Raw genomic sequence first — 143,616 nt, forward strand, 5'->3', positions numbered from 1 at the left:
GGGCGACAGGGAAAGAGTAAAACAGAGAAAGAGAGAACCAAGAACGAGAAGAATCCCATGTTTCTTCTTTAAGGTTGAATGTGGTGTCTCTAATAGAAGGAACCATTTGCACCGGCCATAAAGGACATTTATTCTCATCACTGTTCCCCAGCAGAACTCCATTGACTCTTTGTTTTAATTGTCCGTGAACAGACCCATTGTTCTGCTTGATCACGGTTCGGGAGGAAATGTCCTCCAACTCGTTCATTGTTACAGAGAAGACATTATAGCCCCTTCATTATTTTGTTCTGATATAAAGAATATGTTATTTGAATTTACATAATTCCGTCTCTCTCTCTGCTTGCAGCTCAAAAGCGTGTCGTCCTATAAATATCTTAATTCAACTTTCAACATGAATTCCAATGAGGGAAAATTCATAATCTCTTTATTGTGTTGTGTCTGTAGATATTACTGGTCTCGGGTGTTCGTCCAACCATTGAGTGAACTCCTCAACTCCTCAATACATGCGGTACATATATGGTTTCGTTTTGACATAGTTATACATTGATAAATACATCTGACAAATAGAAGAAACACAAAACACGTCCTTCTATTTGCTTCCAGCAGCCTCCGGTCCATCAGACTTTCTACGGTTGTTTTTCCCTGACAACGAGTAGTGTAAAACATGTAGCTCTTCCTCTTCTGCTTGGTCAGACTACGGCCTGTAGGACAGCCAGTACTGTAGCAGGGGGCTTGTCAGACAGAGTCGGGTGACTGCTGATAACCTCTACGCGAAGGGAAGAAACAACAGTTTTGAGGGCATATCAAGCCAGAGGCTGGGCATGATGTTGGAACAGCACCAATGTCTTTGTGTGGCCGGGTCTTTGTTTCTCTCATTTTGGCAAAATGACAAAATGATGGGTTAGGAAATGAAACATACTAATACTCTTCGAGGGTTGTTCCAGTTTGTGATTTACCACAGGACAAGTCCTGTTTTTCCATTTGAACAAGAACCTCTGGGTTTATTTTAGGTCTGGATTATAATTCCACGTATCCCTGTCTATGTCAGTGGAGGCTGCTGAGGGGAGGACGGCTCATAAAAATGGCCGGAACGGAGCAAATGGAATGACATCAAACACCTGGACACGTTGATCTCTCTGATACCATTCCACTGATTCTGCTCCAGTCTTTACCACCAGCCCGTCCTCCCCAATTAAAGTGCCACCAACCTCCTGTGGTCTATGTGGACTCTGCTGGGCTCTAGTATTATAAAACCCCGTAGTCTCCCTACTTTTCTCTCACTGCTTCTTTCTTACTATATTAATAATGAAAGGTGTCTGTTAAGAGTGAACCAGGGTTTGTATATGTGAGTAGCTGAGAAGATTTCCAAGGTCGCCAGAAGGATGAACCAACCGTTATTCTCCCACTGCGCGAGCATCCCTGAACCTGTGGTCATTCCCACCGTCGAGGCCGAGGCGAAAGCTTAAAGTATTTTCTAAATATGCAATGAGAGCCCGGGACCTCTTGGCACGGCGTGTGTAACCTTTTCATGCAACAGGGATGTAATCTGCATTCTTTGTTGTGTTAAGAAGAGTTAAATGACCACTCGGGACAGACATGGCCTGACCTTTGACCCTGCGGGTGGTTGTGGGGGGGGGTCTAAGTGAGAGGACAGCGAGAGTGAGGCATATTATTCTCCCCGTTATAGACTGGCGGTCCATCAGTATTGCGAGGGCAGGCCAGACTGCACGCTACGCGGGGGAGCCTCTCTCTCTCTCTCTCTCGCTCTCTGTTCATGATAAGGCCACTTATGTGAGATGATGATGGTGGAGATGAGATGGGCCTGGGTACAGTCGCTGACACAATTTGTCTCCTACCGCCTCAGACGAGGTCTTCCCTAATAGGCCCAGGCCTCCTCTCTTAAGCATGCAGACAGAGAGAGCGATAAGGGAGAGAGATGGCACACAGTTGCAAGCCAAGGGGACAACACCTAACACCCTCCTGGTGTGGAAAATCTAACAGGGTTATATTCAGATTTTCATCCGTTTCTCTCTCTGAAAATGAATTTCAAAATGTTTCTATTATTCATTATTTCTTTCCCGGGAAAGCAGTCTGATGATTTTAACTGGGTAGTGAATTTATAAAGAGGTGGAAGTGTTGGTTTGTCACGGGCACTTTCCATTGGCCCCGTCCTCCCTGTCCTTCCACTACGCCTGCAAAGATGTTCCTGAAAGGGCACATGTTGTTGTATCTGGCGGTGTGGTGTCAAGGCTTCTGAGAGAGAATAGATCTTTCTCTTTAGAAACAAGCACATCCTCTGGAATTCATCTGTCTTGGTATGGCTTTGTCTCCGAGGTGACACACAAGCAAAGGCTCCTTTTGTGCGGCAGAATGAACGTGGCTAAACGGGTGTAATAAAAAACGTTTGAGAACTTGCGCCTCGTGTTTGAAGAAAAGCTTCTCCTTTTTGCCGGAGGAGCACATATTGTGGTCGAAGATAACTGTTCAAACACAGACAGTGTCGGTGAAAGATTAACATGTTTTCCAGCCGTCCTACATCTTTACTTTAGACCAACTACCTCCAGTGTCAACATCGCCCGTTAGTGGTTTGTATTTTCTTTGTTTTAAGGTGACTCGATCCTTCTGGTTTGTCTCTAGAGACGTAAATAAGTACAATAAGTGCACAAGCTCAGTGACAAGCCCAGATAGCCTGATGCAGATGTCTCGTTGTCTGAGACTCTTGAGGTGAGAAGTAACATTCAGCTAAGCAGGATTAAAACACTGGCTCTCTCTGGTGGAGAACACCTCATGTTCATTAAAGACGGACTCACCACAACAGTCAGGCCGATAAGCAACGCGCAGGGTTTTTGCCATTATTCATTATGCGCCTCAACATGAACCCACCGTTCAGTGTGTGTGTGTGTGTGATTGTGCATGCTTACATGTGTGTGTGCATCAGTCCCTTTGTTTGAATGCAAGCCAGGCTTATAGTTTTGAAGTGACATCTGAGGTGACATATCCAAGTAAAGGGAGAAAAGCATGGAGTGACATTTTTCTGTTGTTGGTCTCATGACAAATGGTAACCCAACACCCACTGAATTACTGAACTGTGTCTGAGGACTAATTGAGAAAAATGTCCTCAGGGGAATTTTTATCTATTGGTCTTGGAGAGCACCTTGGGGACAGGTTCCTCTGTCTGTCACCTTCCCTTCTTCCCTCCAAGCCCCCCTCCTCCACTCCATCCAGTCTCACTGACACTCGTGCTTCTTTTGACGCTATCGCGGAGTGCAGCCATTTCACTTTGCACCTGGCAATTAAAATCAGAGGAGGAGGACACTTACTTTCATGCCCTCGCTCTCTCATTCTCAGCACAACCTGCAGCTAGCATTTCTTCTTTTCTCCATCTCGTTCACATGGAGGAAGTGATGGCTTGTGTTGAGATTTGAGAGTTGACAAGAATGAGAGGTATGGAATGGATTAACACCGGAGATCCCCGCGATGCCTTTCGGCTGGAGTAGATAATATCAGTGTTTAACTTCATTTTCCTATGATACCATGAAGGGGATTTTCTGAACATGTGATTGTCGGCTGATTTGTTTTACAGCGCAACCTGTGAGGAAGGAAGGCCTGTGGTGGGACTCAGCTTTATGGAGTCGATCTTTCTCTTAATTCACACAGTCCATATAGACTTTCTATCTGTATGTCCAGACGGCCTAGTTTCAGTTCTAGACATCTCAGAAGTCTTGTCCACCAGCTCAGGAATCATGCAGGGTTTGGTCTGTGTGTGTGTGTGTGTGTGAAGTCAGGGAAAGCCTTTGATCTTTGTGGCGTTACTATACCGACCTCTGCAGGAGCCTGAGCGACTTTGCGCGTAGTTAGCTCGGTGCCGTTAATGATACGACGGCGAGTCCAGCTTTATGTAACGCTACAAGGCTGATATATGGAATGACCGTTTCGTCTGGAGAGTATAGGAGGCCGGCCAGCTGACACATCAACACAGCTCAGAGATCAGGACACACACACACACACCCACCCTGAGAGAAAACATAATCAGACGCGGAGATCAGAGATCACAGCTAAGTAAGCACCCCACTTGATTAGTATTTCATTACTGTTCAATTTTTTATTTGGGCTCAAATTGGATATCCGAGGTTGCCATTTTGGCCCGACCGGGGCTTCTTCCTCTCCTGATATTAAACATGGATTATGGATGGCTGAGCTCTTGTCTGCTAGACACCTCAGGAAATAAATAAAAACCCTGTCTGCTCCCTGCTCGCTGGCCATTGATTTCTAAGCTACTTACGGGTTGTTTGTATGTACGGACACACAGGAGTGTAAGCTTGTTAAATGTGAAGTGTATCACCTGTCACATTAGGGCCTGTCTCATCTTTCTCTCGGGGCTTATCTGCACGTTGAACAGGTTTATTCCACCCAGCCGCGTAGCTGCTTGGATCGGCCTGTTCATAGATCAGATTAAGCTGTTGCCTCGGCGTCCTGACAAGCTGCGGCTAACAAGATCACACGTCGGCGCTGTTATGATTTGAACCCAGCGGCTGACACTTACGACGGGCAAAATTGGGTGATCATCAACCGCTCTTTTAAAGACTCATCATTTATTTGTGTGTGTTTCCCCTGTGCATTTCTACGTAGATCTCTGTAAGAAATGCAGTTGATTTGGGATTTGAGTGGTGTGTGTGTGTGTGTGTGTGTGTGTGTGTGTGTGTGTGTGTGTGTGTGTGTGTGTGTGTGTGTGTGTGTGTGTGTGTGTGTGTGTGTGTGTGTGTGTGTGTGTGTGTGTGTGTGTGTGTGTGTGTGTGTGTGTGTGTGTGTGCGTGCGTGCGTGCGTGCGTGCGTGCGTGCGTGCGTGTGTGTGTGTGTGTAATTTTGTCGATAATTAAACCCGTCACGTTTGTTATAGGATTCTTCCCCTTCTCTCCAAAAGTTTTTTTTAAAATCTCGTTAAGAGACTACTCCACTCTACCTGGCCTAGCCTTGTGAGTCTCTGGGATCACCCAGTAGATTACCGCACGGTAAAATAGAGAGCAGTCCGGTTTATTATGCCAAGAAAACTTCTCAGGCCTCTTCTCTTCCACCCAAATATGTCATAAATAATTATCAGTGTGCGCTCTGGGGCATGGATATGCTTGTTTAGTTTCAAACAGACCCAATCAATAGGAGCTTGTCATCAAAAATGGATGAGAACACCAGCTTGTGTTTATTTATTTATTTATTTATTCTGTCTATTTATTTATTTCATTTGGACTCGTCTCTTTTCTATTCCTTAAGTCGTCTTTCCCATATGTGTGGATGGATCATGGATGCGGGCCAGTGTGGGTTGTCCGTCGAGGGACTGTGAGATTATGGATCGAGGACAGCGGTCATGACTGAAATGTATTGACAGTTTTTAGAGGGGATTTGGTGCTCCTGGCCAAAGAAAACGGACGGACATGATGATGGACATTTTCAACATTCCTGCTCCAGCTCATTTCTACTACACATTTATCAATGTCCATCATCGTGAGAAACGATGATTAGCAACACAGTCCACCGTAGTTACCTTCACAGTTTGTTAATTCAACAGACAAATAGTTATTTCTTCCAATTAACCTCTGTGGGTTAAAAAAAATCTAAATGTTTTGTAGATTCATCTGATTTTCCGATACATTTTCCTCTAGTGAATTGTATCTAATTATGTGAGAATCTACAGTTTTCCATACCCGCCTGGCACGAGTGTTAATGTCTTTCTCTGAGTGTGTTTCTCATATTGTGACAACAATGTGTTGTGGTTGTGTGTGACGAGGATGGTTCAAATGCAATCCAATTATGCCTTCAGAGGAAAGTGTGTGAACCCTCATATCTAATTATATCTGTTTTCTATGTGATAGAATTCCAAGACTTCCTGGAACATGATAGTGTGGAAAACAAACTCACATAAAGCTTCACACAACACTTAGATGTATAGGCTACAGTCACTATCATGAGAATCATTCAGTCGAATAAACAAAGGAATCCCACCAACTTTTAGAAGATAAAACCATTTGATATAACAATCTCTCTCTTTTTCTCTCTCCTCTCCGCTCCCTCTCTCTCTCCTCTCTCTCTCTCTCTCTCTCTCTCTCTCTCTTCCGTCCCTCTCTGAAGAAGACGTACAAAGGGAGTTTGAAAGGTAAAGCTAGCTTCACATGTCACCTATAAGCAGACCCGTCCTTTCCTACTGCCCATCACAACAGTCGTGACTCTTCTATTTCCCCTCACCACACTGTGTACATCTACAGGACACTACTCCTGCCTCTCTCCCTTCCCTATCTGACAAAAGATGCACGTCCTCTCCATGTCAGGTGCGTTTACCATGGCTTTGAACGCCATGCCTCCATGTTTTATGGATCGTTCTGTTGGTTGATGCTGGATTCTTCCACAATGCCTTACCATGGGCCTCATGCATTAGAAATGTACATTGTATGGAAGTCGAAGGAGCAGGATGAAAGGAGGACGAGGGACGCTTGTTTCGTTCTATTTCGGTGGGAGAGCGGAGGAGAAGGCTCGTTGCTTAGCATTTCAGTATTAATTCATGTTTCCTCTGTTTTTCTTTTGGGGAAAATAAAAGAAAATGTGGCATTCATAGTGAGTGTAGCTTTAGCTTGAAATTGTTTGAAGATAGATGGTTTGGCCAGGAATAGGTTGGCTTGATTCCCCCTATGTGGACACTGTTCAGTAGCAAGGAAAACTGGTCATATTTAAAAGAGAATAGTACTATGGACAATGGACAATCCTCGGTAACGGAATTACACTTAGACTCCGATTTTTCACTTTGACAATGTATGCCAAACAAAAAACATTTATTTCAAAGTTTAACAAACCATACTGCTCTATGCACAGACCGCTGAACATTTGACAAAAACACATTTACAGGAAAAACTGTGCAGATGCAAAGTTTGGTAACAGAATGAAGGTCAAATCTCATCAGTTTTTGTCTGTTACCAAAATCAGTATCTGTGGTTATTCCTGTAAATGGTTTGGTAAAATGTTCAATGGAAATTGTTAAAGTAGTCATTGTGCACAGTTCTGTGGTTGGTTAAACTTTGAAATCAATGATTTTTGTTTGGTATACATTTTAAAGTGAAAACTCTTCAGTCTCAGCGTAATTCGAATCTGTCTGTCTGCTCCCTACAGCCCTTTAGTGTAAACTGAATGCCCTAGATTTGAATGTCTGCATGGAATGCTTTTGATTGGTTAGAGTAGATAGATACTGTTAGATAGTGCTCTGAATCAATTCTTACTTGTATGGTTATAAAATATAGTAGTAGCTCTACTGCATGTTTTTGCGAGCAAAAGTAAAGCCCAGCCTGTGCCCGTCATAGGTGAAATACCATTGATTAAAACATATTTCTGTTCCCTTCAAAGGGTGATATGTTGCGAAGAAACGTAAAAGTAGCAGAAAAAAAACCAAGAAGACGTGTCAGGACCTGAATTAACGCTCCATATTTTAGACCATTTCGCCAACAGACAGAAGACACTCACACGGTGCCAGACACCCACGACCCTTCCAACCGTTTCAACACTTTTCTTTTCTCACAGGTGTTGTTCTCCGTCGCTTCGATTCAAGGAGCAATCAAGTCTATTGTTACAACAAGAGATTTGAATCCTACTCCCTCTGGGCCTAGATGATTTTGTGGAGACAATAATCAAATGGATGTAAGATTTTATTCCCCCCCCCCCAAAAAAAAAAAAATGTATGAAGAGAAGATACTCAAGTCGCTCTTGGAGGGAAATAAAAGTAAAACATTTGTTTGATTTAAAAAAAATCTAAAACATGTTTTGGCATTATGGTCCTCATCAGGTTGCTTCCAAAGAATTACTCCCAAATCTCCATCGAACTTTTAGTTTGACATTTTCTTTTGCCATGTCCGCTCCTGCCTATTTGTCTAAGGGGTGTTGTTGGGGCCATTTGTAAAAGGGACGTCAGAGCCAAACAGATGTTAACGGTTATAACTGACAATTACAAACAGAGGAATCTCAGGAAAAACTGCACATTTTGTTTATTTAAACAAAACCATTACATGACTTGCCCTCTCGTTGGCTCAAGAGCAGATTTATTTTCACCCAAACAGTTATGCTGATACTCAAATTTCTTTCTCAACCCAGTCCACTGAGTGCACTAATCTGGGTTCCTGTAGACTAAACATAAAATTAAAAAAGCAATCTGTCCGATACAGTATGTTTTATAGAAATCTCAAAACTGCACATCAGCAACTTTACGGAGATAAAAGTGGGTACCGACCGATCCTTCCTCCACCAGTCGGGGGGGAAAAAAAGAGGATAAGATGAATACTTTTTATGTTTTGCATAAAACATTAAAGTACTTGATGAACGAGCATGCCGACCAGAAGGTAATTATTTGATTGATTCAGGAGTGAGACAGAATCCCACCACCCAGGGGATTTAGATTTAACTTTAGCTTTAAGAATAAGAAAAGGTTCCTGTGATTTCTCCCCTTCTCCCCCTCCTATCCCCCGTCCTGTACAATGACCGGGGGATGAGCCCCAGGTATGGGTGGTCTCATCACGTGCATCAATAAGGAGCTTACCGGCACTACTGGAAATGGGAGGGGATACAATACCGTCGCAATTTGATTTTAAGCCCCGCGGGTCAATCCTCTGAACCCTTTCTCAGGCGTTGTCTTTTATCGTTCTTTCATTTCCCCCCCCAATTCTCCATACTGTAACTTTGACTTGACTTCAATATTGACGGGTTTTTTTTAATATGGTGAAGGACTGTCTTTCAGGACAGTTTCTGGTTTAATCGCTGTGTATATATGCAGAGGCCACTGGTTAAATCTTGGGATACTGAAAGTGTCTTTCTGGACTCTAGTTGCATCTCGAATGACACTTCATTCCCTTCTATGGTGCACGACCTTGGACCAGAGCCCTATGTGGAACGCCTATGTGGCTCTAGTAGTGAAAAGAAGTGTACTGTTGGAGGAAATGACTGTGTGTCATTTTAGATGCGGCTTGTTAATAGACTATTTCCAGGGTGACTCTATACCAAGCCACAGCGTGTGTCTCTGTGTCCATGTCGTTTGATTCATCCCATGTCCCTGTCAACAAGATGGCCCCTCAGAGAGGTTTCCTGTGACAAGGCACCCACTGCGTTTAGCCGGCTCTTCTGTGTTGAAGGTGAGGTGCAGCGGACAACAAATTGGCTCCTGCAGGTCACCCTCTCCAAATGCTAAGGTTCGCATTTAATTGTGGCGCGTGGCGAGGAGAGGCAGCGGAGTTATAGACAAAATAGCGATGCACATGTCACCATACCGGGTTGTGAATAGTTCACTTAATACCACTGTATACACAGCGGGACAGAGACCGGGCCACCTTTGCTCCGAGTCCCGGAAATCTCTGAATAAGATTCTGACATAAATTCTGCGCATATAAAATGAGTAAATGCCACTGTAGCCGTAGTTAAATATCACATAAACCCCAGGGGGAAACCCTTGGGAGTTACTTTGTCCTATTTTGCAACAACAACAAAAAAAGAAGTGAGAGAGAGTGAGGAAATAGCTGTGTATAGTCAAACAGCTGTGTATAGTCAAAAGGAGGTGGGTATGAGTCGTGCCGTTTGGAGACAGAAGGTTGTTTTATATATGACGCCATCAAGAGCTCGAGACCTCCCCTCCCCACCCCGTGGCTCATATTGAAACCATCAAATAAAAGTGCAGTGAAGAAACCTTTTATTCTGTCCCTCATATGGCTCGTTAGGGGTTAAGTGTCTTCTAATCTCTCCCCTGACAAAGTTGCTTTGAAGTGAGGAAAAGGGGTGGGGTGAGGCCAGAGGTTGTTCACACAAGCCATTTTGTAAATTAGCTGCAGCTAAAAGCCCTCTCTGGCACAGGCAGGGCAACCCTGCTCAATGTGAACTGTCACTTTGAACTCACAGAGAGTGCAGCAAGCTCCAGACTAGGATGTGGATACTGGATAGAATATGGTGGTGGGAGACTGGGAGTTATTTTTAGGGGGAAACCTTGAATCCTTCTTGATCCTCTCACATTAAAACCCCCATCTCCTCTCCTCCGCTGGATCCCGAGGGCTCCTCTCCCACCCCCTCCCGTTCCCTCCACCTTCCTCTCCCCAGTCCTTCTCTCCTCCTCTCCCTGCCAGCCTGTTGATACGCCAGGCCTGGCATCATGCCAACGGGGGGGGGGCAGGAGGAGTGGAAAAGCCCCTCATTAATTTACCAACAGATTGCCGTTAGCTTTTCTCTCACAGTTCCGCCCACGCTGACGAGGGGTGTTTACAACAGTTTAGCGGCGAACTGTCACCGATTAAAGCCTTAGCGTAACACAATGTCACGGAGCGGAGACGAGCCTTGTTTGTCTCTCGGCGTTGGCTGGCGTTCCCCTTAATAGGCTATCCTGGGCCCCTGCCAACACTGTATGTCTGTGAGCCAAGCAGCAACAGGTCTGACACCCACCAGCAGACAGCAGAGGGCCCAGCAGCACAGCACAGTGTGTGGATTGGTTTGGATGGCGCTGCTTACCTGACACAACACAAGCCCACAATGTGGTTGTGATTTCCAGTGTAAATGTTATTGTACTTGCATGCCTTCCACGCCATGTGTTTTTGTGTCTTTGTGGAGGAACATTTGCTGGAAGGGGGAGAGATTCTTTCTCCGAACGGATCATGTTAAATTACTCAAAACCGTTTAACGTCCTACACACAAAATGGCATTTTGAAAGCATATGGAACTCTTTATTTAATGCTTTCCTTGTTGATATACAGAATATATATCATATGGGAATGGCTAGCAGCTGCCGAATGGATGAAGCTCAGCAGTGTTATATGTGTTGGTCGCTTGGCCTGAGTGATTATGGAGATGTTTAAGAAGTACCTCATGTACCAGTTCCAACCGTTTCCATGTTGAGACCTTTGATTGGATTTTGTGACCGGCTTGTTCCATTCCCGTTTTGGAGTAATAAACGCTCCAGTGAACAAGAAGAAGAAGAAGAAGAAGAAGAAGAAGCATATCAAGTGTGTAGTCTGTAGTGAGTACGAGGCAGGCAGTGTATCATTGGAAAGCACCAGACTTGGCTGAAGATTAACTTTCAAGTTGGCTTCTGGTGGAGGTATTCAAAAAGTTCAACTGTTATATTGTTTAAAAGTGATGGTGATAAGAGTTTTGGGAGGAAATCAAACCTTTTATTGAATAAATAAAAGGAAGAAATTAAAAATAACATAATAAATGCAGCCAGTCTTACCCTAGAGAGACCTTGACTTATTTTTTTATTTTGTGTATGCTTTTACTATGATCACACTGGCTACATGAACTGTCGAGGTCCCTATAGCTAACTCACCATAGCATGTTTATGCCTGTCATCAAATTGACTTGATATAGTATAGCAAAGGGAATGGTGATTTTTAAAAGCCCCCAGGCCTTAATTATACATACCGAGTGTGACGGAAACAAATCAAAACAATAATCTCATGTGTATGAATCCACTACTGGGATATAACACAAATGTACAGACAGAGTCAGTAACCTGATAACTGATTTATACAGTACACGTCGGTTTCCAACAACAAATCCATGTTGATTGATACACGTTCAGGATCCTCTGACAGCTCCCTTCCATCTCGCTCACATCACCTCTAAAAGGGTGGGAAGTCGGAGAGACTGACGTGAGCGTGAGAAAGATGCGTCTCCCTCAATCACGTTTTGACAAATCGCTTTCGAAAGGAACACATGCTGTGCTGAGAGGCACTTTGATACACGAGACAGAACTGAAAACAGGAGAGAAGAAGAACTGAGAGGGGTGTAATTCTTATACACCTCGGCGGCGAGTTCACCATACACCACATTCAACCTCAGAGTGATATACTGCTGGTATTACCGCCAAAATCTAGGCAAACAATGACAAAGTGCATTATAAGGCCAAATGACTGGCTTTCTAACAGTCGCTCAATTTGTCGGGCTCAATAAAGCCATTGGCGCTCACAGTCTGGGCTCGCCGCCCAATCCGTGCCTAGAAGAAAGATGATTGGGCGTAATTTCTGACAGCTGTTGGAGTTCCACATGAATCAGAGTTCACTTCAGCCAGTCACGCTGAGTTTTCGCAACATCTATATGTATAGGACCTGGCTTTTGAAGGCATATGTCATTTATATGTATACAACGTGGTTCTATGCTTAAAAAGGCGTATGATTGGTGTCGGCGTGGGGTAATGAGAACCCATCTGGGGGTGTTTTGGGGTCCCCGGGCCCCACATGTACCGAGGGGGAGGGGGGCAGGGGGTGTAAGGGGGCAGGTGGGGGGTTGTGTGGTGAGGGAAGGGAAGGGGCACGCAACACCTCTGGGAGTGTGTGGGGGGAGGGCGTGCATTAAGGCGGCAGGGTGTGTGGGGTGGGGTGGGGGGGGGGTGAGAGAGTGTCTGAGAGTAGGAGGGGTATGGTAATAGGGTTTTATAATCCGTGAAGGGGGGGTTAGGGGATGGGGGTGTGGGTGTGGGAAACAAAACGCTCCTCATCTCGCCACCACTAAGCCTACCATCCAGCTAATAGTGGTTAAAAGGAGCCATGTCCTTGTCAGTGATTATCAAACCATTAGTGCTCTCTGTTTGTTTGATTTCCTCCATCGATAAAGATCATCTCTGACCAAACAAGGTTATTGACGAAACATTGCAACCGACTGAAGCTTGGATAAACAGACTAGCACACAGGACAGGCTTGTTGTGTTGAGATAGGACCCCGTCCTAGCAACACCATTACAGCAATGTCTTAGAGTCTCTCTGCTGGTTCCTCACACAGCCTGACATATGCAGTATGTTTTCATATGACAGGCTTCTAGAAGAATCAACGTTGACAGACGCATGCAAAGTCTGTGATGGCGTTCGCTACTGTGAGTTTCCGTTGTCTTTCGAAATAAAATATTTATCCTATTGATTTCTTTTGATTAAAACCTCTAAGCACACTATTCTCCCGTCGCGGTGGAGACAGTCACACTCTTTCTCTTTGAGAGAAGTATATGTTAGATTCACGTTATTAATATTTCAAAGCTGGATAATACATTTATAACAGGGGTTTGTTATGCAAAAGGAACTGTTTTCACAGGGCTGTGTTCTGTGACAGAACAACAACAGCGTGCGAGGCCTCTCTTGATGTTTTCGTTGCTTGTGTTTGTTTGTCATTGAGCAGCGGGGGAAGCGACGGCGAGGGGAACGTGTTAAATAATACAGGACATGACACGACAACTCTCTTCTTTTCTCCATCTGGCGAGAGAGACAGAGAGCAGATTTGAAGATCTATTATTTACGGCAACATCTTGTTAGCTAAAGAGTAAGCAGTTTGTTTACTAAACACTTGTTGGATGAAAGCATCCCGATTACATAATGCATGAACCCAGTGTTTGTTCACGTAAGACAAGCATTGTAAAATGTTGTGGTGCCAGGTTTGTCCCTACACATTAAAAATACACCAGTGTAACACAGCAAAGCTCCCCGCATTGTTAGCATTTATTCAGCCCAACCCACATTAATATTGCAGATTGCACATCGGCGTGCCAACCAAACTCTGTGTGTCTGTTCCTCATGCCAGAGAGTTTGCAAACACCAATCCCTCCTTTCTCTCTCTCTATCCCCCCCCTAAAAATAATCCTTGTTTTAATCACTCGGTTTGCAGTCTCTCTGTACCTCAGCTCAGGTGAGAGATTCTCTCTCTGACACCCTTCAGGGCATCTTAGGCACCATTTAATCCAAATGCCAAATTGGAAAGGCACGCAAATACTGACGGGCGGGTTAAGGCTGTGCTTGTTTGGTCTGGCAACTGGCGGCTGTGCGTAGATGTACTGTAGATGTGTGTGTGTGGAGCTTGTGTAGTAGTGGTACGGTCCTAGATGTGTGTGTGGAGTGTGTGGTAGCACAGCGTGGCGCGTCTCTAATTGGAGAGCGGGGAGCGGCCGGAGTGTGCCGTGTGTCAGTCAGTGTTTAGGATGCCCCGGGGCCCGCCAGGCACTCCTGTGGGTATCAAAGTGTTCTAATTAAATGTGGGGTTCGCCACGTGGCCCTCCACATCACAGGCCCAGAGAGGGTCCCGTGTCCTCTGGTGTCTTTGAGAATCCATGCTAGTCCACACTAATTAGCTGTTGTCCAATTGACTTCCCTTATTCACATACTGCAACGAATGCCTTCCCACCGCCTCCCGCCCACCCCCTCTATGCAACCTCCTCCCATCGTATTTAAAAAAAAAATGTGCCCCTTCCGCCCATCCCTGTCTTTGGCTGGCGAGCCTAATTAATCTTATGGAAATCTCCTCCAGCCAGATCCCCAGCAAGGTTGGTCTGCGATGTTTATCATTTGAATTGTGATGATAAAAGTGAAGGCTCAATGGTGAAGAAACAGTGTCATTTCCCCAACACTCGGGAGACACAGTGACAAGGGCTATCAATCTTTCCCACGTGCCCGGAAAACTGATATCCCCGAAAATTAACTTCAATTAATAACAGAAATTCCCCCGACGCGGCCATGGTGTCGAGCCGGGCTTTGAAGGAGGACCTTCAAACACATCTGTCTGCTTTCTTTTATAAGCCAACTGGGGAGTTATTTTATTCTTTTCATTATCATCAGCAGCATTTAAAGATTTTTTTTTGCACTGGCCATTTAAATAAACCGGCGTCAACACAAAAATCTATTATATTCCCTCTGGCAAAAATGCAAAAACAAAATGGCAGTTCATAACGATGCTTAAAATTCTGTATGCATTCTTAAACTACCCTCGCCACCAAGACCTTGTTGATTTCCAGAACTTGCATCATAGATTCCTATTCATATTATACACAGTATGTGTCTGTATATACCAGGCCTTTGTCGTAACCATTCAGCCCTCAGAACTGACCATAACCCTTCTCAATGTGTCCTTAGAAACCCTTTAGACACTGTTCATCTCACCCATTTGCCCTTGTCGGAGTGGCACAGACACACAGCACTTAGCCTGTCACACAGACAGCACCATCCCACAATAAAAACAATCATTTTCTCTCTAGCCCCTCCAGGCCTAAGATGGCAGCAGCAGTCACGTCTGGCCAAGCTGCTTATTGGTTTGTGGATGTTCCGCCGCTCGCTGTCAGAATAAAGAGGACAACATGGAGTCTGTTTGAGAACATCATTTCAGTGTGTGTATCTTTGCCTCAAGCACTACTGGCTGGCTGCGGTGTTCGAGGATACGTCCCAAATGGCACCCTATTCCCTGTATAGTGCACTACTTTTGACCGGGACCCGCTCAATAATAACTCTGTCTGTTGCCCTGGCAGAGCAGTGCACTATGGGTAGTGTGGTAGCAGGCGGCAGGTGTCTGGTTAGCAGCAGAAGACCCCCTCCCCCCCTGCTGCCTCCTGTTGAACGCTAAAGAGATCCATGTCAACAACAAGCAATAAAGAAGCCAAGGCTGGTGAAGTAAGGAGGCGGAGGAGGGAACACACACACACACTACACACAGACACAAATAAAATATAGATAGAGGTGAGCTTTGAAGGGTCTATTACACAGGGGTGTGGGTGTGCTGTGAGGGAGCGATATTGCTGGGATCAGTGTCACAACTCCACGCCACTGGAGGGGGTCTGGAGGGTCTGCCAGCTGCTGTTTACAAGGATCCAAGCCCCACAGCACAGTGTTCACATGCGTTTATACTGGTCTGCTGATGCTTGATAGGGACAAAATCCACCTCCAAATGATAACTAAACCACCAGGTTTTCTCTGAGACAGAATGGATGAACACGGTTCAACAGAGTTCAGTAGAGAGAGAGACAGAGATGATGAGTCAGGTTGTTTGGCTGGCAGATTCACACAACTGGTTCAAGTAGAGAGGTTGATGTCAGTACATGGTTACTGTACTAGACTGTCTGTGCAGCACACCAGGGCCTGTATCCACAAAGCCTCTCAGAGTAGGTGCTGGGCTTGTATCCACAAAGCCTCTCAGAGTAGTAGTGCTTATTTAGGATCTGTCCATATAATATTATTCATTATGATCTAAAAGACAAAACTGATCATAGAACAGCACTCCTGCTCTGAGATACTTTGTGAACACAGGTCTTGCTGGGTCAACAGCTGTTCTGCGCTCTTAGATCGACTTACCATGGCTCTTCAAAGTGTCGTTTCTCACTGTAAATAGGACTTCGATGAGTAGTTGAATTGATCAGCTTTCTACTTCCTGGTTTTAAAAAGCATATTGTTTGGATTTATAGCTTCAGAGAATCTGTTATGGGATATGTGGACGTGCAGTTGGTAGAGCATCCACCACGGCCTGTCTACTGTAGCAGCCACTTCACTTCGAGAAAACAACACAATCACGTCTTAATTAAAGTTAGCAGTGTGTGTGGGTGTAAATGTCAAAACCCATCGCTCACCTGCTGCTCAGAGAGGATGTGAGGGGCTCTCTCTCCTCTCTTTCTTCCTCTCCCTCTTGCTCCCCCCTCTCTCCTTCTCTCTCCCTCTTCCCCTCTTCTCTCTCCTGTTCAACCCCTTCTCCCCATCCCTCCCCTCTCTGTCCTTGCTCTCCTCCTCTCCTTTACCCTGCCTGAGGCTGTTGGCCTCTGTTGGGATGGTTTAGATGCAATAGTGGGGCCTCCATTTATTGACCAGTGTTAATGTCTCAATGATCTCCCACTCATGTTATTGGTAGAAGGGGGGTTGCCGGGTGGGCTGCATACTGAGTAGTGGGCTGGCACCGGCCTCAACGAAGCGTGTGATTACTACGGCGGCCCGCCATGTGTGTCCCCCCCCCCCGTTTTTCAAATGCTTGTTAATTAGCAGCATTGTTAATTAAGGCCCCACATCCTGGCCTTTACATTCATCTAGACAACGAACGAACAGGGTCCATTCACTCAAAGTCGATGTGTGTTGCAAGTCAATGTGACTCTCTTTCAATCTCTCTCTCTCTCTCTCTCTCTCTCTCTCTCTCTCTCTCTCTCTCTCTCTCTCATTAGTACATGTTCTAACTTGTTAAGGCTTTTGATATGAAAATTGAACTGTGCAGTTGAAATCACATTCTTAATCACTGTAATTCTAATCTGTTCTGATGGATAAAGAAAATTATTGTTTAACATGCCATTACAATTAAGAAAGGGGCATATATATATGGTACATAAGAAAGGGGCATATATATGCTACATAAGAAAGGGGCATATATATGGTACATAAGAAAGGGGCATATATATGGTACATAAGAAAGGGGCATATATATGGTACATAAGAAAGGGGTATATATATATATATATATGGTACATAAGAAAGGGGCATATATATGGTACATAAGAAAGGGGCATATATATATATATATATATATATATATATATATATATACAGGTAAGTATATAAAAACAGAATTCCACAAGAGCGTCCACCGGGATCAACAAGAGTACACAGAATACTAGGGCTGGGTGCTAACATACAAACACAGAGCAAAGAACTTAGGGAAACTAAGGGTTTAAATACAATCAGGGGAAACGAGGCACAGGTGCAAATAATAATGGGGATCAAGGGAAAGCAAAAGGTCAAAAAGCACAATGGGGGCATCTAGTGACCAAAAACCGGAACAACCCTGGCCAAATCCTGACAGAATCCCCCCCCCCCTAGGAACGGCTCCTGACGTTCCTACCAGCTCTCTCGGGGTGGAGGGCCCTGAACTGACGAATGAGGTCAGGGTCCAGTTTGTCTTTGGCAGGAACCCAGGAGCGCTCCTCGGGACCGTAGCCTTCCCAGTCCACCAGATACTTCCAGGACCGCTGCACCCGGCGGGAATCCAGTATCCGATGGACGGTATAAGCCGGCTGGCCTCCAATGACACGAGGCGGAGGTCTGTCTGCCGGGACAAGGGAGAAAAACAACAGGTTTTAATAAGGAAATGTGAAACGTGGGATTAATCTTAAGGGATCTGGGTAAGTGTAGGCGATAAGAAACTGGGTTAACTCTCCTGGCAACCTTAAAGGGACCGATGTATCTTTGGGACAGCTTGCGAGACTCCACCCGTAGTGGTAAGTCTCTTGTGGAGAGCCAGACTCTCTGGCCGGGGCGCAGGGTAGGCCCGGGACGGCGACGTCTGTTGGCTTGTTGTTGGTACCTCTGTGAGGAACGCATAAGATTAAGACGGGTCTTCCTCCACATAAGCCGACAGCGTCTGACGAACTGCCTCCTGGTCCGGGAACAATGGAGGGGCATAGCCAAACTGACACTCGTGCGGGGACATACCAGTGGAGGAGGAGCGCAAGGTGTTGTGCGCGTATTCGGCCCAAACAATAAAGGACGACCATGTGGACGGGTTGTTACGAGTCATACATCGGAGGGTGGTTTCCAGCTCTTGATTCATCCTCTCTGTTTGGCCGTTGGACTCCGGATGGTACCCTGAAGATAGACTGGCAGAAGCTCCCATGAGTTGACAGAAGGCCTTCCAAAACCTTGAGGCGAACTGGGGACCTCTGTCAGAAACCATATCTTGAGGAATGCCGAAGACTCGAAACACATGATTAATTACCAACTCAGCCGTTTCCTTGGCAGAAGGTAACTTAGTCAGAGGGACGAACCTGGCCACCTTTGAAAACCTGTCGATTATGACTAGGATAGTAGTATTGCCATGGGATGGAGGAAGGCCAGTAATAAAGTCCAATGAGATATGGGACCAGGGTCTGTGGGGAACAGGTAAAGGGTGAAGGAGTCCTTGAGGGCGGAGATGAGAAGATTTGCCCTGGCAGCACACAGGGCAGGCATTGACGAAAGTGGCAACGTCTTCTCTTATGGTAGGCCACCAGAACTTACGCTGGATGAACTCCAAGGTGCGACCTACGCCCGGGTGACAGGTGAGGCGAGAGGAGTGCCCCCACAGAAGGACCTGAGTCCTCACTGCCTTGGGGACAAACAACCGATTGGCAGGACCTCCTTTCGGGTCCGGTTCGATAGCTTGAGCTCGTCTCACGGTATCCTCAACTTGCCACGAGATCGGAGCGACGATCTTAGCAGCAGGAAGGACAGGCATTTCCGTGTCATCTCGAATGGCAGGAGCGTAGACTCGGGACAGGGCATCCGGTTTGAGATTCTTCGACCCGGGCCGATAGGTGAGGATAAACTGGAATCGACTGAAGAAGAGAGACCATCTAGCTTGTCTAGAGTTCAACCGCTTCGCCTGCTGGATATACTCCAGATTTTTGTGGTCCGTAAGCACTTGAAACGGGTGAGAAGCCCCCACGAGCCAGTGTCTCCATTCCTTCAATGCCATCTTAACTGCTAGGAGTTCACGATCCCCCACATCGTAGTTCCTCTCAGCCGGGGTAAGCCGGTGTGAGAAGAAAGCGCACGGATGAAGCTTCTTGTCTTCACCCCTCTGAGACAGGACAGCTCCAACACCAACCTCTGATGCGTCTACCTCCACCACAAACGGTTCATCCGTAGTCGGTAGTATCAGGATGGGAGCAGAGAGGACGCGCTGCTTGAGTCCTTGGAAGGCCGTCTCAGCTTCTCTTCCCCACAAAAACCTTGCATTGCCACCCTTGGTTAAAGCTGAGAGAGGGGCTGCCACCAAGCTGAAGTTCTTGATGAACTTGCGGTAAAAGTTTGTGAAGCCCAGGAAACGCTGAACTTCCTTAATGGATTTGGGAGTGGGCCAATCCGCTACCGCCCCTACCTTCCTGGCATCCATTTGGACTCGACCGGGTTCCACTACAAATCCCAGGAATTGTACTCGGGATGAATGGAATTCACATTTTTCCGGCTTAACGTACAGATGGCTGTCTAGGAGGCGTTTGAGTACTTGTCTGACATGCTTTGTGTGTTCTTGAAGGGACCTCGAAAAGATGAGGATGTCATCCAAGTAAACGAAAACAAATATGTTAAGCATATCCCTAAGCACATCGTTTATGAGCGCTTGGAACACCGCTGGGGCGTTGGTCAGGCCGAAGGGAATCACCAAGTATTCATAGTGACCAGTAGGCATGTTGAAAGCGGTCTTCCACTCGTCACCAGGTCTGATCCGCATAAGATGGTATGCGTTCCGCAGGTCAAGCTTAGTGAAAACAACTGCTTCCTGGAGCAGCTCGAAGGCTGTGGCCATAAGGGGTAGCGGGTAACGGTTACGGACAGTTATGGCATTGAGTCCCTGGTAGTCGATGCAGGGACGTAATCCACCGTCTTTCTTGGCCACAAAGAAAAACCCTGCTCCCGCCGGGGAGGTGGATGGACGCATGAGGCCTGCTTCCAGAGCGTCCTTGATGTAGGTATCCATAGCAGCTCGTTCGGGTGGAGATAGGGAAAAGATCCGACCCCTGGGGGGCAAGTGCCCGGAAACAGGTCGATGGGGCAATCATAAGGTCTATGGGGTGGTAGCATGGTGGCCCTCTGTTTGCTAAACACCAGTTTGAGGTCATGGTAACACTCGGGAAATCGGGTCAGGTCGATGGATTCTAAAGACTCGGGAGTAGAACTCGGGAATTCGGGAAAATACAAGTAGCTTGGCACGTAGGACCCCACTGCTTGATAGTGCCCACAGACCAGTCGATGTGAGGGTTATGGCTGTGAAGCCAGGGGTATCCAAGGACGAGAGGGAACTCGGAACAGGAGATCAAATGAAAGTTCATCAATTCCTGGTGTTGTGAAACTGAAAGTCGCAAGGAGGTAGTGACATGAGTGACAAGTCCAGATCCCAAAGGGCTTCCATCCAATGTAGTAACCCTCATGGGGTCACTTAGAGGTTCAGAGGAACGCCATTCTCCTTCGCCCAGACACCATCCATGAAGTTACCTGCGGCTCCAGAGTCTACCAAGGCTTGAAGGTGAAGCTTGTGGTTGTCCCAGCAAAGGGTGACTGGAATGAGCAGACGGGAGTTGGACGGATGGGAGGAGGTTATGTTTCCCATTACAGTTCCTCCCGGTCTGTACGGGACAGAGCGTTTCCCTGGGGCCCGGGACACGTGGAACGGAAATGGCCCGGTTTGCCGCAATATAGACAGCGTTGCTCCCTCATCCGGCGGTCTCTCTCAGCCTGGGAGATGCGTCCAATCTGCATGGGTTCCGGTGGAGCCAGCGAGGATAAAGGTGGGGACTCGAAGCTGGGACTGATAGGGGCTAGAGGTCTACGGTTGAGTTCTCTCTCTCTCAGACGCTGGTCAATGCGTGAGGCCAACTTGATCAGGGACTCGAGATTGTCCGGTGGTTCCCGAGTGGCCAGTTCATCTTGGATAGTGTCAGAAAGGCCTTTCAGAAAGCACACCGTGAGCGCCTCGTTGTTCCAGCCACTCGCTGCTGCCACCGTGCGGAACTGGATGGCATAGTCCGTCACGCTGCGCCGACCTTGGTGGAGAGTCAGGAGCTGTTTGGCTGAGTCAGGACCACTGCTTGGGCCTTGAAACACTCGTTTGAATTCCTCAGCAAAGGCAGAGTAGCTGGCACAGCAGGAACTATGGGCATCCCACACAGCAGTAGCCCAGGCCAGGGCTTTTTCTGACAGCAGGGTGATGATATATGCGATCTTAGACCGGTCGGTGGGAAAAGACGAGGGTTGCAGCTCGAAGGAGAGAGAACATTGGGTGAGAAACCCTTCACAAGCACTTGGATCACCTGAGAACTGTTGGGGAGGTGGAAGACGAGGTTCAGCCAGGGGGTTAACTGCCATGGGTACGTGAATCTGAGGTACTGGGACGGGAACTGGTGCCGGGGTAAGTCGATCAGATATCTGCTTTATGGAAGTCAGCATCTCCGACAGAAGATGAGAATGTCTAGCCATTAAGGCCTCTTGCTGAACCAGGGCGGCTTCGTGGCGTTGGACAGTCTCCTGGTGGTGGGACAGCATGGCAACAAGGTCCTGGGAACTGGCTGCCTCTGGGTTCATTTTTGGCTCTGTGTTTCTGTCAGGACCCAGTTACGAACCCGGGTCTCCGGAGTGAGAAACAGTCACTTAACCAACTGAGCCACGAATAGTCAGCAGAACCCAGAAGATGAGGCAGACACAGCAGTACTTGAGACGGTGTATTTAATAAAGTAAAAAGTGAAGTTCTTCAGGAAAACATGTAACTCCACAACCTCAAAAGGAATTCCACAAGAACAAGGTAATCCACAAGGTAATCCTCCAAGACAAAAAGGTAAATCCACAAGGTGGTAGGTAAAGCATAAAAAGCCTCAAAAGATACTCAAAAATAAATAAACAAGAACAAAAAACAGAATTCCACAAGAGCGTCCACCGGGATCAACAAGAGTACACAGAATACTAGGGCTGGGTGCTAACATACAAACACAGAGCAAAGAACTGAGGGAAACTAAGGGTTTAAATACAATCAGGGGAAACGAGGCACAAGTGCAAATAATAATGGGGATCAAGGGAAAGCAAAAGGTCAAAAATCACAATGGGGGCATCTAGTGACCAAAAACCGGAACAACCCTGGCCAAATCCTGACAAATAACCTATCAAATTACATTGGTTGTCACTCAACTAATAAAACCTAATATTGAGCAAGTCAATTTACAAGCATTTGAATGCTAAGTGTGGTGCGCAAATGTGCCAAATCGCGAATAGACTGCCTACCTCTCATTGGTCAACGCGTGAAACGTCGCACAGTGCGCAAATTGACAAGGCTACTGATATTGCCTGGGGTTGGTCGGCATGCAAAATTTCTTGTAGATTGATGACTGTCAACGCAGTTACTTACTTTGTTCGACAATGAAGGAGAGGACCTATTAGTTGTCACAAAAGCTGAGAGGTATTTTCGGGAAGCTAGAAAGTAGCATGAGCAAAACATTTTGTGAACCAATGATTGTAACGTTTTTAAATGCTTTTCTGACCTTTATTTAACTAGGCAAGTCAGTTAAGAACAAATTCTTATTTTCAAAGATGGCCTAGGAACAGTGGGTTAACTGCCTGTTCAGGGGCAGAACGACAGATTTGTACCTTGTCAGCTCAGGGGTATGAACTTGCAAACTTCCAGTTACTAGTCCAATGCTCTAACCACTAGGCTGCCTTGCCACCCCACCTGTGCATGTCACTGTGAGTGACATATAGAGAATAATAAGGATATCTAAGGTCAGGGCATGACAACACTAGATGGTTTCATTTTATTTTTTGGCAGTGAAAGAAAAAACCCTCCCGCATTGGAACATATAAATGTTTGAAAATGTGAAGAAGAAAAAATGTTTAAAAAATATATAGAGATTGAATTTTTTTAAATGTGAATACCATTTCTATTTGGCGTACCCTCAACGGCATTGCGCGTACCCCCAGTACGCAAGCTAGGAAACTTTAGGCAGGCAGGCAAGCTGCAGAAGGACGTGGAGGCTACAATTCCCCATTGTTTATCAGTGCAATTTTTGACGGCCAATTTGCTGAAAAAGAGGGTTTATCTAATGTTCCTTTGTTATATTTTAGCTCATCTTGCGCTGGCTAGCATTAGTTATTGATCTTGTTGATGTGCATAACTGAGAGAGAGCCTACCTTTTCATGCTTGTTTGATCAATATGACTGTGCATTCCATAAATGTAAGAGGACACCCGTGGTATTTGCATTTTTGCAGAAATCCATTCAGGTGTATTTTGTGGCATTTGGCAAATGCGTTCTAATGATCTAAAGTCGCGCTGTTGCAACTGCCTGTAAACACACAGTCCAGTTCAAAGTGAATGGTGGCAGGCCTGTGTGGCAATGGCTTGTTTGAATAAAGGCCTATTGTAGCTCTGATTGGCTATTGTGCACCAGTCTGCATGGACTCCGGTCCTGGACAAGACAGATGTTTTTATTAGGTTTTATTTACTGCAGTTTCTATTCGTTGTCCAAACCACAGCCGCTTTCCCACCCCTGTATTGCTATAGAAGTTTCACAAATAACTTCATATACGCAATTCCCAAACGATCTAAGACTTTGTGAAAACGACCATATCTCAGTGCCTTTTTTTGTAAGTGTCATATTCTTCCTGGGGGTGCATATAAACAGATGTTAAGAAGATTTAGTGTTGCGAAAAAATGCTGTCAGTTCCAATTGAACTTGAAAACAGTTCCAATTGAAAACATAGAAACGCGCAATTTTCATGTTGATGTTGGGGATGGTGCTGGGGAAACATTTAGAAATGTTCCATTAAATCTTTACATACCTATTTTATATGTTTCCACACTATGAGGTTTGAATAATACTGTGAAATTGTGAAAATGTTTGCCTGTTGTGGTGGGATGACGTTTTGGCCTGCCTGGTGACATCGCCAAATGGTGGATTAGATAATAAACCAATAGCTAAATTCTTGCTTGATCAATTGCTTTTTGCTGATAAGAATTTTTTTCTTCTTTTTGACCTTTTTTTTTAAACAATCACAGTAAAGTACTTAATTGTTCCCACAGAAATGGTTTGATATTGAGATAAAAATGGCTGCATTGGACCTTTAAGAGTTGTGTAAGACTTTTCCATTTAAAGGTACAGTACAGTCAGTGAGCATGTACAGTCAGTCAAAAGTTTGGACACACCTACTCATTCAAGGGATTTTCTTAATTTCTACTATAGTTCTACATTGTAGAATAATAGTGAAGATATCAAAACTATGAAATATCACATATGGAATCATGTGGGTAAGCAACAAGAAAAAAAGTGTTCAATCAAAATATATTTTAGATTCTTCAAAGTAGCCACCCTTTGCCTTGATGACAGCTTTGCACACTCTTGGCAATCTCTCAACCAGCTTCACCTGAAATGCTTTTCCAACAGTCTTGAAGGAGTTCCTACATATGCTGAGCACTTGTTGGCTGCTTTTCCTTCACTCTGGGGTCCAACTCATCCCAAACCATCTCAATTGGGTTGAGGTCGGGTGATTGTGGAGGCCAGGTCATCTGATGCAGCTCTCTACCACTCTCCTTCTTGGTTAAATAGCCCTTACACAGCCTGGAGGGTTGGGTCATTGTGTTGGGTTGGGTCATTGTCCTGTTGAAAAACAAATGATAATCCCACTAAGCACAAGCCAGATGGGATGGTGTATCGCTGCAGAATGCTATGGTAGCCATCCTGGTTAAGTGTGCCTTGAATTCTAAATAAATCACAGACAGTGTTCACCTACTCTGCGTATCACGATGTCACGGCAGTTAGAACCAAAAATCTCAAATTTGGATTAATCAGAACAATGGACAGATTTCCACCGGTCTAATGTCCATTGCTCGTGTTTCGTGTCTCTTATTTTTATTGGTGTCCTTTAGTAGTGGTTTCTTTGCAGCAATTCGACCATGAAGACCTGATTCACGCAGTCTCCTCTGAACAGTTGATGTTGAGATGTGTCTGTTACTTGAACTCTGTGAAACATTTATTTGGGCTGCAATCTGAATTCATCCTCTGCATCAGAGGTAACTCTGGGTCTTCCTTTCCTGTGGCGGTCCTCATGAGAGCCAGTTTCATCATAGCTCTTGATTAATTTGTGTGACTGCACTTGAGGAAACTTTAAAAGTTCTTGAAATTTTCCTGATTGACTGACCTTCATGTCTTAAAGTAATGATGGACTGTCGTTTCTCTTTGCTTTTTTTTACAGCTGTTTCTTGCCATAATTTGGACTTGGTCTTTGTGAAGCAGTAACCGAAGCAGCGGATTGGACAGTGAGGAGACAGACAGGGTCTTAGGGGGTGGTGCATAATTTCCCATAGACATAAAATCATAAGCAACGTTTTACATCAACACACACACTTCAATAACCTGTGCCATAACTACTTTATGTCACACGATACACATTCATGAAGTAATTTGCCCCCGCAATAATTCATCATTTTGGTTATTCCCGTCAACCAATATATATATATATATATATATATATATATAAATTCCATGTGTTATTTCATAGTTTTGTTGTCTTCACTATTATTCTACAATGTAGAAAATAGTCAAAATAAAGAAAAACCCTGCAGTGATTAGTGCACTGTGCCATTAATCATTTTCTTTAGGCTGAATGTCACTGTCGTGTGCAGTGCCACCTGCTTCTAGCTTGTATAAACATCCCTTCAGGATCAACCTTCTCATATTTCTTTCTATTTCCATGTGTCTTCAGTGGCTGGTGAGGCCTCAAAAGGCGCGCATGTACAGTAAACAAAATCAGAATGCAGTGTGTGTGAGACTGAGTGTGTGTATCTGCGCATCGGCGTGTGATTACATGGAGGCATAGCAGGTCCCCTCTCTTTCCCTCATTTGTTATCGTTAGGGTGATTGCCTCAATGTCTCGCTGACCTTCAGACACCATCCTCTGCTCTAGTCCACACACACACGCGCGCACACACACACGCACACACACGCACGCACGCACACACACACACACACACACACACACACACACACACACACACACACACACACACACACACACACACACACACACACACACACACACACACACACACACACACACACACACACACACACACACCAACAGATGATTACTTCTGTTTTTATATATTCTCTCTATCTCTCCTTTCTGTCTTTGTCTGTGTGTCTGTGCTGTGTAATAGCAGGAATGTGGATATTTTCATAGCGATGTATGTTTTCACTGTTAATTTTCAGCTTCCCGATAACTTCCTATGAGACTACTACTTTCACTCCCTGTCTGTATTTCCAAAATAACCTATTCATAATGGACAGTAGTACAGTACAGTGCTGTGTAGCTAGCCTAGGTGGTTGCTGGGACAACGCATAGCTGTCCAATCCCTGATTCCCAGTTGGCAGTGACAGTTGGAAGTTTCCTGTGTGTGTGAGTGTATATGTGTGTGCTGAGACCGAGGCACTGTTTCACTGAGCGGCTTTGACCTTCAACAGTGATTAGGGACAATTAAATTGTAAACAGGCGGTTGAAACAGGCCCTCAGTAGAGAGGAGCAGTCCACACGGGGGGAGGGGGAGTAGAGGGCAGTTGGGTGTCAACGTGTCACTTCCTCCTGAACCAGGAGCCAGCTGTGACTGGTCAGGGCTACTGTGGGCGTGGTCATCATAGGGTCGTGACCCCACTGTCAGCATACATGCCAACCGTATCATCTGAAGTCGACAGAGAAATGGTAGTGGGGGGGGGGGGGGCTTGTGTGTGTGTGTAGATGCATGTGCTTGCTTGTATTCAATTTCTCACATTTCCACGACCTCGCCCAATGGTAGCAGTACATTATTTTTGTTATTGCTCATCGTCATCACAGCACCATATCAATATTTATCAGCAGCGGCAGGACTGAAATGGAGGAACGATGATTAATATGAATTACAGGCGACAACGTGATTGAAGGCAGCAAGGTTTCTCATGGTGGAGTGGCTGATGATGTCTACAGAGTCCCTCCCACGCAGCGTGAGCAGCCCCAGCCAACCAGGGGAGGGTTGCCTGAGTAGCAGCCCAGCCGGGTCTGACATAGCGGGGACGGAGGATTCTCTCAGTGCTCCATGCTGTCTGTTTCTCCTCCACAATGTTTTCTCAGACTGCAACACGTTTTCCCTTCCTTCAGATACGCCTTATTGGAACAAATTATGCCGTCGCCATTCCTCCGCGAAATACCCCTCAGCACCAAGTGATTAATTATGTCCACTCAACCATTTAACATACATACAGCTATGTCAGTCTCTCCTCCCAAACAGTGAGACAATCATGGGTGGTGAAGGGTGGTGTGCTATGGAATTGATTTCTATGGTAACAAGTCAGCCAGCATGCACACGCCACTCATCTGAGATGAATAGTGTCAATGTTAGCATTCTGAACTCTCTCTCTCTCCTACCAATAAAGTTGGTTTGAGTCTTCCAGACCTTTAGACCCCACAGTCTAGCCCCTGTCTGTTATTGTAGATTGACTGAAACTACTTCAGTATCTATCTCTATATCTGAACAGGCCTGACCCGGGTGGTGCTATAGTAGGTTATGCATGATGTGGTCCACTCTGTGTTGAGTGTTAATGTGTGTGGAGGCTGGAGGACCAGGCTCTGGTGAGGGGGGTGTGTTGGGGCCCCGGGAGGGGGTAGTGGGGGAACTGAGGGGCCTCTGAAATGAAGAATGACTAGCACCAGGAGCGGTGCTGTGGAGCGGGGCAGGGGAACAAGTCTCAGCTAATGAACAGAGCCAGGGGGCGAAAGGAAAGCCCCGTGGAGATAGATACAGAGAAATGCACACACAGAGTCGGCTCTGATCAAATACAGTAGTTCAGGAGGGGTAACTATCTGGAAGTCTTTGGGTGCAGCTAGCATGCTAATGCTAATTAGCAATGGCTCGCGAAACTACCTCCTTCACGCTGGATGCAGAGACATAGAAATCCTGAACTATTAACTTCACCATAACTAGGAAGTCAAGTGTCCATTCATTTCATTTTGTGTATTTAGAAGAGAACTGGGTGTGACAGAGTAAATTTGGAAAAAGCACAGGCAGCCGGTGTGGCATTATTGCAGCAATCAGTGCTCAATAATTCTATGAGTTTATAAGTATCAGCATAATTAATATCACTGTCAAGTTACTTCAATGACAAACATTTTTGTTGGCTTCGCCGGTGATGTCATTTACTTTTAGACTTTCCTGTTAGCGGGAGTTTTTCAACACAGATGTGCCAATGAAAACAGCTCCGCCGCTACCCCCCCCTCCCCCTTCTCCATTTTCCTCTTCTGACTCTCCCTCTCTCTCCACTCTTCCCTTTTCTCTCATTCTCTATCTGCCATGTTCTCAAATGTCCCTCTCTTTCTCTCTCTCTCTCTCTCTCTCTCTCTCTCTCTCTCTCTCTCTCTCTCTCTCTCTCTCTCTCTCTCTCTCTCTCTCTCTCTCTCCTTTCTCTCAGTCACACTCTACCCCTGGCACTGGAGATGTTTTCAAGCAGAAAAGCATATCCATACACACGGTAAGGGTTTGTAACCAATGTGAGCTTTTCCTTGCTTTGTAACAATTTACTATTCCCAGGAGAAGTGCGTGTTTACGAGTAAAGCTTCAATCGTTCTGACACTCTGGAATTGCTTAGCAGAGCAAATATTTCATCAGTTTCATGCATTGTGTTGGACTGCCTGAGAATAGAATCCCATACATGTTTGCAGGGAACGTATTCTTGGCGCACCCCAGGAATTCTCCATAAAAACAATTCTGGATTTCACTTCACCTACTTACTCATATTGCACTGTTGAATTGTACTTTTAGAATGATGAAGAACGAATACGTGGCATAAATTCACTTTGAATAACCCCCATCGTAGCACTTCACATTGCGTGGCGGTAACTCCCCCCACCTGTAAGAATTAGGTGGTATCTCCCATGGGGGGTTGAGGTATGTAGACGTCAGGCCAGCCCACTCCTCTCAGAGGACCAGTGCATGGGGGAGTCAGTCAGTGAGTGGGCATGCAGCCCTCCCACACAGAGCAGGTGTGCTTTTAAAACCTCCCTGGCCATATTCATCTCTAATGAATAATGAGGCTGTTGTTGATTTGCTGGCTCTGAAACAGGATCAGGCTTATGTAGTAGGACCTCTCACTCGTCCTCCATCTCTCTCAGCGCTCCCTCTCTTTCTCTCCTCTTTATATATCTCTCTCCCTCCCTTTCTCTCTCTCGCTCTCTCTATCCCTCTCTCCCACACACAATCTCTCGCTCTCCCACTCTCCGTTTCTCTCTCTCGCACACACCATCTCTCTCTCTCTGTTTTTCTCTCTGTTTTTCTGTTACTCTCCGTCCCTCCCTGCCGATACATAGCTAATGGTTGGCAGATGCAGCGGGGATCCGTGTGTTTGTTTGCACAGGCCAATTCCTCAGACTGAACTGGTATCGGCCTCTGCCAGCTGGGTTGTATCAAAACAGTGCGACTGTGGCGGCTCCACCTGGCAAAACAAGATGGGAACCAACGTGACCTGAGTATAACATCTCTCTTTTAACAAACGAGCAGTTTACTGAGCGAACGCATCTGAGCCCCCACACTGTTGTTTTAGCTGTAAATCCTATCGCGTCGCAGACGAAGAAGTGAGATATTAGACGTGTTGAGAAAAGGAGAGGAAGGGGGTGAAAAGGAAAAAACATTGAGTGCTTTCTTTGTCTGTTGAAACAGGGTCAGACTGAAATATGTGATCCAACGCTACAAAAACCAGGCTCTATATTTAGTCTTTAAGGGTTGTGAAGAGATGGAAAAAATATTTCCTCTCCTGTCTGACTTGTATGATACAGTACACACTCTCAGTGATACTGATGATAACAACCTTAAGTTCCTCTCAAGTGTCTTGCCGGCAGATGCTCCTCTGGAGCGTTTATTTTGGCATTTGGTTTCCATTTAACCATATAAGTCATGCTGTTAAAAATGTGTCTGGGAGTGTGCAGTTCCAGGCAAGCCTAATCAAGTATCACGTAACCTTGACTGTCCTGGCTACGTTTCTTGAGTTTGTTTAAAAGGAAATGTAACTCACCCTAGCTACTCGGTAAACACCACTGGGACTATGTGGCCCTCGGGAAACGGGGATTGCAGTTAGTTGGTAACAGAATGAAGTGAAGAAACAATGGGGGCTGGTGGGGGGTTCCTGATGCTTCACTACTCCACAGGTGTGTCAGGTTTAAGCTGAGGTAAAATAGGCCACCTTCCCCCACGTACACCCCTTACAATACCTCACCTGGCTCTCCCCCCTGGCAGCGGGATAGGGGAGGAAGAGGTAGCCAAGGGAGGGATGAGAGGGAGGAAAAGGGAGAGGTGGAAATGGAGACAACGGGACAGAGGTAGAAGAGGAGGAAAATTGAGGAGAGGTGGTGGTAGAGGATGGTGGTGGTAGAGGAGGAAGAGGGAGAGGGTAGGAGAGGTAGGAGTGGAATCCAGAAGTGGAGAAAGACAGGATGGTGGTGGTAGAGGAGGAAGAGGGAGAGGGTAGGAGAGGTAGGAGTGGAATCCAGAAGTGGAGAAAGACAGGGTGGTGGTGGTAGAGGAGGAAGAGGGAGAGGGTAGGAGGAGGTAGGAGTGGAAATCCAGAAGTGGAGAAAGACAGGGTGGTGGTGGTAGAGGAGGAAGAGGGAGAGGGTAGGAGAGGTAGGAGTGGAATCCAGAAGTGGAGAAAGACAGGGTGGTGGTGGTAGAGGAGGAAGAGGGAGAGGGTAGGAGAGGTAGGAGTGGAATCCAGAAGTGGAGAAAGACAGGGTGGTGGTGGTAGAGGAGGAAGAGGGAGAGGGTAGGAGAGGTAGGAGTGGAATCCAGAAGTGGAGAAAGACAGGGTGGTGGTGGTAGAGGAGGAAGAGGGAGAGGGTAGGAGAGGTAGGAGTGGAATCCAGAAGTGGAGAAAGACAGGGTGGTGGTGGTAGAGGAGGAAGAGGGAGAGGGTAGGAGAGGAAGGAGTGGAAAGGAAGGGAGACCCTGGCCGCCCCGTCTGCATCTGTCCCCACAGGTGGGTGTATCTGCAGTGAGTGGAAATGGATTCATGTTGGTGAGGAGTTGTTCCTCTCTGGGCAGCAGAGATTTCCTGATCATCTGAGTTCCCCAGGTGTCGGCAAAAAGGGATCTAGTGATGCTTTTATGGCCAGTTAGAGAGCAACTGTTTTCTCACACAATTCCAAGAATTAGACTCAACACGCCTCAAAAGAGTCAGTGAATACCGCGCTGTAACTACTGATGCTGCTGATTTAAATGTAATGACCGGGTCACGTCAGTGTGATTTTTAAATGTCCATCAGTCCGACTTGATGATCAAGCAAACCGACAGAGGGAGGAGATCATCTCAAGGTCATTTTTTCATTTCTCCGGCCTATTCAAACCCTCCATCTGCAGACCTCACACGTGATTGCCTCCAGTTAACGACAGTCAAATCAGATGAATGTGATCATGCGAAATCATGTCTTTGAAATAGTTTCAACACCAACAATCCCTTGTAGAATACCGCTACGGAACAGAAATATCGGCCTTCTTCTTTTATCCCAGCAACATTTTATTTGCTTGCTTGTCCTCAGTCCCCCTGACTGCCGTTCACATGATGGACCATTCCTTGCGCAAAACAGCATCCATCTTTAAAATGTGTGAGGATTGCATAGCTACTTGTCGTAGCGTGTGGGTGACTGCATTATCGCGCTGCACGCCTGCCTGCCTGCCTGCCTGCCTGCCTGCCTGCCTGCCTGCCAGCCTGCCTGCCTGCCTGCCTCCCTGCCTGCCTGCCTGCCTGCCAGTCAGCCTGTACTACTTCATAAATAAAGCCATTCCACACCACTGAATGCGCTGAGAATCGGTAGCTAGGTACTCATTGTTCTGTCATGGAACGATTCAAGCCCCCTCTCTCTCACTCACTCAACCCTGATGGAATGACTTCTAGGGGCAGAACTAAGGGAGGCAGTGCAAATGTAATATATTGAAAATATAAGTAAACTGAATATATTGACAATCAACAAACAATGAAAGTATCTGATATTATATGTATTTCCTTCATTGTCAATGCCAATTGATTGCTTTTGAAAGTGGTATGCTTTAGGACTCTTTTAACTGGAGATTCTGAGGGGATAAGTACGTAGGTGGCGGCCATTTTCTTTCCTCCCCTTCACTCTCCCCCAAATTCTCCCCGTTGATTGGCAATATAAGGCTTGAATTTTTTTCAGCACTTCGAGTAACTTCAATGCGGCTGTCTACGGTGCTTTATGTTGCGCCACAATATTCATACAGCACTTGCACGCCTGGGTCTGTGAGTGATTTCCAGGCGGCCCAGTCCGGGTTTGTGCCGATGCTAGGGGAATCGAGTGAAGGCCTGACAAGTGTTGGGTCTGACAGAAACCTCCATCTGATCCATGCAGTTCCCGATGGGCCTCAGGGGCTAAAGCCCTCCAGAGCCCGTTGGTGTGTTTGTAACCTTTCTCCGTCTCCACACCAAATAAGAGCGTGAAAAAATGGAGGGGGATACGAGGAGGATCTGAGCCAAGCAAAACGGGAGGGCCTTGTTTTAAACATATTTATTTTTGAAGACGCCCTCGTGGTGATGTGGCTCTGCGCTGATGTTCCAGCAGTCTCAGGTGTGGCAGTTTGAACAAACAGGCCTCTGTTGAGGGAGAGAGAAGGAACAGGGAGAAGGGCCGGGCGTTTTAAGCCCTGCTGTTATCTTACGTTCGCTGCAGGGAGAGCACGAATTAGGACTGTGGCTCTGCTCCCCTTTCCTCGAGGCCCCAGCCCCAGAGAGGGAGAGGGAGGGGGATAGGATAGAGAGGGAGAGGGAGACATGGGGGTAGGGAGGGAGAGAGGAAGCGGGAGAGAAGGAGGAAAGCTTTCAAAGGTTCTCTTTTTTCTTTCTACCTGCTTCCTACTTAAGGGTGAAGCAACAGACTGGCACACATGCACTCTGTGGCATGCTTGGGTGAGACAGTTTGTGTGGAAGAGTTTGTAAAATATGTATTTGTTTTACCACGTTGCGGCTTTGATTGAATTCTAACCAAAAGCATTTTTTTGTGTCCACTCTGGTTGATCCTTGCTCCTTGGCAAACACACACACACACACACACACACACACACACACACACACACACACACACACACACACACACACACACACACACACACACACACACACACACACACACACACACCAGCCAGCATCATAATAGAACAGCAGCCAGCCTCTGCCAAAGTGGATCATTATTTACTAAACAAGTTGCTTGCCTAACAAGAGAAGACTGATTACCATAAAGGCTGCTAACAAAACCCAGGCACCGGAGGAATAGCCATCATAATTGATGTGTTGCAAAGCAGATTACAAACATTAACGCACACACTCCTAGATATGACAGCTCCAACTGAACATGACAAATTCCATAATGCGAAGAAGAAGAAAAAAAGGTATTTTAATCTCTGTGTATTAGGATGCAAAACGACAAGTAACAAAGGAGCATTTGCATGTTGTGTGTGTGCGCTTGTGTGTGTACACGCACCCCCACCTCTCTCTCCTCTTCTCTCCCCACTCCTTAAATACATTTTATTTGTTATAGAAGAGTCCTTCTGTACTGTAAACTGTTGTTTGGCCTGGCAGGCCTTCTCCTCAGTTCATGATGTATTCACTCATCTGTGTTAGCTAATCCTAACATGGCATTCAGCTACGTAGCTGCTCCGTACGATGTGTTTGTGCTGGGGGGTGACAGCTGCTGTGGTATTATTTACAGAACGCCGACGCATGTTATCCATAGCACAACAGAGAAGCTCATTTAAGTTGGCTTGCTCATTCATTTTGGATGGCATTAGCCCGCTCTACCCCTGTATAATCACCGTCAGGCGGTATAAATAGGCTTTTGGATAGATGGGCGTTTCACTCCTCACTCCTCTCTCTCTCTCGTTCAGTTAATCAACTCGACAGCGTTGAGAGGGTCTGCCTGTGGATCTTCTGTTTCCTTACTGTTCAGTAGTGTACATCCTGGTGGAAGGGTGAGGAGATTTGTATCTAGATCGGGTCGCGGCTATTTGATCAAGGCCTACGTCCGATGGACCCTTTTCATAGTTATTTGTTTTTGTAATTGATTTCATTTCCGGATTTTTTTGAAACTTCAGAATAGTATGTTCTGTTGTTTCTCATGTCCCTATAGTTGATTTCACTAGTAGCCATTTCTTTATCCAGGCTGCGTTCAGTGATTATGAGTTGAGGCAGAGTGCACTTTCCCACAAGGTTTCTATAACACCAGGTTGAGCCTGAAGGGCAGAGGCTCCAGTTCCAATGTATGACACAACATTGTGTGTGTCATTTCAAATGTTTCAGTAACATGTTGTCCTATGTATGAACTTCAATATTATCGGTCATATTATCATGTATTTATCATGTCGTAAATTGTGCTATTTTATCACAGCATTCGTTAACTCTGATTAACTCAGTATACAAAATGTTTCATGCAGAGTCTATTTTAGACTATTATCGTGATCCGTGTTATTGTTTTAATACATTTTGTTTAAAAGAAGACGGCGGCAGCTGCATCTCTACTGTGTGTTTATGTGTCGAGAGGAGCGAACTCTTCAGAACCGTGTCGTTAGATTAGCAACACGCCCACTCCTCAGGCTACGATCTCTTAATTAACACTCCATGTTAATCACTTTGAACCCAGCCAAGGTAATGACATTCCATCACACAGATCTCCACACACACTGCACCTCACACAATATTTCCTCCTTTCATTTCATCTCTCTCTCTCTCTCTCTCTCTGTGTGTGTGTGTGTGTGTGTGTGTGTGTGTGTGTGTGTGTGTGTGTGTGTGTGTGTGTGTGTGTGTGTGTGTGTGTGTGTGTGTGTGTGTGTGTGTGTGTGTGTGTGTGTGTGTGTGTGTGTGTGTGTGTGTGTGTGTGTGCGCGCGGAAAGATACTGTAGTATTTCAATGAGGGCGTTTGTGTAATAAATGTGTGTAAAAAGGGAATATTATTGAACAAAACTGTCAATCACACTGTGGCGTCACATCGACGATACAAACACTTAGTGTGATATGACACCAAGTACGATAGGAAATGAAACACCCCGCCTCCTTTTACACTCTCTGCGGATATGCATGGATTTTTTTTAAACTATTTTCCCCAAGACTTAATATAACTTAATGGCACATTAATATGTGTTAGGATACATGTAGCACACAGTATGCTATCTAATCCATTAACCAAGTTCCTACTTTATATACACTGATATAGGCTGTTTTAAGTACATGTTGGCTAAATATCTTCTGCCTGCCTGGTGATGCGTTAGCTGAAATAATCATTTTGATATAAGTTAAGCTGATTTGCCTAAGCTACCGAGTAATTAACTGAACTTAATCATTTCATTTTGATTCATTTCCATCACCTGAATTATGTTTTGTCCTCCCTTTTGTGATGGTTGCATCTTAAGCTTTAGCCTCAGCCTTGTCAGGCATTTAGAGATGCCTTTTAAATCTGTAGCCACACTGACCTCTAGTGGTGCCTGGTCCCAATCAGGTCCTCTCTGCGTCTCTGTCCCTCCCTGGTAGAGATTACATTTAACTGGGCTCAGTGGTGGCCAGGCAGACACTCATGTGGTGGCCAGGCAGACACTCATGTTGTGTCCCAAATGGCAACCTTTTCCCCTATATAGTGCACTGTTTTTGACCATAGCCCAACACGGTGCCATTTGGCACGCAGCCTCAGTCCCATCTCAGGTAACGAATCCGCTTTGGACGGACGGTCTCGTCGGAGGCTTTACCCTCCAAACGCCCAGAGCTGGGATTGCCCACGACGGGCCGTGGAGAGATTAAGAGTCAATGTAATGAGAGCAAAAGAGGTTATTTTAGATCCTTTGTCTCTCGTCCTTTCCTCTCACTCTGTACGGAGACTGTCAACGTCTCACAAACTCCACACGGGCCAATCACATTGACTTCTTTCTTCATCATTCCTCTCGCTCCTCTCCTCCCTCGGCCGGCCTCCTCTCTTTCGTTTTTTCCCCCTTTCCCTACACCTCTGTTTTCCCTTGCATCCATCCATCCATCCATCCATCCATCCATCCATCCATACCCACTCATGCATACGATCCCATCTCCTAAGATCTTTAGAATATGGCAAAATGCACACACTACTACTCTGCAAACATGGTAATAGGTATAATAGTGTCAGGTCTTGCATTTAATAAACAATTACCCATCAATTATGAATGAAGGCCCAGCGATGGCCTGGATTCCTGGGTGAGGGAGGAGAGGAGAGGGAGATAAAGAGGTGGATGAATAATGTAGACGAGTAGAAAGATGCCCATTGGAGAGAAGAGGCGCCCACCAAACGCCTCGGCCCACACAGCTAGAGCCAATTATCTCACTGTGGTAATGATCATCATATCAACCCCAAACTTGGCTGACATTTACCCACACGTCCCGCCCTGCACCTCGCCTCACCTCGTCTCTCTCTTGACTAACACACACTCACTTACGCCAGAGACGCGCAGGAGAATAGACAGACACACAGACTACAGCACATTGTCCAATTGCACTCTCCACTGTTAGATTCAACTTTTTCTTTCTCTTTTTTTTTTTACAGAATATTTTTTGCTCGGTTGGTTTCCCCCTCAGGTGTTTGGGGGGGTTCGGGGCGGTAAGGGTTCTGGTGTTGGCAGTTAAAGCAGCGACCATCATAGCCTTAGACCTGTCGCTCCCGTTTTGAATTACAAATCAATCAGGGCCTTCCATGGCCATGGCCACGCCCCGCCCCCACCCCCCCCCCACCAACCCCACTGCCCCATCAAGGTCACCCAGATTACAGAAGGTTACCAGAGGGAGAACGAGGAAGAGTGGGAGAGGGGGCCAATGATGGGAGGATTAGCATAGCAGTTCCCAATAGTGGAGGAATTAAATGGGGAGAGTTAGCCGGAGATATTATGGATGGAGAGGGGGAGTCGGAGAAGGGATATTTTGGCCCCCTCGGATCAGAGGCTGGGCCGGAGGTGCTAAAGGCAACCCGTTAGTGTGGAGAACGAGGCAGAATCAGGGAGCCACAATTGAACCCCAATTGGGCCCCAGTGGATGGCTCCTCTATGGGCCAAGGCTGGATAACGTGGACATCTTGGATCCCTGGTGGATCCCCAATGGCTCCCTCAGGCCCTCCTTGTAATGGGATCAGAGGCAGCTAGGACCCAGCCTGGACACAGTGCAGCTAGACACACTATTAGCCGAGTCTGTGGCATAAAGGAGGCTGCAACTACTTCATCAGTACCTTCCTTCTTATAGTGTAGTTCTTGGTATGTTCATAGACGTGCGTATAGACATCTGGCCATGTAATTGAATGTATGTCCATACGCATGTGTAACGGATGTGAAACGGCTATCTTAGTTAGCGGTGCGCGCTAATTAGCGTTTCAATCGGTGACGTCACTTGCTCTGAGACCTTGAAGTAGTAGTTCCCCTTGCTCTGCAAGGGCCGCGGCTTTTGTGGAGCGATGGGTAACGATGCTTCGTGGGTGACTGTTGTTGATGTGTGCAGAGGATCCCTGGTTCGCGAGCGGGTATGGGCGAGGGGACGGTTTAAAGTGGTACTGTTACACATGACCATATGCCTAGGCTATTCATGTGAACACCCATATAAAATAGTGAGTTCAGTAATTGTTCCTCTTTTTTTTCATTTAATTTGAACACTGAAAGAGATATATGCAGAGGGATCACATTAACGTTTCAGAGAAACCTTGATACGGTTTGTCCTGGCTTCCTGCACGGAGATATTAACTGACTACATGAATGCTACAGTGTTCTGTTCTCTCTGTCGGTGGTTGGATTGACATTTTCCTAATGATGTGCTTTCTTTCTCTCCTCCATGTCCCTCCACTCACCTCTCAGCCCCGCCCACTGATTTAAAACACATTCAACTGTAACCGCCTGCCTTTCTTGTCAGAATAAAACAAAAACTGTGGTTCGAGACACCTTTGGTCGCCCCCCCCCCCGTGCCTCCATCTGTTGAACATCTGGATTTGTGTGGCTCAAATAATTGGAAGTCAATTTGTTTGAAGTTATGTTTTGGCATCTGTTTCGATTCATAAAAACCTCTGGAAATGGCATTCATTTAATAGCGTTTCGAAACCCAGCTGGTTATTTTTCATCCATTTGTGTTCCGTCGTTAATGCGATGGTTTGCTGGCATGTGACGTGGGAGTTTGTGAGAGACTGGTCATGGTGTGGTCTCGCCTCGTAAAGGCTCAATGGACTGGAGGCCCAGCCCCGAAGGATCATGGGATGTATTGTGGTGGTACTGTAAAGCATGGCGGAGGGGCGCTACAGTATCTGCAAATATCCAATGACACTCTGGCTCTGGTCAAAAGTAAGCTATTATATTATAGGGAATACGGTGTTATTTGGCATTGGTCAAAAGTACTGTACTAGATTATCAGTGGAGTACAATTTGCCATATGTATCCAGTACCCAGGATCTATGGATCAGACTCAGCATCTTGTTTACCACACGGCAACTCTGAGTCCAGGCATGAAAATACATATGACACTGCTGTCACTTTGTTACTCACAGTCAAATGTCATTGAACTTTGTGCACAAGCCTTGTCACAGGCCAGAGGATGATGACCGTTTGTAAAAATGTATTTTTCTCCCTCCCTCCTCCTCGGGTTGGTGTGGCAGGTGAGGAGGTGAGAATATGGTGTGTGTCAGAGTGCTCGTTGTGTTCCAGAGTTGCCATTGGCAGCTTCAGCAGGGGGAAGCATTGTAGCACGCTACGCTGGCAGCTGTGGCATGCTGTACAGGTGACAGCTCTGCAGCATCCGCGTCAACCTCCGTGGGAAAAGGGGTGAGGAAGGGTTAGCCGCGCTAGCACCTCGGAGGTTCATCAATTGGGTTCATAAGACTGGTCTTTATTGGAGTCCATATACTGTACATCTAGAAGAAACTCAAATGTACTTGTAATTTTACTGGCGTAAATGTTAAAATTATACGTTCATAATTATTTTTTTAATATTCTAGAATGGAAGGAGTTAATTAACATTAACTTGAAAGCCTTTTGGGGTTTGTTCGTTTGCCTCGCTGGTTAAATCAACCACAATAACTCTCTGGGTTTGTATTGCGATTGGTAAAACGAGAGCTTTGGGTATTTGACCAGAGTGCACAGCATACTGCTGCCACCTACTGGTGAACTATGGCATTGAACTACTCCTGCTTAAGGAAGTGGTGAGGTTATGCTCTGCTATGCACAGAAGTTATACAATAAAGCAATGGAAAGATTCTTTTACAAACCACACAGTTTTGGCAGTTATTCTAGTAGAGGAATAATTATAATCTCTGTCGTATGCAGAAGGTTAGACAGAGGGCATGGCAGCACCATATTAAGGAATGATTTAAATATTATATACTAATCTGTTTTACATCTTTAAATAAAATCTGTTTTAGATCTTTACATTCATCTTTAGTTATTGAATGTATCGGTTAATGTTTTCTATATTAAACTGTTATTGGATACTCTTAATAACCTATGACTGTTTTGTCAATATATATGTTGTATCCCTGTCTTGCCCCTGAGTTTCCAAAGCTGTGGTTTAATGATATTCCAAATCAAACTTCCTAGTTCTGATGTCACCGTTGCCTTAGGCCACATCACTGTTTGAAGCTCTTGAGTAGAAGCCCTTGAACTTTGTTCAATATGATCTTTGATGAAGCAAGGATTCTGGACAGGGTTGAAATGCATTCAATCTATGAAATGTGTTGATTATTTTAGTCACATAATGATGAGGTTGTGTATACAAATGATGTATTTTATGTTTTTTTTGCAATAGGAGAGTATCTGGAGATAATCATATTGACATCAAAATGTAAATTGTGCCTTTGGAAAATGAATTTTAAGTCAATCAAAATTCTCTGAGACCCTCCATGTTTTCTCCTTATTGAAAATCCATATTCACCTTCCCGTAATTGCATTGGCCAATTACCTGTAAACATCACTCATCGCTTTGTAGTTGGGCTGTCTATATTGAATAATGATTGGGGGTTCAATTTTATGTTGTAGCTTGAGAGGAGTTGCAAGCAGGAATCTTTCAATTTCATTATGGGAGAAACACACCAGCTAAAACATTCTCAAGCATTCATTTAGAAGAGCTTTGATGAGGAACACAGGGTATCCACTGAAACACATTGAAATGTTGCTTTTTTCCCCCCCAATCTGGACTGTTTGTTGTATTATTAATGCATAAATGTAATATGATTAGAAAATATCCACTAATTAAACATTTCGTCTAAAGATTTCAGCGTTATATGTATCCAAAACAAGTCTGACTAAACTTTTATGTGTGAAGTTTAGATTTTATTTTAATAAGCAACTATTTTGATTCTCAATGATTCATTGGACAGTATATTCTTTAAAACCAGTCATCTAGCTTCTTCAGAGAACTTTTAACGGACAAGTTTCTTTAAAGCCTACTCTATACTCGCCTTTAATTCGGCCTTTTCCCTGTCCTTAAGAGCCCTTAATTGGATCAGCACCATCACTCCTCGTTTTCCCATTCTCTCTGTCACTCATTTACTGTCTGTCAGCCTGGGTGAAACCCTCATTTTACCCACACCTTCCTCTGTTCAGACACAGCTCCCCTGTATGGCCCTTTATCCTTCCGTTTAGCCTCATAGGTCGAGCCTCCTCTGATTTTGTGATAATCAACCTTTCTGTCACTCTTCCTGGTTTATAACTGAACTGCTCCTGTTGGATAGGAAATGATGAAAGTTAACGGGTGTCCATACTTTTTTGATGAGGGCGTAATATTACAAATTAAAGACGAGAGCTTTTGTGTTGGGTATGTGGTGCGCGTGTGTGATTGTAATGACAAAACGCCAAGTCTGATTTATTAAAAAAAGGGGTTTATTATATTTTCCCCACCCCCACCAATAGAAAAGAGAGCATGTTAGATAATGTCATGTTTTTTTAGGAATACATGGATTAAAACACATATAAATACATAAAACATTTTATAAAAATAAATGTAAAGATGAACGAAGGACGTGTTAGGCTTTTTCGGCTAGTATCACTGTTCCATTTTAATTTCTGTTTGGAAGAGGAACCACCAGTAACTAGCTCTCGATAGGGCCCATCAGTGAATCTCAATGGTTTAAAGTCCTTTCATACAATAACAGTAATACTATACCTCTGAAAAGGAAACAATCCTCTTTTGGCATGTCGCAAAGACACATGATAGGTACGGTGAAGTAGTCTGCATAGTTTACAGTGGTGTTCAACAACCCCAGTGTCCAATGCAGTATTATATGATCAGTATGGACCGATTGTCTTTCTCCCATTTTCTCTTGAGTCTGGTTCTGTCTGCGAGGCAGAGGTGCTGTATGCACTCTCGATCAAAGTTTTCAAAAAGTGGGAGTGCCCATGGTAACTAACCCTGGTCCTGGAGAGCCACAGGGGGTGCAGGCTCCGGCCCAGCATTAACACACCTGAGCCCACGAATCAAGCTCTCAATGATTCGAGCTGGTCAGTGGAATCGGATGTGTTGGTGCTGGGCTGGAACAAATCCCTGCACCACTTTGTTTGAGGGTGACCAACTGCTGTTTGTCCTTTGACCTTTGACACGGGGTCGCGGAGGGGTCAGGGATCATAGGTCATCGTCGCCATCGTCCGAGCTGAAGCTGCTCCTGTGACTGGAGTCCTTGGAGGCGTCGGGCGAGCCGGCGGAGAGAAGCGGGTCGGTGCCGAAAGGCGAGAGCGGGTTGTCCATGAGGATCTCGTCTAGCCGTTGCTCCTCTTTGAGCGTGGAGCTGAAGAAGTCTGTGAAGTGAGACAGCGGGTCGGAGAAAGTGGTGGAGTCATCAACCACCCCCTGACCCTGGTCTGTAACCCCGGTGACCATGGCTGGCATGGAGGTCCTCTGGAGGTACTCCCCGTTCAGTTCTTCCTGGTACAGGGATGGCTGGAGACCCTGCAGTGACTGCGGAGCCAAGGGCTGCTGCTGTTGTTCTTGTTGTTTGAGGAGGTGGGAGGAGAGCTCTACAGTACCCAGGGCAGTGGCCATGCTGGGGAGGCCATGAGCACGGGCCTGGATCTCCAACTCCTGAAACGCACAGAAAAGGACCACGGATCAGGACAGTGTTATTCTCAAAAACATATGAATGGGAACAGTGTTGAAGAAGAAGACTTTTAATGAAGGAGATTACTTTTCTCAGAATGAGCTCCGTACGAGTTGGCAAGCCTTACACACACACCCACACACATGGGTGCATACACATTACACACATACACTCCCCCTTGACACATTCGCATACATCCCTCATAGTCTGGTAGATTATTAAGTAACAAATGTATTATTAATAAAGTTATTAATAAACAAATCAGGCACATTTGGGCAGTCTTGATACAACATTTTGAACAGAAATGCAATGGTTCATTGGATCAGTCTAAAACGTTGCACATACACTGATGCCATCTAGTGTCCAAAATCTAAACTTGCCCTGGGCTGGACAAATACAGTATGGCCCTCCTCTTGCATTTCAAAGATGATGGTACAAAAAAATACAAAAGAAAGGTTGTTTTTTTCTTTGTATTGTCTTTAACCAGATCTATTGTGTTATACTCCACTACATTTCTGTTCACATTTCCATGAACTTCAGAGTGTTTCTTTCCAAATAGTACCAAGAATATGCATATCCTTGCTTCAGGGCCTGAGCTACAGGCAGGTAGATTTGGGAATGTCATTTCAGGCGAAAATTGAAAACTAAAAAGGGGGCAATCCTTAAGAGGATTCTAATAGCACTCTAATGTAGCGGAGGCCAATCCATTTCATCTACCCCTGGTCTCCAGACCCCCCCTCAGGAAGCAGCCAGGGCCCTCGGGGTTTGTGTCATAAACATGACAGGGAGGAACCGATGACAAAACCTCATCAATCAGCAGCAGGTCAGCAATATGGTTCACGTCTCCCCATCGGCGCTCTACTGGCAGTAAACAATATGGATAATAGCCTGTTGTCAGTTTGCCTTGGTAACGGTTAACCTAGCATGTCGTTTTGCAAATGATTATGTATTTTTTTAAACACGGGGGATGAAAAAACAGTGTCGAGGAATGCGATGCCAGTTGGAAGCATCACTGTTCCCACGTCACGTGATGCAAAGTTACAACCATCCGTTTTTCTCCGTTTAAGCATCTTTCTGCAGGATTCCAACAGTGTATTTAAGTAAGACGAGCTGGGACGTTTCTGTGGGTGATGCGTGGCGTTGATGCCGTCTTTCTCCCCACGGTCTGTTATCAACGGTCACCAGCACTTATTTGGGCTAACACTGTGAAGCTATCACTCTGTAAAAGGCTTTTGTTAGCTCCCTCCACATGAAATGTCTCTTTACGCCTCTTTTGACTTTCGTGTGCTTTGTTGCTCTCGACATCCTTTAGGGTGACACTGTTACATTGAGAAGTTCAGCCTGACTGTTGAGTTCGGCGTAAGAGACAGAGCCGTGAATGTGCTGATTCATTTGGTGGTTAATTGCGACGTCTCAGTGGCTGAAGGACTTGTGGTAACGTCTCCGCTGTCTGCTTGGCTCTGCTCTGCTGCCATGTCAATCCCTAGTCGCCCTGGTTTAGCGCATCATTTTAGGGCGAGGGGAAAGTGGGGGGAGAGAGGCATGACTCTGGGTATTATTATGACTCACAATCTCATTCTGACCTGTTTCCTCCTTCCGGACGGATGGAGCCGACGTCTAACACTCTGTCTATTAATCAGGTCATTATTGTGTCTTGGAGAGGAGAGGTGGAAAAGAGGAGAGGTGGAAGAGAAGAGAGGTGATGGGGAACTGCTTGACAAACATCAATACGAGCAGGGCCGGTCTCTGCCAGGGAGTGGGGGTGTAAGGGTATGGGGGTTAGGTAGGTATAGAGCACTGAGCTGGCTGGGGAAGGGGGGTCTCTATTGAGCATCAAGGCCGTGATGGCGTGCATTGGCATGGTGTTAAGGATGAGGAAGTCGCTGGGTTGGGGATCTGTAGTGGTCGGAGGACCGAGTTTTGAGGGTGCCTGTCTCTCTCTCTCCATAGTACATACCTGGATCCTGAGCAGTAGCCTCCTGTTGGCCTGCTCCATCTTCTTCTGCCTGTTCTCCAGCTCTCTGGCGTGCTGCTGCTCCTTCTGCAGCCACTTGATGTACTCCACCGACGCCTTGAGAATGGTGCCTTTGTTCCAGCGCATATCACTACGGCAGAGGGACATAAAAGATAACCTTTTATTCACCGCCTCAGCGGAATGTTCTGTACAAAAACTTATGCAGGAACCCATTTTTTTTATATATGAATAAGAAATGGTGATTTACATGGCCAATTATTCATTCTCGGACATTACATCCAGCTTTTGAATGGGAATTTTAATAGAATAGTTAAGTATAAGTGCGTCGGAAGAAAGTCCATTCTGGAACCGCTTGTGTGGTAAGATTAATCCTCAAGTAAAAATAGGTATTCGAAGGGGGGAGGAATGTGACTTTGGAAGAAGCCAAGAGTGCAGTCTCCATTCCCTGATACCATTACTTTTTAAAAGCAGGACACAGTTGTAAAATGCACCTTTCTTTGGAACAAGACGTTGGTCTGCTCCACAGCTAATAATCTTCTTTATCTTGTCTTAATGGCACGGCGACAGCGGTAACCTTCCATTTAAATTCGATCAAAAGTTCAATTGTGGTTGGGCCAGTCGGATTCCAATTCCGGCTTCCGTATTCCACCTTAGTGGGCCAATTGTGCTCAAACTTTGATTTCAATGGGTGGTGGCCCTCTTTGCGTTTGACCCCAATCTTCATCATTGAGCTCTAAGCTGTAGTCTACTGTTAAGAACCCAAAGAAGATTCAGACTCACTACTTTGCAGAGCGTCAAGACTACAATAGCTACTCAAGTACACCCTTGAAATAGGAGCGAAATGTGCTCTTGAGTATTAATTTGAATTCAATGAACAACATTTAGCGGGCTGGGCTTAGTTTTTGAGATGCTTAACGGCAGCCAGGCATGTGTACATCTATTCATGGCAATAGACTTGATCATGGGGAGTTCCTTTGCAATATTGAGTCAGGTAAACTTACGGGTCATTAGACTTTGGTATCATTGTTCCAAGTTCTTTGATTCTGTAGTTGATGTTGTACCTTCTTCTTCTTTCAACTGGTGAGAGAGAAAATGAAGTTACTTTAGTGCCCCACACAATGTTTCTGAAGGTACTCTGTATTGAGTGGGACGGCTCGTACTCAAGTTGTGGTTGTCTTTCTTCTGTCGTTCTTTGGCCATCACTCTCGTTTCATGTTCTGTGAAACACAAAAAAGAGCACAGGCTTATAAGAAATGCACACAGAGCATAAAAGAAGCCCAGACCACAGACACAGAGCCTGAACGCTCCACAGAGCCTGAACCTTCCACACAAGCACACTCGCACTCAGTGAAAGGACACGATTTATCCAGTTCGCTCCCAGCCCGCCTGGCATACATAGCATCGTCTCTTCTCTTTGGTTCATTGTGAAAAATCTGTGTCCTCTTTTAAGCCACTCAGCCTGGCAATTAAGTCTGCTTAACAAATTTGCTGATCTACCCATGAGGGGGAAAGGCATGCTATAGCGTTCATATTCACGTTCACATTTCTCCCAAATGATATAATCAGAACCTGTGATTGGATTTCTCAATTCGTCTCCGTTGATTCAATAAGGTCATTTAGACCTGTGTAACTGCCCGTTGTCCAACCGCACACTTATATGAAAAATATACTGATTCACTTATTTTCTCGGCGGAGCTAATTCAATTAGCTTTACTTGATGCATGGCATTCATAAACCGCTTCTCAGAGGTCCTTTGAGTTGGAGACCAGAACACAAAATAATCCATGGTGCGTCCATAGATTATGAACCGAGGCCATTGATAATTAGAGATGTGAGTGATACAACTGTAATCCAAACACTACACATTTAAGGGAAACATGTATTTGCTACATGGAAACAGTAGTTTGTATAGAATAGATTGTATAGGATGAATGCTGTACACATCGGGGCTAAAGAAGAGGGCTTTCCCAGTAGAACATGCTACTCTATAGACCTCTAGACCTCTACTGCAGTCTCCCATTGGTCGGTAATAGACTGTGGGACCACCTTATTAGACTGGAAGGCTCGGTTTTGGTTAATCCTGCCACCAGATTTAGGATTTGTGCATTTAGGACATGCCGCCTACACAGCATTTTGTCAGCCAAAGAAGAAAAATGGCTAAATGGATTACTCTTTCTCGTTTCCTGTTGTCGTGCACCTTAAAAAAAATGTATTCATTCATAAAAAAAAAACGAGTTGCCAGTAACTGACATGATTTGTCAGGAATGTGTTTCCTAAAGTGTTGTATTTTTATGCTACAGTGCTTGAGTTTCACACTCATGTATAGATTCTTTTTTGATGCATTGATAATCTTCAGCGCTATGAAGTGTGTTCGTACCTGTGACTTCCCTTTTTACAGTAGTGAGCATAGTGGGGCGTGAGGTGGGTGTCATTCGGCCATGAGGGGCTGTAGTCATACCTGGTTCACCCCCATAGATGTCTAGCATGCTGCTGCTGAGCACCTGGAGAGGAGGGAAGGAGAGGAGGGAGATGTCAGGGAATGGTTGAAACACAAGACACAGAGACAACATTTCATTCAGACTCAGCGACCTCAAGTTCACAAAGTCATTGAAACTTTTGGAAGCAGGTTGACTTCGGCTCATTTGAAAGCTTTGAAAGGGTAACAGGAATTTGTACGGTTTCAGATGAGGTTGGGCGTGAGGGCAATCACAGCACCGTTGGCAGACCTATTGCTTCTCAGCCCTCAGGGCATTGCGTTTGTGTGATCCAGCTAGGGGCCTCCATGTCTCCCCAACAGGGGCCTGCCTGACCACAGCCTTGTCTGGGTCCCCTAAGGCCCTCTCAGGTCCTTCTCTGGGAGTACGACCTCGCTCCATGCCCCCGTTTACTAGCCTAAAATGACCATTATCAGTGACCACTATGGCTACTCTGCTTGAAAGGGCCCCAGAACACAGAGGCGTCTGTGTGTTCAAAATAGCTGGATGAAAGCCGGGTCATAACCCGCCCAAACAGACACCAAACTGTTTTTCTACGCCGCTTATCCACTGTGAGAAAATAGGCATATATTTTCCGAACAAGCGGGACAACGACAGTCTCTTTTCGGGACTCTGTTGGAATGCAGAGGGGTATGTGGGCCTCTGACACACACTGTATGCATGTCCAATCTTAGGGAGCTGTGTATTTCTAGGAATCCTACAAAAGCCGGCACAAGCTGAGTAAAAGACAATTTGTCACTGTGCATGTGTGAAATTCAGTTCCTAGAGTAGTGTAGAGAGGGATAAGAATAGAGGTCAAGTTATGGGAGGGAGGGAAGGAGGGGTGGGAGGAAAATAAGGAACGGCAGACATTTCAATATTTTCAGTTGGTTTGCTTTGCCTGTAGATGGCTTTCTCTCTCTCATTATCTCTGACGGGGGGGGGTACTTATCAAAATGAAAGATTGCGATAGTCCCCCGACTGCTCACATCGTAATCACTTCAATCCGCTCCCATCTGTGTTCCTGGGATATGTTGACATGGCAAAACGACGTGATGCATCGTACTGTATGACTAATTAAAATGAATTGATCCATTTAAGCGCGCTATCATTTTAGAACAAGCCCGTCGGGAGTGTAGGCATTAACCCAATCCAATGCCTCACTGCCTCACGCTAAATCTCTCCTCCTCTCCCTTTTTCCGGTCGCTCTGATCTTCACTCTCTACACCCCCCTCCCCCTGTCGTGTCTTTCATATATATATATATATATACACACACACACACACACACACACACACACACACACACACACACACACACCTCCGCTTTTCTGTCACCCTGTTGTTCCTCTCTGTTTCTATGTGTGTGTTTTTGTGGCCTCTTGCCTCTGTCTGTCTCTATCTCTCTCCATCTCTCTCCATCTCTCTTCATCTCTCTCCATCTCTCTGTCACATTCAATGCTGTGGGGACACATTCTCCTTTAGTAACACATACCTCTGTTCAGGATTCAGGTGTGGCTATAATCGTTACTCAAATGAGTCTTTGTCCGAGCATCGGCTCAAAGTTTTACAATTCCACTCCAGATGTAATTTGCACTGGGTCTATTGGTCTCTGCTGCCATCCAGGCATTTTCTTTCTAATGGAATGCCTAGTCTGAATAAGATAATTTTTTGTGGTAGTAGATATCTAGCATAGTCTCGCTGTTCTCCCCATGTCTTCTTGACTACCATTCCCAAACTCTCTGGTAGTGACCATGTAGGGCGTTCAGCCAAAAAAGAAGACTCACAGACTTAGTGTTTATACTAGTTAACACATTATTCTCACACTGTCATCATTTACCGTGTAGTTACGTGTATTGACATCACTTGTGGATTAATCTGTATTGTTCTGCAGCTTGAGAAATGTGAGAAATGCTTTAAGCCTCAACCCTGGTGAAATGAACTTTGACTCATCGGTGGACTTAATCTGACTTCACACAAAGCCAGCTCCTTTTTTCCCAAGCAAGTCAAGCTTGAAAGGTCATGTTTGGCAGAGGAAGTAGTTCTCACATCCCCCTTTAAAAGAAGTCAGTTATGCAACGTAACTTTAAAGCTGAACTTGACTACTCAATATCTGCTCTTCATGAGTGTCAAGCAAATTAAGGATCTTCTGGGAATCACCTCTGGATCAAGGAATCATGTCAGCAAAGAGTCAATAGACAGAAACACCTGCATGTCGATAAGCATCGTTGCATTTCTTTTGTTTTTACCCTTAGTTTTGCAATTCAAGTGAGTGTTTTTCCCTTTACATTTGCGATTGATATAATAGTTAATATGATCATTCAGACTTACGTTGTTTTGCATTATGATGCTGGGATCCATACAATCCAAGCCCCTGTCATTGAACCCGGACTCCAGGCTAATCAAGTCATCAATAACATCATCCATTGGAAACTAAAAGAAAACAGTCATATTGTACCAGCCTCAGTTCAGATACATAACAACAGGTAATAAAAACACTAGGTGAGCAAATGCTCTCGCTGTAATTCAATGTAACATTTCTTTTTTGCATCATTCAGAGGGAGGGACAGTTAGGATCCTAATCCAATAACAGACATTTCTTCACCACCATGCTGGAAGAGATCAGCCACCATGGTGGGAACAAAATGTTTGTTTTCAAACTGGTTTCCTCCTTAACAGAGATTCTCTTTAGGGACTGAATCTCTGAAGTTATTGATGAGCATGGGCGGGTCACTCGAGATAACTGAGTGGTTCACACAGCAGGAATCTCATGTCAAAGAGATTTAGGACTCTGTAATAAAACCTGCATTGTGTTATTAACTCACAGCATTATTTTTGGCACTGCAAGGACCTACTAAACAAAGACACTGAGATAAAACAAACAAATAGCGGGATTGATTGAATCCCAACACTAAATATCAAAGGTACGGTGAAGTCAGAAGTTTACATACACTTAGGTTGGAGTTATTAAAACTAGTTTTTCAACCACTCCACCAGTTTCTTGTTAACAAACTTGTGTATGACTCAAGTACTTTTTCAAACAATTGTTTACAGACAGATTATTTCACTTACAATTCACTGTATCACAATTCCAGTGGGTCAGAGATTTTCATACACTAAGTTGACTGTGCCTTAAAACAGCTTGGAAAATTCCAGCAAATGATGTCATGGCTTTAGAAGCTTCTGATAGGCTAATTGACATAATTTGAGTCAATTGGAGGTGTACCTGTGGATGCATTTCAAGGCCGACCTTCAAACTCAGGGCCTTTTTGCTTGACATCATGGGAAAATTAAAAGAAATCAGCCATGACCTCAGAAACAAAATTGTAGACCTCCACAAGTCTGGTTCATCCTTTGGAGCAATTTCCAAACGTCTGAAGGTACCACGTTCATCTGTACAAACAATAGTACGCAAGTATAAACACCGTGGGACTACGCAGCCGTCATACCTCTCAGGGAGAAGACGCGTTCTGTCTCCTAGAGATGAACGTACTTTGGTGCGAAAAGTGCAAATCTAATCCCAGAACAACAGCAAAGGACCTTGTGAAGATGCTGGAGGAAACAGCTACAAAAGTATCTATATCCACAGTAAAACGAGTCCTATATCAACATAACCTGAAAGGCCACTCAGCAAGGAAGAAGCCACTGCTCCAAAACCGCCGTAAAAAGCCAGACTACGGTTTGCAACTGCACATGGAGACAAAGATCGTACTTTTTGGACAAATGTCCTCTGGTCTGATGAAACAGAAATGGATCTGTTTGGCCATTATGACCATCGTTATGTTTGGAAGAAAACGAGGAAGGCTTGCAAGCTGAAGAACACCATCCCAACCATGAAGCACGGGGGTGGCAGCATCATGTTGTGGGAGTGCTTTGCTGCAGAAGGGACTGGTGCATCATGAGGATGGAAAATTATGTGTATATATTGAAGCAACCTTTCAAGACATTAGTCAGGAAGTTAAAGCTTGGTCTTAAATGGGTCTTCCAAATGGACAATGACCCCAAGCATACTTCCAAAGTTGTGGCAAAATGGCTTAAGGACAACAAAGTCAAGGTATTGGAGTGGCCATCACAAAGCCCTGACCTCAAACCCATAGAAAATGTACGGGCAGACTTGAAAAAGCATGTGCGAGCAAGGAGGCCTACAAACCTGACTCAGTTACACCAGCTCTGTCAGGAGGACTGGGCCAACTTATTGTGGGAAGCTTGTGGAAGGATACACAAATTGCTTGACCCAAGTTAAACAATTTAAAGGCAATGCTACCAAATACTAATTGAGTGTATGTAAACTTCTGACCCACTGGGAATGTGATGAAAGAAATAAAAGCTGAAATGAATCATTCTCTCTACTATTATTCTGACATTTCACATTCTTAAAATAAAGTGGTGATCCTAACTGACCTAAGACAGGGAGTTGTTACTAGGACTAAATGTAAGGAATTGTGAAAAACTGAGTTTAAATGTATTTGGCTGTGTATGTAAACTTCTGACAACTGTACCATGATGAACACATACTGAAAATCAAAACGCTCACTCACCTCACTGTCATGGTTTGATGCCAGGGTCAGCAGTGTAACAGGGCTGCTGGGGGTGCTGCCATCGCTGAGGGGGGCCAGGTGGCCGTTCCTCATCACTTGAACGGTGCCCAGGAGCTGCCCTCCCTGGCAATTGGGGTGAGGGTGGCCCCCCTGTCCCCCGGCCACCTTGGAACCCAGCGTCAGGTACTGCTTGACCTGCTGACTTTGGGCCTGGTGTAGGTGGAACTTAGAGCCCTCCAGGTGGCTCTGGACCTGTTCCATACAGACCTAAGATCAGTTATTGGGTAACACAACAGGCAACGATTACTATGTAGTCTCAAATAACAGTTTAGTGTTAGTATGCAATCTCAGATAGACATAAAAAATAAAAGTCGCTGCTCAGTGCGGTCTCAGAGAGAGCACAGATAGTGCAGCAAGTCATGAGTCATGTTTCATCAAATTGTTCTACCCCTGAATGCAAGACATGTCCTCTTGACTTCTCATGCAAATGACGAACCAATCAAACTTTAGACAGGAAGTAAGAAGATGATTTACCGCAAGTGTAAAATGTTGTAACAGTCAGTACAGCATTAGCAGATGTTCCAATGTACCACCGTATCCTTCAAATGTCTATGCCCTAAATGTACACACACACCATACAACTACAACCAACTTACTAAACCAATTATGAATACCTCAACAAAGTCCCCAAGTTGACTTCATTGGAGTATGTATACTGTGGCTATTGAAACACGAATCCTTACATTGGAAACTCGGGCTCCGTCTCGCATCTTGTAGTAACTACAGTCACTTAAGTGTGGCATTCTCATCGGTCAGATAGAGACAGTCTTCAGGTCTGGTGTACTAGCTGTAGAGCTGCTCAAAGTACCAGTAGGATTGTGGTTAAGAGGCGGCTATCCGGTGTCTGTCCTGGTGACTTGATAGGACTGTCCCCTCCTGTCCTCAGCCACTGTCTTTATAAACTTCTTAAGGCTCTGCACTAAATTCGCTAATTAGGCGAGAAGCCGGGCTATCCCTTAGTTTCCCTGCGTGATAATCACTTCAAACAGAGACTCATCAGATTACCCCCAGGTTTGATCCCAACAGGATATCTGCCCTTGGCTTTTGCCTATATCTTGACTAATTCAACGGGAACGCCCTGTTTCTGTTTGGGAGTTATCGGCCAATCACAATTGACCCCTAGTCCGGACTCTCTGCGATCTCCTTCGGGGGGGGTCTAGTAGTTGACTCTAGTACAATTGTTTCTTTCTTGTTCCTCTTTTTTAAATAATTTTGGACGGCCATTTCTACCACGACCCCTCCTTTGGCCATTCATTGTCTGTCAATTACTCTAAGAATAACCCGAGATGGACTATTCTGGGGGCTGATTTTAGTACTGTAACTATCGCGACCCTATTTTTATCCTCTTGCCTAAAAATGTTTTACTCTTGTCTAGGGCTATAAAGGGGATCATTGTCGTCCTTTTTTTTATTGGTTTACGGTCGCTTAACTATTTTGAGAAGAATTGGTTGATTGATCATTGGGTTTGATTCCTCTCTACTATCAGTGAATTCCCGTGAGATTTTCATGACTTTACCATAAACCATTTGCCATGCTGGTTGAACTCCTGATAGTAGATGTTTGTCTCCTTTTAGCAGTAGCTTCTGGCTTTCTTCATCATTCCTCGTTTAATCAATAGAGAGAAGAAACAACTCAGGTCAACGTAGGTCGGTACCACAGTTGTAAAGTTGTAGTCCTCATCATCACACAGGAACATTCAGAAATACTTTTTTTTTAGCTCCGGGACCGCAGCAGACAACTGTAAACGCTTGCTCCCCTTTACTCCAATACTAGTAACAACATCTTGAGGTTGTAAGAAAACAAAAGAGGTCTGTACTACAAAACAAAAGTCCTAGAAGCACCTGATTTGACCACAGACACAGATGCACACTTTGCACATAACGATAGTATAGAATCAGCATTTTTGCTCAACACCAGTGCTGTCGTCTGTCATCCACATAGCTCACATAGAAGACTGGCCCTGCTCAGAATGGACTCACGCACGACAATACTGAACTTGTCACCAATGAAGAGAGAGCAAGTCTCATCGCTGGCAGCTAAGGGCTAAACAAGATGTCATTTGTTACTCAATCAACATTCTTCAAGAGCGGATGGAAAGACTGCCAGCGTACTACACTCAGCTTGTTGTCTGAAGAGACAGAGGTTGTCCTTGGATTAATAGCCTTCTCTCTACTGTACATGCAGCAGGAGACACGCCTATTAGGTCGTTAGGGGACCTCTAATTAGATTCCACCAAGTAATGTATATTCTGTCACTAATGCGCGGCACGACAATGACAGGACTGTGCATGAAGACAAGACACACTGCAGTTCACTAGGCACAGAATAAGACATGACTGGAGAATCGGCGATGTAGACGTTGGTAAATTACTGTGACACTCTTGAAAATGGAAGAGTTTGTGTTTATTCTTTTCCACTTGTTGGAACTGATTGTGACGTCACTTCTTTCATTCATTGGATGGTCGTGATCAGAGCCATATATTTAAAGAGTTAGGCCAACTTTTAGAATTGTGAATATTGTTCTAATTCAAATTGTTTAAATATTCCCCAAGTAATGTTAATGGGTAGCTAACATGGCTGCCATAGAATGTTGAAGTGTCATGTAAATGCATCATCATTTATACAACGGCTGGGTCTAATCCTGGATGCTGATTGGTTAAAATCACATTCCAACCGGTGTCTATTCCACAAGTTACCACCAGCTAAAACAATGATGTTGAAATGCCTATTTACTCTGTTCCAGCTCACTGCACAATCCACCATCTCATCAGCCCAGCCAGGCAATTTATAAACTTGATGTCCACTATAAAAACCATCTAGACATTATCTTCCATTTCTTTTATACTAGCATTTGGTTTTCAACAGCGGAGATTTGTATAAACCTTGCTCTCGTTCTCTCCAACATTTGCAACATTGTTTCAATATTGAAATTCAATCTCCATCTGTCCCATAGTAATGAATGTGTCAGGAGTCGGGACGAGACAGACCGGCAGACAGTTTATCTCAGCCAGTCAAAATCATGAATCAGCTGGCATATATGTATATCTGTATATATACAATGAAATGTCAATGGAAAACAAAGTGATTGTGTTCGCTGTGTTGTTGGCTAGCTCCTCTGAACAAAAGTGTCCCGACGAGAGAGCACATTTTCTATGCCAAGCCAAATCGTGCATCATTAGCTCATTGTTATGGATGTATACAAACAAGTAAATGTAACTAAAAAACAGCTTAAAGAAACGCAAGTGCAGCTACTTTGCTGTTTGACGTGACTGTAAGTTAGCCATAGTTGGCTAGCTAGCAAGCAAGGGATAAGAACGTTGCCAGACAGTATGGCAATGGAATATTTAGAATGAACAACAGGGTCGCATCCATATATACAGAACAAAAAGACTGAACGACTGGGTCGCGTCTCTGACAACCGAACCAATAGAACGAACGACCAGCCGGCTTGGGTAGCAACCTTAGATTCGTGTTGGGACTATATCTCGTGAAATAGTTTGAATAAATTCTTCAAAATACATATTTTTTTAATGAAAATAATATGTCCATAATTATTTGAATATGTTGGTAACCAGTTGTATAAAAGTGATAATGCCCTCGAAGCCAGTGTTTGGATGTCACAGTCGTTGTATGGAGGAGACCAAGGTGATATGCATACATTCTTCTTTAATAAAGAAAGAACACTGAACAAACTAACAACATAACAAACCTTGACGCTAATATGAGAAGTGAAGACAGGCAACTAAACATAGAATAAGAATCTACAAATACCCTATGGAAAAATGGCTACCTAAATATGGTCCCCAATCAGAGACAACGATAAACAGCTGCCTCTGATTGGAAACCAATTCACGTCACCATAGACCTACATATACATAGACTAACAAAACCCCTAGCTATACAAAAAAACCTAGACAATACAAAAACTAACATACCCACCCTAGTCACACCCTGACCAAAATAATAAAGAATACAAAGATAACTAAGATCAGGGCGTGACATTGGAGGATATATTAGCACAAATTTCTGGCCCGAGACAAAGTGTCCTCCAAACAGTGGCTTCTCGGGCATTATCACTTAAGAAGAAACCGCATTGGCCAGACTCTCAAAATATATGGGACTGGTTGTGATGAATGGAGGACGCACCCACACCCTCAATTGGTTTGGAAATCGCTTAGAATTAATTCCTCCTATGTCAAAATGACCCAAAATCATGTTTGTTCGTCCACTCGACCCATGCCACTATTCTGTCCCACTGTACAAAATACGTAGTTGAATGCTGTCCATGTCATTCCACGAGCATATACATCATCAAACAGTATTTCTAACAGACATTGGTGCTGTAGATGAATGCCTGAGGCAGACATATTGTGTACTCCCAATGCAGTTTGCTTATGATTGAATCAGAGCATAAATTTGTTGTTGTTTCGTTTGTTTTTCTAATGGCTGGTGGGGAGAACATCCATGTGAGCTTTGACTCCTATTAGGGCGGCAGCTGTGTCCTCTCCTTGTTTTCACTGCTTAAGCCACTAAAACGAGGAATGTCTCACAGGCAGAGAAGAGAGAGACAACACACTGATCTGATCCGTGGCTCACTCTAGGACCGACTTACTGTCTGTCTCCTACTTTGATGTATAACATGCCGCATAATTTCACACAACGTAGCTGTGATGGCACTGATTAAGAAAGTGCATCACGCTTATGACATTTTCTGTCAGTTATGATAAACGAGAGTTAAATGGCATGAGCAGTACGTCAAAGTCAACAACAACAACAAAAAACATGAATAATGTATGGACAGATTCAGGCATCCCACTAAATGAGCTTTTATGCTGAAGACGGTGATAAAAAGTTGGGATAAAGTCATTTTCAAGACGAAACTTGGTAAGAAACCATTCACATTCTAACAACATCAAGTAAGACAGCGCAAAAGTAACTAAGAACCTAATATCCACTTTAAACATCAAAGACGTTAATTGATGTTTTTCACATATAAAAGTACTCTACAAACTAGACATAATATCCATACTTTCAACTGTGACTAAGTTGCGCTGATTTACCTCGGTATGTACTTTCTCCTTGAAGTCAGATAGTGAAGCCCTGCAGTAGCACAGTGATCTATGGTCTTTGATGACACCTCTGCATGTCACAGAGCTCAGTCCCAGGTAGCTACTGTTCACTATTCTAGACGGCCAGCGGTTGTTTAACTCAGTTTCACTCTTACACAAGTTCTTGTTTCACTTCAGAAAAATCTGGATTATGAAACACAGGGTTATTATTTCACTTGGACAGGCTTTGGCAATTCTGGACAGAACCTTATAATAACCTCACAACTGTTGGGATTCATTTCTACTATGAATCCCAAACTTTAGTGTTATATCGACCAACTTAAAAATGCATGAAGGATTTTGAAGTAATACTACTACAGTAATGTTGTGCAGTAATGCTCTTTCTGTGGTGTAGATACAGACAGATATGTTCGCAGACATGGTTTCTGTGGATATGCTGAGGCAGCTAACCAGTTAATAGCTGTGACCACACATCTGAGATTGTATGGAGGGAGGAGAGATAATTCCACACTGAGTAGAATTGCCCTTTTTTGGAATGTCAGTCTTGAAGAGCATGCTCTTTGGAGCTGTGTGTGTGTGTGTGTGTGTGTGTGTGTGTGTGTGTGTGTGTGTGTGTGTGTGTGTGTGTGTGTGTGTGTGTGTGTGTGTGTGTGTGTGTGTGTGTGTGTGTGTGTGTGTGTGTGTGTGTGTGTGTGTGTGTGTGTGTGTGTGTGTGTGTGTGTGTGTGTGTGTGTGTGTGTGTGGTGTGTGTGTGTGTGTGTGTGCGAGTGAGTGTGTGTGCAAGTGAGTGTGTAAGTGAGTAAGTGAGTATTATATAGGTCACACAGAAAATGCCATTACAATACCTCCCCCCCATACATAGACACCCCATCAACCAAACAATGCATTTACACTTGTAGCCAAGCTGCGAGTACCTCCATATACATACAATATCCTGGGTGAGACTGCAGAGACCCTTTCCCCCCTCTCTCCTCCCTTTTTCACCCTCTCTCTCTTTCCCTATTTATCCCTCTCTTTCCCCCTCTCTCTTTTGCCTGCTGATGTCACCTACCGGCAGTATCTGGATCTCAGTCAGAGTGATCACTTTGACCACACAGGATCGACTCATGGCTCCGAGAGTGACGGCCGCCCCCCTACAAACACGACTCAGGCAACAGAAGAAGAAGCGCTACCGTACTGCCTGCCTGTCAGGATCCCAGAAACAAAGAAAGGAGTAGAAGAGAGGTGCTGCCATGTTGTTCCAGGAAAGGAAGGTATGACACATCAGCTTTTTAGAGAGCAGGTCCGCTTCCTTCAAGTGTGTGTGGGCTTGCGTGAGCCAAGCACTCATTGCAAAGCCTAACATTGGTTAGGAAAAGGCCTGACTGTGGCAGAAATACATATGGCAGTTGGTCTGAAGCAGGCAGGGGGGGGATAGTTCTGTGTTCCTGCCTGAAACACTTTCAGCTCTGATTAGCACATTCCCCCCCAGGTTATCTCACTCACACTCACTTCCCCAGCAATCCCTTTACTACACACACAAACACAGGTCTCACTGGGTCTCCAAGACACACACACACACACACACACACACACACACACACACACACACACACACACACACACACACACACACACACACACACACACACACACACACACACACACACACACACACACACACACACACACACACACACACACAGAGAGTGAGAGAGACAGAGACAGAGGACAGGTCACTGTTCTAACCCAAGGACACAGTCTGAGAGAGTTTACTATGGAAGCCCTTGGCAGGTCATCCAGAAGGCATTGTGCTTACCAGAACCTCTCTGTACCAGAAATACTGAGAACAGCAAAGTGGAAGCTTGTGTGACTTAACCTCTTGACCCTGACGCATCAGATCATGTCAAAACAATCAGTGAAATGTCCAAGCCAACAAACACCTAGTCTGGGAAATGGATTCTTCCACATTTCAGCAGAAGCATTGGAGGAATGAGACTGATAGTATTTTTTTAAACCCTTTCTCTGCCAAATAGTCTGCAAAAACATGTTCCCTACCTCAGTCAAATCAATGCTTGTGGTGATTGAACGCCCAGATAACTTTACACAGTTAAGTCAACTTATCAGAGCTGAATACAATGATTACATTTCAAAAGCATGGTCTTTTATTTAACTAGACAAGTCAGTTAAGAACAAATTCTTATTTATAATGACAACCTAGGAACAGTGGGATAACTGCCTTGTTCAGGAGTAGAACATCAGATTTTTACCTTGTCAGCTCAGGGATTTGATCAAGCAACCTTTCAGTTACTGGCCCAATGCTCTAAGCACTAGGCTACCTGTCGCCCCAGAGTGCATGCTGTCTTTAGAGTGCATGCTTAACTTGACACTTAAAGGATCCATTAAAGTCATGTCTCGCAGTGTCGGAAAGAGGCATATTGTTGTGAATTCTTTTTCTGGTGGGAGGCTTGTTTATGACCTAATAAACACACGTCTTTGGGCCTTACTGGTTCATGGTTTTGTTATTGTGGGAAATCCTTAAGCAGATACCGTTAGGCTACTGCCCTTAGTGGAGTTGTTGTGTTGACTGACTTTTAATTATCTGAACAAATGAGCAGTCAAATTGAAATGACACTTTAGTCGATGTTTTAGTGTCATTTTGTTCTTTGTTTAGTCGACACATTTTGTGGACAGGAAGTTCTCAACTGGGAAGGAAGTTGGAGTTCTCAGACAAGTGCTTGTTCAGCTCTCTCTCACTGTGTGTGTGTGTGTGTGTGTGTGTGTGTGTGTGTGTGTGTGTGTGTGTGTGTGTGTGTGTGTGTGTGTGTGTGTGTGTGTGTGTGTGTGTGTGTGTGTGTGTGTGTGTGTGTGTGTGTGTGTGTGTGTGTGTGTGTGTGCGTGCGTGCGCGCGCATGCGTGCGTGCGTCCTGGCTGACCATTTTCCATTCATCTTGGGGCCCATCCAGAACGCTCACCTTTGTTAGTCCCACACACCACAGCAGGTATATTTAAAACATGAGCAAGGTACTTCCTGTAAGAGTTGGCCTGCTTCTGAGACAAGACTTCAAAGTCCTGCTCCCACATCTAAGGGCTGTTTTATCCTGCTAGAAAAGGAATGGATAATAGCCGCTGCACCTCCCTTTAATGATTCATATAGAAATTAAATATTACAGCCACTTTAACATCAGTGCTATATATGTGTGCCTAACTGTTACCTTGAACTTGATGTTGGTATAGGGGTGGTATGTGCCTGTACTGGAAATGTTGACCTTGTATTTGTAAAAAATAAATAAAATAAAACGATCATACTGTACGTTTCTTTACAATAAGCGTGTACAGTAGCCTATGGTATATGGGGAACAGAGGGATGTGAACTGTGTAGATGGATATAATGTTGATTGGTTTTAATGAAGACTCGCTTGTCCGTATCTATCAGCATATCCACTGTACAACATCAAAAATCTGACAGCATGCGATAGATATTGTAAACTCTGATATGAGTGAATTTGGAATATCATTGCATTTCTCTAAATCAGTATGAGCATGCCATATATAATTTTAAGTGCACAGATGTTTTACTCTAGATAAACCTATAATTAGCTGATTAGTGTCAATCTCTCTGTCAAACGTATATTTTTCAGGTTCTGTTTAAATCATCCATAGGCTAAAGAGGTCATCGAACACTGAATGGCCATGTGACGAACTAACAGTACCATCCACACATACACACATGCACACACGCACACATACAGTACCAGTCAAAAGTTTGGACACACTTACTCATTCAAGGGTTTTTTCATTATTTTAACTATTTTCTACATTGTGGAATAATAGTGAAGACATCAAAACTATTAAATAACACGTATGGAATCATGTATTAACCAAAAAAGTGTTAAACAAATCAAAATCTATTTTAGATTTTAGATTCTTCAAAGTAGCCACCCTTTGCCTTGATACAGCTTTGCACACTATTGGCATTATCTCAACCAGTTTCACCTGGAATGCATTTCCAACCGTGTTGAAGAAGTTCCTCTGCTGTCCAACTCATTCCAATCTATCTCAATTGGGTTGATGTCGGGGGATTGTGGAGGACAGGTCATCTGATGCAGCACTCCATCACTCTTCTTCTTGGTCAAATAGCCCTTACACAGCCTGGAGGTGTGTTTTGGGCCATTGTCATGTTGAAAAACAAATGATAGTCCCACTAAGTGCAAACCAGATAGGATGGTGTATCGCTGCAGAATGCTGTGGTAGCCATGCTGGTTAAGTGTACCTTGAATTCTAAATAAATCACAGACAGTGTCACCAGCAAAGCACCCCCACACAGTCACACATCCTCCTCCATGCTTCACGGTGGGAACCACACATGTGGAGATCATCCGTTCACCTACTCTGCGTCTCACAAAGACATGGCGGTTGGAACCAAAAATCTCAAATTTGGACTCATCAGACCAAAGGACAGATTTCCACGGGTCTAATGTCCATTGCTCGTGTTTCTTGGCCCAAGCAAGTCTCATCTTATTATTGGTGTCCTTTAGTAGTGGTTTCTTTGCAGCAATTCAACCATGAATGCCTGATTCACGCAGTCTCCTCTGAATAGTTGATGTTGAGATGTGTCTGTTACTTGAACTCTGTGAAGCATTTGTTTGGGCTGCAATCTGAGGTGCAGTTAATTCTAATGAAAAGTTACTTAGAAGAATCTCAATAGAATATATTTAGATTTGTTTAACATTTTTTGGATTCTATGTGATTCCATGTGTGTTATTTTATAGTTTTGATGTCTTCACTATTATTCTACAATGTAGAAAATAATTTTAAAAAACACACACACACACACACACACACGCTCATACACACACACACACACACACACACACACACACACACAAATCAAGACTTTTCAATAAGAGGAGCAGCAACGTTACAAACAATTTCATACACTTCTAATAGGTTTATAGGGTGGAGAGGGATGATGAATGACACAGTTCTTCTTTAGTCATTTCGCAGGAGACGCAATTACAGCGAAATGGAGTAATGCGATTTTCACTCTTTTAAATCAATTAGCCCGGTCCTTCCCTGTCATGGATGACAAGAGGCTGTTCACAGGGACACCTGGGAGCTAGGGCATCTAAGGTCATCCTCCTCATTCCCTGCGTCCTTCTCTTTGCAGAGATTAGAAGCTAGCAGTGCCAATGTGAGGGGTGCCTGTAAGGTTCTCCCTGTGTTTTCAGGTGTTTTGTTCACTATGTTGTTGAAAATGATGAGATGTTGAGATGCAACTGAAAGGCTAAAGGCACAATGCTGTTAAAAAGCTGCTGATAGTCTACAAGTAGTTTGTCGACCACCTGTAGATGAACGACAGACACGTTCTTATTCAGTCAATAGACATGCAGTTGACATGTTACTGATGGTCTTTTGATAGATTGTAGAGTATCTGCAGACGGGATATCCAAATAAACTGCAGTAACACTTTATTTGGATATACTGTCTGCAGATAATCTACAGACCATCATTCGAGAAGCATGATCAACTGCAACATTACAATTTGAGAGATCAGAATGTCCCCTGTGTCCATCTTACCTTTAGCAGACACTCTTATCCAGGGCACTTAGGGTAAAGTGACTTGCTCAAGTGTACATCAACAGATTTTTCATCTAGTCGGCTCGGGGAATCGAACCAGCGCCCTTCTAGTTACTGGCCCATCTTTCTTAACCACTAGGCTACCATGAAGTGGCCATAGGTGTCCTTGTCATTACGTACAAGATTATACAAGCACGAGCAGCTTCAACTTCAGGTGTGTGAAAAATCTTGAATCGTAAACCTCCCTGAAGACACTCACGAAACCCTCACCTCCCCCTGAATCACCAAATGGCCATCTCCTGCCACATGACTCCTCCATCCTCCCTGACCCTCAGACACAACGCTGCCCAGCGCCGCAGAGCAGTGGCCCATGGGTAAACTGCTGTGTCTGTGTCTGTGGTTTTGAAGGGCATCTTTGTCCCTAACCATGGCTGACCACTAGGTTGACCACTGGTCTGGGACTAAATGGATCCTCTTTATTGTCATCCTCTGGGTGAGGTTAAGAGAAGTGGTATTGCAGGCTACTTTAATCTGTGTTTTGGCAGAGAGGGAATGGGAGTACCGAGCTGTCACTTCTGTACCATTGAGGTCCTAAGATATGCACTCAGTAAAGAGATGTCTATCACGTAACTCAAGTAGAGTACAATTTCATTAGGACAAATGTACCCACGTTTTTTTCACTTCCAAGAAGATACCAGCCTACAGAGGAGGCTGGCTGGAATGAATACATGGAATGGTATCAAACTGACCAAACACATGCAGACCACATTGACGCCGTTCCACGAATTCCATTCCGGGTATTACAATGAGCCCATCCTCCTATAGCTCCTCCTACCAGCCTCCACTGCGGCATGATATATAGGATATTTTCTTAAGTAGATGTTCCGATAGCAAAGTGGTAGTCTGAAAAGAATGCATGTCAAAAGCAGACTGAATACTGTCATTGTAGTACTGTATACATAACGCAATGATATTTTCACTGATGGCCTCTCCATTGGCGAAATCTATTTTCACAAATTGATTGAATTTGAAGGGGAAAAAGTGAAATGCTATGTCTTATCATAACCACCGCCATTTTATTGTTCTACTTTATTTCATATTTTACCACGCTCAGAGTGTTCTTATTATCTTATTATTCTTATTACCAGATTTTTTTTTTTGTCGTAAGCATTTTATGCTGTCTTTTTTTTCATTTTTTATTGAACCTTTATTTAACTAGGCAGATCAGTTACGAACAGAATCGTATTTACAATGACGGCCTACCAAGAGGCAAAAAGGGCTTCCTGTGGGGACATGGCTGGGATAAAAATGTTTTAGGACAAAACAGACATCACGATAAGAGAGATACCACAACGCAACACAAAGAGAAACCTAAGACAACAACACAGCGTGGCAGCAACACATAACACAGCATAGTAGCAACACAACATGACAACAACATGTGGCAGCAGCACAAACATGGTACAAACATTGTCTAATTGATTCTATATAGACTGTTAATACAGTTGAAGTCGGAAGTTTACATACACCATAGCCAAATACAATTAAACTACATTTTTTCACAATTCTTGACATTTAGTCCGAGTAAAAATTCCCTGTCTAAGATCAGTTAGGATCACCACTTTATTTTCAGAATGTGAAATGTCAGAATAATAGCAGAGAGAATGATTTATTTCAGCTTTTATTTCTTTCATCACATTTCCAGTGGGTCAGAAGTTTACATACACTAAGTTAGCATTTGGTAGGATTGCCTTTAAATTGTTTAACTTGGGTCAAACGTTTCGGGTAGCCTTCCCACAATAAGTTGGGTGAATTTTGACTTTGTTGTCCTTAAGCTATTTTGCCAAAACTTTGAAAGTATGCTTGGGGTCATTGTCCATTTGGAAGATCCATTTGTGACCAAGCTTTAACTTCCTGACTGATGTCTTGAGATGTTGCTTCAATATATCCACATAATTGTCCTACCTCATGATGCCATCTATTTTGTGAAGTGCACCAGTCCCTCTTGCAGCAAAGCACCCCCACAACATGATGCTGCCACCCCTGTGATTCACGGTTGGGGTGGTGTTCTTCGTCTTGCAAGCGTCCCCCTTTTTCCTCCAAACATAACGATGATCATTATGGCCAAACAGTTCTATTTTTGTTTCATCAGACCAGAGGACATTTGTCCAAAAAGTACGATCTTTGTCCCCATGTGCAGTTGCAAACCATAGTCTGGCTTTTTTATGGCGGTTTTGGAGCAGCGGCTTCTGCCTGGCATCTTCACAAGCTACTTTGCTGTTGTTCTGAGATTGATTTGCACTTTCCGCACCAAAGTACGCTCATCTCTAGGAGACAGAACGCATCTCCTTCCTGACGGCTGCGTGGTGCCATGGTGTTTATACTTGCGTTCTATTGTTTGTACAGATGAACGTGGTACCTTCAGGCATTTGGAAATTGCTCCCAAGGATGAACCAGACTTGTGGAGGTCTACATTTTTTTTCTGAGGTCTTGGCTGATTTCTTTTAATTTTCCCATGATGTCCAGCAAAGAAGCACTGAGTTTGAAGGTAGGCTTTGAAATATATCCACAGGTTCACCTCCAATTGACTCAAATTATGTCAATTAGCCTATCAGATGCTTCTAAAGCCATGACATACTTTTCTGGAATGTTCCAAGCTGTTTAAAGGCACAGTCAACTTAGTGTATGTAAACCTCTGACCCACTGGAATTGTGATACAGTGAATAATAAGTGAAATAATCTGTTGTTTGTAAACAACTGTTCAGAAAATGACGTATGTCATGCACAAGGTAGATGTCCTAACCGACTTGCCAAAACTAGTTTGTTAACAAGAAATGTGTGGAGTGGTTGAAAAATGAGTTTTAATGACTCCAAGCGAAGTGTATGTAATCTTCCCGACTTCAACTGTCTATGATCTTCTCTATGTCTAGAGTCTATAGCCTACAGTATATCTTCAGTTTTTACATTGTTACGCTGATAGTCAGGCTGAACACAATGCAATTACCCTTCACTTTATAGCTGCCTCGACCATACTGACTGTAAACCTCCAACCTTATATTTAATCATGAATGTTTTTAAACCTGATCATCAATAGGTTTTAACCTTCTTGGTCTGTCTTATTTCAGGAACATTTAGGTAAACAATGACTGCCAACCATCCTAGCTTCCGCTCAGAGCAGAAAGCAATCCGATAGAAGTGAGATAATGGAAAGCAATTGGTCCATTTTGCACCAAATGTCAGGGTAGATGAAATGAGAGGGAACTATTAGCTGGCCTGTCATGGCTGTCTGATTCTGGGAAGCTCATGCTGCTTTCCTATTGTTTTGATTTATATTCTACTCTTTGACTGAGGGAGAAAAGCTGACAGCTCAGAAACATGGTTTCATTCCGACCAGGGTGATATTTACTGCGTGTTGTGAATCATCTTTCATTGATTCCTCCTATATCAGAGTTACTAAAAGCAGCCCTGCCTGGCTTAGAACGTGCAGACTGGAGATAAAATCTACGCTGGTCGCATCCCTGCCTTAGCTCCTCCTCCAGCCGACCTTTTGGATCTCCCTGGAGTAAAATTCGCCCCCAAACTTTTGAAAGTGCACACACTATATATGTGGGCTAAATCTGCAAGCCACCGTTCAAAACCTTTCACTCAATATATTCATTACGCCCCCCCCCCCCCCCTAATCTGATTGTGGGAAATCAAATAATGCAATAGCTGTTTAATGAGAACTAAGCAGAACATTTGATCAACTTTGACCTTACAGGAACAAAATAATATGTGGTTTGTGTGTGGCGGACAAAGGCACGTTTGTCCTGAGCGTCTTTGGTCCCCTGTCGTCGCACAGTTGCATGTTTACAGAGGGGGACAGGGGAGAGGGCGGCAGAGCACACGGGCACACAGGAGAGGACCTGTGCTACCCAGAGGCACCCAGGCGGAGGTTAGAACCGAGCGTAAGCCTGAGGAGTGAAGGATAAGGGGGAGGAGGTAGAATACTATCCCCTGTCTGGTTACGAAGTCAGTCTGGTGCTTTCTGTGCTCTGGTAGTAGAAGCAAGGGGGTAAGTTAACCCACATACAGCGTAAAGCAATTAGGATTTAAGAAAGGTTGCCAGATCATAAATTCAAATCATTTATTGTGGTTATGCTCACAAGACACTGTTTGACAGTACCCAGATAATGTGAATAGGTTGTATGTATAAAAGATCCATGTCATCTTAACAGCTCAACATTCCCGACACACACAACAGCACACAACTCTCAATGCTGGCATTGCGTGGCCCAGCTAAGTGTTGTTTACGCATAATCATACATCGCGGTCACTTTGATACACTTCTATTAGCCTTGTTCAATCTGATACATGCCATGTGTCTGACAAATACTGTGACAAAAATGTCTTACCCCAGGGAATAATGACTGGATGTATACGTTTTACAAGATCATCACAAGGATTCACGTCCCTTGACTTTTTCTATATTTTGATGTTGCAGCCTGAATTTAAAATGGATTACATTTACATTTACATTTTTTTGTCACTGGTCTACACACAATACCCCACAATGTCAAAGTGGAATTCTTTTTTTTTTTTTATGTTTACCAATTAATAAAATATGAGAAGCTGAATTGTCTTGAGTCAATAAGTCTTCAACCCATTTGTTACGGTGAGCCTAAATAACTTCAGGATTACAAATGTGCTTAACAAGTCACACAATAAGTTGCATGGACTCTGTGTGCAATAACAGTGTTTAACATGATTTTTGAATGACTACCTCATCTCTGTACCCCGCACATACAATTATCTGTAAGGTCCCTCAGTAGAGCAGTGAATTCTTTAAATGTTTAATCCAGTTTGAATTCAGGCTGTAACACAACAAAATGTGGAATAAGTAAGGGGTATGAGTACATTCTGAAGGCACTGTAATTGACCTGTGTATTCTGTTTGTTTAACTGGCTTTCATTTTAGTTTACTGTCTACTAAAGTTCTATAAATACTTACAATTCAGCTTGCCAAAAAAGCAAATGTATTTTTTCCACTGACAACAGACAGAGGGATGCAAAGAACCATGACATTTCCCCAAAGTACTCTACTATAGAGTTCATAACGGTACTGTTTTAACTTAATCACATAGATTTTAATATTCAATCATTTCTTTATAGATTAATACATTAATTGTCCAAGGCCAGTCTGCTTTAAATTGGATCAATGGACCCCCCTCATTTCTTTTTAATTGATTAATCAACTCAGCCTGAGTTTAATTTGATATCGAAGAAGACAAGGCCCCAAGAGCGGGGAGTACAAAGTACACCACTGTGCCAGCCTCTCTTGGCGGGCCTGTGAAAGAGGGGCCTTGTCTGCCCTTGTCCAGGGGTCTCTGTCCCAGTCCCCCATCCCAGTCCTGTCTCTTTAGGACCTGGGTCAGGATCGAGCGCCAAGACAGTCATGGAGGAAATGTACGAATCAGCTCTACTCTTAGCCTGTCTGCATGTGGAGGAGAAGCCTCTCCTCCTTCTAAGTTCTCCTCGCTTCTAAAACCCTCTGATGACCAGCTGATCTACTCTGATTTGCATGCATATAGTAGCAGGTGTAGGCTAGCACAATCTATACCAGGGATGGGCAACTGGTTTCCTGTGGGTCAATTCCCCCCCTCAAAAAACGAAAAACACATTTAAAAACTGTTGTGGGTCTCAATTTACAGTTGAGAGTTAGAATAGGAGACTACACAAGATGCAATTTGGAAATGTGGTTGTGTGACAGCAGTTTTTCTGTGTCACAGACAGCCACTCGATTAGCCCATGTCAGCTAAATTTGTTTAGATTGGTAAATTAGTCTACCGTCCAGCTATCTAAATTTGGTCAAATTATGGTTGAATTACCAAACATTTCTCTCCACCCAATTGCTCTAAAACGGCAACATCTTCTCTCTGCCCCATGGCAAAAATGTGTAGAATGGCAGGAATGTAACTCTAAAACCTTTTCTCCACGGTCAAAAAAACATTTTAATCGTAAGGAGGAGGGGGGTCCCTCAAATGTTTTGGTTAGAGGCACCCAAATGGCAGGGCTGGCACTTACTGCATGTGTGGGTATGGATGGGGGGTATGCAGTGTTCAGATTTTTGGGTGGCCCCCACCCCCATCAACGTTGCCCATCCCTGATCTATACTATAGCTATTGGTCGATAACAAGAACGATCACAGGGATTCTAACCTGCAAAACCAATCAATTATCGGGGGTTCTCTTTAATCTTCATCTCAGAATAGGATAACAGTTTAGATGTTTTTGACTTCACTCAAACCCACTGAACCCCGAGTACTAACTGCCATGATAGTTCAAACGGTGTTCCGTGTGATGTCAGAGTGGGTCAGCTCAGCAGCAGGCCTCTAAGCCCTCTAAAGTTGTAACATAGCGATCTTTAAAGCGCTCCAACAGTTGTTTCAGCCTGGTCTTTTTAATGTAGCGAGAGACGGCTAATAATCCCAGTGTTAACATTCCTGAGATGTTTCTCTCTACCTCTCCTCTCCCCCCTTTTCTCTCACCTCTCCCAATTCCCCCCCCACCTCTCTCCCCCTTTTTGGGGGGCTCAGCATCACTATGATCTGATGCGCAGCGGAGAGAGATGGAAAGAGAGCGAGAGAGAGGGAGAGAAAGGGAGTGAGCACCTGTCTGAGGCTAATGTGACACGACACCCGTCTTTTCATCACGGCGGGGTGCGCTCCAGACCAAAAGACTGACTTTAGACTTATTAGGATATGAATTGCAATTAAAGCACAATTTAAAAGAAAAGAAAGAAGAGTGAGCTGTAAGAGGTTAGATAGGAACCATAACAAGTGCGGAGGTGTTTTTCTTTACAACAATCACATGTCTTCCGCTTGAAAGCTCGGGTTAAAGGCAATTGAGTTAAACTCTCCTACACTCTTCTCTCCGCCATGGTCTGTAGCGTGAGTTGGGCTAATTACACATGTTTCAGTTCCTTATGAATTGTGTCCTTTGACATGGAATGCTCAAAGAACACAGCTCTGTCTGTGATCAGGCAACACAGGGGATCAGCCTCCAGATGTTGTCCTCAGTTTGAATTGATAACAGGCCTATTTCACATTGTTACATTCAAGCAGACACTCTTATCCAGAGCAATTCGGGTTAAGTGCCTTGCTCAAGGGCACAGACAGATTTCTCACCTAGTTGACTCGGGGTTTTGAACCAGCGACCTTTCGGTTACTGGCCAAACGCTCTTAAAACCACTTGGCTATCTGCCACCCCTATCTGTAATTCTCTTTGCAAGCCATGTCTCAAAAGATTGTCTTTGGACCTCAGTGTCACGCCCTGACCATAGTTTGCTTTGTATATTTCTATGTTTTGTTTGGTCAGGGTGTGATCTGAGTGGGCATTCTATGTTGGATGTCTGGTTTGTCTGTTTCTTTGTTTGGCCTGATATGGTTCTCAATCAGAGGCAGTTGTTAGTCACTGTCTCTGATTGGGAACCATATTTAGGTAGCCTGTTTTGTCATTGTGGGTTGTGGGTGATTGTCTATGTTAGTGGCTTGTGTCAGCACAGTTCTTATTGTAGCTTCACGGTTGTTATTCGTTTATTGTTTTGTATAGTTTGTTCAAGTGTTCTCTGTTCATTAAATTCACGATGGGCACATACCACGCTGCATTTTGGTCCTCCGATCCTTCCAACTACTCCTCCTCAGACGAGGAGGACGACGATCGTGACACTTAGTGTAAGGGAGAAACCTCAGAAAACCTGTTAAATACTCAGGTTGCAGCCCTTACTATAGCTTTCACCTTTAAAAAAAAAAAAATAATTTGAAATGCCACAATTCTCTTCCCCTTCTTCTTGTTCTATGACCATGTGCGTATTACATGGTCATTAGACTATTAGTGTAATAATAATATTACAGTAATCATGTAGCCATAACATTGCTGACGTCACCAGACTATCCCGTGCACGTGTTGTTAATCTCGTAGCCTGTTATCCTAACTCGACTACGCATCTCACCCTACAGGATAACCACACTGCTGGAGAAGACGAGTGGTCATGATAAGAGCATGCCAGAGATGATTATCTGTAGACCAAGTGGTTGGGCCTTGACAAAGGGATATCTATCTAGTCATCAGAGTTCATCAAACTTTGGATGATCCTTTTCCTGGCGTTGTTGCATCTAAAAGTGAATTAAATTGTTACAACTTTGCATGCACATGCTCCATTCGCGTACTCTATTGAAAATGTTATTGGTGAATTGGTAAAATGCCCATAATTCTCAAAGAGTGATGCCATATTATATTATTATATTTGTACCATTTGATAATTATTGTTATTTATTCGACATTATTTCTAATCTTACTTTGAAATGAGTGACAATAACAATACACAACTATAAACAGCATTTCCGTTTGACTTACCTGCCCATACCAATTATATTCCAGCATAATGGCTATCGCTTGATCGTAGCAGTTTTTTCTTCCAGTTTAAACTGTTCTTAAAATATGATGACTTTTCGCTTCTGTATCTGTCCAACTCTTTACTTTTCCCTGGACGTTGTTGGCTAATAATGCCGTCAGGTCTCGGTGGACTAGCTAGCTTAGCACTCACCCATCAACATAGCACAGCCCAGCTCAGCACAGCCTAACCACTACACTGTTGAAAGTTTTGCACTCCCAGAGCATACGACCTGTTGATAATGAACCTGAACCCATTATTTTGAGTCAATGAATTGAAAGAAATAGGGCAAAGAATGAAAGCCACCGGGCCAATTACCGGCCCGCTTTGATGTATTACGCCGCCTGTGCTCCTCACCCAAACCGCTCCACGTCTTTTGTCTTTATCCCCTCTGTTATTCATTAATTATTCTGACCGGGGTCAAGGGTCGCACGGCTAATTGCGCAGACTGTCTTACTTTGAGGATGGTGGGGATTCTGCCTAGTAACACTGACACTCTCCCTCGCTGTGCCTAGCCACCTTGCATTATGCCAATTAATCCAATTCTTTTATTTTTTTTATCTTTTACTTTTTCTCCTGGCCCCCCTTTGTTTCTTTTGGGTTCTCTTTCTTAATCTTTTTGGTTCGTACGTTCCACAACACCAACACCCCTCTCCCCCCTCACTTATTTGGGGGTTGCTGGGGTTGGTGATGCTAACAGGGGAACCATTTACCATTTAGACCAATGGTGGGCAAACTTTTTAGCACGGGCTTGATTTTTATTTTTGTCCAGGCCGGAAAAAGGGCAATATATAGGTCCATCATCGTTTAAAAAAATAATAATGTTACCCCTTTTTCATGGTATCCAGTTGGTAGTTACAGTCTTGTCTCTTACAGTCTTGTCTCATCGTAGTTACAATCTTGTCCCGGCCCGCCACAGGAGTCGCTAGTGCGCAATGGGACAAGGACATCCCTGGCGGTCAAACCCTCCCCGAACGACGCTGGGCGAATTGCGTGCCGCCCCATGGGTCTCCTGGTCTCGGCCGGCTTCGACAGAGCCTGGACTCGAACCCAAACCCTCTAGTGGCACAACTAGCATGTCTTTGACAGGAGGGATAAACTCTCTGTGTAATCATTCATGACAATTTTAGTATTTAAAGAATTTTATCCAAAGTGACTTAGCTTGTTATGTAACATATTCAGACCCACAATTCATGCTTCAACCAGCCATTGAAGACACTCTCTGTCCCTAACCTTGATTCCCACAAGTCAAACCCAGCTAAAACTACACGGCTCTCTTTGTCCCTCCACAGTGGACTTTGCTTGTGCTTTCCATTTAAATGTCCAACAGCTGAATGAAGGGTTAACCGCCCTGAACTCTGTCACAGCTTGAGCCAGTTTAACGGCCTGTTGGAAAGGCCACACGTGATTTACGGTATAGATAGATAGCATAGATAAAGTATAGTCAATCACGTTGTTGTCTGTCTTTCTGTCTATCTGTCCTACCAAGTAAGGTACTAAACCCCACAATACATGGGTTGTGCACTTCAGAAGTATGTGGCCCAATAAAGAATGGCACTAGCCTCGTCTCAGATCCGTATGTTAGCCAACTCCTCAAACTCCTCTGTTGCCAAATATAAATCAGACTGGAACCAAGCTAGAATAGAATAGGCCTGGAAAATACCCAGTGGTCTGCAAACACTGAGAGACATTCTTCTTACTCCCTTTCATTTTGAATTGAATTAAACCCTCATTTATACAGGACAGTCTCATTGAGATAACGTCTCTTTTGCTAGAGAGACCACCTCCAACAAGAAGCACTTATACTGTAGCTGATCATGTTGGGATCCAATGATATGGACTCCACCTTTTACTACTGCAGGGCAAGTCATACACCCTCAGCGATTCTATAGATAGATAATGTACTTTTATTTATATGTTAAAAGTATACAGGACAGCAAGATACTCCACAGTACAGCATCCACCGATGGAATTAGTGTGATGATTTGAATTAGCTCAGTAATTGCTGTTTTTTTTTTTGAATGTAAGCTCTTTAAACACTTAGGGGACTTAAGGGATTGTTCTAAGTTGACTGTAGAAAATGAGAGTTGTGACTTTTACAGCTCTATATTGGGACAATCTTAGTGAAATTTCACATTAGTTTTAACCTATAATATTATTTCAGGGTGTGGTTAAACCAGTCTTTTTTATACCTTTATTTAACAAGGTAAGTCAGTTCAGAACAAATTCTTATTTACAATGACAGCACACCCCAGCAAAACCCAGACGGCGCTGGACCAATTGTGCACCGCCCTATGGGACACCCAATCACAGGCAGGTGTGATACAGCCTGGATTCAAACCAGGGACTGTAGTGACACCCCTTGCACTGCTATGCAGTGCCTTAGACCACTGCGCCACTCGGGAGCCCAATTATTGAGGGATTTTAAAATGTAATTTAATTGCGTACAATTGAAATATACATGTATAAGATATTGCATATCTCATACTGCATATCTTATCATGAATTCTATTTTTGGTTTTTAATTCAGTTTATTGCATCTCCGAAACCAAATTAAGATTTGTATTTATTTTCGACGTGTGGCTGTGGTCTTTCTATGCCAGCTAGTCCTCTAAATGCTCCCTTAGTTGTCTAGTGATGGAAATCTCAGATCTAGGGAAAAGGGGACACCTAGTCATGCATTTAATCAAAATGTGTCTTCCATATTTAACCCAATCCCTCTGAATCAGAGAGGTGCGGGGGGCTGCCTTAATTCACATCATCGGCGCCCGGGGAGCAGTTGTTGTGGGGGTTAAATGCTTTGCTCAACGGCAGATTTTTCCACCTTGTCGGAAACGAGGATTTAAAGCAGCGACCTTTTGGTTACTGGCCCAACGCTCTTAACCACCAGGCTACCTGCCACCCTGGCAACAGCCTGTCTGCCTAGGGAGACTAATAGTTGTCTGTCATGAACAGACAGACGTGTTTCTAGTCTCACCCCTACTGTGTTCATAGTGGTTTAGTTCATGTGACTGTGTTTCACTGCTAGCCTGGTCTCCATGGTTGTCCTCTTCAAAGGGAGTCACCTACTTGCCTGGTTTCCATGGCTGTGCTCTTTAAAGGTAGTCACTGCTAGCCTGGTCTCCATGGTTGTGCGCTTCAAAGGGAGTACATGCAGCCCAGCACCACTGACTAAGACGGGTCTCAGGCTGGTCCCTTTTCCCTCTCCAAAGGTTCGTTCCTGACGCCGCTGGTAATAGGTGTCCCAGTTTGGCCTAACTTGGTTGCCGGAGAAGGGACGTGGGGATGAAGGGATGAGGTGTCTAAGTTACATCAAATTAGGACAGGGTACAGTGGGTCTGTCTGAAGGAGTTGCAGTCTTCTCTCGCATCTCATCCTCTTCAGATAGGAGCAGGTCATAGGTGACTAGGGAGGACAAGATAAGATCACACTAGGGTCTTTCACGAGGCCACTGATGCATTTGACCTGGTGGTGTTAACAAAATCGAGATCACAAACGATTTTGGAACAATTTGTCTGCTTCTCCGCTTAGAACGTAGGGAAATGATGAAATGTTAAGGGCTTTGCTGAAGCAATTCTTAGTTCTCTAAAATATGATCCGCGTGAAATGGACTCCAGGTTCATATTGTCCGTGAACATGACACAAATAATAGAGCCTTTGTCCCTTGTGTCCCTTTGATGAGCACAGTGGGATAAGGATCAATCCAATAATCAGACAGCAACGTCACCGCCCACAAACCTCCCCACACCAACCACAAACATCCCCCACCTCAAACCCCTCACAAGTACCATAAGCACCTCAACCCACCACCACACCCTCCCACCACTGAGTCCTGATCCCCCTCTCAGCACCTCTAGCCTCCGGAGACCCCGGCCTCACCCCTCTCTCATTATAAAACAGATCCCAAATCAGCGGAGGGGAGGGGGGCAGATCTTCTCAGGCCATACTAGCCCATGCTCACCGCTCACTGCTCCAGCCACACACCACTGGACTAACTGGTTGCTTATTCTATTTCATGCATTGTACCATTGTAGCTTTTCTTTTGAATCCTATTAGAGGCTGAACTTGGTTTAACTGAAAAAGACTGACGACTTCACTCAATTAGCTGTAATAGGATTAACCGCTGGTATGGGCCGGGAGGTTTAAATAGGAATGGAATTTTGGCAGACACCTGCTACATGCACTGCATTCATCTCATAACGTCTAGTATGTGGGGGGCTGCTTGTTTAATGGGGGCCAGTGAGGCCAGTGTTCCAGTGTGCAGTAAGCCTTGTATGTATGTGGATGATGGGGCAGGGATCTGAGAGTTGGCACACACACAGAAGGCCGTCCCTGTCCTGTCTCAAGCCTCAGCCTAGGCCCGTGAGGATGCCAAGAACCCACAATGAGGGGAGGGGTGCCTCAGGACTGGGACTCAGGACTGGCACACACACGTGTGTGTGTGTGTGTGTGTGTGTGTGTGTGTGTGTGTGTGTGTGTGTGTGTGTGTGTGTGTGTGTGTGTGTGTGTGTGTGTGTGTGTGTGTGTGTGTGTGTGTGTGTGTGTGTGTGTGTGTGTGTGTGTGAAAAGAAAAGGTGGATCACCTGAAAATGGTCTGACATACGGGACTGTCCCGGGATGACATGGTGTTATTGTTATTAACATTTATTTTGACAGGGCGTCAACGTTGAGACCAAGGTCTCTTTTCCAGATGGGCCCTGTATAGCACCACAATACACATCAAAATACAATAAACACATTACATTCTTCAGTCGAAAGTCTATTTCCCCCATGTCGTAAAACACAACATTTAAATGCTGTTACGAATCACATTTGCCAAACGTCAAACGAGATCATTACTTTAATGTATTTAATGAGTTTTAATGCTGGAATGAATTCATGTGTATTTTTACATTTTTTTTTAAGTGCATTTCCTTCTTTTAACCATCGGGGAGGAAAGTACAGTATGAAATATACAGTACCAGTCAAAAGTTTGGACACACCTACTCATTCCAGGGTGTGCTTTGCTGGTGACATGGTCTGTGATTTATTTAGAATTCAAGGCACACTTAGCCTGTAAGGCTATCACAGCAGTCTGCAGCGATACGCCATTCCATCTGGTTTACGGTTAGTGGGACTATCATTTGTTTTTCAACAGGACAATGACCCAATACACCTCCAGGCTGTGTAAGAGCTATTTGACCTGTGTAAGGGCTATTTGAGAGGGATAGAGTGCTGCATCAGATGACCTGGCCTCCACAATCACCCAACCTCAACGCAATTGAGATGGTTTTGGATGAGTTGGACCACATATTGAAGGAAAAGCAGCCAACAAGTGCTTATAAAGGCAAAGGGTGGCTACTTTGAAGAATCTCAAATCTCAAATATATTTTTATTTGTTTAACGCTGTTTTGGTTACTACATGGCTCCATATGTGTTATTTCATAGTGTCACGTTCTGACCTTAGTTCTTAGTTATTTTATCTTTGTTTTAGTATGGTCAGGACGTGAGTTGGGTGGGCAGTCTACGTTTGTTTTTCTATGTTGGGTTTTGAGTTCGTCCTGGTATGGTTCTCAATCAGAGGCAGCTGTCAATTGTTGTCCCTGATTGAGAATCAAACTTAGGTAGCCTGGGTTTCAGTTTTGGGTTGTGGGTGTTTGTCCTCTGTGTCAGTGTTTGTCGCCACACGGGACTGTTTCGTTCATTTCACGTTTATTGTTTTGTATTTCGTAGTGTTCAGTTTGTGTTTTAAAATAAACATTATGGACACTTACGATGCTGTGTTTTGGTCCTCTGATCCTTCTAGCTTCTCCTCCTCAGAAGAGGACGAGGTTCATTACACATAGTTTTGATGTCTTCACTATTATTCTACAATGTAGAAAATTGTTTTTAAAAAATAAGAAAAACCCTTGAATGTGTAGGTGTGTCCAAACGTTTGACTGGTACTGTACGTATTGACCTATCATGACCATGATGATTTGCGAGGTCATGAACTGACAAGGGCCTTATTTAGTCTCTTCAATACAGTCTGTTTGGCATCCTCGCTGGAGTTAATGTCTTATTTCCTCCCAGCGATATTACATCTATTCATTTTCATATTTGTTTCCGTCTCTGATACACAGCAAGAAGAACACAGTAGCTAGCCATTAAATACAGTTCAACGGAGGCCATCTTTATCTGGCTAAATGTAGTTAGTGATAAATGTACTATCCCAGGGCTGTCTCGAGCAGGATGAATGAGATACTGTAAAAACACTATTAAACCACTAAACTAACCAACCTTGTAGTCTTGTCATGGTAAATACACCTAGATGCACATTCAATGGGGGTTAACCCGCACAGGGCAAAGAGCTAAAGTATTCAATTAGATCTACAGTTAAGTGATTATGCCGGAGAAGCCGGTGTTTGGAGGATATATTGGCAACAGCGTTGTTTGTCTCGAGCCACATACAACAAAGTACTTTACATATACTTTAGTTTCCCCTTCATCCACTTCGAGGGATTGGATCAGAATTGTGTGTGCCAGGGGAGTCACATCTGCTCGACAGTGTCTCTCCATATGGTAGATGAACTGTTTCCCTGACACTGTATTCTGGCCAGAGACAAGAAACCTAAAAAAAAAGCTGAGTAGCCTGGGTATAGTTCAAAGATGCTACAGTACTGTATAGTCATTTCAACTGGCCCTCGGGTCTCCCAGGCAGGCTCAGAGTGTATGTCGGCCTGCGCTATAAAAGCCTTTCTGTTGAACCACAGAGGCCCTGGTTTTGCTTAACTCAGCAAGTCAGTTAAGAACAGATTCTTATTTACAATGACGGCCTACACCGGCCAAACCCGGATGACGCAGGACAAATTGTGCCCCGTCCTATGGGACTCTCAATCACGGCCGGTTGTGATACAGCCTGGATTCAAACCAGGGTGTCTGTAGTGACACCTCAAGCACCGAGATGCAGTGCCTTAAACGGTTGCGCCACTCGGGAGCCCACTGGTTGTGTGGCTTCAATATCCAACCTCTGGCTCTGTCTCTGGATTCATCCCAGCAGAGATGGGGTCTGGACTGGAGTGTGTAGATACATAGATAGAGTCCCTCATGCTGACTGACTGCAGGCCTAGTGGGCCACAGCACGACACCCCCGGGCACTGTGCCAGCCCAGATGGGTGGTCTGGCCCGATCACTGCCTGAATCCCTAGCTATCCCTCCTAACTACACCTCCCCCCTTTCCTATACCCAGCCCCTCAGTGGGGTCTATAGGGCTGTCAGCTTTGGGCCCCCCACCAACCCCTCCACCTCCACCTTCCCTGAGACAGTCAACATCAGGAATCATCAGGCTCACAGCAGGGGCTGCTTGTGCATAAACAATCTGGATTCTTATCCATCTGTCCCTCATGCCACCCGGCAACCTTAGGGGATACCCTGCTTCTGAGAGGATAGGCCCTCTTGCTATCACTTACACACACACAGGCAAACACATGTGTGAGTACAAACACAAATGAATACACAGGTGTATACACACACACTCTTTATCGCTCTCTCTCGTTCTCTCTCTCTCACACACACACACACACACACACACACAAACACACACACTCAATGTCACACACCGAGACACAAGTGAGGTCTTAGCTCCCCTGAACCAGACACACTTTAACACATGAAAGGCCTCCTGCAGACCAGAGAAAACAGAATTGCTGCTTTGAAGTTTCCCTGACTTCTCCCCAACACCGGCCGCAAGTCTGATTCATTTCTTGCTATGGGTAACCTGTCTGGGCCAACTGCAACAGAGCTGGGAGTTATTGTACTTCATAGACTATAGCCCCAACATCCCCAAACTGGGATATATAAACTCTCAGTTGCATAGCTAGAAGCCAGGGGAGGAGAGAGGGGGGGGTACTCTAAAGAAACTGGATTTGCGCCATAGAGTTAGCACAACCAAAATAAACACAGACAAGCACACACATCTTAACCCTATAATTCCAGTGACAGACTTGGCTCAGTGGTCCATCGGCACTTTGTGAGGAGGACTTATTCTCAGGACAATACCGGACAAATCCTGTGGGACAGAATTCCAGAGAAATGACCCTTGAAACACAAAGAACCTTTTTGGGTGGTTCCTGGCTCAAATGTGCGGACATCGGCATTCGTTTTTAATCACATCATGAGATTAACTATCAATGGCAGAGCAGAGACAGCCAAAACGCATGGACAGACACACACACACTCAGCCAAGCCTCACACAACACACTCATCCATTGCTTTCCTCTCAAAGGTTTGTTTGATATGGTGTTTCTAATCTAATCAAAATACAGATTCCACCACCACCACCGGGCCAGGGACAGTAACAACACTGCCCTTGAACAGAGATAGGTGCCTCACCTCAATTGCCTACTATACCCAGCCATATGAGCTCCTGAATGTGACAGGATCAACAACAATGAGCATCATTCACCTTGTTGATTTATGAATTGGTGTGCCTTCGTTGATACAGTTAAATAAAGGTTAAATAAAATGTAAAATTAAAAACACCACAGCCAAACTTTACAACAGATCACAACTGGTCGATCTCCAAGGCATTCCTATTCGATCACCAAACACTCTGGGGGGAAAACAAACTGAAAAATGTACTTTCTTGATTTTGAATTGGTTTTGCTGTTGGCGGTAAGTGCACTCGATTCAGCTGCCCTGCGTGCCGGGTAGGAGTAGTGTTCCCATTTTGAACCACTTCATGTCAGAAGGTACCATGTTGGCAGCGACGTAACAGGCATAAATAAAAGCTACAGCAAAGTTTATACTGTGAGATTTCTAAATGTTTAAAACCATGACTAGAGAGAGACTGTCAACGAATACAGCAAAGAACTTTTGTTTTTATGATGGAGTTCATGTTCAAGTTCTTGCTCGGCACTGTCAACACTTTTATATGCCACAACAAGCACTGCGATGAACGAGTAGGAAAGTGTATCGGTAGACTTGCATTGTTATTATTAGCGTCTTGGCTATTTTTTGATAGCGAAGAATTGGTGTCCCTTTTTGGTCAGTGTCAACGAAAGAAAAGGAGAGTGGAGGAACGTTGAGAGATGGACCATCACATGCTGACCAGACCGCTCGCGCCCATGTTGATTTTGTCCACCCACACCAGACTTGATCGGTACAAGCAGCTTGAAATATCAAAGCGAACCAACAATATTCATTTGGGGACAGGTTGAAAAGCATTAAACATTTATGGCAATTTAGCTAGCTAGCGTGCTGTTGCTAACTCATTTGTCCTGGGATGTAAACGTTGGGTTGATCTTTTACCTGAAATGCACAAGTCCTCTACTCCGACAATTAATTCACACATAAAAGGGTCAACTGTGTTCGTTTCTAGCAATCTCTTCTCCTTCAGGCTTTTTTTCTTTGGACTTTACATGGCTGTTGGCAACCAACTTTAAGGTGCATTACCACCACCAACTGAACTGGAGTGTGGAACTCAGTTAATCTTTCAATCACCCACATGGGTATATGTTCCTAAAAACCAATGAGGAGATGGGTAAGGAGGGACTTGTCTAGTGTCACAAATAGGATTCCCAAGTGGGCTCCCAAGTGGCCTCCCAAGAGGTGCAGCAGTCAAAGGCACTGCATCTCAGTGTTAGAGGTGTCACCGCAGACACCCTGGTTCAAATCCAGGCTCTATCACAACAGGCCGTGATTGGGAGTCGCATAGAGCAGTGCACAGTTGTCTGGGTATGGCTGGTGTATTCCGTCATTGTAAATAAGATCTTGTTCTTAACTGACTTGCCTAGTTAAATAAAGGATGAATGAAAAAACATTTGAACCAAGTTCTATTTCAGTGCCTTGCTACGCAAATGTGCCTTGCTACGCCCAGTAAAACACAAATGTAAAGCTAATTATTTAAATGTATGCTCACTCAGCTGTGCCTCAGAAGTAATACAACAACTGATCAATCTATTACCGGTGTGATCATATAGCCTACCTCAAATTTTGAAATATGATTGTAAAAAATGTCCCGAACAACAATGCATTGGCAGGGCAATTGAACCAAAGCCAGTATACAGTGATAATGCCGTGGGCCTATAGCCTACTGCACAAACCTCATTGCTACAGAACTGTTTTTAAATAGTTAATGCTGCATAGGCTTACGTTTTTGACTCAGAAAGTGATCTTGACTCAGAAAAGGTTGGTTGATTTGGTGGACCACTGCTTTACAATGTACAGTAGATTTGTCTATCAATCACATAGGCTGCACATAAGGAAGTCGTTGTTTATCTCCCATGTGAGAAATTAAACAAGAAGGTTGTCCATACCTTCCATGTGTTGTGTGGTTGATACCAGGCTGGAGGCTGCTGCTCTGTGTAGTAGTCCTCCGGGTATGGGTATGGAGGGTGGGCAGGCTGGGTTGGACAGGCAGGGTGAGTAGGGTAGGGGTAGGGCCGGTGCTGCTGGGGCCACGTATGGGGCTGGCGGTGTGGTCCTGGGGGGCCTAAGTATTCCTGCGTCACCCCCCCAGGCTGTCCCCTTAGTTGACCCCTCACCAGCTGCATCACAGGCAGGTCAGTCTGAGAATCGAACATGGCTCTCCTCTCCACGGATGGTCTTGTCTGGGTCAAAGAGAAACAGGACAGACAACGGCCTATACAGTCATTAAAACATCTTATGGCTGCAGGGGCAGTATTGAGTAGCTTGGATGAAAGGTGCCCAGAGGTGCCCAGAATAAATGGCCTGCTCCTCAGTCCCAGTTGCTAATATATGCATAGTATTATTAGTATTGGATAGAAAACACTCTGAAGTTTCTAAAAACTGTTTGATGGATGTCTGTGAGTATACCAGAACTCATATGGCAGGCAAAAACCTAGGAAGAAATCCAAACAGGAAGTGAGAAATCTGAGGTTGGTTGATTTTCAACCCAGACTCTATTGAATACACAGTGGGATATAGATAAGGGCTTCCACTAGATGTCAACCATCTTTAGAAACTTGAATGAGGCTTCTACTGTGTTGTGGAGCAGGATGGGAGCTCTTTGAGTCAGTGGTCTGGCAGAGAGCCAGGTCCCGGTCACGCATATTTCACATGATAGCGACCTGCGCTCCATGGCTTCTCTACAGACACAGGAATTCTCCGGTTGGAACTTTATTGAAGATTATATGATAACAACCTAAAGATTGATTCTATTCATAGTTTGACAAGTTTCTTCGATCTGTAATATAACTTTTTGAAGTTTTCGTCCGTTCGGCTGGACCTGCACGAGCGTTTGGATTTGTGTACTAAACGCGTTAACAAAAGTAGCTACTTGGACATAAATAATGGACATTATCGAACAAATCAAGCATTTATTGTGGAACTAGGATTCCTGGGAGTGCATTCTGATGAAGATCATCAAAGGTAAGGGAATATTTATAATGTGATTTCTGATTTATTTTGACTCCAACATAATTGTATTTATTTTCTGAGCGCCGTCTTAGATTATTGCATGGTTTGCTTTTTCCGTAAAGTTTTTGGGAAAACTGACACAGAGGTTGCATTAAGGAGAGGTATGTCTATATTTCCATGTCTAACAATTGTTTTTATCGACATTTATAATGAGTAATTCTGTAAAATTAAGTGGCTCTCTGCAATATCACCGGATGTTTTTGGAACTAGTGAACGTAACGCGCCAATGTATACTGAGATTTTTTTTATATAACTATGAACTTTATCAAACAAAACACACATGTATTGTGTAACATGAAGTCCTATGAGTGTCATCTGATGACGATCATCAAAGGTTAATGATTAATTTTATCTCTATTTGTGCTTTCTGTGAGTTGGTGGTGACCTAACATTATCGTTTGTGGTGCTTTCGCTGTAAAGCCTATTTGAAATCGGACACTGTAGTGGGATTAACAACAAGTTTACATTTAAAACTGTATAAGATACATGTATTTTTGAGGAATTTTAATTATGAGATTTCTGTTGTTTTGAATTTGGTGCCCTGCACTTTCACTGGCAGTTGTCATATCGATCCCGTTAACGGGATTGCAGCCCTAAGAAGTTTTAAGCCAATGTAATGTTTGGCTCGTTGAGCAAACAATCTATTGTCTGACTGACTGATCATTAAGATGGCTGTCATAGACAGTAATGTTACGACTCCCCACAATAACCCGTCATAAAACATACTATGATATTGTAGGTGCCACTAATTCTAACCACATGAGATTCCTATTAAAATTAAAGGATTTTCCAAAGGAACTTCCTCTGAAAACTTTTGCCTGATGACAGCAGCCTTTTGAACAGTTTATTCTTGGAATTGGCCCTCATATATATATATATATATATGTGTTTGCATATATATGAGTGCCTCCAACTGGCCCGCCAACACCACTTCCAGCAAATGTGGTCTCCCATCTAGGGACTGACCAGGACCAACCCTGCTTAGCTTCAGTGGCAAGCAGGTTGGTATGCTGCTGGCTGAACATGTATGTTTCTGAAGCTAAGCAGGTTGGTCCTGGTCAGTCTCTGGATGGGAGACCAGATACCTGTGGAAGTGGTGTTGGCGGGCCAGTTGGAGCCACTCATTTTAAAATAATATTCCAAGTGATTTAGGGTGCTGTCTTTCTGATTGGATGTTAAATGAGTGTTCTGACTCTCTGTGGTACCCTGAAGATTGCATGGCACTTATTGTAAGAGTAGGGGTGTTAACCCCAGTTTCCTGGCTCAATTCCCAAGATGGCCACCAAATCATCCCAAGCTTCCAGATGGCTCATTCCTGTAACTGTTCCCCAGGTTGTTGCTTTAAATGTCTTCTCAGTCACCTTACCTGGTAAAATAAGGGTTATAAAAAAAGTACCCAGCAAACATTGGCATGATGTGGATGCAATGCGGGACTAAAATATTGGCCTCACAAAGGCTGCCCACATGAGGCCGATCCACCTTTGCTCGTTGGCAGCTAGAAATAAAGCCACCCTTTTGGATTGGCTGCCCTTTACATTGTATCTGAACAATAAAGTTGTTACTGTCATATATATATATATATATACAGTGCCTTGCGAAAGTATTCGGCCCCTTGAACTTTGCGACCTTTTGCCACATTTCAGGCTTCAAACAAAAGATATAAAACTGTATTTTTTTGTGAAGAATCAACAACAAGTGGGACACAATCATGAAGTGGAACGACATTTATTGGATATTTCAAACTTTTTTAACAGATCAAAAACTGAAAAATTGGACGTGCAAAATTATTCAGCCCCCTTAAGTTAATACTTTGTAGCGCCACCTTTTGCTGCGATTACAGCTGTAAGTCGCTTGGGGTATGTCTCTATCAGTTTTGCACATCGAGAGAAATAATTTTTTTCCCATTCCTCCTTGCAAAACAGCTCGAGCTCAGTGAGGTTGGATGGAGAACATTTGTGAACAGCAGTGTTCAGTTCTTTCCACAGATTCTCGATTTGATTCAGGTCTGGACTTTGACTTGGCCATTCTAACACCTGGATATGTTTATTTTTGAACCATTCCATTGTAGATTTTGCTTTATATTTTGGATCATTGTCTTGTTGGAAGACAAATCTCCGTCCCAGTCTCAGGTCTTTTGCAGACTCCATCAGGTTTTCTTCCAGAATGGTCCTGTATTTGGCTCCATCCATCTTCCCATCAATTTTAACCATCTTCCATGTCCCTGCTGAAGAAAAGCAGGCCCAAACCATGATGCTGCCACCACCATGTTTGACAGTGGGGATGGTGTGTTCAGCGTGATGAGCTGTGTTGCTTTTATGCCAAACGTAATGTTTTGCATTGTTGCCAAAAAGTTCAATTTTGGTTTCATCTGACCAGAGCACCTTCTTCCACATGTTTGGTGTGTCTCCCAGGTGGCTTGTGGCAAACTTTAAATGACACTTTTTATGGATATCTTTAAGAAATGGCTTGCTTCTTGCCACTCTTCCATAAAGGCCAGATTTGTGCAATATACGACTGATTGTTGTCCGATGGACAGAGTCTCCCACCTCAGCTGTAGATCTCTGCAGTTCATCCAGAGTGATCATGGGCCTCTTGGCTGCATCTCTGATCAGTCTTCTCCTTGTATGAGCTGATAGTTTAGAGGGACGGCCAGGTCTTGGTAGATTTGCAGTGGTCTGATACTCCTTCCATTTCAATATTATCGCTTGCACAGTGCTCCTTGGGATGTTTAAAGCTTGGGAAATCTTTTTGTATCCAAATCTGGCTTTAAACTTCTTCACAACAGTATCTCGGACCTGCCTGGTGTGTTCCTTGTTCTTCATGATGCTCTCTGCGCTTTTAACGGACCTCTGAGACTATCACAGTGCAGGTGCATTTATACGGAGACTTGATTACACACAGGTGGATTGTATTTATCATCATTAGTCATTTAGGTCAACATTGGATCATTCAGAGATCCTCACTGAACTTCTGGAGAGAATTTGCTGCACTGAAAATAAAGGGGCTGAATAATTTTGCACGCCCATTTTTTCAGTTTTTGTTTTGTTAAAAAAGTTTGAAATATCCAATAAATGTCGTTCCACTTCATGATTGTGTCCCACTTGTTGTTGATTCTTCACAAAAAAATACAGTTTTATATCTTTATGTTTGAAGCCTGAAATGTGGCAAAAGGTCGCAAAGTTCAAGGGGGCCGAATACTTTCACAAGGCACTGTATATTTAAACTCAGCAAAAAAAGAAATGTCCTCTCACTGTCAACTGCGTTTATTTTCAGCAAACTTAACATGTGTAAATATTTGTATGAACACAAGATTAAACAACTGAGACATAAACTGAACAAGTTCCACAGACATGTGACTAACAGAAATTGAATAATGTGTCTAAGGCACGTTCACGCAGATGAGCAGGGACCCTGGGCATCTTTCTTTTGGTGTTTTTCAGAGTCAGTAGAAAGGCTTCTTTAGTGTCCTAGGTTTTCATAACTGTGACCTTAATTGCCTACGGTCTGTAAGCTGTTAGTGTCTTAATGACCGTTCCACAGGTGCAAGTTCATTAATTGTTTATGGTTCATTGAACAAGCATGGGAAACAATGTTTAAACCCTTCACAATGAAGAGCTGTGAAGTTAAGTGGATATTTACAAATTATCTTTGAAAGACAGGGTCCTGAAGCAAATATTTAAACCAGAGAAATTTTTTTGTCACATGCACTTGCCAAAGTCCTTTCACAGACTTCATCATTGGCGTTGTACAATGTTGACATAGCACAACACAAAAGTTTTACTGGAATGTCATTCTCAGTAATGGTTGCACAAAAATAACTTGTAAACTTAGAGCTACGGTCCTATCTGAAACAAGATGATTCCAAGATAATTGTCTTTAATTTTCCAAACCATCATTGGTTTGAATAGTGTCAACAATTTGTATCTTTTGTTATTTTTTTACTTAACAACTTGAATTGGGCTATTTGTAAATCACGCCCCCAAATATTATGCCTCTACATTATAAAGTAGCTGGGCTTGGTGTGGGCTGGCCTACTGTATGTTGGGCTGGTGTAGGCTAGACTGTGTTGGGTTGGTGTAGGCTAGCCCATATTGGGCTGATGTGGGCTGTCCTGTGTTGGGCTGGTAGGCTAGCCTGTTTTGTGCAGGTGTGGGCTTTGTGTGGGCTAGCCCCTGCCCATCTTGCCCACCAAATACCCACATGGGACCAGTGGGGTCATGTATGCTGGGTAATGTCCTTGTCTCTTCTAGTAGGAGATAATGAGTGTCACTGTAGTAATAGGGAGCATCATGTTCTGTATAAACCATTGAAATTACCGCGGCATACTGCATTCAGTTGATACATAAACCAAATCAAGCTGGGCAATTAAATTGGGGAAAAAAAACAAGTCTGCCAATAAACCAATATAAATGACCTAAAGTGACATATTGGGGTGAATCCATCCAAATCATGCTTCAGCACAGTGTGGCATGTCCTTAAACAGTGGAACACAATTAAATGCCATGGTTTACTTTATGTTGTATAGTCCCACAGAGAGATTGTACCTCAATAAGTCAATTTGGGGCCTTTCTCAGTAGTCTATTTTACACATGCGTCAAAGAATTGTCCACAACCACTGGTACAAGTTGACACTTTTCATTCTCCTTGTGCTTTTGTGCGGATATGGAGTCGGGCAACTTCTGCCCACAGTGTGAATCACCTGTGGCACAAATGAGGACCCCTCAGCCAGCATCGGCTGCCCTGGCCCATGCCTGTCTGAATGTCTGTGTGTCATCCCCATGTGTTCTCCGTTAGAGATCAGTCAGTGGAGAGATGGCCCCACACACTCAGAGACAGCTTTGAGAAATAAACAGAGCAGAGACTAGAAGGGAAGGGGCCTCTAATAGGGATGTAAGGAGAGGTGGCAGTGAGGTGGAAGGGAAGGAGAAGTGTGTCGGCCCTAAGCAATGGCCCTTCTCCTCTTCATCCCTTCACATGGAGAGGTAATTAGCGAGGTTCTGTCTGCCTCTCTCTCCCTCTCTCCCCTTCCCTTTCTCTCCCCCTCTCTCCCTCCCTAAACTCTCTCTCTCCCTATTCCTCTCTCTGTGCATAACGCAAACACTATGTAATTGCCCCTTCTTTTTTCTGTCGCCAGCATTGCAGAACACTGGTAATTGCCCATTCTATCTCAGACAAAGGACAAATGTGTTGGATGAAGTTGGGTGACGGGGAAAATATATGTTGTCCACATATCTGCATTCCACGGGTGATGCCTGTTTTAGCCTGCCCGTCTTGAACAATTGGCCTTGTCTACACTTGACTTGGGTCTGTGTCAGCAATTGTTTGTGTGTAGGTCCCTCTATTAGGTAGAGGACATTCTGCCCTCTCAGACAAGGAGTCCATTTTGCCAGTGGTAACATACTAATGGGCACTTGTGGGCAAGGTAATGTCACTAAATCAGGCTTTTGTTGCCAGTTGCACCCATTACACTACTTAGTCATATTTAGAGGTCAAATGGTTTAGCAAAGACTGCCTTTTTCTATACTCGACTAAACAGTTGACACCTATGTTAGGGGTGGATAGTGTTGATTTGAAAAATACGGATGTGACTATATACGTATGCCCACTAAAAGTATTTATATAAGCATATACACTGAACACAAATATAAAAGCAACATGCACAGTGTTGGTCCAATATTTCATGAGCTAAAATAAAAGATCCCAGAAATTTTCCATACACGCAAAAAGCTTATCTCTCAAATGTTGTGCACTAATGTGTTTACATCCCTGTTATTGACTATTTCTCCTTTGCCAAGATAATCCATCCACCTGACAGGTGTGGCATATCAACTGATTAAACAGCATGATCATTACTCAGGTGTATCTTGTGCTGGGGACAATAAATGACCACTCTAAAATGTGCAGTTTTGTCACACACAAAATCAAGTTTGAAAATGATTGCGTCACAAGATGACATGTCAGGGGGCTTAAAAGCTTTGAATCCCATCGTATTGTTTTCTCTCCTGCAACTTGTTTTTTCACAGCATGGTATGATCACTTAATTTCCCGTCAGTGTGTCAATCAGATCCCAGTTACATCTTCCTGATTCAACGGGCCTCCAGGCTATTTAGTCGGGGTCTTTCGAGGGCAACATGCAAATGTTATTCTGTCTCGCTCCTTTTAAAACAGACAGCTGTCGTCATTGTCCCTCTGCCACTCCTCTGCCGAACTCACACACACGTTTGTTTGACTATCCTTGTGGGGACCAAACAATTGATTCCCATTCAAAATCCTATTTTCTCTAACTCTAAACATAACCCTTAACATAACCTTTACCCCAAACCCCTAAACATAACCATAACCATAACTCTAACTCTAAACCTAACCCCTAACACAAATTGGAACCCTAAACCAACACTAATTGTAACCCTAAACCTAACCTCCAACACTAATTGGAACCCTAAACCTAACCTACAACACTAACTGGAACCCTAAACCTAACCCCTAAGCCTAAAATAGCCTTTTTCCTTGTGGGAACAGGCCACATTTTCCTTGTTTTACTATCCTTGTGAGGACTTCTGCTACCCACAAGGATAGTGCACGCAAACACACACACACACACACTCACACACACGTCCTTCTCAGCCCCAGAGAGAGGTAGTCAATGCATCGTTTCCTCAAGAGGATGTTATGTTCTGAGTGTCTGTCACAGTCTGACGAGCAAACCCCCCCTTCTCCCTAATACCCCCTTTCACCCATTCCTCCACCCTCCACCTCATTAAAACCCTTCCCATAGACACCACCGCTCTGTGAGGCTCTCTGCTCTCGCGTCACCTCCTATCCCCCACTGCCTCTATGTCTTCCTTTGAGCCTCAAACCTTTTATTTTCATCAGGCAAGACATGAAGAGAAAAAAAAAACATGTTTCTTCTCTCTTCCCTCTCTTGTCTTCAGTGGGCTGCTGTGGCTTTGTGGCGGAGCTTTCAAGTAGCAAGCACCTATTTATTTGCTGTTTTCACCGCTAATTCTCCATCATTGTCCCTCAACACCTCCCATGGAGCTGTGAACCAGGCAGCCATGAGAGACTGCTTTCTCTCCTTAGGATGTGATTCACTGAGCTGGGATAATGATGAGGCTACGGACACTGGAGAGATGCAGGCCCCATTCCAAGCACAGCACTGCTATTCTGTTCTGTACAGCCCAACAGTAAGCACTCTGCCACTCTACAATCACCCTGTGTGTTATGTGTGCAAATGAACTCAGATTATTGGTCATAGTTATGAAATGACTAGGCCTAGAGTAAGGCCTACCGGTCCGTTTTGTGTTTCAAGACGCTGCCTGACAATCTGATCACTCGTTGGGCTTGTTGTTTGAGAAAGGCATGTTGACACACAGGCTATTTGTTTTGAGGTAGCAGATAGCTCGTGTCCTTCATCAAGATATCACACTTGTTGATTGAACTTGACACTGTTAAATGCATTACTGGCAGGAACATCTCATCACAAATTTGTGCCACCTGTGTTCAGTTATCAGACAGACAGACAGACAGACAGACATGTCTGCCTAGCGATTACAGCATTACCTTACCCATGAGAGAGAAAATGCACTTGTGTCTGTCAGAATAAATGCCTCACAAGTCAATTTGATCACTTTCATTACTTCAAAGACAAACGCGCCCCAGCATAAGAGACAGTGGAGTGGTCTCAGAGGGGGGAGATAGATTCCTCGTCTCCATCCTCTATGTCTCTGGTTGGTCAGGTCTGGGCGGCAACATATACATTCACTGAACTCAATGAGACCCCCCACTGGGGTAAGGTTAGCATGGTCTCCACTTGGAAGTGAACTGTTAGACTGTACAATGATACAATGTGTACATTATTTGATCCATTTTCTCTCTCTCTCTCTCTCTCTCTCTCTCTCTCTCTCTCTCTCTCTCTCTCTCTCTCTCTCTCTCTCTCTCTCTCTCTCGCTACAAACCTTCTGTCAGCATTTTAGGTTAGTCTCTGTGGAGCAGTGAAGTGCCCACTCTTTTCCCCTCTACGGCAAAGTGAGTGTCTGAAGGGCTCTTCCATCACCAGACATAGCACTTGATAGTAGCGTCATCTCAAACCAAAGTCATCCTTTTCTTAACGAGGCAATGTTATTTAGTCCACTGTCATTAACATTAGTATAATATCTGATCTGTGTTATATCTGAAGTACTGAACACCAAGATGGTGATGATCCAAGATGCTCAACTTGTCTTCGTGCTCAAGTTGTCTTTCCCCTATGATCCACAAGAGGGCAGTCTATTTCCTATGCTCCTAGTGGTTCCACTCTCTTGCCATCCTATAGGAATGCATTGTTGAATCTCCACACCCAGTCACAAAAAGTACTATTATATGTTTACGTCCAGCTGGGTTAAATTATATTAAGAAATACTATAATAGCCGAGGTATAACATGAATCATGAAAGAACTTTGACTCATCCAGTAGCCTACTCCCACACAAATTACAACACACTGACAGCACACCCAACACTTTTCACATTGTGGACACACCACCCATAATGCACAGTACGCATATGCAGTGGGCACTGCAATCCTCTCTGTCCTCTAAACATTGTTTTTTTAAATGTTTTCGCTAAGTCATAGTGACACGTTCTGTAATGACTCATGTGCCCCTTTAAATACTCACACTGTTTCCCTCGACCCCTCACCAGTGTGTGTGCAAACTATTGGGTGCAACGCAATACATATCCCGTCGAAATGGGATGCCCATATAACATGATAAAAATCAAATGTCCCATGATGATCGTGACAAATTACAGAAGTCCAACAGATTTTTCTAAACATATTGAGAATAATATCTGGTGACCAAACAAAAGAGGAAATCCCAAAAGAGGGGGGCGTGGAAGGATTTTCTTGCAATGTCATTGTGTACATTGTAGAAGTTCACTGAAACAAAAAAACAATCACAGCACATGAGACATGCTGTTCTCGGGGCAGAAGAACAAACACAAACAACTGCAAGGCTGCTGTCACGTTCTGACCTTTATTTCCTTTGTTTTGTCATTATTTAGTTTGGTCAGGGCGTGAGTTGGGGTGGGCAGTCTATGTTTGTTTTTCTATGATTTGGGTATTTCTATGTTTTGGCCTAGTATGGTTCTCAATCAGAGGCAGGTGTCATTAGTTGTCTCTGACTGAGAATCATACTTAGGTAGCCTGGGTTTCACTGTGTGTTTGTGGGTGATTGTTCCTGTCTCTGTGTTTGTTTTCACCAGATAGGCTGTTTAGGTTTTCTCACGTTTATTGTTTTGTTAGTTTATTCATGTATAGTGTCTTTATTAAAGTACCATGAATAACCACCACGCTGCGTTTTGGTCCGCCTCTCCTTCAACTAAAGAAAACCGTTACAGCTGCAGCGACACGACTATCTAAACTCGGCAAAAAAAAAAGAAATGTCCCTTTTTCAGGACCCTGTCTTTCAAAGACAATTCGTAAAAATCCAAACAACTTCACAGATCTTCAATTGTAAACACTGTTTCCCATGCTTGTTCAATGAACCATAAACAATTAATGAACACGCACCTGTGGAACGGTGGTTAAGACACTAACAGCTTACAGACCGTAGGCATTTAAGGTCACAGTTATGAAAACTTAGGACACTAAAGAGGCCTTTCTACTGACTTTGAAAAACACCAAAAGACACCAGCCCATCTGCGTGAACGTGCCTTAGGCATGCTTCAAGGAGGCATGAGGACTACAAATGTGGCCAGTGCAATAAATTACAATGTCCATACTGACTGTGAGATGCCTAAAACAGCGCTACAGGGAGACAGGACAGACAGTTGATCATCCTCGCAGTGGAAGACCACGTGTAACAACACCTGCACAGGATTGGTACATCCGAACATCACACCTGCGGGACAGGTACAGGATGGCAACAACTGCCCGAGTTATACCAGGAACGCACAATCCCTCCATCAGTGGTCAGACTGTCCGCAAAAGGCTGAGAGAGGCTGGACTGAGGGCTTGTAGGCCTGTTGTAAGGCAGGTCCTCACCAGACATCACAGGCAACAACGTCGCCTATGGGCACAAACCCACCGTCGCTGGTCCAGACAGGACTGGCAAAAAGTGCTCTTCACTGACGAGTCGCGGTTTTGTCTCACCAGGAGTGATGGTTGGATTCACGTTTATCATCAAGGAATGAGCGTTACACCGAAGCCTTTACTCTGGAGCGGGATCGATTTGGAGGTGGAGGTTCTGTCATGGTCTGGGGCAGTGTGTCACATCATCATCGAACTGAGCTTGTTGTTATTGCAGGCAATCTCAACGCTGTGCATTACAGGGAAGACATCCTCCTCCCTCATGTGGTTCCCTTCCTGCAGGCTCATCCTGACATGACCTTCCAGCATGACAATGCCACCAGCCATACTGCTCATTCTGTGCGTGATTTTCTGCAAGACAGGAATGTCAATGTTTTACCATGGCAAGTGAAGAGCCCGGATCTCAATCCCATTGAGCACACCTGGGACCTGTTGGATCCGAGGGTGAGGGCTAGGGCCATTCCCGCCAGAAATGTCCGGGAACTTGTAGGTGCCTCGGTGGAAGAGTGGGGTACCATCTCACAGCAAGAACTGGCAAATCTGGTGCAGTCCATGAGGAGGAGATGCACTGCAGGACTTAATGGAGCTGGTGGCCACACCAGATACGGACTATTACTTTTGATTTTGACCCCCTCCCCCCTTTGTTCAGGGACACATTTGTCCATTTCTGTTAGTCACATGTCTGTGGAACTTGTTCAGTTTATGTCTCAGTTGTTGAATCTTATGTTCATACAAATATTTACACATTTTAAGTTTGCTGAAAATAAACACAGTTGACAGTGAGAGGACGTTTTTTTTTTTTGCTGAGTTTACAACGAATACGCAAGGAGGAATTAATAGTGAACTTCCAAAGCTATGCAGTATTGCACATTTGTATTTCCTTTCCTGATACTTCTCAATCACAAAACGAGAAGGCTTTTTTTTCCCTTAGTTTGTAGAAAATCAAATGGCAGTGAACCTCAGCATTGCTGCATACATTTTAATGAGGGCATAAAAAGACTTAGAATGAAACTGATATTGTGTCAGCAGGTAGCCTAGTGGTTAGAGCATTGGGCCAGTAACTGAAAGGTTGTTGGATTGAATCCCCTAAATGACAAGATAAAAATCTGTTGTTTGCCCCTGAACTTCTCCCCCGGTAGGCTGTCATTCTAAATAAGAATTTGTTCTTAACTGGTTAAATAAAGAAAGCATATAGGGTTATTTTAGTCCCCCAACATTGCATAGCCAATCAGAACCATCACTTCAAAATACCTAACAAGTGTCAACAGTTTTAAATGTTTCCGATGTTTGTAAAGAGCAATCCATCCTGAATAAGATGCATCTTGTTAAGCAGGATGTGGTTAGAGGAGAAGTTAGGGATGGATAGGACCAGAGTATCCAACCACTCGTCTAGGATTAGATACTCCATCCACCCTTATGCTCAAGGGTAGCATCCTAGATCTGTGGTTTGATGTACCTCCTCTACTTCAAGCAACACAGACAAGTCTGCAGGGACCGAATTCCATCATCATCCAAAATCATGAAATTCAATTCAAATGAAAATCACACAGGCCTACTGCTACGAAACTTTGCTAGCTACAATTTATAAATCAGAAATATCTGATTAGATAAATCTGTGATTATTGGTTATTAGTAAGAAACCTGGCCCTTATATGGAATAGCCTACCTGTGTTTGGAGTGAGTAGCAAGTCTGGAGGTGAAGTCAATTGAGTCTTATAGTTTAGTAGTGAAACTTCAGATTTAGATATCAGCCCTGGATGAGCAAGTGAAAAGGCCCTAGATATTTAACCAAAACCCTGTTTCCTCTTTTGTGTCTATTGGAGCGGAGTGCAAAGGGAAGTTCTTGCGTCAAATCCTTGGTTGGACATATCTTGGACAGAAATAATCACCCACAGATTTTGACAAGTCATCACGCTACGTGTACTGTTGAATGTGTGTCACATCCCTCACTCCACGGCGTCTTTTTCGAAGAGGGTTGCAATTGTTAGGACAGAGGGAGTTTGAGCCGTTTGGAGCGCTGATCGAAAGTAGCGCTATTCTTTGTAAGAGCTTCAGGTGAATTTTCCGTTTTTGATGTGTCATCTATTTCCTCAATGAGGGTTGTGTGTGACAATTCTCAACAGAATAGTGTTTACAGGAAACGGGGCTGTTTGAAGTCCTGAAAGTCAGATGCATTACCTACTAAAACTCATTTATCGAGACAATTTGATATCATGAAAGAGAATTACTGACAGCAGTTACATGACATTATTTTTCAATTTTACACTTCATTTAGACAAGTTGGAGACAGAGGGAGGCAGGCAAGAAGGAGAACAGTAGGAAAGGTGGATGTGGGAATTGAACCCCAGTTTACAGTGGGGTTCTGGGGATTGGCATATGTGTCTAGCAGCGAGTGTTGCTGCTCGACTCGCCGGCTCTGCACAGTTACTTGACTTTCAACTAAGTCTTGACTCCTCAATCCTCAATCCTTCTTGAGACAGTCTATCCATGTCTGTCTGTCAAGTGCAGTTCCTCTTCTCATGAACAAAGACGCATACAGGAGAACGCAATTGCCAACCTTTGTGGAACTCTGACACTCTGTTCCATCCGGTACAAAGGCAAAGCACTCTTCTATTCGCGTCTGTTGAGCCCATGTCTGACACACACAGTATAATCTATATAATTAGAAAGACGAACAGCCATTCAGAAGTGATTTGAGGGGAAAAGCCTCCGATTCCATCTCAAAATATGTACAATATTGATTATGTTTATTCACACCAGTTAGGGCTGACGAGAGGGAGACGTGGGTGGGCACTTGTTTTGACGAAAAAGAAACAGGGAGCAAGCAATATTGAACCCCAAAAAAATCAAGGCATCAGAGAAGCACTTCATTACTCTGCTTTCTCCCTGCAGTATTCTGTCTGAGAGGATGAACTAAGTGGTTAATCAAGCTGAAGCCTCTGCCTTGTTTGAGGGGCCAAGAGTGGCCAGGAGAGGCCCGTGGCTATGGATGCTCCACGGACTGTACACAAACACACACACTCCGAACGCACACACACCGCATTACAAACACACAGGGAGGGTAATGGGCAGACGATGGAAGCAGACACTCAGAGGCTTGTGTCTGCCTCAGTGCCCAGCAGAGGTGAAAGGTCGCCCAGCTCTGAGAGGGGCAGCAGGCGTCCCACTGGACAGAGGAGCTATTTTGTGTGATGGTGAGGTGGATAGTGCAGACTACTTGTTCCATGTCTTTATATGACCTCTCTCCTCTTTTTTCTGAGAACTCAAGTATCATCATCAAGGTCTGATTGTCCAGCCAGAATTCCATCAAACGCTTAAAGAAAGAGACACGTTCATATTTCATGAACCGTTGACTTTCTACAATATTTCTGTTTCTATGTTTCTACATTGTTATGTGTTTTCCTGCAAATAACTTTTCTCTGAAGATGATAATCCACTGCTTTAATTTGATTCACATTGATCAGACCCAATTCAATAATAACTGCTTTGTTAGTGTTCATTGTCTATTAACTCAGTTGAGATTGCTAGTATTCCTGGTATTTCCAGTGAAGATCTATACTAAAATCATGTAGATGATTTGATTTTGATTTGATGTTTTTTTGTTGATAAAAAGCATTTTCCATTGATTCCAGTAGAGATGTTTAATAAAAGCCTGATGACAATATCTCCTATGTTGTGTTTAGTCCGTAGACAGAATGTATGGTATGTGGTTGAACTCAGCAGGAGCTGACACTCAGTATTACCTCTGTGTGGACAGGGATGACCCAGTGCACCCTGGCAGACAGACTGTCGGAGAGAGAGAGAGGGAGGTCCGGCGAGCCGAGCACAGCCGATACTGTTTGATCTCCCCGGGACAGGTCAGGACTCAAAGATTTAGTGTGTGATCTCTGGTAGGGAGCAGGGAGAAGAAGGGAAACATGGCCACCGGCCCACAGAGACCCCATTATAACCATACACATCAGGGAGGCCAGACTTGGAGATCAGTAGATCACTAGCAGCATCAGAAAGGAATACTGGGTCAATAGCCTGGGTGTGTGTGCATGTGTGTTCTCTGTCCATATTTCTCTTTGTCTATATATGCTTGCCTGTACTTTAACATAGGTAATAGTAGGTATATTGTATTTCATATCAAGCATATAGCCATATCTTGACATGGATGAGACAGTGACAGTATTTAATGAATGACTTAAACATGAACTTTAGACGGAAGGTGATGAAAATTCCATCTTAAATTCAAATTCTTCCGAGTGTTCAGACAACTTTTTGTCCGAAAGTTTCCCTAGAGACAGTCAGATCAAGATGAACTAATCTCTCTTATCTTCAAAACTGATCAACTTCTTGTCCTTGATTCTGATCGATGCATTGACTCTGTTCTCCAGGAGCCGTGTCATCTCAGCCTAGTCAAGTTACACAAAAGATAAACGTTAGAAAATGAAAATGTTCCACCTTTTTAGATGGCAATTGTATGTGGCTCCATGTCTGGCTTACCTGTGCCTCTTTGATCATGCCAGAGCATGGAGATGGGATGGCTGGGCGTTTGATTCCAGGGGTCCTTTGACAGCTCACCGGCTGGCAAAAGGCTGTCGGATGTCTGCAGGCAGATCAGAGGAGATGGGGTGGAAATCAGAAGTCCAGCTGGGAGAAGATCAGAAGAGACACAAACTTCAGCGAGAGCCATTGTGAGATACACAGACAGTGGCTCTGATAACTTTTCTGTTTCTTGTTTCTTTTCTTATTTTTATTTTTTCTTTCAGTACGTCCTTTTCAGAATTTTGAACGGCTCATTTAAAGGTCTGTGAGGTTTTGTCTGACTTTGACAAAAGTGGTGGGGTTTTTTTCCTCTTTTGGTTGCCTTTTGGGGTTTGGCTTATTCTTCATGGTGGTGAATAACTATTTGATACGTACAGTAGACTCCACACATTCACATTGCACATGTTTCAAGACAGAGATTTTTAGAAAAATAAGGATTACCCCCTTTTTTTTCATTTTTTGTCTAAAATGACATACCCAAATCTAACTGCCTGTAGCTCATGCCCTGAAGCAAGGATATGCATATTCTTGGTACCATTTGAAAGGAATCACTTTGAAAGTTATGGAGATGTGAAAGGAATGTAGTAGAATATAACACAATAGATTTGGTAAAAGATAATACAAAGAAAACAAAACCGTTCTTTTGTATTTTTTTTCTTTGAAATGCAAGAGAAAGGACATAATGTATTATTCCAGCCCAGGTGCAATTTCGATTTTGGCCACTAGATGGAATCAGTGTATGTGCAAAGTTTCGACTGATCCAAAGAACCATTGCATTTCTGTTCAAAATGTATCAAAACTGCCCAAATGTGCCTAATTTGTTTATTAATAACTTTTCATCTTCAAAATGGTGCACTCTCCTCAAACAATTGCATGGTATTCTTTCACTGCAATAGCTACTGTAAATTGGACAGCGCAGTTCAATTAACAAGAATTTAAGCTTTCTGCCAATATCAGATATGTCTTTGTCCTGGGAAATGTTCTTGTTACTTACAACCTCATGGTCATCGCATTAGCCTACCGAGATTAACCTGGTTAATTTAGGGCTGGAGTCAATCCATATCACGGAAGTTCCATGTTATAGCTTGATTAAAATGTAAAGACAATGTTCCACGTTCGTGGAGACTGCATTCAAGGTAAACGATGCATACGTTGGCTCAATCAAAAATTACCTTTACATTTTTACACGGATCTTTCGCGATAGTTCCGCATTACGGATTGAATCCAGCCCTTACCAAAGGGTAAGTAAATACAAAATCGTATGGTATACTGTGTTTCTTGAATTTTTAACCAGGTTCAAATTCAATATACTGTATAGGAAGTTATCAAATTACACTGAACAAAAATATAAAATGCAACATGCAACAATTTCAAAGATTTTACTGAGTTACAGTTCATAGAAGGAAATCAGTCAATTTTAATTTATTTATTTATTAGGCCCTAGTCTATGGATTTCACGACTGGGAATACAGATATGCATCTGCTGGAGACACATCTCCTTCGCATAGAGTTGATCAGGTTGTTGATTGTGGCCTGTATAATGTTGTCCAACTCCCCTATTTATGGCTGTGCAAAGTTGTTAGATATTGACGGGAACTGGAACTTGCTGTCATACACGTCGAACCACAGCATCCCAAACATGCTCAATGGGTGACATGTCTGGTGAGTATGCAGGCCATGGAAGAACTGGCACATTTTCAGCTTTCAGGAATTGTGTACAGATCCTTGCGACATGGGGCCGTGCATTATCATGCTGAAACATGAGGTGATTGTGACGGATGAATGGCACGACAATGGGCCTCAGGACTTCATCACGGAATCTCTGTGCATTCAAATTGCCATCCATAAATTGCAATTGTGTTCATTGTCCAGAGCTTATGTCTGCCCATTCTAAAACCTCACCACCACGTGGCACTCTGTTCACAACGCTGACATCAGCAAACCGCTCACCCACAAGATGCCAAACATGCTGTCTGCCATCTGCCCGGTACAGTTGAAACCGGGATTCATCTGTGAAGAGCACACTTCTTCAGCTTGCCAGTGGCTATTGAAGGTGAGCATTTTCCTAATGAATTCGGTTACGATGCCGAACTGCAGAGAGGTCAAGGCCCTGGTGAGGACGACGACCACGCAGATGAGCTTCCCTGAAACGGTTTCTGAGAGTTTGTGCAGATATTCTTCGGTGAAGTAAACTCAGTTTCATCAGCTATCCGGACGGCTGGTCTCAGACGATCCTGCAGGTGAAGAAGCCGGATGTGGAGGTCCTGGGCTGGCGTGGTTACACGTGGTCTGTGGTTATTAGGCCGGTTGGATGTACTGCCAAATTCTCCAAAATTACGTTGGAGATGGCTGAACATTAAATTCTCTGGCAATAGCTCTGGTGGGCATTTCTGCAGTCAGCATTTCACTTGCACGCTCCCTCAAAACTTGAGACATCTGTTGCATTGTGATGTGTAACAAAACTGCACGTTTTAGAGATGTATATTGTCCCCAGCACAAGATGCACCTGTGTAATGATCATGCTGTTTAATCAGCTTCTTGATATGCCACACCTGTCAGACGGATGGAATATCTTGGCAAAGGAGAAATTCTCATTAACAAGGACCAAAGGACAAAACTAAATTTGTGTAAACATTTGAGAGAAATAAGATTTTTGTGCATATGGAACATTTTCTGGATATTGTATTTAAAATCAAATCAAATCAAATTTTATTTGTCACATACATGGTTAGCAGATGTTAATGCGAGTGTAGCGAAATGCTTGTGCTTCTAGTTCCGACAATGCAGTAATAACCAACAAGTAATCTAACTAACAATTCCTAAACTACTGTCTTATACACAGTGTAAGGGGATAAAGAATATGTACATAAGGATATATGAATGAGTGATGGTACAGAGCAGAATAGGCAAGATACAGTAGATGGTATCAAGTACAGTATATACATATGAGATGAGTATGTAAACAAAGTGGCATAGTTAAAGTGGCTAGTGATACATGTATTACATAAGGATGCAGTCGATGATATAGAGTACAGTATATACGTATGCATATGAGATGAATAATGTAGGGTAAGTAACATTATATAAGGTAGCATTGTTTAAAGTGGCTAGTGATATATTTACATCATTTCCCATCAATTCCCATTATTAAAGTGGCTGGAGTTGAGTCAGTGTCAGTGTGTTGGCAGCAGCCACTCAATGTTAGTGGTGGCTGTTTAACAGTCTGATGGCCTTGAGATAGAAGCTGTTTTTCAGTCTCTCGGTCCCAGCTTTGATGCACCTGTACTGACCTCGCCTTCTGGATGATAGCGGGGTGAACAGGCAGTGGCTCGGGTGGTTGATGTCCTTGATGATCTTTATGGCCTTCCTGTAACATCGGGTGGTGTAGGTGTCCTGGAGGGCAGGTAGTTTGCCCCCGGTGAAGACCTCACTACCCTCTGGAGAGCCTTACGGTTGAGGGCGGAGCAGTTGCCGTACCAGGCGGTGATACAGCCCGCCAGGATGCTCTCGATTGTGCATCTGTAGAAGTTTGTGAATGCTTTTGGTGACAAGCCAAATTTCTTCAGCCTCCTGAGGTTGAAGAGGCGCTACTGCGCCTTCTTCGCGATGCTGTCTGTGTGAGTGGACCAATTCAGTTTGTCTGTGATGTGTATGCTGAGGAACTTAAAACTTGCTACCCTCTCCACTACTGTTCCATCGATGTGGATAGGGGGGTGTTCCCTCTGCTGTTTCCTGAAGTCCACAATCATCTCCTTAGTTTTGTTGACGTTGAGTGTGAGGTTATTTTCCTGACACCACACTCCGAGGGCCCTCACTTCCTCCCTGTAGGCCGTCTCGTCGTTGTTGGTAATCAAGCCTACCACTGTTGTGTCGTCCGCAAACTTGTCACGCAAACAGGTCATGAAACATGGGGCCAACACTTTAAATATTGTGTTTATATATTTATGTTAAGTGTACTAAAGACTAGTCTGTATTTTACCCCCTAATCACATTCTTTAGGCTTTATCTTTGTCTTTTCCTTATTTTTTAAAATTGGAATATTGATGACAATGCAATGGGGTTTTTTCTTGCTTGACCAAATCTCTTCCACACAAATCTAAAAATCTTAGTATCGATACCATATTAGAATTTAACCTTATGACTTCATGTGTGTATCACTAAATGCATAATTTCAGTTTTTTCCATGGAGTGCAGTATTCCATGGTGTAGTATCCATAAAATGCCATTTAAAGGTGCAATTTGCAGTTCAAACAATAACAAAGTGGCCCCACCGCCACTGAATTGGGCTGGAGGGATTTAGGGCTGGAGAAATTTGACCACTCTCAAATTCATAGACAGAGCTATGAATGCAAGGGCTGAGCATCCATAAAATCAAAGTGATAGTTTTAACCATATTTGGGGCAATATAGTGTTTACAAACAATGTAAAAACAAGCTTATATTTTGGCTTCTGATGCGGTAAGACAATTTAACTAAGCTCCCGAGGCATTTAAGTTATATTATTCAAGAATTCGATGGGTATATGTATTTTTAAGTTTTAAAAAATCGTAACATTTACAATTGCCCCTTTTAGCGTTTGATTGCCAGCTGAACGGTGTGGTAATGTCTCCCTCCAGTGCTTGTTACACATAATGCTTGAGGTGAAGCAAACGTTGTTGATTAAGTTTCAGAAACAAATGGATAAGATGCAAATGTTTAATTCAAGGTGTATGTGGGGGGGGGGGGGGGGCAGCAATGATTATTCCATTTGTGAAAATGCTATTAAACTATTTTGGTTCAGGATTCTGTTTGCAAAGAACGTATTCATATGCTGGTAACATTTAAAATCCATCTGCAGATTGATATATAAAGAGGAGTGAGGGTGGCGCTGTTGTCCAGCTATATAGAATTCCAGGCGGAAGCAATCGATCACCTGCTGTACCATTCGTAGTCTCTGCACTTAGCGCTGCACTTGAGGTTGGACTAGAACCGTCTGCAATTGCAACAAAGTATCTAAAGGGATATTTTGCAACAAAGAGGACGATGGCAACATCCGTGAAATTGAACACCGGTGCAGACATGCCCATTCTCGGTCTCGGGACGTGGAAGGTTTGTTCTAAATTTAGCAAGTAATCCCCTTTACTTGTATTTTGTCAAGAAAGCTAGCTATACTGCTAGCTAGCTAGCTAGGTCCAACTTTTTGAGTTATTTGGTCTTTGACCTAGTTAGCAACTTTGGAAATTACATAATGGTATGCATTTATCACATATGAATACGTAGCTTTCTCTCTTCCGTTATGGAACTATAATATATTGTCAATTAACGTTACTTTTCTCTATTTAGAAAGCTCTCGACGATAAAATAACCAGGAGCCAGCTGCAATTCCATAAAATGAGCCCTGAGATTTGTTCGATTTTAGATTTTTTTTATATAGCCTGCCCTACTGTATTGTCAAAATATTAGCTAGTCAAGATATGTGAACGTTTTTAGGAACCGGCAATCGACCCCATAGATATGTGAACTCTTACGTTTTTAAGAACAGGCATATATAATAAAGCTTTGCTTGGTCTTGTGATTTGTCGTTGAAAGGCTGCACCCATTTCCTCATAGCTGTATCATTAAAAGTCACAAATCCCCTTTGTGCAATATCTTGTGATCAAGTCTGTATACATTTGAATCCACAAGGGACATTTTGCAGGTTACTGCATTATTTATTTATATATATATATATAAAATGCAGTATTTATTATTGGACCATCCTCCATTCCCTCTTTGGAGGACAAAAATAACTTTTTTTACTGCTTTTTTTGTTACATGTACATGAAACTTTTTTTTACACAAGTAGTTGCATAACTATATTTTGCTATTTGACACATTACATCTGGATACATAGTACTTAAACACATCCGATAGAGATATTACACATACATATACCCACCCCTTGGCTTTTTCCACATTTTGTTACATTACAACCTTATTCTAAAATTGATAAATGTTTTTTCCCCTTAATATTCTACACACAATACCCCATAATGACAAAGCAAAAACAGTTTAGACATTTTTGCTCATTTATATTTTAAAAATTAAATATCACATTTACATAAGTATTCAGACCCTTTACTCCGTACTTTGTTGAACCACATTTGGCAGCAATTACAGCCTTGAGTCTTCTTGGGTATGACGCTATAAGCTTGGCACACTTGTATTTGGGGAGTTTCTCCGACTCTTCTCTGCAGATCCTCAAGCTCTGTCAGGTTGGATGGGGAGCGTCACTGCACAGCTATTTTCAGTTCTCTCCCGAGATGTTTGATTGGGTTTAAATCCGGGCTCTGGCTGGGCCACTCAAGAATATTCAGAGACTTGTTCCGAAGCCACTCCTGCGTTGTCTTTGCTGTGTGCTTCAGGTCGTTGTCCTGTTGGAAGGTGAACCTTTGCCCTAGTCTGGGGTCCTGAGCGCTCTGGAGAAGATTTTCATCAAGGATCTCTCTGTACTTTGCTCCGTTCATCTTTCCCTCAATCCTGACTAGTCTCTCAATCCCTGCCACTGAAAAACATTCCCACAGCATGATGCTGCCACCCCCATGCTTCACTGTAAGGATGGTGCCAGGTTCTCTCCAGATGTGACGCTTGGCATTCAGGTTTTCATTAGACCAGAGAATCTTGTTTCTCACCTTGTTTCCTTTTGGCATCTCCAAGCAGGTTGCCATGAGCCTTTTACTGAGGAGTGGCTTCCATCTGGCCACTACCATAAAGGCCTGATTGGTGGAGTGCTGCAGAGATAGTTGTTCTTCTGGAAGGTTCTCCTATCGCCACAGAGGAACTCAAGAGCTCGTCAGAGTGACCATCGGGTTCTTGGTCACCTCCGTGACCAAGGTCCTTCTCTCCCGATTGCTCAGTTTGGCTGGGCAGCGAGCTCTCGGAAGAGTCTTGGTGGATCCACACTTCTCCCATTTAAGAATGATGAAGGCCGCTGTGCTCTTGGTGACCTTCAATGCTGCAGAAATGTTTTGGTACCTTTCACCCAGATCTGTGCCTTGACAAAATCCTGTCTCAGAGCTCTATGGACCATACCTTCAACTTCATGGCTTGGTTTTTGCTCTGACATGCACTGTCAACAGTGTGCCCTTATATAGACAGATGTGTGCCTTTCCAAATCATGTCCAATCAATTAAATTTACCACAGGTGGACTCCAATCAAGTTGTAGAAACATCTCAATGATGGCCAATGGAAACAGGATACACCTGAGCTCAATTTTGAGTCTCATAGCAAATGGTCTGAATACTTATGTAAATAAGGTATTTCTGTTTTAGTTTTTTTTTATACATTTGCAAAAATGTCAAAAAACCTGTTTTGGCCTTGTCATTATGAGGTATTGTGTGTAGATGTTTTTATTTAATCAATTTTAGATTAAGGCTGTAACATAACAAAATGTGGAAAAAGTCAAGGGGTCTGAATACTTTCTGAATGCACTGTATATAGTATTTTCAGTCACAACATTTATAGATTATGGTATTTTGAACCCACCCCTCAGCTGCTCTCAGCCCATTCCACCTACTGTATCTCTGTAAACCACCCTCTTATGATTCGTCAGCCCGGAGGTAACATTGAGATCCTACTACTACAAAGGGAGGCTTACTGGATATCCTATCTAAAAACATTGACCCCTAGTGGTCTGAATATTGACTTTGATCTCAGGCCTTTCTTATAAACAATCATTTATTGTTTAACAAGTATTATATATTATATATTTTACAGCTTATTAGCATAAGCCTAATATGTTTCCCCTGTTGATGATGCTTATTATGCATTAAGGTTGAACCAAAAGATTATATGTATCAAATATAAAATGAAATGTGAAATTGAATTAAACAATAATGTATGTTGATGCAAATATTATGTACAATATTCAATTGTTTCTATATGATAACATATATAATATCCTAATTTAATATGCCATAAACTATTGTTATTTTTAAGTTTCACTAATTCATTCTGATAAACGTCATCATTATGACACACCCCTCACTATTGTCATTAGTTGCACTAATTGCACTGTTTGTCTCCATAACCTGGTTCAAGTACTCATGACATTGCCCTGAAGAAGGCACTTCACCCTGAATGGGGCATGGTCGTCAGTGCCAGGCACACCGGCTTGTGTCAAGAACTGCAATGCTGCTGGGTTTCTCAACAGTTTTCCGTGAATATCAAGATGAGCGAAGTAACGCCCCGCCGTATCCGTAACGCACCTTTAGCGTCCTAAGCATACCTTCAACTGCCGATTTGGCTACTGAAGATCTTGATAAGGTTGTAGTTGAATCATTTGAAAGAATGAATCATTGTGTTTCCTGCTCCCTCCTCTGTACCAGTCCCCTCCAGGTAAAGTAACTGATGCGGTGAAGGCGGCCATAGCTGCAGGCTATAGGCACATCGACGGGGCCTTCATCTACCAGAACGAGACGGAGGTGGGAGAGGGCATTCATATCATGGTCAAGGAGGGGGTGGTGAAGAGAGAGGAACTGTTCGTGGTCAGCAAGGTGAGATACAATGTCACTGTCTGCAGTACAGTTATCTGGCCTCAAATTTGTACCACTGACATTGCAGTGAGACGTTGAACCACTCTCTTTTAATATGCTATTTAAAATAACGAACTTGATATCAAGGCTATATGATTGAGATGATCAAATCTTGGCTAGTGAATTTGTGGTTTAGATTGAATTGAGGAAATTGGGTGGTAGTGACGCAAGTCAAGCTTGTTCTCTTTGCAGCTGTGGTGCACATTCCATGGGAAGTCCATGGTGAAAGAAGGCTGTAAGAAGACTCTCAGTGATCTGAAACTGGACTACCTGGATCTTTATCTGATACACTGGCCCATGGGCTTCCAGGTGAGACTAATATCATTTTAACACGATCTCACTTCTAGCTTTTTTTCCAGTAGCTCCATTGTTTCATGGCAGGGGTATTCAAATCAAATCCTGGAGGTATGGAGTACTGCTGTTTTCTGTTCTACCTGATAATGTCCAGGTCTAAATCAGTCCCCGATAAGAGCGGAAGAATGAAAATCAGCAGATTTGAATTCCCCAGGTTTATGGTGCTGTAAGAGGAGTGTCATGACTTATAATTACTATCGTTGTTGCGCAGCCTGGAGAGGACCTCTTCCCTACGGACAGCAATGGAAATAATATCGACGATGGCTCCAAATTCCTGGAGACATGGGAGGTGAGTCAGTGAGAGAGGACGTGTCCTCGAAGACACTATAGGACACTGTACAGTTCTCTTCAATTGAACATCACTTCAACTGGGTTATATTCATTAGACACCAAATGGACTGAAACAGGGACTACCTGGTCCAATAAGAAATGCTCAATTTTGTTTTCCGTTGTGTGCCCTAATGAATACAACCCTGAGTTTTATTGTAATCTTATCACACAATGGGGATGCCATGTTGTCCTGTATATTAGGCTATGGAGGAGCTGGTGGATGCTGGACTGGTCAAGGCTATCGGTGTCTCCAACTTTAACAAAGACCAGATTGAATCCATCCTGAACAAGCCAGGCCTCAAGTATAAACCTGCCAACAACCAGGTACTGACTTTCCTTCATTACTGAATGAGTGTTTACTGATGGCGATAGTCACTCAAAGCTCGCAAGCCTGGGATCAACACAGTACATTGTGAAGCACACAATGCTGATCCTATATTCTTATGTGATGTTAATTGTATCTTGTATCCCTCAACCTTCTTCTAAATGAGACTTTTCAGGACACTGTGATTACCCAACGCTTGTTTTAAACTCTCCCTCCAAGGACAGAGGCCTCATTGTCAATATCCCTGCCCCATTGTCTTATTCACAGTGACCGCTTGGTCAGATAAAGGCCTGTTTAGTGCCTTTTATAGTCAGCCTCTTTCCCTGAGGCAAGGCAGCGATGCTTTGGTGACCTTCTATTCCTGCTGTTTTCCAGGCACATCTATCCCAATAGCCATCCTGATTAACGGGTACATATCTATCTGGTTATTTGAGTGGACAGATCCCCTTGTGCTTTCTATTGTCACCACACTGAACAGCTTCCTGAATAAACAGCAAAACTTGATTGGGCTTATTTGACCGTAATACACAAAGGGTCTTAATTAAAATAAATGTTTTTTTATTTGTAATCCACCATATAATTTAATTCTGTATCTTTCTCAAGATAAAATGCCACCACTACTTCTCTTATAATACAGTACATCCCATGTGTTGTAATAAGAACTGTAGGTGAAGTTGAATAACCTCGTTAATTCTTTCTACTGCCAGGTTGAATGCCACCCCTATCTGAACCAGGGGAAGTTGATCAACTACTGTCACTCTAAGGGCATCTCTGTGACAGCCTACAGCCCCCTGGGTTCCCCAGACAGACCATGGTGAGGATGTATGCTTCAACTAATAATACCTGAGAGATATACACTCAGCATACAAAACATTAAGAACACCTGCCCTTCCCATGACAGACTGACCAGGTGAAAGCTATGATCCCTTATGGATGTCACTTGTTAAATCCAATATTTCAACTCAATATTAGGCAGGTGTTCCTAATGTTTAGTATAGTCCCTGTACATTCACCTTGTACATGAATTCTGAACATACACAGCCATTCACAGTTGTCCCTGTGAAAAGATTGTAACATTGTGTCAATAACAGGGCCAAACCAGAGGACCCTTCTCTGCTGGAGGATCCCAACATCAAGGCCATCGCTGAGAAGCACAAGAAGACCTCTGCCCAGGTACAATACTCTTTTTAAAATGTTTTATTTAACTAGGCAAGTCAGTTAAGAACAAATTCTAATTTACAATGATGGCCTAGAAACAGTGGGTCAGCAGCATGTTACCCACCCTGCATACCACTGTTGGCTTGCTTCTGAAGCTAAGCAGCGTTGGTCCTGGTCAGTCCCTTGATGAGAGACCAGATGCTGCTGGAAGTGGTGTTGGAGGGCCAGTAGGAGGCACTCTTTCCTCTGGTCTAAAAAATATTCCAATGCCCCAGGACACTGCCCTGTGTTGGGTGCTGTCTTTCAGATGGGACATTAAACGGGGTCCTGACTCCCTGAGGTCATTAAAGATCCCATGGCACTTATCGTAGGGGTGTTAACCCCGGTGTCCTGGCTGAATTCCCAATCTGGCCATCAAACCATCACTCACGGTCACCTAATAATCCCCAGTTTACAATTGGCTCATTCATCCCCCTCCTCTCCCCTGTAACTATTCCCCAGGTCGTTTCTGTAAATGAGAACATGTTCTCAGTCAACTTACCTGGTAAAATAACGGAGAAATAAAGAAGTAAAAACAAATTATTATTATTATATATATTTTTTTTAACTGCCTTGTTCAGGGGCAGAACAAAATATTTTGTACCTTTTATCAGCTCAGGGATTCGATCTAACAACCGTTCGGTTACTGTCCCAATGCTCTAACCACTAGCCCCTACTCTAATACCCTTTTTACACTATCGAGGCAACCCGAACCATACTGATATTTTCTTTAACCTGGGATCCCATTTAAATGTCCGCTTTCCTCTCTCCGTCATCCTCACTTCAGGTCCTGATCCGCTTCCATATCCAACGGAACACGATTGTGATTCCCAAGTCTATCACCCCCACACGTATCCAGGAGAATTTCAAGGTATTATCTCCCGTAAATTCTCCATTATTTGAAGAGGTGTGTCATCTGATTTAGTTCACGTTTGTGGCTGTGGGGTAATGGTCTTTTTGAACCATGCAGGTGTTTGACTTTGTGTTGAGCGACGAGGAAATGAAGACCATTCTGGGCTTCAACAGGAACTGGAGAGTCTGCCCAATGACAGGGTGAGGCCCTACGTGGTTTATTTTGACCAATGTACTGTATTTTACAGTATGCACTCTCTCTGCAGAGGCTCAAACTGTTTAAATAAGTATTATGAAGTCAAATTTCAGTCAAATCATCATTTTAATGTGATGATGACAGCTATGTGTGTTATGCTGTTACTTTTCTTTTCTTTCTTTGTTTATTTGATTTCTGAACATGTGAAAAACTGTACTGTCTCTCTGAATGGTGTTTTGTTTTTCTTTCTCACCCAGGAGCATGAAGCACAAGGACTACCCCTTCAATGCTGAATTTTAAGGAAACGGTGGATTCACAAAGTTCCATCACTGGGTGCTGTGACTCGCTTGAGATGTCTGCCCTCTTTCTGTTCTCATTTAGATTCATTCTTATTTCTCCCTTTAAGACAATGTGCAGAAATAGCCATCCTTGAGCTGGTTTCTTGCAAATACCAATACATACTGTGATTTAGTATCTGTGTGTTGCAGTATTGTATTTCTCACCAGATATACACTCTGACCTATATAATTACCTTCTTTCATAGCACAATGGTCATTATTTTTCAACAATCATGGAAACATAATTTGACATAGGATCGATATTAGTGAGGTATAAAAAAAGCTTTTGGTTTCTGGTTTGATACTGTAGCAAATCCAAGGCGCCAGGCTTCGTAACGCGCACAATATGTTGTTTGTGGCTTCTCACATGACCCAGTTTGTTTGTTTCTCTTTGGTCACTCGCAAGCTTTGTCATCAATTAGCATCTACATTTACAGGCCATATATAATCTTATGACTTTAAAGAATTGATGTTAACCATAGGAATGCATAGTTCAACCATAGGAGCTGGGTATGTCATACCTGGTCTTACTGAAGTAAGTTACAGAAATAGCACATGGACATTGTGTGTGTGATGTACAGTATTACATATCAACTGTTTCCTGTTTCCTTTTTGTTTCAGAGATTAAAAAAATGTAGACTATAAATAGTATCGACATAGCTTATCCTAATAGTACATTGACCTATGTTCATGAAGATATGTTGTTGAACACTCCTTCCCTCCAATGCCTAGTCATAGGAGCCGAGAATGAGTCATCCACACTCTTTGCCTTACAGGACAATAAAGCACTTCTACTCATTGACATAGTACTGTGTTCTTTATTATATCTGCAGATGAGGAAATATTCATAGATCAAGGTAGTCGGCAGTTTATATTTCAGGAATAGAATCTTGTTTCAAATATGTAGAAATACATAATATCTAAGGGCAGAACATCAGGGCATTCTGGAATGAGTCACATTTTACTGTGTATGTTGTCAATGTTAACATATTGTTTGAGATATATCTCTAAAGAGCTTTCTAAGGACTGATTTGAATATAATTTCATATTTGAACGAGACACAACATTTGTATCATGCTTTCAAAGGCACTTTTCAACAAGTTAACTAACAACTATGCAACATGTTTAAATGTTGAACAAGTAAAGGCACTATTTGCCACTTATTACACTGACACGTTCTGTTCGCCTCCTGAACTGTTCTGTCTCATGAACAATGTCAAAGTAGTGGTTGAATCTATATACAACTACTGTATGTCCCCAGTGTTTTTCACAGACAGGAAGACGGGCACTACAGTATAGGAATGTGGGTGTCAGTGTCCGTTCTGTCTTTAGCTCCAGTTCCACTCTGAGGTTTCAGTACTCTGCATGCAGAGGGAAGTCTTTGTGCTTGTTGCCCCTGCAGTGAGGAGGAGGAGGGTACGTCAGGGAAGAACAGGTAAAAGAGAAAGAGTTTGAAGTCAGCATCTAGACACTCTGGAACTCTGTGGACTCACCATTCCATAGCGAATCCTCTCCAGTTCCTGTTGAAACCAAGGATGACTTTCATATCTGCGGGACTTAACTTGAAGTCCAACACCTGTTTTCGAAGGTGACAAAATAACAATTTTGGAGTGTGAAGGAAACAGTGGCTCTGGGGTTATATCCCTGCCTTGAAGAGATTGTGGGTTCAAATCCCACAATTTCTCTTTGCATGCAACTCAATGTGAAATATACAAAAAGAAAAGGTAACTGGGTCAGTGGCTCCCAGGTTAAATCCCTGCCTTGCATGTAGGTTCAAAACTACTCTTGCCTGTTTGTGTACTTTCAATATCATATACACTGAGTGTACAAAACATTAGGAACACCTGCTCTTTCCATGACAGACTGACCAGGATATCACTTTGTCTTGCCCATATTTAAGTAGTCAACATGGGCCAGCATCCTTGTGGAACGCTTTCGAACACCTTGTAGAGTCCATGCCTGCCGAATTGAGGCTGTTCCGAGGGGGGGTGCAACTCAAATTAGGGAGGTGTTCCTAATGTTTTGTACACTGTATACAAAGAGAAGGGTAAAAAGTGTGAAGGGGTCTGTGGCTCTGGTGTAAGGATCTTTCCCCCCCTCCCAAAGCACAAGGTTGTAAGTTTGAACTCTTGTGCTGGCTCTTGAGCATGTTTGGCTACTGAGGACTCTGCTGGTCAGTGAGTCATGGCCACTTCAGGGAGTGGCTGAATCACATTTGATGCCCGGAGGGCACTGGCATTGGCTGGAAGAGCGTGACAAGCGGACGGGCGAAACCACTCCTGGAAAAGGTGGGAACTTTGTTTAAATATAGGCACGTCTTCATTTAAAACTAAGTGCCCACTTTTTCCAGGAGGGGACACCAGGTATTTACCACCATGAGTTCTGACAGCCTTCCAACTATCCCAGAGTGAACGCAACTACATACAGGTGCTGATGGGATTTAACCTCTGAGCAACCAACTCCTTCAGGATTCTGTGTAAGCACGCCCTTAGAATGCACTTAGTGGCTTCCACATCTCTACCTAGGCAGTTATGTTTGAATGGAAAAGACACTGCCAAAGTTCAATGAAGTAAAATATTTATTTTATTGAATCGCTTCCAGTCACAATTGTAATTGTCAAAAAATACCTGGAAATTTTCCTTGATCCGGGAGGGCGTAGCTGACTTGGGAATGACGATCACATTCCTCTGGATTTGAAAGCGGATAAGGACCTGTGGAGAGGACAACAACAGGGATTGGTCACTGGACTTACCCTAGACCAAGACTCCTTACCCCCAGCCAAAGAATGTAATGTTACCATGCTAGTGTTGGACCCACACCCCGACGACGTGGTTTCAAAACAATGATTCTTACGTTAAAAGAGACGTGTCTTGAAAAATAGCAGCCAAAACTGTGACAATTGATTGTCTCCATTCTCACCCCTAGCCATTTTCTTTAAAAGCTACATAAGGGACCAATATCCAATTTCATACATAGGCTAATCATTGTTTAGAAATCTATTAGCATATATAATTGTACTGTAAGGTTATTTGAAGAGTGGTATATAAGCCAGGTTAACCTCAACTTGAATGGACTCTTGTTGAAAACTCAGAACTTCACAGGAGTAAGCATGGTTGAGAACACTTGTTTGTTCTGCTCTTTTGTATTCCCTATATCTAGGACCATGTGTTTGGTGCAGTCATGTGACGTGCCTGGATTTGAAACTTTTCATCAAAAGTGGCCTCTTTTCTTATTACGTCAGATGGTCCAGCACCATCCTCAGACGATTTCTTTCATTTTTGGTGTAATTCAAGATTTCTGGATAAGGCTTAAAATACAGGATCAAATCTTGCTACAGTATGTCACTAAAGGCAGAATTAGGGGAAAGTGTTGACTCTCTCATACCTGTGCTGTGGTCTTATTGTGCTTAACAGCGATGGCCTTTATCTTTGGGTCCTCCAGCAGGGACGGCTCACCAGGTTTCGCCCTGTTGAAAATGTTATTTATTTTATGTTGACGTGAAGTCAAACACACGTGATTGTTTGTGGTGGGTGGGGCCTGAAAAAAAATCTAGGGAAAGAGTAGGGTCCGACACTGAACGCACTCATTGAAACGTTGTCTATAACAAATTAAACACAATGCATGTTTTGGATCATTTCAGAATACAGGTTGAGTGTATTTTAATTCTAGAACCTTCTATTTGACCCAAAGTGACTGTATACACATCAGGAATATCTTAGAAAAGTGTGATCTGTCTCACCATGGTCTGTCTGGGGAGCCCAGGGGGCTGTAGGCTGTCACTGAGATGCCTTTAGAGTGACAGTAGTTGATCAGCTTCTCCTGAGTCAGATAGGGGTGGCATTCAATCTGAAGGGACAAATACAAAGATGAGCCGTTGGTAATACAGAGAGATGGGGCCATAATGCCTTGATACAAACTGTACGGACTTGTTTTGTCTGTCTTGATCACCACACACTACAGTACCTGGTTGTTGGCAGGTTTATACTTGAGGCCTGGCTTGTTCAGGATGGATTCAATCTGGTCTTTGTTAAAGTTGGAGACACCGATAGCCTTGACCAGTCCAGCATCCACCAGCTCCTCCATAGCCTATACAATAGGTCAAGATCTAGCTCAGTAACCTGTCAAATATCTTACGGTATAATGTTGTTCGCTGGTGTCCGGGGGATGTTTTGTTTTGAAATACAGTATATCATTTTTGTCTTCCTTACCTCCCAAGTGTCCAGGAAGTTGCTGTCACCTGCGATTACTTGTCCGTCTTCACCAAAAGGAAATAGATTCTCTCCAGGCTGCATTGACAAACAGATCAGTCACAGGGACAATGGTCCTCTCGCTCTTAACCAGGGACAGTTTGAAAGCTGATAGAAATTTTATTGACACAGACACACACAGTACCTGAAAGCACATTGGGGAGTGCATAAGGTAGAGGTCCAGGTAGTCTAGTCTGAGGTCACTCAGAGTCTTCTGACAGGCTCCCTTCACCATAGACTTCTGATGGAAGGTACACCACAGCTATTTGGGAGAAACAGTTATATTAGACTACTGCAAGTGCATGTTGAAATACAATTTAAATGACAATATTATCCTTTGGACACATTGAAGTGTCAGGGTGACGTGTGGCAGTTGAGTAAGAGTACACCCAGAAGAAATGATAGTACTAGCATGACATTGGTGACTATATAGAGCATGCGCATGCATATGACATGCCTTCAGCCCGTATGGAGCTCTTTGTCTGCCTGGCGTCTAGTGGGAAATCATATGACCAAATCTACAAACATGACTAATGAGTCTTGTGATTCATGACACGTTTTCCACTTTCTGACACAGTGACCAAGTCGATAATCGTCCTCACCTTACTGACGATGAAAAGCTCCTCTCTCTTCACCACCCCCTGGCCAATCATGGTGTGAATGCCATCCCCCACCTCATCCTCATTCTGGTAACAGTAGGCTCCGTCTATCTGTCTGTAGCCTGCAGAGATGGCCGCTTTCACTGCCTCTGCTACCTTGCCCGCATCGGCCTGCACAGGGATTCAGAGGAATTACAGATTAGGGGTATTAGATATTGTGTTCTATTGTGGTTACCTCACACTTGATTTGAGCCTCTGTCGTGAAAGGTTACAGAATACTGTAGAAATACTAATCATGATAGATGTATGATTACACTGTATAATATAATCATCATCATCAACATCACAGAGTTAGGCCATCATTTAGTAACCTATGTTGGTAAATTCAAGTGTAGGCACAAGTGTGACATTAAAACATTAGTGCAAAAAATATGCTGCTAATCTTGGTCATCATCATAGTTCATTAAAACTCTCAGGATATATGGCATGACTGCCATTTATTTGAACATAAACATACCAGTAGCTGCCAAAAGAAAGAAACAGTTAACTGCCTTCTGTTGATTCCATGAGTTTAGTTCAACAATGATCAATGCCATCCATGCAAGAGGACTAGAAGAAACATAATTACACTTCATATTACCCTCCATGTCCCCAAGCCTACGATGGGCATGCTGGCCCCGGTGTTGAGAGTTACAGTTGGTGTGGGTGTCATCTTTAAAAGATCTGCTGTAGTATCAATCCTAGGATCCTGGGTTGTGAGAGGAGAGGATCCCTGTATTCAGAGTGGAAGGAATAAGGAATCAGAATTCTCAGTGCAGCACACAAAGAGCTGAAACACAGATGTGAGGAGGGTTTATGTAGAGGGAGAGCGACTGTTTGTTTGGTTACGCCTGCAACCCTACAGCTAAAGCAGCGAATGGGGACAGAAAATGGGCAGTGAAGGAGGAGCTGAATGAATCAGCATGTGTACTGGGTGTACGTGCGAAAGAGTGTTTGCTTGTCACAATGACAAGGGAAACTTTTGTTTAAATCATTTCCGGATGTGATGCAGGAGGCAATTCATGCTAATGTCGATAGAGTTGAAGAACATATGATATAACAAGGTCAAGTATACAGCTTTTTGTTGGTGTTGATCAGTATTTGTAGGTTGCCTAGAGCCAAATCATCTTCCTTATACAAGGTAGCAAATAGGCAAGTTTTTAAATACAATATTGGAGTGATTTTTGACCTTGCAATCGATGATTGTGATAAAAAGGACAAGACATGGGGATTTCAGCAGTACTCATGGTACAAAGCTGACTGTTGAAATCAGCATGCTGTGCATACAGTTTTGTATGCAGGTGTGACTAGCATAAAATGTATGAAGGAGACCTAGCATAAAAACACAATAGATTAAACGCAACAGACCCAGAACCACAAACTCCATCTTTTGCTTCAGATCTGCAACACAAGCCCCAAAAGCATAGCTAGGTTACTAAATGTGAACCTACAAGCTATCTAAGTTAGGCATACTGTTAGCAGTGTGGTTAAGGTTAGGTTTAAAGTCCAATTTTAAGAAGAGAAATTGTAGAAACGGGCAGGGTGTAAGACTTTGACAACTGCTGACGGGCCTGAAGAGCCTGTCTAGATGTCTCTGGAGCCACAAACTATCTAGCTCGCGTCTGCAGTCCACACGTGGTTTCATGTACGTTTATCTAAACTTGAGAAAAGTGGAAATGTACAAACAAAGGATGAAAAGCTGAGGGCGGGGGATAAGTATTAGCGTTACTTTAAATGATTAGGTATGTACAATCCTGTTACTCTGGTTGTGTAAAATGCTTTTTGTCACCTAACTCTGTATCTAAATCAACCACAGCTGTGCACATCTCGTGTTCTTGACCTCACCCCCTGTAAGTCTGAAACGTGCATGTTCGGAATGAGGTCTCTCTGGTGCATGTTCAGAATGAGGTCTCTCTGGTGCATGTTCAGAATGAGGTCTCTCTGGTGCATGTTCGGAATGAGGTCACTCTGTTCAGAACAAGGTCTCTTCTTATCCTCTACTCTAAGGACAAAGTAGTGCGAGAACACAGGAGACTATGGGTTGGTTTGACACAGTGAGACAGTTGTGGTGGATTAAGAAAATGTAACAAGGTTGGGCTATATAAGGCAAGTCCCAACTCAGAATCATTAGGCTTTCACTCTATTTACGTCTGTGTGTGTATTGTGATCAGCCCCCTTATCAATACATTTTTAATAAACTTCATATCCTGATTGACCTTGTCTCTCCTCCTTATTGGTAATTTAAAATATCCACCACACACCTTTATTTGCCAAGGTAGAGTACATGATCAGTGAATATATTCAATGTACTCACTACATTGTGGGGATCTCATTGTTTGGTAATAACTACATGTATATACGACTTGCATCCTTGGCTCAAAATTATTATATTCTACTCAATCCATAAGCTTCATTAATGTCATTCAGACTGTTTTGAGGTTGATACAATCAGCTATGAGAGCTGAGGTTCATAGCTAGGCTCTGAACTAATATTTATACCAAACGTTTTAGGGTCCATTCACAGATCGGCTACATAGCTAGCTACACATCCATAGGCATACAGACAATTTTTATCCTCCGCGTAATAAGCAAGAAAAATAGCTAGCTAACTATGTAACTTCAGCTACATTGCACGGAAAATATCAGCAAGGCAAACTTACAAAATTTTACATTAAATTTGCAGGAAATGCTTTGGCTAGCTAGATTCTTTACATCTACCGTTTCACATGATGACAGTCTGGTTTGCTGGTTATTTCAGGAGTCCCTAAAACATGAACTTCTACGGGATCGGTGTCCCACCCGCGGGACGGTTGAGCTAACATATGCTAATCACATTAGCCTGAGGTTGTAAGAAACAAAAAAGAAATCCCAGGACATAGACATATCTGATATGGGCAGGAAGCTTAAATTCTTGTTCATCTAACTGCACTGTCCAATTTACAGTAGCAATTACAGTGAAATACTACCATGCTACTGTTTGAGGAGAGTGCACAATTATGAACTTAAATTAATAAACCAATTAGGCACATTTGGGCAGTCGATACAATATTGAACAGATATGCAATGGTTCATTGAATCAGTCTAAAACTTTGCTTCAGGTCCTGATCTACAGGCAGTTAGATAGGGTACGTCATTTTAGATGGAAATTGAAAAAAGGGTCTGATCCTTAAGAGATTTTTAAACAAACTGAATTACAATGTCATACTCATGTCACAATGCCCATAAAGCTAACCTGCTAGATGGCTTATAATCTTAGCTAGTCAGCTAGCTTGCTAAATAGCAATTTTCATAACTTAGCTTTGACAAAATAAATATGCATAATCGTTTGTCTCTACATTAACTAACAAACTAACATATTCCTCACAACTGTCAATTTTTTTGTGCATGATTCGTTATTTAAGTGATAATGCCCGAGAAGCCGGTGGATATGGAGGATATATTGGCACAGGTGTTGTTAGACCCCAACTGTTGTCACCCAGGCGAAGGATATTACAGTCGTGGCCAAAAGTTTTGAGAATGACACAAATATTAATTTTCACAAAGTCTGCTGCCTCAGTTTGTATGATGGCAATTTACATATACTCCAGAATGTTATGAAGAGTGATCAGATGAATTGCAATTCATTGCAAAGTCCCTCTTTGCCATGCAAATGAAGTGAATCCCCCAAAAACATTCCTACTGCATTTCAGCCCTGCCACAAAAGGACTAGCTGACATGTCAATGATTATCTCGTTAACACCGGTGTGAGTGTTGACAAGGACAGGGCTGGAGATCAAATAACAGACTGGAAGCTTCAAAAGGAGGGTGGTGCTTGGAATCATTGTTCTTCCTCTGTCAACCATGGTTACCTGCAAGGAAACACGTGCCGTCATCATTGCTTTGCACAAAAAGGGCTTCACAGGCAAGGATATTGCTGCCAGTAAGATTGCACCTAAATCAACCATTTATCGGATCATCAAGAACTTCAAGGAGAGCGGTTCAATTGTTGTGAAGAAGGCTTCAGGGGGCCCAAGAAAGTCCAGCAAGCGCCAGGACCATCTCCTAAAGTTGATTCAGCTGCAGGATTGGGGCACCACCAGTACAGAGCTTGCTCAGGAATGTCAGCAGGCAGGTGTGAGTGCATCTGCATGCACAGTGAGGCAAAGACTTTTGGAGGATGGCCTGGTGTCAAGAAGGGCAGCAAAGAAGCCACTTCTCTCCAGGAAAAACATCAGGTACAGACTGATATTCTTCCATAGGTACAGGGATTGGACTGATGAGGACTGAGGTAAAGTCATTTTCTCTGATGAATCCCCTCTCTGATTGTTTGGGGCATCTGGAAAAAGCTTGTCCGGAGAAGACAAGGTGAGCGCTACCATCAGTCCTGTGTCAGGCCAACAGTAAAGCATCCTGAGACCGTTCATGTGTGGGGTTGCTTCTCAGCCAAGGGAGTGGGCTCACTCACAATTTTGCCTAAGAACATAGGCATGAATAAAGAATGGTACCAACACATCCTCCGAGAGCAACTTCTCCCAACCATCCAGGAACAGTTTGGTGACGAACAAAGACTTTTCCAGCATGATGGAGCACCTTGCCATAAGGCAAAAGTGATAACTAAGTGGCTCTGGGAACAAAAATTTGATATTTTTGGTCCATGGCCAGGACACTCCCCAGACCTTAATCCCATTGAGAACTTGTGGTCGATCCTCAAGACACGGGTGGACAAACAAAAACCCACAAATTCTGACAAACTCCAAGCATTGATTATGCAAGAATGGGCTGCCATCAGTCAGGATGTGGCCCAGAAGTTAATTGACAGGATGCCAGAGCAGATTGCAGAGGTCTTGAAAAAGAAGGGTCAACACTGCAAATATTGACTCTTGCCTTATGGCAAGGTGCTCCATCATGCTGGAATGGTCTCAACTTCACGTAATTGTCAATAAAAGCCATTGACACTTATGAAATGCTTGTAATTATACTTCAGTATTCCATAGTAACATCTGACAAAAATATCTAAAGACACAGAAGAATCAAACTTTGCAGAAATGTAGATTTGTGTCATTCTCAAACCTTTTGACCACGACTGTAGATTGTATGGAAGGGAGTTTAGTCCAACGTTAGCTATTCCTGTAAAACCACCATGGCTACTCCCGTCTCCAGTAGTTGATCAAGAAGTATTGGAGAGACTACAGAAATATATGAAGCGTGTTGATCCATCTGATTTGTTTAAGAGACGTCTGGATACTGTGTGTCCGGATTTTGTGGCCATTTACACAGATGGTTCAAAAGAGCCAAGGACAGGACGTACTGGGTCAGCATTTGACGTGCAGGAATGTGGGGTGGAAGTCAGGAAACATATTACAGATCATCCGTCTGTACATCTGGCGGAGCAGATGGCCATACTGTTGGCCTTGCAGTGGGTCCAGGAGTAGTTATTTGTTCTGATTAATGTGCAGTGTTGAGTCTCCAGTCCTTTAGCTCACGTAGCAGACAATACCTGCTTTATGAGCTGCTACAATCCCATGGCAGGATTAGACAAATGTGTATACAGATAAGATTTACGTGGCAGTTGATGTACTGGCCAAACAAACACTTAGTAGTGGGCATGTTTGATGTTGTAGTTTCAATGAGCATTCTAATCCCTAGCTGTTTTCTTGAAATGCTAGACAAGGGACCAATATCCAATTTCATACATAGGCTAATCATTGTTTATAAATCTATCACCATATATAATTGTACTGTAAGGTTCTTTGAAGAATTGTATATAAGCCAGGTTAACCTCAACTTGAAAGGACTCTTGTTGAAAACTCAGAACTTCACAGGAGTAAGCATGGTTGAGAACACTTGTTTGTTCTGCTCTTTTGTATTCCCTATATCTAGGACCATGTGTTTGGTGCAGTCATGTGACGTGCCTGGATTTGAAACTTTTCATCAAAAGTGGCCTCTTTTCTTATTACGTCAGATGGTCCAGCACCATCCTCAGACGATTTCTTTCATTTTTGGTGTAATTCAAGATTTCTGGATAAGGCTTAAAATACAGGATCAAATCTTGCTACAGTATGTCACTAAAGGCAGAATTAGGGGAAAGTGTTGACTCTCTCATACCTGTGCTGTGGTCTTATTGTGCTTAACAGCGATGGCCTTTATCTTTGGGTCCTCCAGCAGGGACGGCTCACCAGGTTTCGCCCTGTTGAAAATGTAATTTATTTTATGTTGACGTGAAGTCAAACACACGTGATTGTTTGTGGTGGGTGGGGCCTGAAAAGAAATCTAGGGAAAGAGTAGGGTCCGACACTGAACGCACTCATTGAAACGTTGTCTATAACAAATTAAACACAATGCATGTTTTGGATCATTTCAGAATACAGGTTGAGTGTATTTTAATTCTAGAACCTTCTATTTGACCCAAAGTGACTGTATACACATCAGGAATATCTTAGAAAAGTGTGATCTGTCTCACCATGGTCTGTCTGGGGAGCCCAGGGGGCTGTAGGCTGTCACTGAGATGCCTTTAGAGTGACAGTAGTTGATCAGCTTCTCCTGAGTCAGATAGGGGTGGCATTCAATCTGAAGGGACAAATACAAAGATGAGCCGTTGGTAATACAGAGAGATGGGGCCATAATGCCTTGATACAAACTGTACGGACTTGTTTTGTCTGTCTTGATCACCACACACTACAGTACCTGGTTGTTGGAAGGTTTATACTTGAGGCCTGGCTTGTTCAGGATGGATTCAATCTGGTCTTTGTTAAAGTTGGAGACACCGATAGCCTTGACCAGTCCAGCATCCACCAGCTCCTCCATAGCCTATACAATAGGTCAGGATCTAGCTCAGTAACCTGTCAAATATCTTACGGTATAATTTTTTTCGCTGGTGTCCGGGGGATGTTTTGTTTTGAAATACAGTATACCATTTTTGTCTTCCTTACCTCCCAAGTGTCCAGGAAGTTGCTGTCACCTGCGATTACTTGTCCGTCCTCACCAAAAGGAAATAGATTGTCGCCAGGCTGCATTGACAAACAGATAAACCAATTAGGCACATTTGGGCAGTCGATACAACATTGAACAGTTATGCAATGGTTCATTGGATCAGTCTAAAACTTTGCACATACACTGCTGGCCAAAACCGAAATTGCGCCTGGGCTGGAATAATACATTATGGCCGTTCTCTTGCATTTCAAAGATGATGGTACAAAAAAATACAAAAATACATGTTTTTTTCATTGTATTATCTTTTACCAGATCTAATGTGTTATATTCTCCTACATTAATTTCACATTTCAACAAACTTCAAAGTGTTTCCTTTCAAATGGTATCAAGAATATGCATATCCTTGCTTCAGGTCCTGATCTACAGGCAGTTAGATAGGGTACGTCACTTTAGATGAAAATTGAAAAAAGGGTCTGATCCTTAAGAGATTTTTAAACAACCAGAATTACAATGTCATACTCATGTCACAACGCCCATAAAGCTAACCTGCTAGATGGCTTATAATGTTAGCTAGTCAGCTAGCTTGCTAAATAGCCATTTTCGTAACTTAGCTTTGACAAAAAAAATGCATAATCGTTTGTCTCTACATTAACTAACAAACTAACATATTCCTCAAAACTGTCAATTTTTTTGTACATGATTTGTTATTTAAGTGATAATGCCCGAGAAGCCGGTGTTGGAAGATATATTGGCACGGGTGTTGTTAGACCCCAACTGTTGTCACCCAGGCGAAGGATATTACAGTCGTGGCCAAAAGTTTTGAGAATGACACAAATATTAATTTTCACAAAGTCTGCTGCCTCAGTTTGTATGATGACAATTTGCATATACTCCAGAATGTTATGAAGAGTGATTAGATGAATTGCAATTAATTGCAAAGTCCCACTTTGCCATGCAAATGGAGTGAATCCCCCAAAAACATTTCCACTGCATTTCAGCCCTGCCACAAAGGAACCAGCTGACATGTCAGTGATTATCTCGTTAACACAGGTGTGAGTGTTGATGAGAACAAAGCTGGAGATCACTCTGTCATGCTGATTGAGTTCAAATAACAGACTGGAAGCTTCAAAAGGAGGGTGGTGCTTGGAATCATTGTTCTTCCTCTGTCAACCATGATTACCTGCAAGGAAACACTGCCGTCATCATTGCTTTGCACAAAAAGGGCTTCACAAACAAGGATATTGCTGCCAGTAAGATTGCACCTAAATCAACCATTTATCGGATCATCAAGAACTTCAAGGAGAGCGTTTGAATTGCTGTGAAGAAGGCTTCAGGGCGCCCAAGAAAGTCCAGCAAGCGCCAGGACCATCTCCTAAAGTTGATTCAGCTGCGGGATTGGGGCACCACCAGTACAGAGCTTGCTCAGGAATGTCAGCAGGCAGGTGTGAGTGCATCTGCATGCACAGTGAGGCAAAGACTTTTGGAGGATGGCCTGGTGTCAAGAGGGGCAGCAAAGAAGCCACTTCTCTCCAGGAAAAACATCAGGTACAGACTGATATTCTTCCATAGGTACAGGGATTGGACTGATGAGGACTGAGGTAAAGTCATTTTCTCTGATGAATCCCCTCTCTGATTGTTTGGGGCATCTGGAAAAAGCTTGTCCGGAGAAGACAAGGTGAGCGCTACCATCAGTCCTGTGTCAGGCCAACAGTAAAGCATCCTGAGACCGTTCATGTGTGGGGTTGCTTCTCAGCCAAGGGAGTGGGCTCACTCACAATTTTGCCTAAGAACATAGGCATGAATAAAGAATGGTACCAACACATCCTCCGAGAGCAACTTCTCCCAACCATCCAGGAACAGTTTGGTGACGAACAAAGACTTTTCCAGCATGATGGAGCACCTTGCCATAAGGCAAAAGTGATAACTAAGTGGCTCTGGGAACAAAAATTTGATATTTTTGGTCCATGGCCAGGACACTCCCCAGACCTTAATCCCATTGAGAACTTGTGGTTGATCCTCAAGAGACGGGTGGACAAACAAAAACCCACAAATTCTGACAAACTCCAAGCATTGATTATGCAAGAATGGGCTGCCACCAGTCAGGATGTGGCCCAGAAGTTAATTGACAGCATGCCAGGGCAGATTGCAGAGGTCTTGAAAAAGAAGGGTCAACACTGCAAATATTGACTCTTGCCTTATGGCAAGGTGCTCCATCATGCTGGAATGGTCTCAACTTCACGTAATTGTCAATAAAAACCATTGACACTTATGAAATGCTTGTAATTATACTTCAGTATTCCATAGTAACATCTGACAAAAATATCTAAAGACACGGAAGAAGCAAACTTTGCAGAAATTAATATTTGTGTCATTCTCAAAACTTTTGACCGCGACTGTAGACAAGGGAGTTTAGTCCGACGGTAGCGATTCCTGTAAAACCACCATTCTGATTAATGTGCAGTGTTGAGTCTCCAGTCCTTTAGCTCACGTAGCAGACAATACCTGCTTTATGAGGTGCTACAAACCCATGGCAGGATTAGACAAATGTGTATACAGATAAGATTTACGAGGCAGTTGATGTACTGGCCAAACAACCACTTAGTAGTGGGCATGTTTGATGTTGTAGTTTCAATGAGCAAGGCAGAGGCAAAACGCCTGATATGAACAGAAATGGCAGGAGCAGTTGAATAGAGATACTAAGGGCATGCATTTATTTCAAGTACAGAGGAAAGTCGGGGATACAGGAAATTTGTTTAAAACGTATATTGAGTAGAACGTCATAAGATATAGTCTGTCATATTTGAGATTCTTAAAGAGCAACGGAGCTGGCAGGTCGGATTTAATTTATCATTATCTGGTCCACACTCCAGTACAGTAGGTGGAGGTAATGCACCATAACTTTGGATGCCAACCTCCGATCAACCCCGCCGAAGAAGTAGCGCGTTTGATCACATGGCGCCCCGCGTTGATGACAGAAACCTTGCAGACAGGAGTCGTGGCCAATGAAAATGCTTTTTGAAGGCGACATGACATGCGCATTATACACTGTTGATGACTTCGCTAGCTGTTTCGACCGAGCTTGGAAACTGGATCGCTAAAATATATTAAACATAGTCTCCTTCGTTCGACACGACCATGCTACAGTTTCTGGTGAGTTGATATCGAAATGAAAACAATGTATTACTGTTGGGCTAATTATGTTGTATGCTAGCTATATAACCATCAGTGCTGCTGACCTAGCTAGTAAAAACAACATGTGTTCCGTCTTGATTAACACTTATTTATAATCTTGCAGGCTGGGTTTACCTTGGGAAACGTTGTTGGGATGTACCTCGCGCAAAACTACGAGGTACTAAGAGAAACAACTATCGCCGCGGACTAAACTCCACTACCAACCGAGCAGAGTAAGGCTTTGGAGTCAAACTACATCGACAAGGTCAATACTTAAAAATATATATTATGAAACATCTACCCTGTACCAATGTTTGTCCTCTGTAGTTGCATTCCTTTATTTTGTTTGCTGAAATCCATACTTTTCCAATGAATGTTAATCAAATACAACCAACGTCTTTCCTTGTTGAGAATCAATGGGCGGCATTTGCGCAGTTGCCATCTTACAGGCTGACCACACCGCTTGTTGCAAAATACATTTAGAAATCTGTTATTCAATTATTGCGCACCAACGAGCGTTGGCAAGGGCTAAAATACATAAATCAGTTATATTTCTAACGCAGATCGCGCTGCAAGTCCTGCCTCTCCCATCTCCTCATTGGTTTATAGAAGCAGGTACCCATGTGCCATCTCCTCATTGTTTATATCCATGTGGGTGACTGAAAGATGAACAGGTCAGTGGTGGTAATGCACCTAATTTATGAAAGTTCCGAATCGCAATATAAAGAGAAGAGAGATGACTGGAAATTATTCGGTTGACCGTTTTATGTGTGGATTAATTGGCAGAGTAGAGGAACTTGTGCATTTCAGGTAAAATAATAACTCAATGTTTATATCCCAGGACAAATTAGCTAGCAACAGCAAGCTAGCTAAATAGGACAAATTAGCTAGCAAGTTCAAGCTAACTAGCTAAATTGCCATAAATGTTTAATACTTTTTGACCTGTCCCCAAATTAATGTAATTGGTTCAGAGTTTGTATTTATATTTTATCCTGCGTGTCGTGATCGCGTGTGGTATGGGAGGACAAAATAAATGTAGGCACGATGGCGCACGCGAGCAGCCTGTTTGGGTTCCGTGTTAGAGCAACAACAATGAACAAACAGTCGGTTGTAGTGGGTTAACTTTGATTGAAAAAGTATGGTATTTAGAAAAAGAAAAGCATGCAACCAGGACAAACATAGGTACAAGGTAGGCATTTCATAATTCACATTTTTTTGAAGTATTGACATTGGGTCGAATCGATGTAGTCAGAGAAATTCCAACTAGCCAGGTCTCTGCTCCAAATTCCTGGACGGTGGAGTTAAGTCCGCTAGGAAACAACCCACTATATATGTCAGTCGGTGTCAATGGTTCCCCTGTGTATTTGCCTAAAAAAAAACACAATAGGCCTATGCCATTGAACTCTTTCCTTTTTGGCACTCTTCTCTGATTACTCCACTTCTGTTTAAGGTCCCCAACATTTCCAAAAAGATAGAAGCCTTCAAAAAGGATGTGGAGGCAAAGAAGAAACCTCCAGCAGAGTGAAGAAGAGATTGCTCAACAACATGGAAAGAAAGAACCGGGCAGATTTGAAGAGGTGGGGGACTATTGGAACAGCAAGATGCACACTGCAGAGGATATATACCGAATGTTAATCTCATTTAATATTTTCTATCAAAAGCAGTATGTGTACTAAGGTTACACTGGCAGAGGAATAAATTGTAAAAATGTATTCTCTAAGCAGGGTTTTCACAGTGGCTGGACTGGGCCAGTGTTCTTTTTGTTGTTTTGTATTCTTAAAGTAATTGGCTACTTGTCAAGAATGTTATAATGGTGCTATTTATGAGTGTATATGCAAAGATGACTAACTGCTGTGGGACAACATCTACGCTTCAGAAACCTTGGCCTTATCCTTGCGAGAAGCTTGGCAGGGCAGGCCTTAGCGTTCATGTCTAAACATGGCATTTTTACCACATGAGCTTGTCATTTTTGACAACTAAACAGAGTGCAGTTACTGCTTTTGAGTGATGTTATCATATAAATAGAATTGAATTGCGAGGCCTGTTCTATGGATTGTATTTCTGTGGCTGTTATGGTATTGAGACTGAGTAGCTCATGTAAATGGCATTGTTTGCAAATATAATCTAAATGCTGGTCTCTAACATTGTAGGCCTCACTCAGATGTTAATACATTTGCTGAATTTGGTTCTGTCATAAATTGAAAATAGGTGTTACATCACATAAGATAGTGTTGTCTAGCAAGGGACCGATCTCAATACTTCCTCACCGTCCAGTAAAATAGATTATTTTGTAGGGCAGTTATTCTAGCTCGCCATTTTTTATTCTTAACATCCATTATCCAGAGAAGCATTCTTTACACGCGTCACAGAAATCTTTCCTGGGAGCATCTGGGTATGGTGTGCCAGTAGGCCAGCAGAGGTCAATGTATTCCCATGTTTTCTTTCCACTGTTCTCTGTAAATAACAACCAATCCACCAGAGGTAACCAGAGTTCTATTTTGTAATTTGAGCAGACTAGATCAACTAAAATATACATTATAATTAGGGATTTATTCAATCTGTAAAGCTGACGCGTTACAGATTCTGCCATAGAAGTGTAAAGGTAATTTCTGATTTAGCCAACAAAAGCAGCGTTTAGCATGAATGCAGTCTGATGAATCTGGAATAGTGGCGTTTGCTTAGGGCTGGAATGAAGCGTAATTGTTGGAAGGGAGTTAATGCAATGGTATCAAGCGTGAAACTAGTCCATTCCAGCCATTATTATGAGCCGTCCTCCCCTCAGCAGCCTCCACTGATTGGGAACAGCGCCTTAACATTTATATCACGCTGAAAAGCTGGATTTCCACCATGCGGATTGAATAGAGCCGTACTAAACTGACAATGTTTGCTTTGGTCTTGGCAAGGTTTGTGGTAGAGTCACTTTTTGTTTTTTGGTTTCTTGCCCTTCATTCCTCCTGTTTTCTTTTTAGTTGACTTAGGCCATCCAAAGCCTCGGAACGCCAGACAGTCAACTGCATTGTGGGAAATGTAGTAAACATTCTGCATGGCTGCTGGACTGAGAATGTCCACTTCTGACTTGGTGGCTTTGGCACTGACTGATCTCTTCTTGGATGACCTCCTCCTCTCGGCCTTTTTGACAGGCCTTTTTGACCTTGATTTTCTGGATTTTGTTGATTGTGTAAGCTGCGGACAAACCATTTGATAATCACTATAGATAACATGGGAAAGTTCATGTTAAGCAGTATGTTTAGTAATGTAGGCTACTTGCTCTACACTGCACCCTAGACCAGTGATCAATGTATGCAACAACTGCATCAATGCTTCAAAAACTACATCCAATTTACTGTACCATTGTGTGGACATTCCTCTCTATTTGATCTGTGAGATCATCTGTTCATTCTCTGCAAATGTGTCACCAAAGAAACCTGGAAATATCAGGGACATCACACGAATAGGTTACTTTTCAAGTAAAGAATGCACACCCCAAAACTTACCAAGTGGCATTTTTATATTAGGTCCTTGTGAACAAGTGAAAACTTTTTTTTTTTATGTCAAATGAATATTGAAATAACCTAGAATTGTAATAGAAATAGTTATGCTTACCAACCTTTCAGTGTAAACGTCTGGCAGAGAGACGACTTCCCGCGTGTTTGTATCCCGTTGTCGTAGAGACGAGGCTTGTTCTTGGTGTTTGAATAGGCAGCGGCTTTAACAAGGTTGTCCCCCCCCCCCCCCCCTCTGTGCTGCTGGGCATGGCGTTAGTTGCTGTCTCGCATGTCCTTTGTCTCCCACAAAGAATGTCTGTTTACATCACCATGGTAATCTGCAGATTATCTCCTGGCATCATGAATATTATATTACAAAAACACCATTCCTTATTCACAATCAATAAATAGACCTATACCAAGAGGGGTAGGGGTTTGCTTACCTTTAACTTCGGGATACCAAAAACAAACACTTTCAGACAAGAAATCCTCATGTATTCTCACACTACCTGTTCTCCAGGGAAACTATGTGGAATGCACATAAGTCAGACAACACTATCCTGAATAGTGAATAAAGAGTCAAGAGTGTCTACTTCCTAAACATTATCCATAGAAAAATGTATACTAATTACAACCAATGATCTCTTTATTTAGAAAATACGGTATAATGAAGGACAGAATTATCTTACAAGTTTCAACTCTGATGTCTTTCAATGGAATAATGCTGCTGTACAGGACAGTCATTGCACATACCCCTGAACAAAATCAATATTATTATTTTTACACTGTCCTATATTTATGACCAAAAAAAAACACAAATAGCAATATCCAAACACTGTAAAACACATCTAGGAACACATCCTCCAACTGCCAGAACTCATACATACATGTACTGTAGAGTATTTCCAGTGATTGTATGTAGAAAAAGAGATATTGCATTGTTTCGAATGAGAGGTGCTCTGAGTAAGGCATTCATTTATAATCAAAAACTGGCACTCATTACTTTGGCACAAGGTTAGGGTTTCTGAAACAAAGTCAGGAGTAACTGCAACAAGTGTAAAGAAATGATCAACATTGTGTTAGGTTACTGCATGTGCCAATCAAAGTATAGACTACTTTTCAATGCTTAGATTGTGATTGGATCATGTTATTGCTATTCCACCAGTTCCACTCATACTTACATACTGTATAGGTAGTGAGGAGGAAGCCATAGTTGTTGATCTTTACAATTATTGTACATTCTGAACCTGAGAATCCTCAAGATAAGCAGTTATTTTTGAAAGCTTTTGCATTCAAGAAATCTCAGAAAGTCAAATGACTTTGTCTTCGCCTGTGTGGGACAAACTTGACATGTCTTTTGAGACATGCCCCAGAAGCAGACATGGTGCTGACTCGATAAGACATTTACCAAAACACCCTACATATACCAAATCATGAGTGAGAGTACATTTTGAATTTGTGTTCTAAAAACGGAATTTCAAACAAAAGTCACATTTCGAAATATTGTATAAAATTTCAGAATACAGTTTTAAATATGACATATTCAAACAGAAATATAAAACTGCAGCCATGCACACTTAGATTCCACAAAGAAGCACAACACAGTTACACAATCATCATTCAATACAAATATAATACAACCAAGTACATCTCGGCCGCCTACACAAATTCCCCGGAGAGAAACACTAAAGACTACACTAGATAATATGAAAAAGGATCATGTCTTATGTGCTTGTGTCATCAGAGAATGTTCCATAACCTTAAGAGAAAGTTACAGAACACTCGGAGAATACGTAATGGCCTTGACAGCCCACGGTAGTTCTGCTTTACAATGAAAGAAATTGACTAGACAACAGATCTCGTAAAAAATCAGCACCATTGTGTGACAACTACTGTGTATTCAGCGAGGGAGATTAGCCTCACAAGGACATGTGTATCCCTTCAGCTGTTGTGCTGTTATTCAAGGTTAGCTGCTGTGGGGAGGTGGATTGAGGGCTAAACCAAGACAGCCATGACACCTTTGGAAGGACAGCGAGTGAAGCCCACAGGACTCGTCGGGTTCCCAGAGGGAGTCAGGGACACTGCCCTCGACTTACCCAGAGACAGCCTTCCCACGTTGGGCTGATGAACCCCCTCAAGCCTCCCAATCCCTGGTCAAACCCTTCAGATCAGCCTCAAAAAGGTTTTCCTGTGTCCTTATCCTTTCCTTTCTCTCCATCTGGCCAAAGGCTTCACAGACCTTAATGAACACAAATTAACTACCACGTATTACTTACAGGCGGGTTCCCCAACAGCGGGTCAAATTTGGCCCGCGGGTGATTTGATTTTTTCTCATTGTTGGATATTTAAAAAAAAGTTAAACATTTTTAAACACCAGGAAATCAGCTCCATGTGATTTTAATTGTGGAAATCTATTCCCACGCATAATAGAGAGATGGGATCGCATACAAATGTAAGCAAGTTTGGAAGTTATTATCTTTGTAAAATCCTATATCTGTTTGAGGCTTTTGCAGTCAATTTTATGTATACAAATGATTTGCAATTATGTTGTTTCGGCCCCTTGACCATCCGCTCAAGAAAAAAAAACATCCCGCAGCTGGATCTAGTTGATGATCAATGACTTATAGGAATATCTGTTTGTGATTACATAAATTAAAATACTATTAACCTAGAAAGGGGAAATGTGGTTCAATTCTCCCTTAAAGCTCAGTGCAGTCAAAAATGTGATTATCCTGTGGTTTATACACATTTCCACACTACAAGGTTGGAATAATACTGTGAAAATGATGAGAATGCCCCTTTAAATGTAAGTGCTGTTTCTTCCTGTTTCTTTGGGATGGAGTTTTGGTCTGCCTAGAGACATCCACAGGCGGGGGAAATGAGTTAATAGACCGATAAAAGAGTTCAAAACCTGTCTGCCAATAACAGCTACTTTTCCCCTCCCTACTCAGACCCCTCCCAGACAGACCAAGCAAAATTCTTGCTTGAGAAATTGCTCTTTGCTACGTTTTACTATTTTTAATTGAAAACAATCAATCAATTGTTAGCCTGTTAATACACAGTACTATCTTTCCAAAAATGCCCTTTTTTCTAGAAATATATAAATCAACCACAATATCATCTGCACCTATGAGATTTACAAACTAAAACATAATGGCTGTGATCATGAATAAATACACATGCAAAACATTACAACATAAACTAAGAACAGTGTCAGTACTTAATTCTTTAAAAAAAGGACATGCCATGGTTTTAAAATGAATTATTCCACAAAGCACAGAAGCGAATCAAATTGAGTGAGAGAAAAAAAATGAACTGGTGGTTTGGACATAGTGGATGGATTGGATGTTGTGACTGACAGAATAGTGACAGTATTCCACATAGCTTGTACTGTAAGAGCCTGCTCCTGCCAAGTTGCCATGACATCGTTATCACTGTCTATACCGTTACTGTACAATTTCTGCATGGATACAGGTGACTACAAACTGATGTTCTATTTCCGCCACATATTTACATGAAGATCACAGTAGTCGTAGGCTTGTGTCCCTGGTATGTGTCCTCCCCGCTCACTGGGCCTGTTGTAGTAGACCCTCCCATTGGATAGGCTGTGAAAACACCTCTCTCTCCAGCCACATTTCATAGCTGTAGTGGAAGTCCTCCGGCAGCTCAACGCGCTGGCCCAGAACGCTTTGCAGGCAGTTGTCCACCGGGGCGAACTCGCCGTTCTGGTTCTTGTCGTAGCGACGGCTGTTGAACTTCTCGATGCTCTCCCTCAGGGCGCACTCCTCCGCCTGGAAGTCCCATGGCCGTGCGTCGATATCTGGAGGACAAAAAGAACAACAGAGTTTTATTCTCAGGTCTATTAACTTGGTGAACAGCACCACATAACTCTATCCATTGTCTCTGTCGATTTTCTGTTCGGGAAAATACGTTATACTGTTAAAGGACAATAGACCTCAATAATCAATCAATACAGAGAAAACAGTGAATTCTGGGATTTAAATGACAGCAGAGGGACATCCTGTCGGTCTGTATTGCCACCGGGGAAGGCCAACTGCACCGTCCTCAACCAAGGCTCTCCAGAGGGTGGTGCAGTCTGCATAACGCATCACCGGGGGCCAACTACCTGCCCTCCATGACACCTACAGCGCCCGATGTCACAGGAAGGCCAAAAAGATTATCAAGGACATCAACCACCCGAGCCACGGCCTGTTCACACCACTACCATCCAGAAGGCGAGGTCAGTACAGGTGCATCAAAGCTGGGACCGAGAGACTGAAAAACAGCTTCTGTCTCTAAACAGCAAAAACTAACTTAAAAGAAGCTCCTGCCTATATGTTTTATTTAACTAGGCAAATCAGTTAAGAACAAATTCTTATTTTCAATGACGACAGATTTTTACCTTGTCAGTTCAGGGATTCGATCTTGCAACCTTTCGGTTACTAGTCCAATGATCTAACCACTAGGCTACCTGCCGCCCCTTTGAGACCCAATCCCTGGCAACTTTAATAAATGGATCACGAGACACTTTATACAATGCCACATTAATAATGTTTACATATCTTACATTACTCATATCACATGTACAGTCGAAGTCAGATGTTTACATACACCTTAGCCAAATACATTTAAACTCAGTTGTTCACAATTCCTGACATTTAATCCTAGTAAAAAAAATCCCTGTTTTAGGTCAGTTAGGATCACTACTTTATTTTAAGAATGTCAAATGTCAGAAAAATAGTAGAGAGAATGATTTATTTCAGCTTTTATTTCTTTCATCACATTCCCAGTGGGCCAGAAGTTTATATACACTCAATTAGTATTTGGTAGCATTGCCTGTAAATTGTTTAACTTGGGTCAAATGTTTTGGGTATCCTTCCACAAGCTTTCCACAATAAATTGGGTGAATTTTGGCCCATTCCTCCTGACAGAGCTGTAACTGAGTCAGGTTTGTAGGCCTCCTTGCTCGCACATGCTTTTTCAGTTCTGCCCACACATTTTCTATGCAATTGAGGTCAGGGCTTTGTGATGGCCACTCCAATACCTTGACTTTGTTGTCCTTAAGCCATTTTGCCACAACTTTGTCCATTTGGAAGACCCATTTGCGACCAAGCTTTAACTTCCTGACTGATGACTTGAGATGTTGCTTCAATATATCCACATAATTTTCCTCATCATGATGCCATCTATTTTGTGAAGGGCACCAGTCCATCCTGCAGCAAAGCACCCCCACAACATGATGCTGCCACCCCCATGTTTCATGGTTGGGATGATGTTCTTTGGCTTGCAAGCCTCCCCCTTTTTCCTCCAAACATAACGATGGTCATTATGGCCAAACAGTTCTATTTTTGTTTCATCAGACCAGAGGACATTTCTCCAAAAAGTATGAACTTTGTCCCCATTGTGCAGTTGCAAACCCTAGTCTGGCTTTTTTATGGTGGTTTTGGAGCAGTGACTTCTTCGTTGCTGAGCAGCCATTCAGGTTATGTCGATATGGGACTTGTTTAACTGTGGATATAGATACTTTTGTACCCATTTCCTCCAGCATCTTCACAAGGTCCTTTGCTGTTGTTCTGGGATTGATTTGCACTTTTCGCACCAAAGTACGTTCATCAATAGGAGACAGAACGCGTCTTCTTCCTGAGCGGTATGACGGCTGTGTGGTCCCATGGTGTTTATACTTACATTTACATTTAAGTCATTTAGCAGACGCTCTTATCCAGAGCGACTTACAAATTGGACTTGCGTACTATTGTTTGTACCGATGAACGCGGTACCTTCAGGTGTTTGGAAATTGCTCCCAATTTATTTTCTGAGGTCTTGGCTGATTTATTTTGATTTTCCCATGATGTCAAGCGAAGAGGCACTGAGTTTGAAAGTAGGCCTTAAAATACATCCACAGGTACACCTCCAATTGACTCAAATTATGTCAATTAGCCTATCAGAAGCTTCTAAAGCCATGACATAATTGTTTTGAATTTTCCAAGCTGTTTAAAGGCACAGTCAACTTAGTGTATGTACACTTCAGACCCACTGGAATTGTGATACAGTGAATTATATGTGAAATAATCTGTCTGTAAACAATTGTTGGAAAAATTACTTGTGTCATACAGATGCCCTAGATGTCCCTAACTGACTTGCCAAAACTATAGTTTGTTAACAAGAAATGTGTGGAGTGGTTGAAAAACAAGTTTTAATGACTCCAACCGTAAATACTGTATTTTATACCAACTATTGCACCTTGCCTGTGCCGCTCGGCCATCGCTCATCCATATACTTACATGTACATATTCTCATTCACCCCTTTAGATTTGTGTGTATTAGGCAGTTGTTGGGGAATTGTTAGATTACTTGTTAGATATTACTGCACTGTCGGAACTAAAAGCACAAGCATTTTGCTACACTAGCATTAACATCTGCTAACCAGGTGTACGTGACCAATAACATTTGATTCGAAGAACCAATGGAGCTCTTTCCCTCTGTCCATTCTAGTCCATTGAGAATAGAACCTGAGACATGTGATGACAGACAGTCGTCTCTTTTTCTCTGAGGGCCTCTCACCCCTAGCTGGTCCCTGGTTTGGTTGCTATGGCAACACCTCCTTAGTTTACCGGCCTTCATCTTACAGCAGTTGGCTGATTGGACTTTCCGTTACGGAGATCAATAATCAAAGGCACATAGTATGTACCAACCACATTTCATTTCACATTCATCATCAAATTCTGATCTGTTGCATAGCTTTCACATCTCCTACAGACCAGTGAATTAAGAGTTGACTTCATGTATGTGTTCAAATAGTTTATTTCCTCTGCATCTTACCGTTGCCATAGGCCCAGTCATCATTGAGCCTGTGTCGTACTTTCTGGTAGATTGCTGACATGGTCTTCATGTTGCTCTTCCTCCACTGGCGGCCCAGGTACTTGGTCTGGATCTTGAGCAGCTTGAGGACATACAGTTGCATCATGGCCTGTTTGACCTTCAGCGCCCTCTTCAGGATGGGAGCAGACTTGAACACCACCAGCATCTGAGAGAGGAGGTGGAAGAGAAGGACACAGTGGATCTCAAAAATGTCCCGTCACAAATCTTTGAATTCTAAACTGTCCTCTAGCCTGTACACCCTGTACAGGCACTCTTGTAGATCTGAAAGGATCTGATAGGTTCTACAAGTGGGTACTGAATAAGGGACATATGATCATAAAGAGACGCAGGACCAGGTCTCTCTCACCATGGTCCTGGAGTGTTTCCACTTAGTCAGCTTGTTGAGGATCCTCAGCAGGTTGATGCAGGAGAAGAGATTACGCCAGCAGAACTGATTACTGTCTCCAGCTTCCTACAAATCACAGGCAACAACAGGGTTTGGAGAATTGAAAACGCCCACAAAGAATACATATATAACGGCCTAGTATTTAGGATGTGTAGCCGGACACGGCCAGTGTCTAATCACAGCCAACAGATAAACCAAACCCATAGCCAGGTCTTTTAACATTCGAACAGTCTAATGTAAACACATGGGTTTGCGATCTGAACTCACCAAGCTCTCAGCCGTGAGCTCAGGCATCTCGTGGACCACACAGTGAGGGAAGTCCAGCACACATATACTACAATGAGAGCACAAACGAGAGTATTACTACAGCCCATCTTTGTGTCAACATTGGTGTTACACCTGTCATTGAGGTGAGAGAGACACATTTGCCAACCACACCTGAACCCCCCCCCCCATGCCTTTATGTGGGTGGAGCCATGCCTTTATGTGGGTGGAGATGGACCTCTGGCACTGTGGCAGAATCTAAGTGGTAGTCGGTTGTAGTCAGTGAGTCCTACCTGTTCTTGGCACTGATGTAAGACATGATGTTCTGGTTGAAGAACTTGAGGATGAGTGGGATGCAGTTAGCAAACACCAGGTGTTGAGAGACAATCTCAAACTGGAGAGAGAGAGAGAGAGAGAGAGAGAGAGAGAGGAGAGAGAGAGACAGGAAGTACAAGGTCACTGCAAAGTCACTGACTGTCTTTAGTGCACAGGAACCATGGAGGACCAGATAAAGCACTAAGGCCCGCTAGCCCTTTAACTCCTAATAATAAAAATTCATATCCATTAAATAATTAAAGATTAATCCTCCAACCCCCAGTCTTTTTATATTTCATGAGCAGCCTGCAGAGTTCATGAATAGACTGATTTCTCCTCTTTTATACATTCTATGCAATCGTTTACGATCATCAAAAGACCGTTCAAGACCACTTTTTGTGAGCACAGCTACTATTACTGCCGTGTGCCTATGAATTCAAAGCAGGAACAATGATGAGCATTCTGTCATCCGACTTTTGGGGTGTAAAAGACACTGAAATGACAACCCCTTTACACTCTCACGATGGGAATGACGGGGGTTCTAATCAGAGGATTTAGCCAATCTGCTCTCCCTGGAAGTACTCAGCTCTGCGCCACGGCCGTCTAAGAGCCAGCAGGATAGGAGCCATAGGCAGACTCATTTAACCCTTTCACTGAGCTGGGTTCTGCAGTTGCAATAATGCATCTTTATAACAAGCTTCATTTGGCAGTTGGTCGTGGGAAATAAGAGTGAAGGTAATCATTTTGGGCAGTAGATGGCGCTACTATAATTTTACATCCAGCTTTGTTCATCTTTCATCCTATTAAATGGGGAACTAGCTCCTTTTTCATGTAGGATTTGACAGAACAGTCCTGACCTGCTGCCAGGTATAAGCACACTGTTGTCAAAGGAGCAGATGCTCCATTTCTCTCTGAAGACGATTCACTACCTATCAATAGTGGTTGCGTGCCAAAAAGTCAACCTTGAACCAATCCCTTTTTAAAAAGGTACATGGTTTTGTGTGCTGAAGAGAGACACACTCTCTCGTCTCAGGCAGAAGCAGCAGTAGGACGACGATACATGAAGCTAATCGGCCCAAAATAGGAATTATAATCCTCCTTTACAAGAGCAGATTTTGGAAGGAGCTCAGCTTTGCATTTTGGAAAATGGATGGTGCGGCTATGTACCCATTTCTTGTCTGATGGTACTTTTCCAACCCTCCTCCTCCTCCTGCCTCCCTCTATCCTGCCTCCCTCTATCCTGCCTCCCTCTCTGTGTGCAGGAAGATGTATGAACCTTTGACTGTGTGCCTATCATTCCAGTGCAGGATCTGTGTTGTCGGCTGCCAGGAGCCAACTGGGGATGTGAGAGGAGATGAAGACAGAAAGCGAGAGAAATGTGGAAGGCAGGGAGATGAGAGAGAATGGAGGCTGACTTAGTGTGTGAGGGTGGGAAAGGTGTGTGTGTGTGGGGGGGGGGGGGGGGTTAAAATGTTCGCCAGCTGTGGTGTAAAAAAACAAAAAACGCTTCCTATATTTTCAATGCATTTTTCTGCAAAAGTGGTTAAACTGCGTTTACCCTCCATTACCCCACTGGAAGAGATGAGAGCAAGAGAGCAGCGGCAGACCTGAGGGGGTGGGGGAGAGAAAGGGATGGAGAGCGAGAGATAGTGGCTGACCTGGGGGGTGAGGAGTGGTAGGTGGGCTTACTTGGTAGATGTGATTGAGTTTCAGGTGCTTGAGGAGCAGCAGCAGAAGTGCAGAGATGGCCTTGACAATGATCTCCTTGTGTCTGTTCACGTCAATACCCAGCTTCATGCTCTGGAGGACCGTGATTCTGCCATCACACACACACACACACACACACCTTTTATGTGATTCATAGCAACAACTTCCCTTGACATGACAAATCTATAGTCATTGACTTTATCTATGAACAAACTATATTACATGTCCTCCTTATCGCCGTCACTCAACTTAAGCATGAACGGCAAAAATGGCCGTGAGGGAACAAGGAGAGGCACAAGGCTATGACACTCACGGCATCTCCTCTGGCAGCACATCAGCCAGTATATTGATGGAGTCAGTCTTGGCCTTGGAGGTAGGTGCAGCAGCCAGCAGCAGCTTCAGAAGGGCAATCTGATCAATACAACGTGGCTTTTTAGCTTTGAACATCTCAGCTCGGAAACATGACAGCAAATACTTAGTAACAATCTATGATTTTTGAGACGCAAAGTAAGATGATGCCATGTGAAGTGTCTTGGTCGAGCAGAATATAACAGGAGATGTCCTCACCACATACTGAGACAGGTTAGGAAGCATTCCCAGATACAGGATCTCTGTTGGGGTCTCATCCACATCCTCTTCTCCCTGACACAACACCACACGATGTGAGTTACACACCATCTACAGTCATCTTGTTTCCATTCACAGAGCCCTGTTCCAACACTTAGAAAATGAAAGATCATATTTCTATTTGACCAGGTAGTCTCATTGAGATTAAGAATCTTTTTAAGAAGAGAGATAGAATTCAAAATGTTATTACAAAGACACATTTACAACATAAAACACAAAAAGCCCTACAGTTTTAAAATGTAAAAATGTAGACATTGAGCAGACATTATGCTTTTGGGAGGTGTGGTGCAACTAGGGGTCAAAACATTGACAGCCCCCCCCACTTCATTTTCCAGTATAGTTTTATCCTAGCATTAAACTCATTCAAATAGAGTTCCCATCATTTCATATGAAGTAAACAGTGAGAAGCGTCACTGACCAGGGTCATGGGGCACTGTTGAAGCTCCTCTTCCCTCTTGATCTGCATCTCAGCTATAGAGACATATTTGTGCTGGAGGGAAAAGAGAGCATGGTGTTGGATAGGGTGAGTTAGCCACAATACACAACACAATATAAAGCACTAGGAGAGCCAGCGCAAAGCACTTCATAACCACAATCGATTCTATTCCACTTCAGACCTTTTCAATGAGACATCACCATGGCGATATACCATAGTATTCCGACATTATCTCGTCAGGCAGCGCCCGGTGTGCAAACAGAAGCGGCTTTGAACGGGCGTTCATTAGTATTCACAGGTTGTCACACAGAAGGACATTCCTCAGTGTGACGGTGTTTCACAGTCAGTTCAAAACACACAATTAGATCTCCAAGTGGGATGTCAACGTCCAGGGATATTGACCAGCTGGTTAAATAAACGGTCAATGGCTCGTCACCGGTGTTACACTCGATCCTGGTGGAGCGAGAGCGACGGAGGGATTGAGAGGAGAGGGAGAAAGGACAGAAGAGGAAGGACAAGAGAGATTTATCTCCCCCTTACCTGTTTGAGGGTCTTGACACTCTCGTGTATGGGCCTAGGAAGACCGACCAGTGTCTCTGTGTCACTAGAAGAAAAAAAACATAACAGTCACTGGCACTGCAATAACTCGGACCACACATGGCAGTGTACTACGTGGAGCGAGCCTTTCAGACAAAAACACAATCAAAGCGACACTCACTTTCCCAGAGTGAAGCCGATGAACTTGTTCCTGCTGGTCTCCAGGAAGTGCTCGATGTCTTTCTCTCTGTGGAGACAGACCGATAGATTCGATTGAGTCCTGCTGCCCCTCACTAACCCCCCCAGTCTGAGATTCACCTTCTCACTGATCCCACTACGAGACCTACTGTGTTTCCTAGTCTGGTTTCCCGGGCTTGTCGAGATACTATCTAAACAGACCGATCAAAGACGTTCGGCTGCTAACCAGATGATGCATCTTCCTCTCCCACAGACATCCACTTTAGGGTGCCGTGTTGGCTGCTTAAAGCCTCATCAGTCACACTCGATGCTGCCTCTGTACACTGTGTGATATTGGGATCTGGAACTCCACCTCATGTGCTAAATTATTATTCATGTCGCCAAGCCCACCCACGTACACACACACACACAGAGATAGGCCACTGTCACTAATGTGTAGACAGAGGCCATCTTGCGAGGGGGAGCTGGCTGTTACTGTATGACTGACTGAGGTGGGTTACTTTGAGTCCTCCTAAACAGAGGGGGCACTATCAGCAGCACGAGTGTGTAGAATAACAAAACGAGAAGCCAGTGTACATTTGATTTTGTATGCTATCACTTGAGTTTGCAGATCTGAGGTAAGCAATAAGGTGATCGATCCGCCCTGCCCTCTGATGGTTTTTGGGGAGTTCTGCTATATTACACCTATCCAATCCCTTCAGATCTGCAAACACAGAAGGGTTAAGAGTTATGGAGAGGGGCGAGAGGTTTGTTTGGAACTGGGCCTTCCAGCCTTACCTGACTTTGGGGGCCCAGGGCAGACCCTTGGGGAGGGACGCTCTCTCAGTGGGGGGTCTGAGCGGGGGAGGTGGGGGTGGCGGCTGGATGATGACATCACGGTCCAGGGGGTCCACCTCGCCCTCGATGCCACTGTCGGCTTCCTCGCCATCCTCCTCCTCGTCGCGTGCGTCGTCGTTCTTAAAGGGGTCTCGCTCGTTGTACGTGTCTAGGCTGTCCTGCTTTACCAGGGGCTGGAAACCAGAACAACCAGCAGGGGGCATGAAAGAGGCCGCCCCCTCACACACACACAGGGTTTCTGGCTTCCCACTTCAACCCCAAGCAATACTCAAGACTTACCTACCATAAGGCTGCACTCCAAAACAAAAAAAGTTACAGAAACTCCCAGTAAAAAACCTGAGGAACCTTTGGGCCCAACTCCATATTCAAGCGTTAAACATTCCACTTACAACCATAATGAGTCATACAAGCACAAACCCCAATAATCTCAAACCACTTCCATAGTTTTAATGAATGACTGCGGCATCATCAATGCAACAAGCATCAGGCAAAGGGGGTTGCATTTAATAGCAGCGGAGCGCCGGGGCAATGCAACGTATGGCGGTGTGGTGGTAGTAAGTAGTCGTCAGGTAGACGGTGTGCTGGCGAGGAGAGCAACAGAGGTAACGGAAGCAGTGTGACCAGCATAGACCTACGTGACTCATACCCCATGGAGAACAAGCCATTCAGCTGCGCGGTGGGAAACAAGCTGCAGTGAGCTGTTGTTCTACAGCGATACGCTGGCGGCCTAACAACCCGGTGGAGATGGAGACGAGAGGAAAGCTCCCGCCATGTCCGCAGGGACCTCGACCACAGCCAGCCCCGCCTCTGTACCCACCCATACAGTGCAGAGCGCAGTGAAGGAGGGGAAAAGGGGAAGGAGGAAGAGGAGGAGGACAAGGAATAAAAGGAAGAGGAGAAAGAAGAGGACAAGAAAGAGGTGGAGGAATAGAAGGTGCAAGAACCAGCCCGAGGCAGAGAAAATGCAGAGGGAAAGTGGGTAAAGACCTGCTTCTTGGGAAAGGGACTGTCTCCTTCCAAGCTATCAACAAAGGCACTCTGCAGGGACACAAGGAAGAGGAGGGCGGTTGAGAGCCTGGTGAAGTCAGAGCCCCAGTCTAAAAACAGCACAGTTGGGATTAGAGGAAGAAGTTAAAAGAACAAACGTGTCAGGGGGAATGCAGTACACAGAGGATGTGCACATAGATCCTAGTCACATTCTCTACTGCTACAGTCAGGCTGAGCAATCCATGCTTGTTAGAGGGCGTGGCGCGTGAGGCTGAACACATCAGGTGTGTATTCAGTCAAGTGAGTCTAGCGCACAGGTGTGTGTGTGTGTGTGTGTGTGTGTGTGTGTGTGTGTGTACAGTATGTGCATGATATAATGTCTGTATAATACGCACCCTGCGGCTGCGGCGTCCTCTCTTGGCCTGCTGTTGCTGTTCGATGAGCTCCATTGCCGAGGCTGGAGGAGAGGCTGCTCTCATGCTCCGAATTACCTTGATGCTGTCCTCAGGCAGGGGGGGCAGGCTCAGCCTCTCTCTCCCTCGAACCTTCATCTCCTGGAGCTCCTCGAAGCCCCCCATGGTGAACTGTGACACGCAGAGAGACAGACGGACGCAGAAAGCCACAGAGATGTCCATGAACACACGGACAGAGCTCTGTGCAGCTATTGGCAAACGAACCCATCGATTCCATTGCGGGAGCCAGTCAAGCCTGACACTCCGGTCCCAACGTCATTCTAGCAAGTGTTTTGAATTTACACTAGTGGTGGATGAAATACCTCCGTTACGGAGCGGCTAGCCTACTAAACGGACAGGTAATGGTGTCGGTGCTGTAGCTTACTGACCAGGATGGTCTTCCAGAGCAGGAGCAGGACCTTCTTCATGGGAAAGTGGGGGGCGTTCATACTGCAGAACTTGGTCACCATGGTGAAGAGCAACAGGGAAAATGGCTCTCCGTTGTATAGAGGAGAACCTGAGGTTAGAGGAGAGGGTCAACAGCCAGCACACACATACAGTGTACACACTAAAACATTTCCTGTATAATTTACAGTAACTTACTGGCAGCAATTGGCCAGTAAGTTACTGTACTTTCTTTTACAGTACAGCTACTGTAATCCATTTACGGTAGCAAAACTGTTACTGTAATCTAATGTACACTACCAAGTCAGTTACTGTAATCTAAATTACCGTACCAATAACAACTATGGTATAAATCTGTAATCACCCATTGTTCTTTGCAAGTTTTCATTTTTACATTTGGGTCATTTAGCAGGCACTCTTGTCATTAGCAACTTACGGTCTGTGCATTCAACCAAAGTTGAGAAGGAAAAAAACCACACATATCAAAGTCATAGCATGTAAAACGTTTCTGAAACCATTACTGAAAATATTGTTGTAGTTAAGGATACACGGGTCTTCAAAATAATAGTTATTACAGCAAGATATCTTTATCTCTCTGACTATCTCTGGATAGTGCCAAACCATTACTGAGATATTCACGGTGGCTTGACGTCTCCTTCCTGTAAATGACTATAATGTCAAAGAAATGAAACACAGTCCAGTAAAGGTGCCTAATAAGCTGTAAGAAAGTAATTATTGCAGTATTTTACTGTAACTACAAGGGATTGGAGCGAGAAGGTTGGCTGCTAGGTATTTGAATATTACATCATATTTATGAATATTTGGTGTTTTATATCACTTGCCCTTCTAGAGGCCTAAACAAAGGCTTCCAAACTGGCTGTTATTAAAGGGCGAAACCGATTGAATGGACATCGTTAAATATTCAACCATTACAGGTGTAAGACTCGCTGACACTCTGAGCTAGTCTGGCAGAGGCCAGCTCTCGAGCTGTGTCGTCACGTGGGTCACGTCCGCCAGGCTAACTCTGATCTGTTCCCTATATACATTTCATTGTTAGGGAACTACTATCACATATCAGTTAAATTCGTACAGCATTCTCACTAATATAGCCTCTTAAAAGACAACAATACCATGCACCCACTACTGCTCAAAAGGTTTTTGGCACTCCAAAAATGCAGTTTGGTACTGTATTCTGAATTACAGTCAATTACTGCCAGCAATTGGCCAGTAAGGTCCTGAAAATCTACAGTAAAAGGTTTGTAGAATTCCTAAAATACAGTATATTACTGTATTCTGGGTGGGTACAACATTCTCACTCACGGGTGCAACAAATACAGCCTCTTACAAGGCACACATTAACATACAGCATGTTAATGAGCAAGACTCTTTCCCAGCTCACAACATTAACCCACAATGCACCATCATTAATCCTGAAAAACACATTTAAAAGGTATTTTACTGGGCATTTCACGGTGTTTTGCTGTTGAAATTAAAGTCTTGGTGTGCTGTAAAAACACATGTATGTCATTTTACTGCCTTCTACAGTGTTTTACTGTTGAAATTACAGAAACGTCTTACAGTGCGCACACACACACACACACACACACAAACCCAGTTCAGTCTTGAAGGCCTCTCTGGCAGTTCTCCACTCTGGCCTGTCGTCCTCTGTCTGCAGACGGATGGTCTCCACCATCAGGTACATGATGCTTAGCAAGACCCTAGTGGAACACAAGAGGTCAGAGGTCAGAGTGAACAGGTGTGTGCATGCATGCATCAAGACAAATAGTCTGTAAGCTACTGAGGTGGAACAGCTCTCCACTCCAAAAACATAACTGTGTGTGCTTGTGCATACATTATGTCTGCCTATGTGTAGTTTGTACATGTGTGAATCTGTAAATGTGTGTGTGTGTGTGTGTGCACACTTAATGCTCTTGTACACGTTTCCACATGCACTTGCCTAGATAATGCATCAGCCTAAATGCGTCACCCTACAGTAATTATACAATGTTAGCGAGGCAGTGTCCTGTGCATTAACGCCTTGATTCAGATGGAAAACAAGCCCTAATGGCCTCCATTTTCTACAAGCTATTAGGACGTGTTATTTGGTTTCCCACCTTATTGTCCCTATAATTTGTAAGCAAACAGCTGGAGGCAGGGCTTTCTCCTATAGAGCTCCATTTTTATGGAATGGTCTGCCTACCCATGTGAGAGACGCAGACTTGGTCTCAACCTTTAAGTCATTACTGAAGATGCATCTCTTCAGTAGGTCCTATGATTGAGTGTCGTCTGGCCCAGGGATGCAAAGGTGAACGGCAAGGCACTGGAGCGACGAACCTCCCTTGCCGTCTCTGCCTGGCCGGCTCCCCTCTCTCCACTGGGATTGTCTGCCTCTGACCCTATTAGGGGGGCTGAGTCACTGGCTTACTAGGGCTCTTCCAAGCCGTCCCTAGGAGGGGTTTGTCACTCGAGTAGGTTGAGTCACAGATGTGATCTTTCTATCCGGTTTTGTGCCCCCTTGGGCTCTTGCTGTGGAGG

General features: G+C 43.6%; 7 protein-coding genes and 1 long non-coding RNA gene across 25 annotated transcripts in view; 3 read left to right on the forward strand and 5 right to left on the reverse strand.

Moving 5' to 3' along the window:
• Window positions 1-41,132: 41,132 nt before the first annotated feature.
• On the reverse strand, window positions 41,133-95,887 carry LOC135514772 (transcription factor EC-like). Of its 15 annotated transcripts, none has more exons than XM_064938353.1 (9): window positions 95,672-95,887; window positions 80,741-81,034; window positions 51,351-51,602; window positions 49,144-49,245; window positions 46,717-46,840; window positions 45,500-45,556; window positions 45,341-45,416; window positions 44,322-44,469; window positions 41,133-42,348 (listed from the first exon to the last, which is right to left on the reverse strand). In XM_064938353.1, exons 1-9 carry the CDS (start codon window positions 95,885-95,887, stop codon window positions 41,893-41,895), a joined length of 1,725 nt encoding a protein of 574 aa, XP_064794425.1. In that variant the 3' UTR covers window positions 41,133-41,892. The 15 variants fall into 15 exon arrangements, with proteins under 15 accessions (XP_064794425.1, XP_064794423.1, XP_064794427.1 ...); XM_064938351.1 differs by having other exon boundaries at window positions 44,322-44,496; XM_064938355.1 differs by having other exon boundaries at window positions 46,798-46,840; window positions 51,351-51,617.
• LOC135514776 (uncharacterized) lies at window positions 93,903-97,075 on the forward strand. The gene is made up of 3 exons (XR_010451728.1): window positions 93,903-93,983; window positions 95,686-95,785; window positions 96,440-97,075. It is a non-coding gene; the product is annotated as an uncharacterized LOC135514776 (long non-coding RNA).
• A 4,292-nt stretch (window positions 97,076-101,367) lies between these two features.
• Window positions 101,368-109,401, forward strand: LOC135514775 (aldo-keto reductase family 1 member B1-like). The gene is made up of 10 exons (XM_064938367.1): window positions 101,368-101,545; window positions 104,804-104,971; window positions 105,203-105,319; window positions 105,576-105,653; window positions 105,896-106,018; window positions 106,727-106,833; window positions 107,111-107,192; window positions 108,004-108,087; window positions 108,187-108,269; window positions 108,522-109,401. The coding sequence occupies exons 1-10, from the start codon at window positions 101,480-101,482 to the stop codon at window positions 108,562-108,564; spliced, it is 951 nt and encodes a 316-aa protein (XP_064794439.1). The 5' UTR covers window positions 101,368-101,479; the 3' UTR covers window positions 108,565-109,401.
• On the reverse strand, window positions 109,401-114,291 carry LOC135514774 (aldo-keto reductase family 1 member B1-like). Its single transcript, XM_064938365.1, has 10 exons — window positions 114,089-114,291; window positions 113,452-113,619; window positions 112,995-113,111; window positions 112,811-112,888; window positions 112,566-112,688; window positions 112,342-112,448; window positions 111,987-112,068; window positions 111,230-111,313; window positions 110,096-110,178; window positions 109,401-109,998 (listed from the first exon to the last, which is right to left on the reverse strand). Exons 1-10 carry the CDS (start codon window positions 114,158-114,160, stop codon window positions 109,956-109,958), a joined length of 957 nt encoding a protein of 318 aa, XP_064794437.1. The 5' UTR covers window positions 114,161-114,291; the 3' UTR covers window positions 109,401-109,955.
• A 5,014-nt stretch (window positions 114,292-119,305) lies between these two features.
• On the reverse strand, window positions 119,306-120,473 carry LOC135514778 (aldo-keto reductase family 1 member B15-like). The gene is made up of 4 exons (XM_064938371.1): window positions 120,396-120,473; window positions 120,151-120,273; window positions 119,927-120,033; window positions 119,306-119,653 (listed from the first exon to the last, which is right to left on the reverse strand). The coding sequence occupies exons 2-4, from the start codon at window positions 120,268-120,270 to the stop codon at window positions 119,566-119,568; spliced, it is 315 nt and encodes a 104-aa protein (XP_064794443.1). The 5' UTR covers window positions 120,271-120,273; window positions 120,396-120,473; the 3' UTR covers window positions 119,306-119,565.
• Window positions 120,474-123,392: 2,919 nt separating this feature from the next.
• LOC135514780 (short transmembrane mitochondrial protein 1) lies at window positions 123,393-125,287 on the forward strand. Its single transcript, XM_064938375.1, has 3 exons — window positions 123,393-123,546; window positions 123,692-123,745; window positions 125,018-125,287. Exons 1-3 carry the CDS (start codon window positions 123,532-123,534, stop codon window positions 125,090-125,092), a joined length of 144 nt encoding a protein of 47 aa, XP_064794447.1. The 5' UTR covers window positions 123,393-123,531; the 3' UTR covers window positions 125,093-125,287.
• A 262-nt stretch (window positions 125,288-125,549) lies between these two features.
• Window positions 125,550-127,254, reverse strand: LOC135514779 (small lysine-rich protein 1). 2 transcript variants are annotated; one of them, XM_064938372.1, is made up of 3 exons: window positions 127,175-127,254; window positions 126,917-126,992; window positions 125,550-126,750 (listed from the first exon to the last, which is right to left on the reverse strand). In XM_064938372.1, exons 2-3 carry the CDS (start codon window positions 126,917-126,919, stop codon window positions 126,484-126,486), a joined length of 270 nt encoding a protein of 89 aa, XP_064794444.1. In that variant the 5' UTR covers window positions 126,920-126,992; window positions 127,175-127,254; the 3' UTR covers window positions 125,550-126,483. The 2 variants fall into 2 exon arrangements, with proteins under 2 accessions (XP_064794444.1, XP_064794445.1); XM_064938373.1 differs by having other exon boundaries at window positions 127,171-127,221.
• Window positions 127,255-130,010: 2,756 nt separating this feature from the next.
• strip2 (striatin interacting protein 2) overlaps window positions 130,011-143,616 on the reverse strand; it is a 44,498-nt gene continuing 30,892 nt past the window's right edge. For 2 of the 3 annotated variants that reach the window (XM_064938370.1, XM_064938368.1), the window contains exons 7-22: window positions 142,693-142,799; window positions 141,066-141,193; window positions 140,620-140,808; window positions 140,225-140,275; window positions 139,178-139,410; window positions 138,384-138,449; window positions 138,206-138,269; window positions 137,648-137,719; window positions 137,170-137,244; window positions 136,916-137,013; window positions 136,585-136,711; window positions 134,874-134,974; window positions 134,584-134,650; window positions 134,278-134,382; window positions 133,872-134,076; window positions 130,011-130,872 (exon numbers count right to left, since the gene is read on the reverse strand). In XM_064938370.1, coding sequence (XP_064794442.1) covers window positions 130,619-130,872; window positions 133,872-134,076; window positions 134,278-134,382; window positions 134,584-134,650; window positions 134,874-134,974; window positions 136,585-136,711; window positions 136,916-137,013; window positions 137,170-137,244; window positions 137,648-137,719; window positions 138,206-138,269; window positions 138,384-138,449; window positions 139,178-139,410; window positions 140,225-140,275; window positions 140,620-140,808; window positions 141,066-141,193; window positions 142,693-142,799 — 1,942 coding nt within the window. In that variant the 3' untranslated portion in view covers window positions 130,011-130,618. The remainder of the gene's footprint in view (window positions 130,873-133,871; window positions 134,077-134,277; window positions 134,383-134,583; window positions 134,651-134,873; window positions 134,975-136,584; window positions 136,712-136,915; window positions 137,014-137,169; window positions 137,245-137,647; window positions 137,720-138,205; window positions 138,270-138,383; window positions 138,450-139,177; window positions 139,411-140,224; window positions 140,276-140,619; window positions 140,809-141,065; window positions 141,194-142,692; window positions 142,800-143,616) is intronic. The other variant, XM_064938369.1, reaches the window with a different exon arrangement.

Source organism: Oncorhynchus masou, chromosome 26, assembly GCF_036934945.1.
Source record: "Oncorhynchus masou masou isolate Uvic2021 chromosome 26, UVic_Omas_1.1, whole genome shotgun sequence".
Classification (NCBI taxonomy): Eukaryota; Metazoa; Chordata; class Actinopteri; order Salmoniformes; family Salmonidae; genus Oncorhynchus; species Oncorhynchus masou.

What these genes read in the sequence shown, in the direction of transcription:
- LOC135514774 (XM_064938365.1), bottom strand. Translation starts at nt 114,160, where the DNA reads ATGACACCCACACCAACTGTAACTCTCAACACCGGGGCCAGCATGCCC. An exon ending in TAGGCTTGGGGACATGGAGG is followed by an intron (nt 113,620 to 114,088) that starts GTAATATGAAGT and finishes ATCCCTGTGCAG; the next exon opens with GCCGATGCGGGCAAGGTAGC. An exon ending in AGCTTTTCATCGTCAGTAAG is followed by an intron (nt 113,112 to 113,451) that starts GTGAGGACGATT and finishes TCTCCCAAATAG; the next exon opens with CTGTGGTGTACCTTCCATCA.
- LOC135514778 (XM_064938371.1), bottom strand. Translation starts at nt 120,270, where the DNA reads ATGGAGGAGCTGGTGGATGCTGGACTGGTCAAGGCTATCGGTGTCTCC. An exon ending in ATAAACCTTCCAACAACCAG is followed by an intron (nt 120,034 to 120,150) that starts GTACTGTAGTGT and finishes TTGTCCCTTCAG; the next exon opens with ATTGAATGCCACCCCTATCT. An exon ending in GGCTCCCCAGACAGACCATG is followed by an intron (nt 119,654 to 119,926) that starts GTGAGACAGATC and finishes CATTTTCAACAG; the next exon opens with GGCGAAACCTGGTGAGCCGT.
- LOC135514772 (XM_064938350.1), bottom strand. Translation starts at nt 95,887, where the DNA reads ATGTGTATGGTTATAATGGGGTCTCTGTGGGCCGGTGGCCATGTTTCC. An exon ending in CATCAAACCATGACAGTGAG is followed by an intron (nt 49,246 to 51,350) that starts GTGAGTGAGCGT and finishes GTTTTCTTTTAG; the next exon opens with TTTCCAATGGATGATGTTAT. An exon ending in ATACCAAAGTCTAATGACCC is followed by an intron (nt 44,497 to 45,340) that starts GTAAGTTTACCT and finishes GGTGAATAAAAG; the next exon opens with GTTATCTTTTATGTCCCTCT.
- LOC135514780 (XM_064938375.1), top strand. An exon ending in ACCTCGCGCAAAACTACGAG is followed by an intron (nt 123,746 to 125,017) that starts GTACTAAGAGAA and finishes CTTCTGTTTAAG; the next exon opens with GTCCCCAACATTTCCAAAAA.
- LOC135514775 (XM_064938367.1), top strand. Translation starts at nt 101,480, where the DNA reads ATGGCAACATCCGTGAAATTGAACACCGGTGCAGACATGCCCATTCTC. An exon ending in GGTTCCCCAGACAGACCATG is followed by an intron (nt 106,834 to 107,110) that starts GTGAGGATGTAT and finishes TGTCAATAACAG; the next exon opens with GGCCAAACCAGAGGACCCTT. An exon ending in GTATCCAGGAGAATTTCAAG is followed by an intron (nt 108,088 to 108,186) that starts GTATTATCTCCC and finishes TGAACCATGCAG; the next exon opens with GTGTTTGACTTTGTGTTGAG.